Below are 125862 nucleotides of genomic sequence, written 5' to 3' on the forward strand. Positions count from 1 at the left end.
GAGCCCCATCTTCCCTCACTGGTTCATGCCATGATTCAGGAAGCATCTACAGTCAGGTCAGCCCTTAAGCCTGTGCTTAAATCCTATGGAAGTCAACAGGATTTAAACATGTGCTTAAAAGTTAAGCACATGCTTAACTACTTTCCTGAATCAAGATCTGAATCGAGATCTAAATCACCATCTTGGGCTCACTGACAGATCCACAAAAAATAAGTTTTTCCAGTTAAATTGCTTGGGTTTTTGCAGTCATGACATTTTCACCAAAATCTGGGGAAAAAAAAATTCCAAACAAAGAAATGGCACCAAAACAGAAAGAACATCAAGGCAAATCTTTGTCTGGTTGCAATGGGTCATGTCATAGGTGCTGTTTTCCAGGCCGTCCGAGCCTATCCCGTGGGGCAGAATCTGGAATAGAAACCAGGAGTCCTAATCCCCAATCCCACACCCCTGTGTTTAATTTCTCAACAGAGCAAGCAAGGGCACTATATAATGCCTCGAAAGAGGTGAACCCTTGTCCATATAGTGAAATGTTCTGACACACAAAGCCCTGCAGCAGGGAAGCCTGTTTGTTCCTGAACACCGCCACCAAGAAGAAAGAGACAGTTATTCTAAAGCTCCCTGCTGCCCTGCAATTAGGGCTGTAAGAGAATATCCCCGTCGCTCTCTCTTTCGCTCTGTGCTGTTCCTGCTGGTGACAATCAGTAGGTGATGTTTCTGTAGCACAAGGCAACAGTACTTTTGGACAAATGTCTTACCCAGAAGGTGGGCATGTTCTCCACCATGATTGGTGAATTACTGGCATATCCTCTGGTGCTTTGTTAATAAGCCCTCCATGATCTCTTATAGCCTGTGCTGGTCTCCTATAAGAAATACAGACGGGTATGAGGAATATTAGTGGATTCCCCCTGCAGGGCAGGTGGTCTACTATTGAATAGCATTGGGCACCTGTTTAGAAAAAAATACTTTTCCTGCAGGACAGATGGAATCTTAAGGCCCCAAGCTTCTTCCACGGAAGAGATCAGCCTGAGGACACACTGCTGGCCTCTATGTGCATTCACACTTTGTCCTCTGCTAGCGGCTAATCTATTATAGTACCTCACACTGCACCAGTCCTGCTGGTTGTGGCTCACCTAGAGAGACCTAGCCATGTTGCAAAGGCCACACTGTGCCAATGGTTACAGACCAGGCCATAACCGGTTTGTTCCCACGTGTTCATCTTCTCTAATTAACTAGATCTGTTTCCGATACCCTCCCTCAACCTCTGGTTGACTGGAAATCCCCTAACTAGCATGGGTTGTTTTGTTGATGCCATGGAGAAAGCGAGAGTTCCTACGGAAACTGCTTGCTCCTCTCTGCCCATCTCCAGCTGGGAGATACCAGTGCAAGGACCTCCCAATAGTTCCAGATGCCTCCACTGGTGGTTTTTGAGGGTTAATGCCCTTCAGCTTCAGATAAATTCAGCCAGTGGCACACATCCTCCCAGCCCCGGTAAGGATGACTGCCCCATAACTATGCTGGACATAAAGTCATCAGATTAAGGAAAGAAGACAAAGTCAGTTGCTAGTCACTGCCTTGGTGAGTGAGTCAATTGCCCACCAGGGGATGAAGCCCTCACATCTCAAGGGTGCACTTGAACATAGATCTGGACTGGAGACAATTGCTTTCACAGAAGCTTCCTTTCTTCAAGCCCACTTGCCCTGGTAGGATAATTCGTGGGATAGCTCAGTGGTTTGAGCATTAGCCTGCTAAACCCAGTGTTGGGAGTTCAATCCTTGAAGGGGCCATTTAGGGATGGGGCAAAAATTGGGGATTGGTCCTGCTTTGAGCAGGGGGTTGGACTAGATGACCTCCTGAGGTCCCTTCCAACCCTGAGATTCTATGATAAGCCATGAAGCTTTGTGCCAGGATGAATGGAAGGCTCAGCTGCAAAAGGGAAAATAAAATAAACTTCCAGACTTTCATTATTCTTGCCTCTAGTGCAATCCTGGCTCCGGAGCCTGCTAAATGCTACATCTTTGTATTATTATGGGTTGGGTTAAGTCCTGTTGAAAGCACGGTGTGTAACTACTGCCCGCCATTTGGGATAAGTGTCAGAAAGAATTAAGCTTCTTTGTAGAGCCATGTATCTGAAACAATCGCAGCAGCCGTCATCATCTCTATTGTCTGCAACACAAGTGTGATGGCCACCTTCCCAAGTCCCATCTCTCCAGCCTCTAGTAGTAGAAGGCTGCTACACAGCCACCCCTTGCATGTACCAAGCAACACAGCCATGTGGCCTGTGTTCTCAGTCCACTCTGCTGGCTCCCTGCCTGTCTCGGGATGCAGTTCCAAACTGTACCGAGCCTATAGTGTTTCCTGCCTTCCTTTCTCGCCCTTTCCTAGTTCCATCCAGTACGAGCTTGTTCTAGGTGTCATTTCCCAGTCTCATCATGCTGGGACCAAGACCAGCTCCTGCCACCTGGAACAACCTCCCTGTCCATCTCCATGCTCCTCTAAAACAGCCCGCTTTCTCCCAGCCCTCATTGCTTGTGGCTCTCAAACTGAGGTTTTCAAAGGGACCTAGGGAAATTAGCACCAAATCCAATTGATTTAGGCCTCCTTGAAAAAATCTCACCTTTAATTTTTCATTTCCTCGGCTATTTAATTGGACAACTATATTTTATTACAATACTGACCAAGACCAGATGCTGTGCAAACACATCCGTGCAGAGACTGGCTTAGTAAGAGCTTGTGAGCTTTGTTATCCTTGTTTTATAGGAGGGAGAGGCTTGCCCAAGGTCATACACCTCGGCAGAGTTAGGATTAGAACCCAGATCTCTATCCAGTACCTTAGCCATCCTTTCTCTGAGCCTGTACAGTCTTTTGGGATAGATATAGTTGAAAGACACCACAACAAACAAGCTGAGTTACACTGCATCACCACTGCTGTATGGACGATTTTCTTCTTGGTGGGACTGGCTAGGACCTGGGATTCAAGGGACAGAGTAGCTCATGGATGGGACAAAGCTACTGCAGGCAGCCTCTAGTGACTGTCATCCAGGGCAGAGTTTGATTCTACTGGCCAAAAAGAATGGGGAATATCCAGCACTGAATAAACCTGGAGGCTACATTTCTCCTTGCATCCTGTAGGTACATGTTCAGTCTGAACCAGAGTTCAGGTTCAGTGATAGAGTAATGAGGGGAAAAAAATTAAGGCTGAAGAAAGATGGAGAGTCAATTCTTTTCCGCCCTCTCCTTAACAGAAGGCGATTCCTTCGAGGGGTAGGCAGAGGGCCATACTCCTTAATTTCCCAGCACTGATGCTGTAAGTGAGAAAGACTAATGGTCTTCTGATAAAAGCCACAGAGCTAAACTTCAGAACTGGTCCGCCCAGCTTCCTGCAGATTATAAAGAGGGTGAATCGGGAAGCAGTTAGTCATGGGCTGATGTGTGCAGGCAGGAATTCACGGATCCCATCAACATCCCCCCATCTGCGGAACGGAAGGAGCAGGGGGCAGACGATCCAGGCGGAAGGTGCTTGGGATGTGCAGTGAGACGCCCCAGTTCCACCGGTCTCTTAGCAGACCTCAGCCGCTCTGTCTCCTCGGCTAGATTGCTTGTACCACTTTCCATGCTGAATCCTTGTATTGGAACCTGCCCCCCGCCCCCCGGTGTCTTGACCTAAATCCTTCACCTGATGTGAACTCATGCCACTAACTAACTCAACTTGCTTGGCTGTGGTAGATCCTTGTGTCACTGCGACGTCTACACACCACATAAATCCTGCTTATGCCTTTGGAACTCGCCCTTCACAAGACCCGACCATGAGCTCGAAGAACGCTGGCCCCACAGATGAAGAGCACCAATCTGGACTCCAGGGTAGCTGGAGGTGAATGTAGCTAGACCTTGGCTGGACTGCAAGGACCATGGCCTAGACTATGCCATTGACAGGAAGAAATTAAGCCATGAAACAGCAAGCAATGCAGACAAACCACAGAGACACTTGGGCTTCCGGCTGGTTCCCAACATACAACCCCATTCACATCAACTGTTTATTGAAATACGACTGGAGGGAAGCAGGAAGCTGGGAGTGGAAATGCAGGACCCACAACTCTGTTTGGTTGTGGCTTTGTCTGTTTTTCTTTAAACAAAAATAAATCATTTTATGGAGACAAATCATGAAGGCTAATTGGAGCCAGCTGCTGTCTCCAGTGAGGCACCTGAAGTGGGAAGCTCCTGGTTGAGCCATGGGGAGGGAAGTCTCTCCCTGAAGCCATAGGAAGAAGTCAGAAGATTGGTAGCGTTGGTGGATTTCTGTCCAAGTATCGTGGTGTCCAGCCTGCTTTGCACTGTTCACTCACAGCAGCGGTGACCATCACAGTCCCCACCTTGTGCCTCCGTTAAGATGTTTTCACACGAAGGGACAGATTCTCTCCCATGATGCACCCTCCAGGTCTCTCAGGATTCCCAGAATCATGGAAGTAAGATCACAGTTGTTACAACAGCCCTCGTACAAAGCTCCTCGTCTCACTCAGGGAGAATGGAATTAGTGGGGAATAAAAGAACGAGGATGTACCAATGCCAGCCCTGGGGTAAGCAGCTGTAACTCCTATGGAAGTCAATAATTGGTGCCCCTGCTTACACCAGATCGGAGACCTTTCCTGGTGGTAACAGCAGTGACGGCAGGTGCTCAGCTGGTGTCAACTGGCCCAGAGCTGGTGAAGCTCCAGTAAAGTCAATGGACCTGCACCAACTTACCTCAACCCCAGGTCTGGCCCCCCAGGCAGCATTGTCAACAGCACCAAAGTGATTTAGGAGCCTCAGGGTAGGTCTAATCTGCAAAAATAGACCTGCTAAAACTAGCTGGAGCTGGGACTCAAACCCAGGGAGAGGCAGTGGCCCTTAGACACTGGGCTCCAGCCCAAGTGTCTACACGGCTATTTTTAGCCCTGTAGCACAAGCCCAGGGAGCCCAAAGTTACCTGACCAGGCATCGACTCACTGCCCCAGGGCTTTTTTTGAAGACTAGACACAGCCTCAGTCCCTTTGGCTTTCAGTAGAACTCAGGCCTCTCAATTACTTTAGCCCAGCTGTCTAAAGAACCCTACCCAGCCAACGAGCAGAGAGCCCCATACCTTCAGCAGTGTCTAGGAGCCGGCAGAAATTGGCTGTTGAGATGGGAGCGTCTGTAGAAGGACTGAGGTGCTTGCAGTGGGGATCCCTGGGATGGGGTCTTTGCCGCAGAGACCGCATTCCCAAGCGCTCAGCACCCACAGCTGGGGCTGTGTTCAAGGGTCCAGCTCCCATTTAGGCACCCAAATAAGAGTCCGATTTTCAAAAGAGCCTGGCTCCCATTGTGACCGGGCTGCGGAAGTTTTCACAAGAGCTTAACACCCAGCATGCAGAGGGCGTGCGGCGCTCGTCTGAAAATCTGGCCCTGATTGTGGGCGCTGAGTATTTGCAAAGGAGCGGCAGAGCAGGAGTGCTTGCAGAAGGGAGATTCTGGGGGCCTGGAAGGTGTAGAAGGTGCAAAGATCAGACAAGAAAGAGGCTAATTCGCTGCACCGGGATTTCAGGAGAGAAAGTGTGACTAAAACATGCCTCTAAATACTGAGTGTGTTCTTTGCAGCCAGGCTGGGGCGGGGGTAAGGAAGAGTGGCATGATAGTGGTTGCTCCATGAAACACAAACTATCTCTTCAAATTTCAAGTAGGACAAGCCAAAGTTTTCTCTGGCTAATAACCTACGCAGTGTATCCCACCGACTGGGGCCTAAACCAACAGTGCATGTACCCGATAATGCCCGGCTTCTGCCTCCGGGCATCAGCTCCAGGAAATGCACAGGGAGCAAGAAAGAGGACTGGACAACACCCAAGGAACCTGGTTCAAGGGAACGAGGCCCCGGATCAGGGCAAGAGCCCTGGGGATTTAAGGGTGATGGAATGCAGGGCAGAGATTGTGAACAGCCACAGGGATTTCAGGGTCGCCGCGACTGCGTGGCTGGGCGTAGAGAGGCACACAGGGAAGAGGAGGGGTTTGATTCATAGTCGCTGGGCAGATTCCCCCCCAGAGCAGTGCCCTGATGAGCACTGCTGCATTGTAGTCCCTGCTGTGAACGTGGTTATTGCTGGATGCAACCCGATTTATTCCAGAGTCAGAGCGCCGACACGTTGCAGACAACCCACGGCGCTGAACACTGCCTGCACCTAACTTTCGGGGGTGCTGCCAAAGAACTCCCTCTCCCTCCCTCCCCAGCCCTGTACTCAACTGGGGCATGACGGGGCTGGATCTTAACCCCTGAAGCCCCAAATCAGAGCCCCGCAGCAACCTTAGAGCCAGCTCTCAGTTGTCTGTCCTTTAGGAGTGGGGATAGGATGCTGCAGAGTGCAGGGAAGGGGGCACTGGAGGTCACATTGGCAGCACTGAGAAAGCAGGAAGGGATGGATCTCGGCACAGAGAACACTGTGGGTTCCTGGGGAGACCAGAGAGGCCTATTGCAAGGAACATCCACACCCAGAGAGTCCGGTAGTCTCTGCCCACTGCATCCAGTTCACCGGGTCAAAGGCTCTTAGCGGTTACAAATCAAGCCTACCCTCATGTCCGACTATGAAAGGGTTAAGTGCCAGCACGTGTCTCCGTCAGAGCCGTGAAATGATGAGGAGTTGCTAGGGTTCCTCGGGACCCTGTAATTAGATTGCAGGTCTGGGTAACCGCTGCCCCGCGGTCAGCCTGCTGCTTCACCTCGGTGACGTGGGGACGGATACAGGCTTTGCTGACAGAGAGTCTGCGAGACCCTGCAAAACATACCAGTGGTTAGGCCCAGCTGGAAGATTTCCAGACTCTTCCCCAATGCCTGAAGCCACATCTGCGTCTAATCAGATGCCACTTCCCTGGCAGGGTTGGGATGGAGGTGCGGGGGAGTTGTGGAGGGGGAGTCGGATGACCCAGAGCGGCTCTGCACCTGGAGGAGGGTGGTGCACCATTTACCATAACGGCCCCAAATCCTGCACAGAGGCTGGGGAAAGTTGCAGTGTCTAGGGCCATTGATGTAACTGACCATAGTGATGTGTGAATAATGCAGCCATGAGGGACAAGCAACCGCCCCAGTGCCCCCATGGGCATCAGCTGCAGGAGTGGTCCAGTTAGACTCCTAACCCAGCACCTCCTTTCCCCATGAGCCACACATCTGGTTCCTGTAATCCGTCTCCATTCCCTTTGGGCATAGCTCTGACACAAGCCCCACTGAATGGGCCTGATCCTGCAGGGTGCTGATCCCCCTTGCCTTCTGAGGGGCAGGGAGAGTGCTCAGCATCTCATTGTGGGCCCATATCCACGGTCAGTAGTGGTGGAAGATCTCGCTGCTATGCCTCCACCCTGAGCAGACACAGGAGCCTTGCACACACCGTACTGAGCCACCACAGGGCAGCTGATAACCCTAATATGGAGTTACCGTGCCCTAGACAGCCAACTGATCTCCCCTACTCTGCCAGCCTTGGAGCAGAAAGGAGCCCAAGCCTTTAAGAATCATGAGATCAGCTGGAAAGTCATAAGATTTCACAGAGAGTAATAAGCTGGGAAAATTTACTTTCTGATTTGTGAGCCTTTAGGGTGCACTCGGCTCTGGAGCGTTGTGGGAAATGGGTTTTCTGGCCCACAGCTATTAAAGCTGAATTTTTTTCTCCTGAAATCAGAACAAAAATTTAAAAAAAAAATCTTGAAAATACTCAAACCAGAAAAAATTGGTTTTGCTTCAGGCCAATCAAAATGTTTTCAGACTTTCCCCCCTTCCCCTCCCCAGTCTAATTGTCTTAAATTTCAAAACAGAAATTGGAATTTTTCCTTACAAGAGTGTCAATGTTTCATTTCAACCATTTCTAATTTTCCCACTGGCAACATGTTTTTGAGCCGGAGCATTCGCCGAATCCAGCCCTGTGTCATGAACAGCTTTAGATTCAACAGATCAGGAATTCTTCCACAAATGGTTCTGTGTTGAAAAATGCCGACCAGCTCCACTTGAATCATGTTCAAGCATTTCTCTGCAGACACAAGGACTAGAGACTTACCGGTTTTCAAAAATGAAAGCCAACAGTCTCCAATCATCACCTGACTCCAGGAGCTGGGGCTTTAAGACCAGCACTAAACATCTTGCAAGTTGGAAGCATTGGGTATAGCAGATTGCTAGGACTTCAATTCCAGATCACAGTCTGTATCTTGTTCCAGATCCCCAGCTAATGCAAGTAAGCCTAGACCCCCAGAGATCTAACCCCTTCATGTTCCCAAGAATTATTCTGTCCCACTTGGGACTTTTGGAAAAGTGAGCATCCACCCACATTTGTCTGGAGGTCATGGGAGATGGAACGGTACAAGAGGAAGCTGTAAAGGCAATGAAGCAGTGAGGAGGATATGAAAAAGACAAGCAATGTGAGGCTGGTGCAGGGGAGGATGGGGATTCAGGCTAGAGAGAAGTTAATAGGAAAATTAAACTAGGGAAACACCTCTTGAGTAGCAATGGTGAAATTTAATTTTAACTCAAGCTCAGGGCGGGGTGGAGAAAGGCCACGCAATTCTAGGCCAGGGTGGAAGGGCGCTGTATACAACGTAATCATTGCCATGTCAGTAAACAAACTGTTGTTTTACCTGAACTTAACTTCTCCCCTCTAACAGGGTCCCCAGTGTGCAGCCTGGGGCTGGCTGTTCAAAGCCTCCTGACCCACAGATCGAAGGAACAGAACTCTTAACCGCAATAAACAAATGGAGCCAATAGTGCACACGGAGAGTTTATCCAGCCTGCTGTCTCCAGCCAGCAGCTGATGTTCTCCTAGGAAAACTCCACCCTGAGCTCAGCTCCTGGCAACCTGACGGTGAGTTGTTGCTATTTCAAAAAAATAGCCTCTTGCAAGCAGAAAAGCCTAGCTGTCTGGATTCCTCTCGCCTTATAGTCCTCCTCACCATGTATCTGAGCCCCCACAACATGCGCAGGGGAGATCATCATCCCCCATCAAAGGGAAACTGAGGCACAGAAAGAGCCCAGTTCACTGTTGCCCTGCAGCCCCTCTGGGCCAGGTATGCCAGTGCAAAGGGGACACAAAGCAGCACATGGGACCCCCTGCTCCAGAGATCCTCTGTAAGAAGCCCCAGTGCAGGCAGCATTCAGTGCGGGTGGCCAAAGCAGACCTGAACTCTGGGTGTTCCTCCAGCTGCTGTGAGGCCCAGAGAGGCCTTGTGCAGCCAGATACAGATACAGCCAGCAGTCGAATCTGCCCCTCGCTGCCCCAGAAGGAGGGCACAAGCTGCCTCCTCTCTGTGCCTGCACATGGACAAAGATCAGGCCCGGAGAGATTAAGTGACTTGCCCAAGATCACACAGTGAGTCTGTGACAGAGCCAGGGGCACAATGAGGAGGGGTCAGCTCCCTTTCCCCACTTGGCCAAAGACATCAGTCAAGGTTCAGACTGCAACAGGTCCCCATAACCCTGCCCGGGGCTCAAACCCTCTAGAGCCACATCCTCTAAGGGCTTGCAGAGAGCCCTACCCAGCAGCCCCCAATTCCTCCCCTCCCTCTGGGCAGCTCCATGGAACAGGTGTTGTGTGCAGGATCGGGAGCTCCAGACCCCACATGGAGCCGCTGAGCAAGGCCAGGCTGCTGAGCTTCCCCCACTGCTGAGAGGGCAGCCGACTCCACAGCACAGCCCGGCTAGAGCCATGAGACAGCACCGGGACACCTGGCTGGGAGGGGTGGGAGGAGCCCAGGGCTGATGGGGACTCAAGGTGATTATGATCCCTGGAAGGCAAAACTCCCTGCTATACCTCTGTGCAATGGGGCCACCCTGTCATGTACTTGGCCCCAGGGACACCCCCCAAATCAGCATCCCCTGGGCACCCTCCTTAGGAAAATTCTGGTTGTTCCTCTGGACAGAGGCAGAATTTGAACCCAGATCCTCTGAATCACAGTCCAGTTCCTTATCCACAGAGGGCTTGGGGCAACAGCTGACAAGGCCCAGGATATTTGCATGCTGCAATTGGTCTCTGCCGGTCCCTAGCAGGGGTTGGCTATTTCAGGAGCCATCTGGGAGCCGCGTGGGCAGCACCAGGGTCCAAAGCCCCAGGTATCACATTCCTGTATGACTAGGGCCCTGCTTTGGCTGCTGAGTGGTCAACTCTGGGGCAAAAACCCCAAATTTTCTTGAATCAAGCAGGTTAAAAAAAAAAAAAAGTGACATCAGAGTCTCCAGCAATAACAAACCCAGAGTCTCCTGCAATTGCCAAACATGGAATGAATCAGGATTTCGCAGCACGCCCTGGTCCTGACAGGAACCTTCTCAGCAGGGCTGTCAGCATTTAACCCCTGCTCTGCTGCTTTGTCCCTTTAGAGGCTCCCCAGCTATTCTGCTGCTACAAAGCTTCATTTCCCTCCTCTTCGCTCAGAAGTGCTTTCGTTTTAGATTTCCCGCAGGAGCCTGGCTGGGAGAAGGAACCTAAGGGCAGAGTTACTTTTACAGCTCAGTCTGCAAGGGGTGAGAGTCCCCAGCTCCCAGTGACCTCCCAGGAAGCACTGGGCATCTCAGACTGCCGTGCTTGAGGACAGCTGCAAACCTGAGCTGCAGATGGAAGCAGCCCATCCAAACGTGGACTGGCATCCCGGGCTCTGGACCCATCTACCAGGCCTAGCATTCAGCTGAATCCAAACACCCATAAAGGGCTGCTTTCTGCTTCCAGGAACGTCCCCGCTCTGTGCCTCAGTTTCCCTAATCTATAAAAACAGGGGTAATGATATTGACCTTGCTTTTAGGCACTTTGGGCTCTATGGATAATCACTGAGTCTAAGGCCAGAAGGGACCACTGATCATCTAGTCTGACCTCCTGTGTAACAGGCCTCAAATAATTCCTAGTCTAGTAGAAAACACTTGATAAGAGCAACATATTATTTATACTCTATATTTGACTGTCTATCTCTCCCCTCTTTGTATACCATTTGCTGGCTTGGACTATAAGATTTTTGGCACAGGGACCATGTGCAATTGCAATATAAATGTTAAATCACAGCTTACACAAACTAAAGCCAGTTCTTGTTTGGACAGAGGCGAGAGATGCTGATAATAATGAATTACCTACTGATAATTTATAGCTAGTGGGTGAAATCCTGGCTCCACTGGAGTCAATGATTTCAGCAGGACCAGGATTTCTGACCGTTGAGATCATCCACTGATCTCAAAGCCCTTTACAAACATTAAATAACCCCTCTTAGGTAAATATCATTAAACTAGAAAAGAAGTACTTGTGGCACCTTAGAGACTAAGGTGCCACAAGTACTCCTTTTCTTTTTGCGGATACAGACTAACACGGCTGCTATTCTGAAACCTATCATTAAACTAGTGTGACGGGGCAAGGTCAGATGGCCATAGAAAAGTAGTGGGAGATAGATATATTAGCTCCAGGCTAAACAAATCCCTGGTACCAGGTTAAGTGAAATGGAAGCTGCTCCAGCTTAAGACAATTAAGACACCTGGGGCCATTTAAAAACTTTCCAGAAGGCAGGGAGAATGCTAGGTTGATTGGGACACCTGAAGCCAATCAGGGGCTGGCTGAAACTAGTTAAAAGCCTCCCAGCCAGCCAGGTGGGTGTGCATGTCAGGAGCTGTGGGAGGAAGGTGCACTGTTGGAGAGGCTGAGTAGTACACACCATATCTGGCACAAGGAAGGAAGCTCTGAGGTAAGGGTGAAGTGGAGCTTGAGGAAGTGAGGGCTGCTGTGGGGGAAGTAGCCCAGGGAATTGTACATGTCATGTTTCTAAAAGGTCAGCTACCATAGCTGATACTATTAGGGTCCCTGGGCTGGAGCCCGGTGTAGAAGGTGGGCCTGGGCTCCCCCCCGCACCTTTGCCCCCTCATTAATCACTGAGACTGGGAGACAACAGAGGCTGTGCAAGGAAGGATAACTTCTCCTCACCTCCCTTGCTGGCTTATGATGAAAATGGCTCAATAGACTGTGACCCTTGTCTCTAGAGAAAGAAGGGTTACGTGGAGGGTCACTGTGAGCCTCTGAGGCTAGCGAAATCCGCCAGAAAACGTGGGACCCATGGAGGCAAGGACAGACCTGTGTCACACTAGGCTGAATTGGTTTGCCAAAACACTTTGAAAAAGTTCCATGAGCTTTTTTTTTTTTTTTTGTCATTTTGGTTGAAATTTTCCATTATTTCACCAAAAAATGATTTTTTCCCCCAAAAAGAGGTTTGATTTTCACTGAAAATGTTTGATTTTTTTTAAGTTACTTTGGCTTTAAAAGCTGGAAAATTTTTCTTGCAAAAAGGATTTAGGAGTCTCTATCTACCCTAAAATAATTGCTTTTTCTAGCCAGCTCTAATAATTGTCCCCAGTTTACAGATAAGTAACCTGAGGCACAAGGAGGGGAAGTGACTTGCTCTAGGCAATGCAGTCGGTCAATGCAGATTGAGAACAAGAATCCAGAAGTCTTTGCTACCCACCCCCCTAGTCTAATCATTATCCCTACTTCCTCTTAGGCACTGGGTTTTGCATAAAGTGGGGCTTTCTGGAGACTGGAGTGCATTTACAATAAAGCATCTTTTGTTAGTTTGGCCCTTACCTTCAGTCACTGGTGTCCAATGAGGCAGAAATCCAGTTCAGAAGAGACTACACTGATTCAGAACCAGAACCCCAGACGGTCTGAAACCAGGAAGTCTAGTTCTCTGCACTAGGCAATAGACTTGCAGACAGAGCCCACTGCCATATCAACAGGTCTCCCCCCAAGATTGGAGCTGCCCCAGGATAGCCACGGCTGCTGTGTGCTGGGTGGCTCAGTGACATGGAGAACAAGGGACAATGGTCTCAAGTTGCAGTGAGGGAGGTCTAGGGCCTTGTCTACACTGGCAGAGTTTCAGCACCGGCAGTTACAGCCCTGCTCAGAGAGTACTGAAGGGAAACCGCTGTTGTGTGTTCACACTTGCGGTATTCGGAACGGTGCACTCTGGGCAGCTATCTCACAGAGCACCTCTTCCTCTTCTGCCGCTAAGAATGGTGGGAAGACAGAGGGGGGGTGTGGTGCATCACGGGTCCTGTCCCAGTGCCCCGTCATGCATTGCTTCACATCCCAGCAATCCCTGTGCATCTGTCCGCATTTGGAGCCATCTTTCAACGGTTTGTGCACTGCATGCTCCGCCTCTTCGGGCTGCAGGAATGGATCCCGAGCCATTGACCAGAATGCTGCTCGCTCTGACTAACACGTCACAAGTGGCAGGGGAATTATTTCTTAAACTACAAAGGTAAGAGGAGGGTTACATTGATCTCGCCATGCGTACTATGACACAAGATTTCTTGTGGCATTCATGGAGGTGCTGACCACAGTGGAACACCGCTTCTGGGCTCGGGAAACAAGCACTGAGTGGTGGGATCACATCGTGATGCACGTCTGGGTTGACGAGCAGTGACTGCAGAATTTTGGATGAGGAAGTTCATGCGACTGTGTGCTGAGCTCGCCCCAGCCCTGCGGCGCAAGGACACGAGAATGAGAGCTGCCCTGGAGAAGCGTGTGGCAATTGCGCTATGGAAGCTGGCTACTCCAGACTGCTACCGATCGGTCACAAATCGGTTCAGAGTGGGGAAGTCGACTGTTGGACTCATGTTGATAGAATTTTGCAGGGCCATTAATCGCAACCTGCTCTGAAAGACCGTGACACTGGGCAATGTGCGTGACACTGTGGATGGCTTTGCACAAATGGGCTTCCCTAACTGTAGAGGGGCAATCGATGGCACGCATATTGCAGTTCTGGCACCAGAGCACCTAGCCACCAAGTACATTAATCGCAAGGGTCTCTCTCAATGGTTCTCCAGGCGCTTGTGGATCACTGTGGGCGTTTCACAGACATTAACACAGGCTGGTCTGGAAAGGTGCATGATGCATGCATCTTTCGGGACACTGGCCTGTTCAGGAAGCTGCAAGCAGGGACTTTCTTCCAGACCAGATCACATTAGGGGAAGTTGAAATGCTCATTGTGATCCTGGGAGATCCTGCCTACCCCTTAATGCCATGGCTTATGAAGCCATACACGGGGCAACTTGACAGCAGCAAAGAGCGGCTCAACAACATGAATGGCTGTGGAGTGTGCTTTTGACCATTTAAAGGCCCACTGGCACTGCCTATGTGGGAAGCTGGACCTGGCCGATGACAATATTCCAATGCTAATAACCGCGTGCTCTATGCTACATAATATTTGTGAAGGGACGGGTGAAAGCTTCTCTCAGGCCTAGATCGCTGAGGCTCAGCACCTGAAGGGCGAGTTTGAACAGCCAGAGACCAGGCCTATTAGAGGGGCTCAGGGCAGAGTCATAAGGATCAGGGACGCCTTGAGGAAGCAATTTGAAGCTGAAAGCCACTAATGTTTGTTGCTACTCTTGGGAGTACAGGACTTGTAATGCTAGGAGGCGATTGTATTGTCTGCACCAAGCACAATATGAAGGGTTTAACATAATTGTCTCTTGCTTTACAGGGATCTGTTTGCTTTCAATTAACATAATAAAGATGGTTTTCAAACCAATACAATTCTTTTATTGAAAAACAACAACCGGAGGAGAGAGACAAACAAAAGAACATATCAGCACCGAGGGGGATGGAAGTGTCCCAGGAGGAGGTGTGGTCCCAGAACAGCTAAAGATTGGTGTATGTCCATATCCAACCTTCTCCTTTGGAGTACAATGCAGCGGGTTCTGTACTTCAGCAGGGCTAAACTGCAGAGGGACCGGTGTTGAGTGCAGTGGGTACTGGGAGTCCGCAGGCCTGAACTGTCACGGGGCAGGAGTGGAATGCAGGCGGTACAGCCTGGAGCCAGGAGGTTGATAAGAGCGTGTTGGCGGTGTCTGGGGGGTGCATGGGAAACAGTTTTTCGACAACAGCTGCAGGGGAAGGCGGGTGCAGAGCTGCTCGGTTTGAAGAGCTCGTATCACCTGGAGTGGGTCCGCTTGGTGCTCCATAACGTTTAAGAGCCGCTCCGTGGCTTCATTCTGGCACGCCGCGTTCTCCTGTTGTTCCCTGTTCTCGCTGTCCCGCCACTCCTTCCATTCCTGTTTTTCGGCCGTGGAGTGAATCATAACGTCACGCAGAAAGTCCTCCTTAGTTCTGCATGGCCACTTTCTAATTCTGCGCAGCTGGCGACAACAAAGAGGGAGGCTGGGCTCCCACGGTCATCTCTGAAGTTTAAACGCAACATTTGACAGATGCAGTATTGTTTGCAACACACAGACCACTGATTCAGGGATTTAAAAAACAGCCAGTATTCACACACCTGTCATGAACCAGCTGACCCCAGGCAAGCATACATGAGCCCCAAGACCCCCAAAACGGCAAGTAGCCACAGGGGTAGGGTAAGTCAGTGTCCCTGGACCCTACTGTACACTGGGCACGTGGCTCTTGGGGAGCACCAGCACTGTCGTGCAGAGGAGGGGCTGATAATCATTCCTGTCTCCACATTTTCCACAGGATGTGATTGTTACGGAAGATCTGGGAATCAAGGGAGGGTCTTCTCCAAGACCGCAGCTTCCGCCCTGGCCCTTATGCAGCTCACCTGTGTGCAGCAATGGTTCTCTCGGTGGCACCACAGTCGTATGGGAAAGTTACCGTTAATGGGGCAAGAAACAAAGCAGCTCTGCCAAAGAGCCTGCGGCCACAGTTTGCCCAGTATCTCCATGAGAGTTTCCTGGAGATCTCAGAGGCAGATTCCCATGAAGTGGTGGGGGAGGGATAGCTCAGCGGTTTGAGCATTGGCCTGCTAAACCCAGGGTTGTGAGTTCAATCCTTGAGGGGGCCATTTAGGGATCTGGGGCAGAAATTGGGGATTGGTCCTGCTTTGAGCAGGGAGTTGGACTAGATGACCACCTGAGGTCCCTTCCAACCCTGATATTCTATGAGTCTATGAACAGCCTGTTCTGCCGCTCAGACTGGGCATGTGTTGGTACGTGTGTCATACAGACACAAGCCTGCTTTCTGCAACCCTCCTGCCCCCAACAACTCGCAGCAATTCCCAGAATTCAGCAATTCCCAGAAATCAAAGCCACTTGCCAGGGGCCTCCTCTCCTGTTTGCACTTCGCCAGCATCCAACAGCTGTGACAGGCTAGGCTCCTCCGGGGTAGAAAAGAGCTCTTGGCTGCCTGCATCTCTGGCCTCAAAGTCGTCCTCTGCCTCTGGGTCCCCCTGCCCCTCCACATCCATGATTTCCTGCTCCTGGCTTGATCCACTCTCGACTGGCACGCGAGCCACCGAAGTATCCACCGTGGAGGTGGGGTCGCCGCCCAGTGTTGCGTCCTTTGTAGAACTGACAGCTCCTCGCGGGCGCAGCACCGGAGCGGCGGTTTGCCTCCCGTGGCCTGTGACCCTGCACGGCAGCGTGTCTCGGTCATGGCCCCTTTCTGTCATGCATTGTGAAATACTTCCGTAAGGCCTACAGCTGGAGCGCAGCTGGGACTGCACAGCCTCCTCTCCCCAAATCCTGATGAGGTCCATCAGCTCGGTATAGCTCCACAGGGCTCCACATATATGAGGTCCATCAGCTCGGTATAGCTCCACATGCCTGGTGCATGGAGCAGGCCTGGCCACCTGGAAAGATGCGGCTAGACCACTGCATGCCTCACCGAGCAAGCAGGAAGGGGACTTTCCTAATTCCAAAGGACTGTCCAGGGTGGGGCTCATGGCTGGTCACCTGAGGGCAGGGCAGTTGAGTTCAAACCGATGACCAGAGAGGCGAGAACAGGCTTTGTGGGACACCTCCTGGAGGCCGGTGGCAGTCCGTAGTCGCCCTCGGTGTCTACACCGGCACCGCGGCCCTGTAACCCCGGCGCAGACAGCTGCACGCCTCTCGGCGGGGTGGGTTTTGGTTACAATGCCGCAACGGTGCAGTTCCTGCACGCTCAGGGGCTTGGCGGCGTGTGCACCTCGGGAGTTACAGTGCAGAGCTGCTTTACTGCGCAGAAACCTGCCAGCGTAGACAGGGCTTAGGTTGGATATTAGGAAACACTGTTTCACGAGGAGGGTGGTGAAGCACTGGAATGCGTTACCTAGGGAGGTGGTGGAATCTCCTTCCTTAGAGGTTTTTAAGGCCTGGCTTGACAAAGCCCTGGCTGGGATGATTTAGTTGGGGATTGGTCCTGCGTTGAGCAGGGGGTTGGACTAGATACCTCCTGAGGTCCTTTCCAACCCTCATCATCTATGATTCGATTACACTGCAGACTGGAAGGCTGGGAATGAAAAACCCAGACCAGGCTGCAGAGCTTAACTTGCATGTACAGGGCCTGTATGACACCACACAATCCTCCATCCACTCATCACCACCATCCCCTGGTGTCTCAGGCAGGGTGGGGACAGCCTGGCTCTCCTCCCAGACTTCAGCAGTGTCTCTGCTTAGAAAATGCCTAGACCTGGATTACGTCTCAGGAGCATTGGAAGAGCTGCGTGAGGGGAGCCCAGGGCTGGGACGGCAGGGGGCTGCGGCGGGGCGGGACGCGGGGCCCTGGCAGAGCTGCGTGAGGGGAGCCCAGGGCTGGGATGGCAGGGGGCTGTGGCGGGGCGGGACGCAGGGCCCTGGCAGAGCTGCGTGAGGGGAGCCCAGGGCTGGGATGGCAGGGGGCTGCGGCGGGGCGGGACGCAGGGCCCTGGCAGAGCTGCATGAGGGGAGTCCAGGGCTGGGATGGCAGGGGGCTGCGGCGGGGCGGGATGCAGGGCCCTGGCACAGCTGCGTGCGGGGAGTCCAGGGCTGGGATGGCAGGGGGCTGCGGCGGGGCGGGACGCAGGGCCCTGGCAGAGCTGCGTGAGGGGAGCCCAGGGCTGGGATGGCAGGGGGCTGCGGCGGGGCGGGACGCAGGGCCCTGGCAGAGCTGCATGAGGGGAGTCCAGGGCTGGGATGGCAGGGGGCTGCGGCGGGGCGGGATGCAGGGCCCTGGCACAGCTGCGTGCGGGGAGTCCAGGGCTGGGATGGCAGGGGGCTGCGGCGGGGCGGGACGCAGGGCCCTGGCAGAGCTGCATGAGGGGAGTCCAGGGCTGGGATGGCAGGGGGCTGCGGCGGGGCGGGACGCGGGACCCTGGCACAGCTGCGTGCGGGGAGTCCAGGGCTGGGATGGCAGGGGGCTGCGGCGGGGCGGGATGCAGGGTCCTGGCAGAGCTGCGTGAGGGGAGCCCAGGGCTGGGATGGCAGGGGGCTGCGGCGGGGCGGGATGCAGGGTCCTGGCAGAGCTGCGTGAGGGGAGCCCAGGGCTGGGATGGCAGGGGGCTGCGGCGGGGCGGGATGCAGGGTCCTGGCAGAGCTGCGTGAGGGGAGCCCAGGGCTGGGATGGCAGGGGGCTGCGGCGGGGCGGGACGCGGGACCCTGGCACAGCTGCGTGCGGGGAGTCCAGGGCTGGGATGGCAGGGGGCTGCGGCGGGGCGGGACGCGGGACCCTGGCACAGCTGCGTGCGGGGAGTCCAGGGCTGGGATGGCAGGGGGCTGCGGCAGGGCGGGACGCGGGGCCCTGGCACAGCTGCGTGCGGGGAATTCCAGGACTGGAATAGCAGAGTCAGGCCATGCTCATGTGTCTACCTTGAAAGGCCCACTGGCCTCCAGCACACCATGTTGTTTGCCTTTGGTCTAACGGCTCCGGGGCTGAGTCACTTCCAGGCTGCAGCCAAAGGCTTTAATTACAGTGTGAGACACTTCTGTGAGCTCTCACCAAATCATGTCTAAGTGTTTACTAAACATCTCTCAGTGAGCCCTGGGCGGGCGTGGTGCCAGACCTCAGGCACTGGCTGGCCTGCAACAGTGAACCGTGGCAGCTGGACAGAGACTTTGAGCAACCAAACCTCCCATGTCGCTCCGGCACAAGCCCTGCTCTTTGGCTCTTCCCCTGCTGGGCTTCTCAAGAAGAGTGGCAGCTTTCACTGCTGCCCAGGGGAGTTTGCATCTGGGCCATGGAGGCCCTGTAGACTCCCTGAAAGTTCAGGCGGGTGCTGAGCTGGACCAGGATGTGGAGGGAGGGGGGCATGGAGCAGAAAGGTCAGTGTGGATGGTGGGGGAGCCATTTGGCTTATAGCCAGAAGGCAACAAATTTGAACCTTCAACTGCAGGACTCCAGCCATATTCAGCTGCCCCATGTTCCCAGAAAGTGGCGCCTTGAAGAGGAGTTAAGGCTCTTGCTCTCTGTGCCTCAATTCAAAGGGGGAGAGGAAACCCTCCCTTCCTTTGTCCTGACATTAAAGGCAGAGAAACAAGTCTCCCGCTGCTTGCAACAGCTCCCCCTGAAAGATACGACATTACAAAGCTAACCAGGACTTCCTAAGCATGTCTTCCAAGACGGTGTGCCACTCACACACCAAGAAAAGGAATTTCTAAGTCTACGTGGGACAGCGCCGCCTGCCATAACAGGAAGCATGGCCTGGCTCTGCTGCAGCATGACACACAAGGCCAAACGGCCTGTCCACCTTCCTACGGTTTGGGTTGATTTGGGCCAGCTGGGTCACGGCTGGTTAGACTTCTGACTCAAACTTTGCCTGGTTCCATCTCCAGGCCTTTTCTCTTCGGGAGGGAGGGGGGCAGCCAGGCATTCAGGGCAGGGGTGCCCGCTGGGCACAAGGCGGTGAAGGGCCAGGACGGGAGTCAGGTCCTTTGTAGGTTGAAGCTGCAGCTCAAGGTGCGAGTGGCGGCAATTTCCCTAGACTACAGCAACTTGCTTAATAACGCCAGGGGGAACAGCCACAAGGAGAGGAGGAAGCAAACCCACATGAAACGGCTGTGACGGCTCCCCCTTCCCAACTTTCCAGCCACAGGCCAGGATTGCAGAGCTCTGGCTCACTCCCCAAACCAACTTGGCCACAAGAATTCAGGGCTGTTTCCCAGCTCTCACCCCAAACCCTCTCCGACTCCCCCCTGCCTCTTTACAGTCCCTATCCCTTCATCCTCCTGGTGTCCTGCACCCCCTTCTCCAGGCAGATCCCCTTCATGCCACTGGGATGGAGAGGATCCTCTAAATCAGTGCTTCTCAAGCTATCTGATGTGGGGGACCGGCAGCCCGGCAGCCGTTGGCTCGCGAACCGGCACCGGTCCATAGACCACCACTTTGAGTAGCTCTGCTCTAAATCATGCACTGCCCACCCATCTCCCCTCCACTCCCAGCTCACGCTGAGCCTGGGAGTCTATGACCAAGCTGATAGTTGAGTAGAGGACCCCCCCGCCCACCCCCAGCCCTTGGTGCGCCGCAGAGCCCAGTGGGTGAGCCACTGCGGGACTCAGCTACCCTGTGCCTGCCAGGGTCACTCACCCCATGCGGAGCTCTCTCTGCAGCCGCCTACCTGGAAGGGAAGTAGCCTCCAGCAGCTCTTTTGTTGTCAGTGGCTTCCCAGAGGCCTGGCCAAGTCCCGGCTGCCCCTGTCCAGTGCTGAACAGTGTAGCTTCCCCATGCATGGAGGTGGGTGCAGGGACAGCAGACGTTTGAGGGGCAGGGGGAAAAAAATAATCATCAGCCAATCATGTGGGAACCTGCCTTCAGCCTAACCCAAGGGCCAGCCCCATCCCTGGCTTTGGCTGGCGAGAAGGGGCGGCTAGGGCGCCCTTGTGAATGAAGCCCCCTCACCAGCCTGCATTGATGTGCCTCCGCTCTGAGCCCCTGAGACCCGCTGCCGAGGTCCCAGGGCAGTTCAGCCTCCACAGTCCTTGGGTCTCTCTGATGTCAGTGCCAACAGGAGTGCGGGGCCAGTTAGCACCAGTGGGAGCGTGTGTGGGAGGAAGCTACGCTCCAGCCACCCATGCCCTGGGATCCAGGCTGAGCCCCCCGCATCCAGCTGTGCAAAGCCAGGGGGACACCCCATGAAATCACCCCCCCAAACCTCCACCATTTCATTTCAGGCCTCTTGTAATGATGCTTTCCCCACCGAGCAGGAAGAACCCCTTCCCCCCCAACAGCCTAGTCCTTATCGCTGGAGCCCTGGTCTAGTCAAGCCCCTCTGCTGGCTCTTAGACTGAGCCTTTTACTGCAGAGACGTGGGCAGCAGGCAGGGTCATGGGTACGTAGGGCAGGGGGTGCCAGGCTCTGGGACCTCAGCTTGCCTTTGTGGGTCAAAGCAGCAGCACAAGACATGCAAGATATCCAAGTCAAGGGAGGCTGTTAAGCGGGCACTGAATGCGTGCCGCCGATATTGCCCAACCTCTCCGAAAGAGACTGTTACACAAAGTGTTGGTTAAATATCCCTGGACCCAAGGAAAACATTTCCTAAGAGCCCCGGGCACAAGTCCAAAGGAAACAGTTAGCTGCCCAGAAGGATGCCTCAGCATATCCTGGATCCATCCCCACATGAATTCCAGTGCCATTTGCTTCCCCGCCTGCCGAGTGAATTGGCCAGCGCGCTCAGATATTGCAGAGGATCCCCACGCTGGCGAGAGCCGGCATTCTCTTCCCAGTACTGGCCTTCCCTCCACGCACCGTGCTCCCCCCCTCACACCATGCTGATCCCAGGGCCCAGAGAGAATGAAAGGGGGAGACAGATACAGCCGGGCTGAGCAAGCATCACCTCAACCAGCTACCTCAGCCCAGCTCTGCGGATCCCCCAAAAGCATGACCCGCCGCCCACGGCTATCCCAACCTAGGTTCCCTCTGAGCTCTGCCCGTGCTCCTCAATCCCTACCCATGCCACAGCCCCAGAGTCTCCACAGCTCTGACAATGCACCCACATCCTGACTCCATTGCCCCAGGGCCAGTTCTATTTAACCATTCCCCAGCCCCTTGCCATCCCGGTCCCCCCCAGACAACCCCACGCTCTCTGACTGGCTTCCATTGCTCCATGTTTCACCAGAGCCCACCTCACCTCACATTATGAGTCAGTAATGCCCTGAAGCGGCCAGGATGTCGTCGCGATGCTGGATAGGCAATGGAAATGCCTGTGGATCCCTGGTAGGACGAGCCAAGACGTCATCGCTTGCCAAGGAGGGCAGGTCACCCAAACTCTAGCATGCAGCAGGGAAACAGAAAACAAGTGTCCCTAGAGATAGACTCTCTCATGTCAGCCCTGGAGCTTCCAGCCATGTGACTGGCAAGTGCAATGGGGACAGATGGAGGGGGTCACTCCTCACAAGGAGGTTTGCTTTGGTAGAATATCCCATCCAGCCCATGTCCTTCCATGGGTGTTAAGAAGTTGGGACTAGACCCCCAGCGGGTGTAATTTAACAGAGCTTGGCTGCCTTCCATAGAGCCACCCCAGCTGAGGGTCTGGCCCTTGGATGCGGTCCTTCATCCCTCTCCTGGAGAAGGCGATTGCTTCCAAACCCCTGAATGCCACAGAAGCACATGGCTTGAGGAGCCACCAACAGTCTGTGGAGCCTCTTTCTCCCAAAGGGTGAAATGTGGCCCATGTTAGGTGGTACCAGAAGTTGCTACTTTGTGGCGACCCATACCTGAAATGAATTTGGTAGGACTCAGTGCAGTGGCCAGGCATCCCTACCATGGAACCACCTTCCAGAGAGGCCATGGACCAAATGGGCCTTGAAGACTTGAACTCCCCTCTCACCTGAGGAGAAGAGATGAGGCCAGCCCCAGTGTCCCTGCCAGGCCAAGCTGTGGAAGACCAGGGAGCTTTGGTCTCCAGGACTCTCACCCAGTTCCTTTTTACCAGTCCTAGAGCCACTTCATTAAAAGCTGCCCCCCCACACACACACATACCCCAGCCCTCAGATCCCAAGTGTGGAGGAGTCAGTGGCCTGGAGACAGTGCGGGGTCTGGGAGGGAGGATCCGGAGGCTGCAGTGCTGACGCGGTCAGGGAGGGAGAGGAGGGCGCCGAGGCTCTGGCATGTGGTGATGGAAAAAAGAGTTTGCAAGACCAGGCCAGGAAACAGTCTGTCGCTCATGTTGGGTAAGAGAAGGAGGAATCCAGAGACCTGCCTGCCAACAGCGGGGTCATCAGCGGTCCTTTGGGCTCTTAGCCACAGCGGAGCCATGCTGGCCGGAGAGGAGTCAGTTCCGGCACCTCCTTCACTCCAGAGGACAGTCTCCTTGGTGGAGCCATTTCCCTGGGATGTGGAGGCGGCGGGAGGATGCACAGGCCCAAGTGGGGAACATCAATTCTGTCTTCGCGTCATGAAGCCCAGCTGCCTCCCAGGGTGGTCAAGGAGCCGCAGCAGCCCCTACCACTGCCCTGGGCTCTGCCACTTCCATAGGGAGCCTGCCAGTCCCTTCTGCCTGGCCAGCTGGGGTAGATGAGGTGTGTTTGGAACTGGGGCAGTGGGGAGGAAGTTAGGGGACAGTGGATGGGTTCCAGGTATACAGATGGGGAGGGGGCATCTGCCATCTGTCCCAGCCAGGCCATGGCAGAACACGAGTTTCATGGTCAGGGATGCAACCCCATGCTCCAGGTGTCCCTAACCCTCTAGCTGCCGGAAGCTGGGACTGGTTGACTGTGGATGGATCACTCAAAACTGGCCTGTTCTGTTCCCTCTCTCTGACCCACCTGGCATTGGCCACTGTCAGAGACAGGCGACTGGGCTAGGTGGACCATTGGTCTGTCCCAGTGTGGCCATTCTTCTGCCCAGGGATCTGTCCAGATGGATCAGTGACTCCCCAGCAACCTGGGGTTAAAGCCACCCAAGTCCCTGCCTGCGTCTCTGCCCCGCCATACTCCCAGTCAGGTGGAGCTGCCCTGGCGGGGGCACACCAGCTCCATTTGCTAGTGCAGGGAGAGCACCAGCCGCCGCTGCCCTGCCCCCATGGCCCACCAACCTGCCCTCAGGCATTTCTCCCACATCCTCTCCCCCAGCTGCACCCCCAAACCCTTGCACAGCACACACAAACGCATGGCACAGGCCCCCCCTGATCAATGAGCACCATCACACCCAGCCCCTGGCTGGGACATCGTGCAGGGTCAGATGCATTGTCTAGACTAGCCTTTCTGCCCCAGGATCCTTTCCCAGCCACCGGCTGGGTTCAGCAGGACATGGCAGGTGCCGAGTGGGGGGAATCTACGACTGCCCCAGGCTGACAAGAGTAATGGAGTCACTTCTCCTACCCACCCACGGACTGCAAAAGCCTGGCGATATAGAACACTGTCTGGTGCATCCTTCTGTCGGACTCCCACCACTGCAGCCTCTGAGCACTTCCCAGCCAGCTAAAGATAGGGACAGCCATCTTTTCTCCATTCCCCGCCGAGAGAGGAGGGAGCCAGAGTCCTTAACAGAGCTCTTCTTGCTGGTTTGGGGGAGCGGTTGTGTGTCTCCATCCTTGCAAAGGAGTCAGCTGCTTCCTGTGCACCCCCCTCCCCATATCCTGCTTTGAGCAGGGGGTGGGACTAGGTGGCCTCCTGAGGTCCCTTCCAACCCTGATATTCTATGCACAGGGTGCTCTGCTAACCATTTCTCCCGCAAAGGGCGTCTGAAACAAACCTCACCCATGGGGTTCATGCCACTTCTTCGCTGCTCCTTGGGCTTTGCGTGTATGCACATAAATAGAGCTCCAAAAATCAACCTCAAAGACCCCAAACACAGCCCCTTGGTTCTACCCTCATAGTAGGCCACACACAGGTGTTTCCTGCCTGGGGTCTCAGTAGAGAAACCCCCTATCTCAGGTGTTTCTGCCGGAGCCTGTTCGTGCTTAGCAATCTCCAATTCATCCTGCTCCCAGACCTTACCTGGCTGAAGCCTCTGATCTCTTGTTCCCTAAGCTTTTCCCTACACTAGAGCCACCTGCAGCCCTTTATAGGGAATTATCCAGATCTCTCCCACGTGTGGCGCATTCTGTAATAAGGGCTGGCTCATCCCAAGCCTTGTAGCTCTTAAGGGGCCAGCCACCCCATTATAGTCCTGTGTGTTTGCAAGCACTTGTGTTTGTGTGCGTACTTGTGCTATGATTGTGTATGTGTGCTGTCTGCCTGTATTTGTGTGTGTGCTCACAAGCATCTGTCCATCAACACATACCGCCGTGACTGGGAGGATAAGCAAAGAGGAGCTGGGGTATTGTTTTGCTGGAAGGCATGCACGGATCCCATCAACCAGTTCTTTGCTCTCTAGACAATTGCAGCGATACTGGAGGCTGGGGTTGTGCCAAAGAGCTGGTAGAGGCTCCATGACCCCCATTTCCCCCCTTTCTGTTTCCCACCCAGATCAATCAGGTTCTGGCTGTGACTGCCTGGAACATTCCCCAGAACATGGGAATCGATTGGATGTGGTGTTCCAAATGCACTCTGTCCGCCGAACAACCAGAGACCATTCTGGGTGAGGCGAGGGCTCTATTTTACTTTATGGCGGTGCAATGGCTTGCCGTTAAATACCAGCAAGGCCAGGAGTGCAGGGAGATTCAGGAAAGGCTCCTTCTGCTTGATTCAGGGCATGAGCTGCCTTAGAATCATAAAAAGAACAGGAGGACTTGTGGCACCTTGGAGACTAACCAATTTATTTGAGCATGAGCTTTCGTGAGCTACAGCTCACTTCATCGGAATGCATTCCGATGAAGTGAGCTATAGCTCACGAACGCTTATGCTCAGATAAATGTGTTAGTCTCTAAGGTGCCACAAGTCCTCCTGTTCTTTTTGCGAATACAGACTAACACGGCTGCTACTGTGAAACCTTAGAATCCTAGAATATCAGGGTTAGAAGGGACCTCAGGAGGTATCTAGTCCAATCCCCTGCTCAAAGCAGGACCAGTCCCCAACTAAATCATCCCAGCCAGGGCTTTGTCAAGCCTGACCTTAAAAACCTCTAAGGAAGGAGATTCCACTCCTCCCTAGGTAACGCATTGCAGTGCTTCACCACCCTCCAAGTGAAAAAGTTTTTCCTAATATCCAACCTAAACCTCCCCCACTGCAACTTGAGACCATTACTCCTTGTTCTGCCTTCTATCGGACAGGAACAGTGGTGGTAGCTGAGGATTGTTAGAACCACTAGTCAGGGTCTTTCCTTGAGCCCATCACTCACACAGTGCAGTGATTCAGAGACCCAGCACGGGGTGAAGGCGAATGCCAGCCTGGTTTTCTGCTCACATAGACCCTTACCTCCTTGCTCTATGCCTCCTAGTGGCTACCCTGAGCGGTGGAGCTACCATCACAACTAAACTCACAGACACTGCTCCTAGGGACAGGTTATCTCAGCAGAGCATCAAGCCACGGAGCCTCCGCGAGCCAGGCCGGGCTAGAGTGACCAGCATTGCACCGTTCCTAGGCTCAGCCCTGCAGCCCGCCTGGCCTTTGCAATGCTGCCCTGGGTGCAGGACGCTGGCAGGGCAGCACGTCGAGCTCGGCCAGGCCCCCAGAGCAGCCTCAGAGCACCAGGTACCTACGTGAGGGTGCGGACGCACGTGGCCGAGTCCCGGATGTCCCACACCTCTGCAGTACTTGACTGGCACCCCATTGTTGGGGTGGCCCTTCAGCGAGGCGATTTCCTGGCCCGTCACCAGGTTCCACATTTTGCAGCTCTGATCTGCGGGAGGAGGCAGGAGCCCATGACACTGCAGGCCCCTTCCTGTCCTCAGCACAGGAACCCCATGGCTCCCTACCCTCCCACGCTGGCCCCCAGGGGTGCCCCAGGGACGAGAAGTGAGCTCAGTCCCTGTGGCCCATCCAGCCCCTGGCATCTCTGGAGGAACTACCAATGGGGGGAGGGTCTATCAGTGCCAGGTGAACACCTGCCCACTAGGGGCTGGGCAGAGGCCCCAACAACTCCCTTCATGGATGTCACCACACAGCTGTTCAGCCCTAATGACTCGTGCAGCATTGCTGCCCTCTACTGGGGGGATCCAGAACTGCACTGGCCTGTTGTGGCTTAGGGGGCTCTCAGGCAGGCCGGTGCCGTCCGAGCAGGAGGCTCGTGTCCTGTCCTCGCCGTTCGGGGCAGCTCAGCCCCTCCCCTGGGTAACAGGCTCACTCCCTAGCGATCACACCCAGAGCTCAGCAGCCAGCCCACCCCTGAGGTGTGCACCTTTGGATCCAGAGAAGAGCAGCTCGTCGGTGGCGTCCACGCAGAGAACAGGCTTGGAGTGTCCCTCCACCAGGGAGCTGCATTGCAGCGGGCCATCTGGGCGCTCCTGGCACCGCCCACGGGGTTAATGAGGCCCCTTCGGTGGGGGAGAGAGAGCGCAAGGGGGACAGTCAAGACTGAATCTCAACTCTGTCATTCCAAGTGCAAAAAGTGGGGGCCCGCAAGGATTTAAAAAATTCTTACTGGCCACTCCAGGCTTATATTAAACTCCCACGGTTACAGCTTTTCTCCAACCTTGGCTTGGTAAACGCTGCCACCACCCAAGTGCAAAAAAACCCCCTTTGAATGCAGGAAGGAGCACTTGGGAATTCCTCCCTGTGGGGTGCCCTCAAGCCCTTTCACTCCCCCTCCAGGGAAGAGCTGAGAAAGAAAACAAAGGAGATTAGCTGTGGCTACCAGCTAATCAAACAACAAGCACAAGCCTCTTAGGACACCAAAAATCCAATCCTGTTCTTAAAAAAGGTAAATTTTATTAAAAAAAACAAACCACATTTAGAACTTAGGCTTCTGTTAGATTTTAAAAGAGCAATTCCAAAAATCAAGCACCCAAAATAGCTTCTTGGGGGTTCAGCTTAAAGTTTACAAGCAAACAAAAGCATCTGGAGTTAGCACAGAGGAGTCCACAAGCCCATAAGAAATAAAAGAAATAACCCTGATCGTGTCTAGCTAAACATTCTGATCTACTTACACATTTGGAGTTCAGATAAGTGGTTCTAGACATGATCTCATGATTTATGATCATGCCAGGCATAAGTTGCTTATAGCATGGCTGCTCTGTCCCTCCAGCCCAGAGAACAACAGAAAAAGGGAAAGTTTTTTTCCCCATCTTAAAAAGTTCGAGCGTCCCCATTGGCTCTTTTGGTCAGGTGCCCACTTTTCTTTTTCTTTACCTGGGGGACTTTTTAACCTTTTACAGGTAAAGCAAGTAAAGAACAGCTACCAAGAGGGATTTTACAGCTAAGTGGCTGGCTGGGTGTCCATCGAAGAGAGCTATCCCCCCACTTTCTTTATCACATTCCCCCCAAATCACAGACGGTGCTGGCCAGCCTGGTTCAGGTCGGGTCCGCACTGGCTGAGATTTCTTCCTGGAGGCTTAGGAAACAGAGTTAATAAGATACATGCACCACTAATTTTATTAATAATTACATGAAGAATTAAACAGTACTTTTTACATTTCAGGGACTACAATGACTTAGAATACAGGGACATTTTTACCCGGCTGATTCTGGGAAATGTTCCTGGGAGAGTGCATTAGCCACTTTATTAGAGGCTCTTGGAATGTGTTGTATTTCAAATTAAAGTCTTGCAGAGCTAAACTCCACCAAAGAAGTTTTTTGTTAGTTTCTCTGCCTGTGTGAAGCCACTTCAATGTAGCATGGTCAGTTTGCAGGTGGAAAGGCCGTTTCCAAATGTATGGGCACAGCTTCTCCAGAGCATTCAAAATGGCGTAACATTCTCTTTCTGAGACTGACCCGTGGCTTTCCCTCTCAGAAAGTTTTTTGCTGAGAAACACGACAGGATGGAATTATTGATCTGGTCCTTCCTGCATTGAAACTGCTCCTACACCATGCTTGGATGCATCTGTGGTTACGATGAACGGTTGGTTGAAGTCCGGAGCCCTCAGTACAGCGTCAGACGTAAGGGCCGCCTTAAGCTGGTTAAAGGCTTTCTGACACTTCTCAGTCCACTGAACTGCATTTGGCTGTTTTTTCCTGGTCAGGTCTGTCAGTGGGGTGTCAATTCGGCTGTAGTGTGGTACAAATAGTCAGTAATAGCCGGCCAAGCCCAAGAAGGTCTCAAGTTGCAGTGGGGGAGGTTTAGGTTGAATATTAGGAAAAACTTTTTCACTAGGAGGGTGGTGAAACACTGGAATGGGTTCCCTAGGGAGGTGGTGGAATCTCCTTCCTTAGATATTTTTAAGGTCAGGCTTGACAAAGCCCTGGCTGGGATGATTTAGTTGGGGATTGGTCCTGCTTTGAGCAGGGAGTTGGACTAGATGACCTCCTGAGGTCCCTTCCAACCCTGATATTCTATGATTCTATGACCTGCTTCTTTGACTTAGGGACAGGCCAATTTTGGATAGCATTTACTTTAGCCTGCAGGAGCTTGATAGTACCTTGGCCCACCTGGTGTCCAAGGTACGTTACCCTATTAAGGGCAAAAAGTGTCAAATAGGCCTAAACGGTTAATCCTGCCCCCTTATATGCTGGAAGACAGCTTGGAGGCGTTCCAGGTGTTCTGCCCATGAATCTGGGACTATAACCACATCGTCGAGGTAGGCGACTACAAATTCCCCAAATCCAGCCAGCAGGTTATCTACCAGTCTCTGGAAGGTGGTGGGTGCATTTCACAGTCCAAAAGGGAGCACATTAAATTCATACAGCCCTACATGGGTGATGAAGGCTGACCTTTCCTTGGTGGGGTCAAGTATCCCTTGGTTAAGTCTAAGGTGGAGATGAACTGGGCACGTCCCAGTCTCTCCAACAGCTCATCTGTGCGTGGCATTGGATTGTGCTCTGGGCGAGTTACAGCATTTAGCTTATGGTCGCCCACACAAAAACAGATTTCCCTGTCTGGTTTGGGAACCAGAACCACTGGAGAGGCCCATGCATTCTCAGAGGGGTGGATTACACCCATCTGTAACATGTCCTTGATCTCCCTTTCTATTGGGGTTTTGGCTTGAGGAGCCATCTGGTAGGGTAGGGCTTTAATTGGGCGAGCGTCTCCCATGTCAATCCAGTGGTACGCCCATTCTGTCCGTCCTGGGGTGGCTGAAAACATTGGCGCGAAGCTGGTGCACAGCTCCCGGATTTGCTGTCACTACTTACGCCCAAGGGTCATGAAAAGGCTCAACCTCTTCTACATCACCGTCGCTTTTTCCTTCATGGTATACTCTTTCAGGCCACTCAGTGTCATCTCTCTCCTGGGCTGTAAACTGGAGAACTTTGATTTCTCAGGAATAAAAGGGCTTTAGAGAATTAACATGGTATACTTTAGGTTTTAGGGTAGCGTCTGGGAACGCTATGAGGTAATTAACAGCTCCCAGGCATTCTCGGACCATAAATGGCCCCTCCCACGACGCTTCCATCTTATTGGCCTGGAGCGCTTTTAGGACCATGACTTGGTCACCTACTCTGAAGGGATGCTATCTGGCATGTTTATCATACCCAGCCTTTTGCTCTTGCTGAGCATCCTGTCGGTTTTCCCGAGCAAAGGCTAGAGAGTCTTTGTGGGTGTTTTGCAGGTTGGTTACGAAGTCCAAAATGTTAGTTCCTGGAGACGATGTAACCCCTTCCCATTGCTGCTTCACCAACTGTAATGGCCCCTTAACTTTGTGGCCATAAACGTGTTCAAAGGGTGAAAATCTCAAATTGGGATGTGGTACAGCCCTGTAGGCAAAGAGCAACTGCTGCAACACTAGGTCCCAATCTTTGGAGTACTCATTCACAAATTTACATATCATGGCCCCCAAAGGCCCATTAAACTTCTCCACTAGGCCATTCGTTTGATGGTGGTAAGGGGTAGCAACCAAGTGGTTCACCCCATCAGCTTCCCAAAGACATTTCATGGCCCCTGCCAGGAAGTTAGTTCCCAAAGCTGTAAGGATGTTGGAGGACCAACCTACCCTAGCAAGAACGTCTGTCAATGCCTGGCTCATGCTTTTAGCCCTGGTGTTGCTTAGAGCTACTGCTTCCAGCCATTGGGTGGCAAAATCCACGAAAGTCAGTCTGTATTGCTTTCCTCTGGGTGTCTTCTTAGGGAAAGGACCCAGAATATCCACAGCTACTCACTGAAATGGAACCTCAATGATGGGAAGTGGCTGGAGAGGGGCCTTGACCCGGTCTTGGGGCTTTCCCAGCCCCTGGCACACCTCACAAGGCCGGACATAGGTAGAAATGTCCTTGCCCATTCCCTCCCAGTGAAATGACTTCTCCAAATGGGCTTTGGTCCTGTTCACCCCAGCATGGCCACTAGGGCAGTGGTTCCCAAACTTGGTTCACAGTTTGTTCAGGGTAAGCCCCTGGCAGGCCACGAGAAGCTTTATTTACCTGAGTGTCTGCAGGTACGGCAGCTTGCAGCTCTCAGTGGCCGTGGTTCGCCATTTCCCTTGTGTGACCTCGGCCCATCAATTAGGAACCATTTTTTTCCAGCAAACTCCCTTTTAAAGCCTTGTAGGTTTTAACTGTTGACGTCACAGCTCTGTCCCGCAGCACTCACTCCTCTGAAGAGCTCGAGAAGGGCCTTTTGCTGATAAGACCTCCTAACCAGTTTGATTCACACAGTCTAGTGAAGGCAGAGAAAACCCTTGGGACTTAAATACTCAGATCTGGCAGCCTGGTCAAAGACAAGACAATCTGAAGGCAACTCTCGCTAATGACAATTTACTTACCCTCAGAATAGCGGGTCAGTCCGGTTTATTAAACCTGGACTATGAATAGATCAAACATGGAGAGGGCGTGACTGTAATTCTCTTTGCTATACACCATTGCCGTCGTTCCATGTGCCCCAGCCTGGTTTTCACTTGCTTGTGTTTCATTTTGCCTTCCGGAACCGGTTAGCCTGTATTGGACACATTTTTCCCCCGATGCCGGTTGAGATTTTGTGGGGCTGTCTTTGAAAGGTTCAAAAACCAAATACAGAAATTTGAATCTGGCTTTTAGTAACAGACCAACCCTAGAACTCATGTGCAAAATCGGCTCCCTCCCCTAGGCTGGGCTGTAACGTTGTTTTGGAAATGGCTTGTTGGGTCACTGGAGGAGTTTTGTAAAGCAGCTCCTCGTTTCACGGAGGTGGGGAAACTCCAGCATCTGCTGCCAGACATCCAGAAGTGGCTAAACGAGGCAGACAGGGACGTCATCGCCAAGGCCATCACTGACCTGAACCTCATCTTCACTGGCACGGACAGGGAGAGCACCAGCCCCGCAGCTGTGCAAGTGGCTGAGAAACTCCTGCCATTCTTTGATGATGTAAGGCCTGGCGGCCCGTGGGAGACCCTTCAAGCCGTGGACGTGTGAGTGGGGGCTGGCGGGTGGGCTAGCAGGGCCTGTGCTATGGTCCTAGCCAAAAAAAGGATTGTCATAAATGACATGAGCCCATTCCCACCTTCCTCTGCTACCCCACTCTCCACCAGAGCATATGGCAGTAAGGGTGTGTCAGAGTTCCCTCCCCTCTCTGAACTCAAGGGTACAGATGTGGGGATCTACATGAAAGACCCCCTAAGCTTATTTCAACCAGCATAGGTTAAAAACTTCCCCAAGGCGCAAATTCTTCCTTGTCCTTGGATGGTATCGCTGCCACCACCAAGTGAGTTAGACAAAGATTCAGGAAAAGGACCACTTGGAGTTCCTGTTTCCCCAAAATATCCCCCCAAGCCCCTTCACCCCCTTTCCTGGGGAGGCTTGAGAATAATATACCAACCAAATAGGTAAACAAGGTGAGCACAGACCAGATCCGTGGGTTTTTAGGACACTAAAACCCAATCAGATTCTTAAAAACAGAACTTTATAATAAAGAAAAAAGTAAAAGAAGCACCTCAGTACAATCAGGATGGAAGGTAATTTTACAGGGTAATAAGATTTAAAACACAGAGTTTTGTAGGCAAAACTTCAAAGTTACAAAAAACAGGAATAAACCTCCCTCTTAGCATAGGGAAAATTCACAAGCTAAAACCAAAGATAATCTAACGCATCCTCGCTATTACTTACAATTTGTAATCTTAGATGCTTATTTCAGGTAGGGTTTTAGGAGATGTGTTTTTCCTGCCCTGGTCTCTCTGTGTCCTGGAGAGAACAACAAAGAGACACAACCAAAACCTTCCCCCACAGATTTGAAAGTATCTTCTTCCCTTATTGGTCCTTTTGGTCAGGTGCCAACCAGGGTATTTGAGCTTCTTAACCCCTTACAGGGAAAGGAGGGGGTTTGGTTTTATGCTACCCTTAGTTGTATGTTTATGACAGGGTGGGAACCCTGGTGTCCTGCAGGCCTGGTGAGAAGGATCAGGGCAGCCTGGGGATGAGGCTCCCCTTGGGGAAGGACATGCATTCCTGAGCCTGCATGCAGCGAGGGGGCCCCTGCAGCACAGGGTGCTGCAATGCTCTTGCTGGCTTCCAGGTGATGGTACCCTGGTGAAAATCATGCCCCTCCTTCCCCCCCCCCGGCCAGGAATCCAGCAGCTGGCCTGTCAGCTCCATAAGGAAACAGCTCCCTTTGTAGGTTCTGCAGCTACTGCCCTTTCCGCTCCCCTTCGTTCTCAGGGCAGGGCAGCCTCAAAGGAGGGGCTAGTTCTCCCCAGGCCTTTCGTAACCACAAACTAGCCCCCGCCGGTGCGCTCACCAGATTGATGTTCACTCCCCCACTGGACAGCGAGATCCAGCAAAGCAGGCGGGAGGAAGGGACCCATCCATTACTGCCTTCCAGGGGTAACGCCCCAGTGGGGGCTCCTAGAGGGACCACCCAGCTCCCACAACGCTAAATCCTACCCGCAGCCCTCCCCAACTCTGCTGGGATCCGGCCGCTCTTTATTTAGCAATGGCACAGGGCCGGCTAAAGCTGTTCCCAGGGTCTCCTGGATCCCCAGCTGACCGATGGGACAGGGCAGCCCAGACCGAGGATGCAGGATCTCGCCCTGGGGTGAGCCCTTTAAACCAAACCCCTCTCGAGCCCGGGGGGAACAGAACAGGTTCATTATGTGGGTGGGGGGGCGTTAAATCCAAACAGTGTTAATGAACACAACGCCCCCCACCAGGGAAAGGCAAACAGGCCTCAACAACTGGAGGGAAAAGCAGAGAGGTGCCAATTCAACACCGGCCTGTGCTGGCCCCCCGAGCCCTCCCCTGTGTCTGTGCGCAGCCTGCCCGCTGCTCTGAGCTGGCACCAGGGGCGGGGCGGCTGGCTAGTAAGAGTGGCATGGGATGGAGTCTAGCGGACAAGCCAGGCTGCCTTTGTTATGGCACTTTACCCTGTATTATACTGTTCAGCGATGAGGGGAGGCTGGGTAAAATACCTTCTTTAAATGAACCTCAAATGTACCCGGCCGAGCATTAACGGGTCTTGTGATGAACCCATCTGCAGTGCTCAGCGTGTGCCACGGCCAAGCCCCGGCACCTCTGGGCCTGGCAGATCAGAGCCCCGGCACCTCTGGGCTTGCTGCATCAGTTAGGAATGTAAAAAAATTCCTTGAGCCCCTGCACTGCCCATCTGGTGTGTGTAAGCAAGCTCCGTAGCCAGTCCATACCTGGTCCAGAAACATGATATGGTGTCCCACCTGGAGAGTGTCATTGAATATTCCAAGCAAGACTATAGAGTTTAAAATTGACAAGAGCTGATGTCTCAGCCATCTCAGCAGGGACTTAATATCACCGTCAACCCCTCCCAGCCTTCCTGTGACACAGCTCTGACCCTCCCTGAAGGGATCCCGAACTGCGTAGGCCAGTTCATCACCGAACCAATTTACAAAGACAAAAACTTTGCATTCAGTGTGTAGGGGATCCAAGACCAACAACCTTCTCAGCTGCAGGGTGGGAGCCATGATGGGCCTAGTGAGAAAGATGCAAGAACTTGAGGATCTGACGCTACTGGGCTTTTGAAAGGTGATCTAGCCCAAATTAACTTAAGAGGCAATGCTGAACCAGTGAACAACCACCTCTACAAGAGAGAGGCCTGGGAAGGGACTAGCTGCAGATTTTTGTGAATTCAGAGGACAGCAGTGCCAGGACATTGTGGACTATTCTTCCAGCTATATGGACATAATGTACTTGAAAGACATAACATGTTGCAGTGCTATTGAGAAACTGAAGTGCACGTTTGCTCACTTCGGTATCCAGAACTAGTGATGGACAATGGCCCACAATTCACTGCAGCAGAATTTAAGTCAGCCTGAGTGGAATTTGATTTTGCTCAGAGGGGTAGCCATGTTCGTCTGTATTCACAAAAACAATGAGGAGTCCGGTGGCACCTTTAAGTCTAGCAGATTTATTTAAGAAACCCACTTCTTCAGATGCATGGAGTGAAAATTACAGCCTCCTCACTCCTGGAGTAGGTTCACAGCTGGGCATCCCAGCTGGAGCTAGATAAGGGCTGAGCTCCCTGGGCAGGCTGGGCTTAGCGCATGCCCCCTCCTTGGCATTTCTGGGGGGAAGGGGGGGCGCATAGCATGCTAGCCTCCAGGGATCCTTGGGTGGCAGCAGGAGGGCATCTACAGTTAGGTACAGCCGGACAACACCCAAGCCCCCTTTGTGCATTTCCCTCTCTGTGGGCCTAAGTGCCCATCTGTCCACTGGGGGGGGGGGCGGGCAAAGGGAGGGTATGTAACCCACACACCTCCTGGGTGTGGTGTTCTGTCCCATCTAGTGGCACTGAGCCCACTGGCGGGGGGAGGGGGGGAAATGAGTCTGCTCTACAGTCTTGGTTAACAGTTGGCTTTTAGATCATACTAAAAGTTGCACTAAGTTCTAGAGGTCCCCGGTTCAATCCTGGACAAGTCCCCACTTGTAACGTGGACAGACCCCAGTCGTCGGCAGGCAGGATCGAACCTGGGACCTGTGGAGCTCAGTGCATGGCTCTTAGCTAAGGCTGTAGAGCAGACCCATTCTCTCTCTTTAAGTGGTCTCAGTGCCACTAGATGGGACAGAACACCACACCCAGGAGGTGGGGAGGTTACACGTAAATACAGGCAGGGATACTGCAGTCTAGGGGGAGTCCTATAAATAGTGGGTGAACGGGGTTTATTGTGACTTCGTGACTGTCTCTGGAGGCCCCCCCTCCAGCTGGTGAGCCAGCCTCCCTCCTTTGGGGCTTTGTGCACCGGCGCCTGCTTGAGCGGGGTGAAACTCTTGGTGTCTACGGGGGAGGCTCTTCCCACCATCCCAAACCCCGGCTTCTCGCCCATCGGCCACCTGCCCTTCCGTATGCAATCCCTCCTCATACAGAGCAGCCCCACTCCTCTGTTTCATTTTGGTGCGTTTATTTACGAAGACAGCGCAAGGAACAGACACATCCATCGGGAAAAACCATGTACAGCTTGAGGCTTCAACAACCCCATTTACAGTGATACATCGAGGTATAAAATATATACACACCTTGTCCTATACACAGAACACAGACCGCCCCGCTGGATCACACAACCCAGAGAGAGAAAAGCCTTAGCAAGCGTTGACAGCTCCAAAAACATCCCAGGGCAAGAAAAGGCACCGGCTGTTTGCAACACTTGTACAGTATTGACACAGGGTGAGGGCTAAACTAAGTGACCAGTGTTAGGTCTGCTCCGTCTCTACTGGCTGAGGCTCCATACACAGCTGCTCACGCTCACAATGCAGGGCAGGAGTAAGGTTACTATCCCATCACCAAAAGAACCTCAGTGTAAAGCAGTGCTCCTTCCTGCCCCAGGGGGTGGGGGAGAAATCACACAGACGACTACACCAAAGGCCAGGCATCGTCCCAGGGTAAAGCAGGGCTGTAGTGTAAGGTGGAGGAGCCCCCGGACGAATGCAGCTAAGAGTTGCAAGGCTGGGCACCGGAAGAATCTCCTGGTGGAACTGTGGGGAGGGGTGGAAGGATCCCTGCGCGGGGTCAATCCCAGTGCCAATGGCCCACTGCCTTTGCAGAGGCACAAGGCCACTGATGAAGGCCGTTCGTCCTACGCTGCTGGGTCTCGCAACTCAGCTCCCCCAGGAGAGAAGCTTTGCCCAGCGGCTTTGTTGTTAGGGCTGAAAGGGGTGAGAAGGGAAGGGGAGACGCTGACCATGGGATGGCACCAGTCAGCTCAGAAAGAAATCTGACCCTTGTGCTCTTTGGGGGAATCGTACCTGAAACGGGGGTCAGCGGGAGGCAGGATGGGAATACGGCCAGCAGTGTGGGGGGGGGGAGGCGGGGGGGAGGGCTGAGAGTAAAGGACCAGGAAGGAATCAGGGTCCTGGGAGAGGATCAGTGCCAGGACACATCCTGGTGCTCATGAGAATCCACCTTCCAGTAGGGCGGCCCCAGGTTTGTAACCCTTATGCTGGGGAGCTCTTCCAAGTGAAGGCCCCTGCCTCAGGGACCCATCCCTGCCCAACATAAGGGCTGAGAATGGAGCCCCCAGCAGGGGGGTTACTCCTAGGTCCTGAGGAGCACGAGGGATGGGAGGGACCCCTCAGGACGACAGGCTTCCCCCAGGGCTTTTGGGGGCTAAAGGAGTCTCTGTTCCTGGACTGGACATGCCAGGTCACCAGCGATTAGAGGGAATGGGGCTAGCAGCGGCTCTGCGGTGCTAACAGCTAACTGGGGGCCTGAAAGAGGTGAGCCGTGGGGTGCTAGATCTTCATCAGCCAAGCCCCTACGGCACAAACAGCAGCAGATGGGACAGAGCGAGTCCCAGCTCCAGGAGGGTACCACAGCCAGTGCTGTGAATGGAGCTGTATGGCCCGCACGGTCGGGAGAGGACAAGGGTGGAGCAGTTGGGGTGGGAAGCCTGGCAGGAATCTAGAGAGAAAGCAGAGCAAATAGCGCAGAAACAGAGCTGCAGCAACCATGAGTTCAGTTGTCTCCATTGTCAGTTAGGGCATCCTCCCTGGGTCTGGCCCCCCAGAGAAGTTTGCATGAGCAGGGTCTGCACAGACAGGAGGTAAAGGAACAGGGCCCGTGGGTGCCACGCTAGGGGTACATGCAGTGCCTTGCAGCATAAACACAAAAAAAGTCATTCCAGGCAGCTCAGACTTGTAACTTCCATCCTCTCCCCCCAGGTCAATTTCACCACCGGTCTGCAGGAGGCACCATTGCTGCAGCGGCCTTGAGGGCTCCCGGCACTGACCTGTCCCCCACCCCCTGCGGAGCCGCTCCCTGAATTCAATCCCCCTTCATGTGCAGTGGGTAGGGGAAGGTAGCCACTGGCCTGTCGAGTCTTGGATGGTTTCAGGGCCAGAAAGGGGGACGGAGGGAGAAGAGGCGGGAGCAGGGTGGGGAGAGGTTGGGGGTCAAATGCAGATGCCATTCGTAAGGGTGGAGGTTACGCATCTGTAAATGAGTGTGTGCCAACGGGCCTGACTCTCATGGCCCCACAGACACTGCAGTGACAGGGCAAGATCAGAATCAGGGCTCGGGAGACGCAGCTCACTGCCGCTCCCAGGCCCTCATCCACCTTGGGCTCCTTTCAGCCCCGAGTTACTGGGCTACAGCCTGCCCCGGGCGCTGCTGCGAACGCCAAGGAGACTTGTGGGGGTGAATTTATCTCCTGAGCCCTCGCTGTCCTGCCCCGTTACCTGCTTCCCATCACAGACACACCAATTAGACTCTCCCAGATCACACACGGTCTTGGTTACCTTCACTCGTTGCCCCTGCATGGAGGCATTTGTTCCCCATCTCCCCACCTTACATGGTAACATCAGGGATGACTGCACCCAAAGGGACCTCTTGATTTGTGCCATCCTCTTCCCTGTCCTGCTGCCTGAAAGTACAATCACGTGCAATCACTAGCAGGCAGATTTTGAAGACAAGGAACAAATAGGACTCCTTAGTTCTTCCAAGAGGCTAACGCGCCCAGCTACTAATGACAGCAGGGGTACGTTGGGGGTGTGCTTTGAGTTACTGGCCCCCAGAAGGGGTGCAGCATATATATTTTAGGGGAATGGGCTTCCCCTTTGATTGTACATTACAAAGCTGCCCCTTATTCCCAAGATTAAGCGGCATTGTGCTTTCAGCTGGGGCTCTTCCAGGATTTGTTCCCTGGCTAAGAGGAAGGATAGTCTTGTGCCTAAAAGTCCAGGGAACAGATCCTCAGCTGGTGTAAACCATCCTAGCTCCATTGATGAAGCTGTGACCATTTTCACCAGCTGAGGATCTGGCCCGAGATAAGGGAGGGCATTAGGATTCAGAAAGAGATGGACATTAATCCGAACACTGGGAAAGAGTCCCTGTTAGGGGACGTTTCAGCCAAACACAAGCTGTATACAACATGAGCTCAGGGGAAATTCCATAACCCTGCTCTTACATGGGTCCTGAATATGATGCCACAGGAGGCTCTTGTTAAATTAGGGTTAAGTGCAGCCAGATCATGGTAAAATCGGTCACTGCATGGTTCCAGATAAGGAGCCATTCCCAGGTGGCCACGGCCAGCGTCAGGACCAGGAGGGTCGGGGGGCGCGTACTGGTTTCACTAAAATGCAGAGGGCCCCACTTCGGGTGAAGTGGAAGACCTGGGAATCAGCGTCAGGCTGTCAGTGCTTTCAAGAACAGGCAGCTGGGGGGTTGGCATGGACCCTTCTGGGCTCGCAGCAGGACTATTGTGGGCTCGAGAGGCATTCCGATGTCCGCCTGGCACACGCTGGCTCAGGGTGGCATTCGGAGCTCCTCTTGACAACCTGCAGACAGGGCCTCCATGTAAGAGTCAGGGTCATGATTTTCAAGAGCGGCTAGTTGTTTCAGGGGCCCAGTCCATGACCCCTTAAAGAGAAAGCCGTGAGCACCCCGTTTGGAGATCAGACCCCTTTCAAGTGTCAAGTTGGGCCCTCCAACAATCAGAGGTCCTTTTTTAAAGGCTAAGGGGGGCATTTTTCAAGCAGAGCAAGGGTGCGGTAGGTCACCCTGCAACGCTAAGGCAGGACAAGCCCCCAGGACCCGAGCGGCTCAGCAACGCAAGTGGTGATTCCAGGACAAATTCAAGTTTCAAAATCATAAAAAAAAAAGTTTTAAAAATGGCTCAGACCATGAGGTAGCTTAACCGAAAGAATCCCCCTCAAATGACACCCCTCCCAATGAAAAAGAGACCGTCCGCACACGCACAGAGCTACAGTACAACACAGCCTCCGCCTGCTCTCCCTTCCACACAGGGAGAGGAGCCGGCAGGGGCACCTCAAGGGAAGGGCGGCACCCAGCACATGGGAGCGGACAGTGGACACACGCCAGGTGCCCGGTACTGGATCATCTGATGCCGGCTGGCTGGGCGGCCTCAGGACAACTTGTGAGGAAATTTCCATCTTTCAACCTGCTTGTTCCTATTGACCTCCTGTGGGGTTTCGCCGGCCGGGAATGCCACGAGATGCAGTCGCTCGGTGCGAGACAGAACGAGGTCCAGCCGCCACGAGCGCTCGGTCTTGCAACGTGCTGGGGTCACTGGAGCGGAGCTGCCTGGGATTAGCCCCGAGGGAAAGAACCAGGGAATCCCAACAGGTGGCTACTGGGCTACATGCAGGTGAAATCTTCCCCTCTCATGCAGCGACCCGCACTGAGTCCCTGATCCAAAATCCATGGAGGTCAATGGGAGACGTTCTGCTGGCTTCGGATCAGGCTCTTAAAGATCAGATGAAGCCCCACTGAAGCAGACACACTGCTGCCCTGGCTCCCTCCTGCCCCCAGAGCCATTCACACCTGCCAGGGCGGAGCGGGTGTCAGGTGTTACATTCAACAGCCGTTGTGACAAGCAGAGACTCAGGCAACATCCGCCAGGGTATAGGCCACCCACCCACCCACCCAACCGCGTCTCAGAGCCCCTAGCTCAGATCCTTCATTTCAGACCATTCACGTTTGCTTGTCCCTCGTTGCCAACTGGAAAAATCCAACTTTTCTCTCCCAGACAGTTTAATCCTGTCCCATCGGGGGGGGGAGGGGATCTTGGATATAATCCACTCCCTCTTGGTGGCTGGAAGGCATCACTTCAACCTGCGTTCCCTTCCCCCAGGCCATCGGCAGAGCCCTGGGGACACTTCTCCTTTCGTTGGTGGCAGCAGTGGGAGAATGATGGGTGGGTGTGATGCGTAGCTGAGCAAACCAAGTCACTGTGTTTGGGTCCCACCAGAGCCAGCACCCTGGCAGGACTTCAGAGCTCCCCATCCCGGTCAGTATCCAGATACTCAGAGGCTTGATGGAAATGAACAATTTTTCCCATCTCAGAACCACTCCAGAGCAGCAGCGACTGGAGGCCATTTTTACTTTGTACAGCAGGGGGCGATCACTGGTTTTGCAGGGCTCGCTACTGCAAGACAGGGCAGCCGGATTATCAAAAGGCAAAACAAATGAACGAAGAGGCTGGTGCTGTTTACGAAGCAGAAACGTTTCCTGTCCAATGTATCAGTTTCAAAGGAGGTCAAATCTGGGGTAAGAACCCCTTGGTGTTCTCCTTCGATCTGCCGGGTAGAAGGAAACCCGGGGCAATCCCCTGTTAACCAAGGACACCGAAAGTCTTGCATCCTAGAGAACACACAATCCATTGCTGATGGGGTTAGCTGAAGATCAACCAATAAAACCAGAGTCCGGCCGCTGCTTCTTATGTGACGGGCGGAGCGACTCAAGAAACATACCTGAGGGAAAGGGCCAGCCTGCTGCCGTTCCCTCAGGTCCATCTCTGCACCCCAAGGGCGTTACATAGCAGCGAGAAGCTGGCTGACGAAGGTTCTGGCTGCACTGGGTGTTGGCTGCGTGGGACTGGGACTCCTTAGCCAGTCATTAGGGGAGGAGGGAGCGAAAGACCCCAGTGACAGCGAGTCCATGTGCTGTGGGGTGCCCACGTGGCTCTGGACGCTGCAGGCACTTGGCCGTGGATGCCCCAGAGGAAGTGGGGCACCCAAGCGTGGTGGGGGAGATGGTGGCAAGAGACCTTATGCAATTTTGACCTTTGTAAAACTGAAATCTGGGGTGACCGTGGTGATTTAGTGTCTTGTGCCATACTGGCCGTGCAGGTGGGTGGCAAGCAGAGCATGGGCAGGCCATGGGCAACCCCTCATTGTCCCCCAGCTCTGCTAATGCACCTCAAGTCTCATGTGGGCCCCTCCCGCTACCCCCATCTTTCCCTTCATCCAGCTCCATTCTAGCCCTGCCCCACTCCCCGCTGCAGATCCCGTCCAGAGCACCCCACGCCCTCCGCCTTTGCCAAAGCGCCTCTCTCCTGACCATAAAACCACCGCCCGCCCTGCCCTTCCACCTACTACTCTAGTCCCAGACCTCTCCCAGGCCAGGCCCCACAGGCTGGCAGGCAGGAATCTGTCCCAAGCAAACCTAAACCCCTCCTGTGAGATGGTGCAGAGAGCTTACCCCTTTTCCCAGCATTAAAGCCTTTCGCAGCTATTAAAAATCCCCAGGTCCCAATCCATTCTCAAGGGTGCTTAAAAAATTCTTTGAAACCCCACTATAAAAGCTTCAATCCCTTCCCACAGCAGCTGGGAATGAGCTACTCCCATGCTCAGCAGAGATGGCACCAAGCCGGATGTCCAAATGGGCAGTGGGGACCACAGGGAACAGCGAACAGACCAGTGCGCGATGAAGGCTCAGTCGGATGCGTGGGGGGGTGCCCAAAGAGAACAGATCCAGAAATTCCGCTTTTCCTTGGAGACGCCCACAGGGATTTTCCCCGATGTGCCAGCTGCCTTCTCTCCACCCCTGGGGCAAAAGGGGGGATGCCCTGGCTCAGAATGAGGGGGGTCAGGTGCAGAGGTCGACATTTGCCAGACAGCATGCGGATTTGGTCCAGCGACACAGCAATGGAGCTGCTGCCGGAGCTCCTTGCAAGGAGCCCTAGTGCAGCGCCGGGGCTGGGAGGCCGTCTCCGGGAGTGGGTCGTTCCCCAGCAGTGCTCCATGCACCCTGCTGGTGCCAGGCTGGGGTAGGCTCTGAGCGCGGCCCTGGGGCGATCTTCGGGCAGCGCACAAGCCCTCTCCGTATTTCGGTACCGGCCGGCAGAACCCAGCTCTGCTGAACGACGAGGTGTAGAGAGGGACGCCTGCAGCCGCTTCCAGGGGGAACGAGACCCCAGGCACCAGGGCGGTGCGGAGGCCAGCAGCAGGGCGCAGGTTGCAGGATCCTTCATGAACATCCAGGCTCCGGGGTGTGGGGGCACTGAATAGGCTGTGGGGCAGACTGGAACGATCCCGTTGAGTGTCTCAGCTCAGGGTCCTCCCCAGGGCTGGCAAGGCCATGTCCTGAAGCACTGCCTGGCTACGCCCCAGTCAGCAGAAAGCCCTATGCATGCTGGCAACCCAGCGTGGGGCTGGGCGGCAACGACGCCCCCTAGCCGTGGGAGCTGGCAGTGCACAAAGCCCCAGCCGAGACACCATCACCCCAGAGTCCTGGGAACTGGGGCACATGCAGGCCAGGCCGCTCCCACCTCTTCATGGCCGGGGAGAGGGGCTGGGGCCTGGGCCTGCCAGGGAGCCTGCCAGTCGCCCTGGCTCCGGCCTTTCCAGCCCCTAGGTCGGGCCATTCAGGAATCGTCTCCTGCTCCAGAGCTTCACTGTCATGTCACTGGGGAAGGAAGAGAGATAGAGGGGAAGTGAGGCCGGGGGGCTGCCCCCACCTGAGCCCCGCCCCAGCTAAAGAGAGGAAGCACAGCGAATACAATCAGCTGTGGGCCACGCCCTGCCCGCAACTCCCCCGCTCCCAAAGGCATCATGCTGCCGCCCAGGAGAGCCAGGCCGCTGTGCACCAGCGCAAGGAGGGAGCAGATGTGCCCAGCTGCCTGCCAGCGGGGTAATCCCCAGAGCGCCAGTAACGGGGCACTGGGCCAGAGCGCAGGCTCAGCCAGTGGCATCTCACTGGCAGTGGCCAGGGACGTGGATCCCCCCAGCAGTGGCCCAAGAGGAGCAGTAGTCAGAGGGGCAAACCCCATGCAGCACCAAGCCAACTGCTGGAGCCAATCACCCCTTCACGGAGGTTTGGAGGGGCCGGGGGAGCTGCCAGCCCTGGCCCCCCTTCCCTACTGCTACAAGGGGGCAGGCAGCCCGCCCCAGGGCAAAGGCATAGAGCAACCTGGGGGGCAGGGAGGGGCCAAGAGGACAGTCTCCTCTTGCAAAGAACTCTACGTGGGGGGAAAATCCAAAAGAATCTCATACCGTTAGGAAGCAGCTGAGACCAGAGCGGAGAGGGGGGGGAGAGAGAGAGAGAGAGAGAGAGAGAGCAAGCGCGCAGGCCAGAGAGAGCAGGAGGAGGGTCAAGGCAGGCTAGTGGCACGCCCCTTTATGGCAAGGACGCGGCGAGGAAGGCAGGGGGTGAGCCCAGGCACGTAAGTCCATAGCTTTACCCGGCAGTCACTGCGGCACAGAGAGAAACAGAGGGAGGAAGAGAGGAAAAGAAAGGAAAGGAGAAAAGGGAAATGGTCGGAAAAGAGGAGATCAGAGACAGTGCCGGAGACATCGCGAGGGGCGGGTGTGAGCCCGGGGACCCTCTCTGGGGGCCAGGGCTGTGCACAGAGGCCGGGGAGCAGAGGGAGGGGGCCGTGGCGCTCTCATTGGAGATGCACAAGGTGCCCTCGAGGAGGAGCTGGTGCCCGGCAGGCAGGAAGCCCGTTCTCTGCGCCAAGGGTGGCAGGACCAGCGGCACCAGACCTGGCAAGCAGCATCCCAAAGGCATGGCAGGGCAGGGCAGGACCAGCGCTCGGCATAACGGGATGGGGCAGAGGAGCCTCGCTGTGGGGCGGGCTGACAATGGCTGAGAGATGGAGGAGAGAGGCTAGATGGTTGCAGGGCCCCCAGCGCGCTCCCCACGCCCCGACTGCTGCCCCACACTAAACCCGCTTGCAGCCGGCTCCCGTCCCTCGCTCCCCGTACCATTCCGGGCCCCGCTATCTGGGGGGCACAACAGTGGGTTTGGAGAGCTCCTGTGGCTCTGCTGCACTGGGTGAGCTGGGGGTCAGACCTCCCTCCCCCATGCCGCAGGGGCCTAGCCCCGCCCACGCCCCTCACCTGGAAGCAGTGAATATGTGCTTGGAATTGGTGCAGACGGCATTGATGGGGCTGTCGTGGCCCTTGATCTCCCCAACGGGAGTGAAGTTCTCCACGTTCCAGACCTTCACCATGCCCCCACGGCAGGCACTCAGCAGCATGGGGCGGCCGGGGACGAAGGCCAGGGCGCAGACCCAGTCCTTGTGTGCGTTGGGGATTTGCTGGCAGGCACAGAGACAGGGCAGAGCCAGTGAGCGCCCTCGGGCCAACAGCGCCCGACCCATGCTGCCAGCTGGGACCATCAAGACCCAAACCGCCCCCCTGAGCTCTGGGGCAGGGTCAGACCAGCAGCCAGAGCCAGATCCTGGGTTTGCAGCTGGCTGCTGTTTCTAGAATGGGCTGAGGCAAACACCCCACATCTGCACAGTGGCTGAGAGCTAGAGCTGGAATTATGAAGCTCTGCTCAATTTCTCATCAAGCAGCAGCCGAGGATTCGAATTCAAGACAACAGGACTCTGGTGAGCTACAGAAGCAGCTCAGCAGGAGAGAAGAGGGCTACGCCCCATGAGACAATTGCTCATTGGGACTGGCCAGAGGATCTCCAAGCTCCGATTAATTCACAGCAACCATGATATGACCCCAGAATATGAGAGACACAAGGCGAGCGAGGGAATCTCTTTGACTGGACCAATTTCTGTGGTGGGGGAAGGGACAAGTCTGCAAACTCACAGAGCACTTCTTCTGGGGTGGGGCTTGAAAGTTTGTCCCGTCCACCCACAGAAGCTGGCCCAATAAGAGAGATTCCCCCACCCCGTCCGCTTTGGCTGCTGCTCTATCCCCGACCCACGGAGCCGCTGGAGGCCGTCCTGGCAATGCTGAGTGCCCTGACTGAACTGGGGAACCAGGCACTGCGGCATGTGGGGCCCAGAGACCAAAGAGCCACACTCACGGGGATCCGAAATAGGGAAAATGCCGAGCGCTATCTACCCGCAGATCAACCTGTCCCCCTTCTCCATAGGCCACTGAGCCCTTTAGCCTTAACAGGTGGGGCACAGCCCTATAGAACTGGCTACCATGCATTGCCCACGGCAGTAAACTGCCTTCAGGACCCACCATGCCAGCCACTGTGGTTTGCAACCCCCGGGGCTCTTCCATTGCCCGGAGGCCCTGTGTGCAATGTAGGGATGGGGTCCCTGCGTCTGCCCTCTGGTCCTCTACCCCCAGCATGGTGGGAGCACGCTCCAGATTGTACAGTGACACTCCAGCAGTTCTACATCCTTGCTCCAGCCCCTGGCACCGGCCCTCGCCCTCCAGCACACGAAATGGCATGCTGCGGGTCTAGGCCCATCTAAATGCCGCCCCCCGAGCCCAGCAGCAGGGCCTTCCTGCTCACCCCACTCCGTACCTGGAGGAGCTCCTGCTGCTCCAGGTCCCACTTCTTGATCCCGTTGTCCCTGGAGCCGCTGAAGAGCACATCGCCTTGGATGGCCAGACACTCGATGCCGTCGTAGTGCGGGGGCTCGAAGTTATGGGTGGGGCCAACGTTCCCCACCACGCTGTCCGCGATCTCAAACATCTGCAAGGCAACAGCCCGGAGGGCAGCCGCTGTGAACCCCGGTGGCGAAGGAGACCAGCCGCTCTCGGGTCATCTGGCCAGCAACAGCCCTTCCCGCAAGGCAGGGGTACGGCTAATGCATCCGACCACACAGCTCCCACTGGATGCTGAGCCAGGGCCCGGCGCAATGAGACAGGGATGGATTGGCAGCGGCGGGGTTCTGCCTGCTTACGCCAGGCCACGATCCTTGCGGGGAGGCCATGTGGAGACATGATGGCTCAGTGTTGGGACACAGGTCACTGGTTTGAACCTCGCCCGGCTCAGCTGGGACTGGAAATCTCCACCTCCTACAATGGTTTGGCGGCCGACGTGCGGGCGCAGATCAGCGCCTGGCTGGCAGGGGGCCACGTTGCAAAGACAAAATACCCCCTGGGAGACAGGTCCAGCAGAGGCCACAGAGGGCAGGCTGAGGCCGGTTCCACCTTCGCAGGAGGCACGTTGGCAGGGGGCGTGGAGGGAAGGCCTGGGCCGGGCACCTGGAATTCCGGTCTCCAGGGCTGGCGAGCGGCCCGGCACTTTGAGACACGGCAGCTCCTTCAGCATTTCCCGGATCTGGGTTCCAAGATGCTCTTAGGGACAGTGCATAGATCCTGCTCCCTGTGACCCACAGAGGCACCTGGCAGACGGCGGGGACAGGAAGGCTGGCCAGCTGCAAAGCTGCCAGGTCTTTCAGGCCACAAGTCCTGGGGGGCTCATGGCATTTCTCAGACCCTGGTGGGATTTGCAGATGTGCTCAGCGCTGGCCTCCCTCTGCTCCCGCTGAGGTTAACAGAACGGCTCCCTGCCGCCCTGTCGGCAGAGTTAGGCCGACACCAAGCGCTCTGGACAACCCCACCCAGCGTGTCCCCTCCTTGCCAGGCCTTTGGTGGGCAGCGAGCCCCTGTATCTGGCACCTACAGGAGATCGGCTATGCACGGGGCTGGGGAGGGCTGGTGCGAGCAGCGGGTCTTGGGCTCAAAGGCCCCTTGTGCTGCCCGTGAGCGGGAGGGAGGGAGGGTCCCAGGATACCTTGACGTAGTGATCCTTGGAACCGGTGATGACCAGGTCATGGTTGCTCGTGGTCTGGTTCACAGTCAGACACATCACGGGCCCGATGTGGCCGGTCAGCTTCCCGATAGGCTGCAACCTACAAGCAGGAGCCGGGGCCGTCAGGGTGTGGGGCGTGCTCAGCAGAAGACGCTCGCTCCTGCAGGCCCTTCGCTGGCCCTGTCTCCAAGGCTCTCAGCAGGGATCCTTCCAGCCCCGGGCCCCTCTCCACCATCCCGAGCAGAAGTGGGGACCTCGGGCTCCAGGGCGCAGAGCACGGAGCACCCTTGGCGATACCATGTCCCTCAGCACCGTGGGCCGTGATCCTGGCCTCAGGCTAGGGGTGGGGAGCTGGGTTCAGGTGCAGTGCCAGGGGGTGATCAGCTTGTCTGCTGAGCCCCTAAGGCGGGGTGGGGAAACCTACGGCCTGCAGGCTGGATCCAGCCCGTTGGTTAATTTCATCCAGCCCGTGGCACCCTCCCCGACCCCCCACCCCCTGTGGGGCTGGAGCTGCTAGCACCGGCTTGCCCCACTGCAGGGGAAGCCCCAAGCCCCTGCACCCCTAGAGGCAGGTGAGTGGCCTGTGATTGATTTTTTTTGTGGGTCAATAGCCCGTGACAGAAAAAAGATTCCCCAACCCCGCCCTAAGGGCTGCAGCTGGGAGAGGAGCGCGGGGTCCTGCTTTCAGCCACCCCTGGGCCTGATCATCAGCCCCAGCAGCTGCTGCAGTGCAAAGCCCCAGGGCAGACAGGTCAAGCTGCTCCACACTGGGGTTTGTGCCAGTGCAGCTGCCCCCCGGTGCCAAGTCCAAATCTGCCCCGCCTCAGTAACAGCTTCCAGGCAGGAGGGAGCGGGCCCCAGCCCAGCATGGCGGCTCCCTCTGCCTGGGCAGCAGCCGGCTCCCGCCCCACAAGAGCTGCCCTCGCCTGGGGGCCCGAGCCCCGGTGCTGCCCTGACCTGTTGAGCTCCCAGATGCGGACGGAGTTCCCGGCCGCGGCGTAGAGCATGGTGCCGGCGGGGTTGAGCGCGATCTGGTTGATCTGGTGCTCGCCCTGCACGCTGGCGATGGTGCGGGTCGTGGTCCCGGCACAGGCATCCCCGGAGATCACCTGACCCGAAGAGCTAAGCCAAAGAGACAGCAAGAGGTGAGCCTCAGGGCAGAGACCCTCGTGGGGCAGGGGGCAGGTGAAATGCGGGTGGGGGGGATTTACACAGTGTGCAATGGAAGATCTGGTCCATTGTGGACTGATTAGAAGGGTGGAGAACGTCTGTCCCCAGCCATCTAGAGGGCAAAGCAATGCCACTTCCTGGCCCCATGCAGTGCCAGTGGTGCCAGGATGAGACCCCCCCCTCAGCCCCACGTCCCCTCAAACCAGGAGCAACGGCACAGCAAGGGTGACCCAGGCAGCAGCTCTCGGAGGGCTGCCCCAAGGGAGGTGCCTTGCCGAGCAGCCAGCCAGACCCACGCCCAGGGGCGAAGCAACACAAACCCCGCCCCTTGCCTGGAGTTGATGGTGACAGGCAGCCCAGGCCCGTTCCCGCCAGTCTGATTTTAGGTCTGGGGAGGGACTGCAGGCAAGGAGACGTCTCAGTCGGTGGCTGGGCACCAGAGAGAGGGGCTGATTCGCTGGGGTCTGGAAACGGTGCTGGCAGCTGCAGATGGGTCATTACCCATCCCTGATCAAAGCAATCGTAGGCAGTAGGGTGCACGGGGCCCCCTGAAACAGACTAAAGGAGCAACTGCCTTGAGAGCAGAGCACCAAGCCACAGAGCCTCCGCGAGCCAGGCCGGGCTAGAGCGACCAGCATTGCACCGTTCCTAGGCTCAGCCCTGCAGCCCACCTGGCCTTTGCTATGCTGCCCTGGGTGCGGGACGCTGGCAGGGCAGCGTGTCGAGCTCGGCCAGGCCCCCAGAGCAGCCTCAGCGCGCCAGGTACCTACGTGAGGGTGCGGACGCACTTGGCCGAGTCCCGGATGTCCCACACCTTGATGTAGGAGGTAGAGACGGTGAACACCAGCCCCGAGTGGCTGCAGTACTTGATGGACACCACATTGTTGGGGTGGCCCTTCAGCGAGGCGATTTCCTGGCCCGTCACCAAGTTCCACATTTTACAGCTTCGATCTGCAGGAGGAGGCGGGAGCCCATGACACTGTGGCCCCTTCCTGTCCTCAGCACAGGAACCCCATGGCTCCCTACCCTCCCACGCTGGCCCCCAGGGGTGCCCCAGAGGCGAGGAGCGAGCTCTGTCCCTGTGGCCCATTCAGCCCCCTGGCACCTCCACCAGAACTGCAGACAGGGGGAGGGTCTATAAGTGCCGGGTGGGAGGTGACACCCAGCCACTAGGGGCTGGGCAGAGGCCCCAGCAACTCTCTTCATGGATGTCATGGGGAGGGATAGCTCAGTGATTTGAGCATTGGCCTGCTAAACCCAGGCTTGTGAGTTCAATCCTTGAGGGGGCCATTTAGGGACCTGGGGCAAAAAACTGGGGATTGGTCCTGCTTTGAGCAGGGGGTTGGACAAGATGACCTCCCGAGGTCCCTTCCAACCCTGATATTCCATGAGTCCATGTCACCACACAGCTGTTCAGCCATAATGACTTGTGCAGCATTACTGCCCTCTACTGGGGGGACCCAGAACTGCACTGGCCTGCTGTGGCTTAGTTTTCAGAGTAGCAGCCATGTTAGTCTGTATCCGCAAAAAGAACAGGAGGACTTGTGGCACCTCAGAGATTAACCAATTTATTAGAGCATCAGCTTTCGTGAGCTACAGCTCACTTCATCGGATGCATTCAGTGGAAAATACAGTGGGGAGATTGTATATACACAGAGAACATGAAACAATGGGTGTTACCATACAGGCTGTAACAAGAGCATCTATTCAGGAGACACCATCATAGGGCCTAATCACATCAGCCACACTATCAGAGGCTTGTTCACCTGCACATCTACCAATGTGATATGCCATCTTGTGCCAGCAATGCCCCTCTGCCCTGTACATTGGCCAAACTGGACTGTCTCTACGTAAAAGAATAAATGGACACAAATCAGACGTCAAGAATTATAGCATTCAAAAACCAGTCGGAGAACACTTCAATCTCTTTGGTCACTCGATTACAGACCTAAAAGTGGCAATTCTGCAACAAAAAAACTTCAAAAACAGACTCCAACGAGAGACTGCTGAATTGGAATTAATTTGCAAACTGGATACAATTAACTAAGGCTTGAATAAAGACTGGGAGTGGATGGGTCATTACACAAAGTAAAACTATTTCCCCATGTTTATCCCCCCCTACTGTTCCTCACACATTCTTATCAACTGTTGGATATGGCCCACCTTGATTATCACTACAAAAGGTTCCATCCCTCCATCCCCGCCCGTGCTGCTCTCCTGCTGGTAATAGCTCACCTTACCTGATCGCTCTTGTTACAGTCTGTATGGTAACACCCATTGTTTCATGTTCTCTGTGTATACAAAATCTCCCCACTGTATTTTCCACTGAATGCAACTGATGAAGTAAGCTGTAGCTTATGCCTACAGAAATTTGTTAGTCTCTAAGGTGCCACAAGTACTCCTTTTCTTGTTGTGGCTTAGGGGGCTCTCAGGCAGGCCAGTGCCGTCCGAGCAGGAGGCTCGTGTCTTGTCCTCGCAGTTCGGGGCGGCTCAGCCACTCCCCTGGGTCACAGGCTCACTCCCCAGCGATCACACCCAGCGCTCAGCAGCCAGCCCACCCCTGCACCCCTGAGGTGTGCACCTTTGGATCCAGAGAAGAGCAGCTCGTCGGTGGCGTCCACGCAGAGAACAGGTTTGGAGTGTCCCTCCGCCATGGATATGCACTGCAGCGGGGCTGTCCGAGCGCTCCTGGCACTGCCCACGGGGTTAATGAGGCCCCTTCCATGAGAGAGAAAGAGAGCACGGGCGTCAGCAAGGGGGCACTGGCTGGGTGACCTAGGACGGAGCAGGGGCAGGCTGGCTCCGGACCCAACCCCCAGAACCTCCAAGCTTGAACAAACTGGAGCCTGGCTCCAGCTGTGCTGTGGGGCATAAAAGAGCACCATGGCCAGCATGGGGAAGCGCCCTCTCTCCATCTGACCCACTCCGGTTTCCCAATGAGCTTCACCCCAGTTTGGCAGATGGGGAAGGGATTTTTAAAAAGGTCACATGGCAAATCAATGGCAGAGCTGGGAACGGAGCCCAGGGAGTTTTTGATCCCCCCAGAACAGGGAGAGAACTCAGGAGTTCTGGCTCCTGATCCAGGAGACAATCCTGTCTCAAACCAGTTCTAGGCTTTGCCCCAACAACAGCCAATGGGGCTGTGAGGAGAGTTCAGAGGGAGGTTCCAGAGCGCTGAGCACATGAGACTCGACATCCCTGAGGAAAGAGCCCAGGTGGAAGAGCCCGTCATGGAGGGAATCAATATCTCCAGAGCAGCTTCCCAGCCAGGATCTCAAAGCACCTCCCCTCCTCCCAGCGGGGTTGGATTAAGTGGGTGGGGACAGGGAGGGGAAAGGGCTAGCCCAGGGTCACACGATATATTTGTGGCATGGCTGGAATCGATTTTTCGAGGGGCGCGGAGTACCCTCTACTCCAGCTGATGGTGCTGAGGGTGTCAGAGACAGGCCCACGGTGTCTCAGATAGGCACCCAAACGCCAGTGGGGAGATGCTCCTCTGCCAGCCTGGCCCTTTTGATGTGCAGGGCATGGGGGAGGGAGAGTCGTCCTGTCACAGACACTTCCTTGGGCTAGTGTAATTGGTTCTGTGTTGCTCATGTTGCCAACCCAAGCATGCTGGGGGCAGACCCAGGGCCTTAGCACACCCCATTAGGGGAACTCTGGGCTGTGGCACAGTCAGCAAGCAGCCCCTTGGGAGGTTGCAGTGAGTTAGAGCAACCCCAAGGCTGCTCTAATATATGTGGGAGGCTGCATAGGCCTCAGCAGCAGCCATAGGATCCTCAGTGCCAAGAGGCTGCACCCCATGTGTTTAATCATTGTGCCTCGGTTTCCCCATCTGCGAGACAGGGAAAACAATCTTGACCAGCCTCGCCATGGGTGTTGGGAGGCTGAAGCCCCGTTTGTCAAGTGTTTGAGATGTTTGAATTGAAGGTGCGAGAGAAGAGGACAAAACATCATAGTCTGGACCCCCCCAAACATCCACCAGCTCCAACAGCTGGACTGCCCTGCCTCTTGGAGCTAGGCTAGACACAGCGCAAGTTATCATCCCTACCCGCCCTGCCCTCGAGGCAGAATAGAGCATGCAGCTGGCCCCATCCAGTCAAAGCACCGTACGCTATTTGCTTAAACACCCAGCACCGCATTTCAAGACAATGGCTCAGACCTTAAGGCTCTGGAGACCAGAGGCAGAAAGGGACTTCCACAGCCGGACACGGCATGCCAGGGCCATGCGGGGCAGCAGAGAGAAGGAAAGAGGCACACACATCAAGCAAGAGCCACACCACTAAATAGATTTAGCAAAGAAGCAAGGCCCAGAGATTGGCCAGCACAGATTCAGCATGCAGGGCAGCGGGAGGGAAATGCAAGAAGCAGGAGAGTTCTCATCAACAGAAAGTTGTATGTACCTCAGCACCTCCGAGACAGAGGAATCGCTGTCGTCAGACCTAGGGACAGAAAATTAGCAGGATTACGGGAGAAAAAAATCCCGGATGAGAGAGGCAGTAGCAGAGTCAGAGAGTGGAGCGTTGTTATTGCATCCAAGCTAGCGGGGTAGAGAGGGAGGAGCGGACACAGAAAACCAGAGAGAGGAAAGGGGCAGAGGAGCAGGAAGGGACACGTGGCTCGGACGCAAGATCTTTCCGGCTGGGCTGGAGTCGTTCAGCCAGAAGGGACTGTTACAACCACCCAGTCTGACTTGTACAAGGCCTCGCCCGGGGATTCCTGCATCGAGTCCTCATTTCATCTCCCATGGTCCCCCCTGTCCCATCACTGCCACCAGCGATCCAACCTAGCCCCCCAGGTTTCGGGGTCCAGCCGGGGCGTTCTGACACAGACCTGCTCTGCGCTATCGTGCAGTTTGCTAGCAGACGGGATGGGGACGGGGGGCTATTCCTGAGCTGCAGGCAGCACCATGGGCTCCCCACCCCAGGTTACAACGTCACCTTCAAACTGGGATTCTGCAAGGAGGCAGATGGGAGGTGGCTGCTGCCTGCTCCCCTAGGGCCAGGCCCCCAGGGGCTGTAAATCAAAGCAGCTCCGCTACCCCCACGGCAGCTAGGCCAATTTGCACCCACTGAGGGGCTGGCCTGTGACTGTCAAAGGCGGTCCTAAGGTGGACTCGATCCTCCGTGGAAACCCAGACTCCCATGGGAGAGCGCACGCCCCCAACCACCAAAGGGTCACATCCCCTGCACCAGAAGCAATCACGGAGCACTGACGTGGTGGAAAGTTCGCCTCACACAGAGCAGCCATATCACCTCCTGAGGGGGCCCGGGGCCTGCGAGCAGCCGGTGTCTCCCCACTGAACACAGCGGGAGGGGGAGCACGGCCCCGAAGGGGCAGGTGCGATGGCACAGCCGGTGCCCCCAGAACCAGGGGTGGGGCCAGCTGGGAAATAGCTTCCCCACCGCCTGGGGACCCCTGCCAAGCCCAGCGCCAACGAGCCCCACGCTTCGGTGGGGACAGGATGGCGGCTCAGCGTCCTCAGCTAACAGGCCCCTGGGCCCACCTCACCCGCTTTAGAACTGCGGCCAAACCCACCCAGCGGCGTCACTGCGGGTGAAATTCCCCCTCTGATGGCCGCCAGCGTGACGGCCGCCATCTTGGCCAAGACACCGGGGCCCTCCAGAGCTACCAGCAGGACCTGAGGAGCCCAGGGCCGCTAGTGGGGCCTGCGACTGCCCCAGCCCCCCAGGGGATCCCCACGGGCCCAGCGGGGGCCCTGGTACTGCCATGTGTGTGCGCACAGCGCCAAAGGCCGGGGCACCGCGTCGGGCCTGGCCTGAGGGCTCTGGCAGTGCAACGTAACGACGAGCCTCTGGCGGGAGCGTCTGCAGGGAGGGCACCTGCCGCCCCAGGCTCGCAACAGCAGCTGCTTCTGCCTGAGCGAAAGGCCCAGGCTTGGCCGCTCAGGGGCAGCCCCGAGACAAGGACCAGCCAGTAGAGGGGGGCCAAAGACCCCCGCCCCCCATATCAGTGGGGTTATACACAGGCCTGGCATAGGGCTCCTGCCCAGGGAGACGCTGCCCCGTGTGAGGTTCTCGTGCACCAGGATTGCAGCTCTCTGCCTTCGCCCGGGTCAATTCACGAGCCCGGGGCTGACTCCGGCTGGCACTGCCGGGCCCCGGGGCAGAGCGGGGATGGTATCAGGGGGCAGCCATGGGAGTCACCATCTGCCATTCACTGCTCTTGGGCTGGGCTTCCCCGGAGATTCACGCCCCCACCCACTCCTTGCCCCATGAGACTCTTACTTGTCCAGCGCGGAGCCCTGGCTCTGGTTGCTGGTGAGGCGGGAGAAGACATTGCGGTCGTTGCGCGGCCTGGTGGGAGGGGACGAGGGAGGCGTAAAGCCAACGTCTGAAGTCCTGAGCCGGGGTGTTCAGAAAGAGACCCACGATTACAAACCTACCCCCTTGCCCTATTCCCCCCACCCCTCCACTCAGCACAGGGAGGCCTGCAGTGCCAGCCCATGGTGAAGTGATTATTCCCCTCTATTCGGCACTGGTGAGGTCACATCTGGAGTATTGCATCCAGTTTTGGGCCTCCCACTACAGAAAGGATGTAGACAAATTGCAGAGAGTCCAGCGGAGGGCAACGGAAACGATTAGAGGACTGTTCTCTAATCGGCTGTTCAGTGGTGGCAGATGACAGAACAAGGGGCCATGGTCTCAAGTTGCAGTGGGGGAGGTCTAGGTTGGATATTAGGAAACACTATTTCATGAGAAGGGCAGTGAAGCACTAGAATGGGTTCCCTAGGGAGGTGGTGGAATCTCCATCCTTAGAGGTTTTTAAGGCCTGGCTTGACAAAGCCCTGGCTGGGATGATTTAGTTGGTGTTGGTCCTGCTTTGAGCAGGGGGTTGGACTAGATGACCTCCTGAGGTCTCTTCCAACCCTGATCTTCTAGGATTCTATGGTACAGCTGGATCCAGCACTGAGCTCTGTGCCAGGGCGCTGCCGATTGCACAGGCCGGTCCCCGACGGGGAGCTAGGCCCATGTGCTCTCCAGCTGCTCCCCAGCTCACCTGGTCGGCTGCCCCCGGTCGTAGGACTTCCTCCTGGTCAGAGGCGAGGTGTCTGAGCCACGGGACTGCCTAGGGCTAGAACAGAGCAAGACCTGGTCAGCAATCGCCCCTCCTTGGGCCCTGGGCCCTTCAGCACCGAACAAGCCTACCGCAGAGCAAGCGAGCCAAGAGCCCTGGGGCAGCACGCAGATCCACCTCCTGAACCATGGGCCCAGCAGGCTGGATCAGGCCCCGGCAGGGCCCAAGGTCAGGCCAGTGGCCCCAGCTAAGGGTTTGTGTTTTGGCTGCAGGTCCTGTTGGCTTCATCACCGAGACTCTGCTGCCGGACAAGGCAGCTCCATGCCTTTGATAAGAGGGCCATGGAGACTGGACGCCCAACTCTGTCCCACAGCGGAACCCAATTTGTCCCACCTTCCCCAGTTCCCGTCCCCCCGACTGCCAGTGCCACAAACTGTCCATCCAAGATGGCAGAGCAAGCCAGGAGAGCTGGCCCCACCCCTGCATGCTGGGGACAGGCTGGGTTGACCAAGAGGAGTCCACACTCAAGGCTCCAAGGGCAGAATATGATGGCCCAGCCCACCTCGCCCCCCAAGAGCCTGTAAGTATGTGGAGCCCACGCTTGCCACGGCTTACAAGGTGCTGCCGCGGGTGGGCAGGCTGATGGTGCGGGAGACCTTATCCTTGTAATAGGAATCTCGGATGGAAAAACCGATTCCGTCTTCTTTGATCTCCATGAGGGATACCAAGGACTTGGTGATGTTCTTGGTGGAGATGTCCAGCGTGGGTCCCAGGCACTCAGCCGACACAGCCTTCATCTGGCCTGACAGCTTGGGTTCCCCCTATGGCAGGGCAGAGGGAGAGGAAGTCTGAGAGGGGAGGAGTTCACTGCCCCAAGGGTAGCACATGGAGTGAGTCTGAGATACTGGCACCCCTTGGCCACTCAGTTCAAAGACGACCCTGGGCCGAGCACTCAGCAGTGGCAGATGTAGGAAGACCTTTCAGTTGGGCCCTGGTTGCCAGCATTAACACTTCATACACACATTAGTGAGGGCAACAGGAAGTACCCACCCCGTGCTAGGCTAGAACATGCCCTGTATGGCCAGGGCACTGGAGCAGCTCTCCCAGGAAGATTTGGCACATGGAGGGACTGGTCCAGTCAATTAACTGCTGGAAAGGGTGCACAGCACCAGGGTATCGTGTGGGTTTTATTTGCTCCCAGAGGAGGGGTAGGCAGCACGAGGACACCTTCCCTGGATTTAGGGAAGCCCAGTACAGCCCAATGATGTGACATTTGGGGGTTTCAAGTGGGGTCTACCACTCAAGGAGCCATTTATAGGGCCAAAGTAACACGCCAGGCATGGACGCCACCAGGAGACCAGACCCCAGGCTATTTCAGTTCCAGACCCAGCTCCTCAAGGCATTCCAGCCATGGAGAAGACACCAGCCAGGGGCCACCACCCAGCTGTGAGCACAAAGGGAGAGGGGGTACAACAGACCGAGGACCCCACACCCACATCCAGCCGCGGCCACCTGGACTATGTTAAACGGCCCTGTCTGTGGCCGTGAACTGACCTTGAACTTGAAGTCATCCTGGCTGGCCGAGCCCTTCATGGTGAAAGACTGGGAGAAGCTGTAGGGAACAAATGGTTCAATGGCCGACTCCCTTAAAGGTTTTACCTAAAGCTAAACGAAGAAACCATTGCCCATCACCCCCACCCCATAACACCCTATCATCAGCCTGGCTACGGTTCCTCCTCCCATTCCCTGAGGTACAGCCCATCCCCTGGTCCCTTTCAGGGCCCTCTCCACTCTCAGCTCCATCTTGCCCCTGGTCCTCAAGAGGAATGATTGCTGGGATGGTTCTGTACAGCCCCTGCACGCCTGGGTTTGAGTAAGGCCAGTCATCGTGTGTGGGTAGCGTGTGCACTGTCCGGTCACATGTAGGAACTCTGAGGGGCTGGAGCATGCTCGGTACAGACAGAAGCTGGAAAATTTAGCTGCCAAGCTCTAACGGGTCTCTCTTGCCAACAAGTGCCACAGAGATGTGACTCCCTCCCCCAGCCTCGCTCACTCCATAGATCCGGCTGCTCAGGGGCACACGAGGCTGGGACGCTGCATGCTCCCTGGTGTGCTCACCTCCCCTCCGAGGCCAGGCTGAACTCCGAGATCTCCTCGTCCGTGCTGGCGTAGCCATTCTCTGCACAAGGAACAGCCAACAAGGGGGCGTCAACGCGACAGAGGGTGGGAGGGCACTGCGCTGGGCCAGTCCAATCAGAGCCAGGCAGCAGGTGGTTGCCGATCAGCGTGTGGCCCTTTAGGTCCTTGGGACACCCCCCAGACCACTGCTATCGTATCATTAACTCTATGCCACCAAAGCACCATCAGTGCATCCTCACGGCTGGACAGGCTGTGACCACAGGGGCGGATACGTCTGGAAGAAGCGGGCCCATCACTCCTGCCCACGGAGTCAGAGCAATGCCCAGAGCCCTGGGGTGGGCTCCATCTGTCCCAATGGGCAGACGTGCCGTCTGTAGGGGGCAGGGAAACACCCCGAGCCTTCCCAGCTGCTGCCAGCCCCCGGTCCCACCTCAGTGCTGCCGGCTCCCTTGCCAGCCAGTGCCCCATACCCCCGGGGGTGCCCAGGAGGGAAGAGCCCAGCACCCACCTTGCTGCACGTTGTGGATAAGGGCCTGCAGCTCAGGGTGGGACTCCGCTTTCTCCCGCAGGGCATCCAGGATGACGTGGTTCTGGGAGGAGCCGGTCACGTCCGTTTGTCTCAGGCGCCCTTCCAACAGGCGGATCTGGGCTTCTTTCTGAGCCACCTGCAGCCCCTGTTTGGCGGGAGCCGGAGGTTAGCCTCCGTCCCGCACACAGGATGGGCCAGCGGGTGGGTCGGGGAAATCGGCTCCTGGCTTCAATCCCCATCCCTGGGCACAGACGCAGGTTCCACACCAGCCTCACTCAGATGCTGCTTGCAACCCATTCCCCTCCCTGGGACCAGCAGCACACAGCCTGGGCCAGCCTCTCAGTCTCCCTCACCCGCGCAAAGAGGATGCCCCAGACCCAGCCCAAATAGCCCCGGCTCCAAACCTGCCCTGCAGCGACTGCGATCCCACCCCAACAGGGGGCTTCCTGGGATCCCACGCTCTGCGACCCGCCCCCCGGAGCTGCACCTCCCCGCCCCAGACGGCCCCTTGCCTGACCTTATCGATGGAAGCCTTGAGGAAGTTGTCCAGCAGGAGGCGTGCCTCGGCCAAGGAGCAGGAGCTGATCACCACGGAGGTGTCGGTGGAGTCCAGCTCCTCCTACGGTGCAGGAGAGACCCCGAGGGAGGGGAATTAGAACAGCGCTGGGGGCGGGGTGAAGGGCAGAAAGAAGAGGGCCAGCAGAGACACCGGCGCCAGGTAACTGGGGGGTTCCCTTGACTGGCTGACGATGGTGGGGACGACGACTTGCACGCCAATACTGTGCGTGAGCACTTGCAGTCAGGGGCCCATTGCACTCTGTGCACTGGATGCACGCCTGGATCCAGGCCCCCAATTGGGCCGTCTGTGGGCACTGAACCACACACCTGCGGGATCTCAAGAAGATGAGCTTCTACTGCCTGGACAGCAGGAGCTGCTCATTAGTCAGGTGACCAGAGCAGACCCAGGGCAGGTTTACACTGGGAGCTTAAACCAGCATAGCTATGTCTCTCCAGGCTGTGACAATCCTGCCCCGCCCCAGAGAGAAGTAGCTATGCGGACCGAACTAAACAGCCACCTCCTTGGGAGGTGGATTAGCTACTCCGACGGGGAGCGTCTACACCAAGCACTAAAGCCTTGCAGCGGTAGCCATTGAAGCATAGATGTATACTAATAAACCGATTTACGTATGCCAGCCGCTGGGAGGGGAGCAGAGAGGGACACTGTGCTAACCTGGGTCAGAACCCGCATGTCATTAACAGTACGTTCACACAGCAAAGAAAAACCCACGGCAGCGAGCCTCAGAGCCCAGGCCAATGGTTCTGGGCTTGCGCTACGGGGCTAAAAGTAGCAGCGTAGACGTTCCTGCCCAGGCTGGAGCCTGGGCTCTGAGACCCCTCCCCTGGCCAGGTTACAGAGCCCAGACTCCAGCCCCAGTGTGAGTGTCTACCCTCTTATTTTTAGCCCTGCAGCCCAAGCCCTGCGAGCCAAAGGCAATGGATCCAGGCTCCGAGACGGGCTGTGGGGTTTTCCTTGCAGCACCGACACATGCTACAGGTGCCAGGGAGAAAGGCCTCATTATTAGGGCTACTGTTCCGCATTTCTCGGTGGAAATATTGGATTAAAAATGGCTTTTTGATTAAACAAAAATTTCCTTTTTGCTCAAAATCCCTCCACCCCGTTTACAAAAAATTGACATCAGAAGACTCTTAATGTTTGAAAACAGCTTTCAGCAGAAGTTTGCAGTTTCTCAGAAGGGAAACTCTTTCCCAAGTCCCCCAATTATTTGTCTTAAACCATCAAAACTGATTTTCAAAAACCACAAAAAATTCCAGTTTCTCATGGGGGTGGGGTGGGGGGAAGAGAGAGATTTTCCCCTGTACGGACGGGGCTTCCACTGATTCCAGCGGGTGCAGAGCTCCCATCAGGGCTGTTGGGCCTAGTGGCTGGTGATGGACGTCATGGTCTCAGCAGCCGTCCATCCAGCACTGATGGAGACCCTGATGGACCAACATATAAGGGCCTTCCTAAATCCTGCCCCCAGCCGTGCAGACCGTGCAGCCGAAGAGGGCAGATTCGTGGCCTCTGCTGGTCCAAGCCAAGCCGCAGCCACGTCCGTTAGCCTGGCGCCCGCGGGCCTACGGCAGCCCATTGCACCAGCCCCGCCAGGGCTCAGGCACCTGCTGAACTGGGCCTTGTACAGCCGTCCTCAGCGACCACGAGCAGAGAAAGCAGCCAGACTGCAAACCTGCCTCCTGCAACCCTTACGCTTAAACTGCCTAGAGGAAGAGTCCAGCCAGCCAGCCTCCTGCCCACGCCCAGCCCCATCTATCGGCCAGCCCCCAGCGCACCCCCTTTCCCTTACAGCACACAATGCCCGGCTGTGATCTCCCTCCCATCCCCGCCCCCGTGAGACCATCTCCCCATACACAGACCCCTGCGCCTCGCCCCCGCCCGCAGGCCCCCTCCCCCGGCACCTTGGTCTCCTCCAGCTGCATGATGGTGGCCTGGCAGTCGGCGATGCTGTCGTTGATGTAGTCGATGTTGGCGGTCAGCACCTCGATCTCCTCGTTCAGCTCCTGCAGGCCCTTCTGCTCCTCCGGGCTCCCCGCCTGCAGCTTTCCCCTCTTCCCCTGCAGCGCCTCCTGCAGCAATGCCAGCTCCTCGCGTTTCTGGGGGGGCGGGTGGGAGGGGAACACCTCAGCTGGCGCTGTCCAGGTGCCAGCAGCCTCCCAGCCCTCCGTCATGCTCAGACCACCCAACCCCCCCCCCACCACCACCACCCACCGGGGCACTGCCCACCTCCCCCACCTCACCTTGATCAGCCGCTCCATGTCCGCCTCCAGGTTGACGATGGTCATCCTCTGCATGACGACGTCGAAGATGCGCCGCTCCAGCGACTGCCACTTGAGCCGGGCCGCCTTGCTGAAGGACTGGCTCACCCCCTTCTTCGGGAACTTCTTCCTGCAGTGGGACGGGACACGGTCAGGGGGCTCCCGCCGGGCGGGCGCTCGGCTAGTGCTCGGGACGGGGGGGCATTTACACATCGGGGCTGCCTCCAGCCAATGGGGGGAGTCCCACGTGTCAAACCACGGGGCAGAGTCACCCACGACGATAGAGCGATCGTCTCCCGCGTGCCTCTTGGCCACAGAACTCCGCTCCCGGCTAACACCCAGGAGCCTGGGGGCTGAGGACCAAGCAGGGAACGGGGCGGCGGGGGACATGGATTTGGAAGCGCTGGTCTGACCTGACGGGCCGAGCCCCATTCACGGAGGGCAAAGGGTCTCCGAGGAAGTGGTCGATTTTCCGGTTCCACTGACGCACGATGCTGGAGACCGAGCGAGAGCCGGACTCCGGTTCCGAGGAGGTGGTGCTGGCGGACACCTCCGCGCCCGAGTCCAGCATGGCCGGCTTCTGACTCAGCCTCCCAGAGACCCGGTCCGACATGGGCTTGGCCAGGCGGCGCAGAGCGGAGACCTGGGCGAGAGCAGTGCCGGAGGGTTGGGCCTCCTGGGGAACACCCGCAGGGGGCATCGCTCCCCAGCCATCCCAGTGGCAGAGCGACTCCAACCCGTCTCAGGTGGCACAGAGAGCCCGGGAGCGGCTGAGCACCTTTCAAGAGAGCTGAGCCTATCTGGGCTGGGTGGAGGTCCGGTACCCTTGGAGAGCCATTTCCCAGAATGCATCAGGAGGGGCTGGGGACCCGTCCAGATTACCGACCCCGAGACGGGATCGAAGCACCATCCCGCAAGCTGTACGGGCGCTGGGGCAGGAGGCAGCCTGGACGAATCACCCGACCGACTCGGCTGCCAGGACCCAGAGGGGGCTGGTGTTGACTGGATCAGAGAAGGGCCAGGATCCAGCCCCAGGAAGGGAGGAGGGGGGCACAGCCTGTTGTGCACACTCCCACATGGCATGCAGAGAATTCCTCCTTCCTGACTCCAGATCAGCTGCCCCTGGAGGCAGGTGTTTCCTCCCCCCCCGCCCCGATCGCGGTCATCTCCAGCCTGGTTACTCCTGGCCATAAAACCGCCAGGCTCTGTGGGAAATCCACCCCACCCAGGGCCAGCGCCTTGGGAACAACCCAGCATTGGCTGAGTAAGACCCACCGGGATGGCCGAGGGGACTGGAGAGGCCCCAGGCTCTGCCCTGCCCAGGGCCCCATCCAGCAGCCAGGCCTCAGCACCCATCTGGTCACAGCCGCGAGCAGCTCTCCAGACTCCTGCAGGTGCAGGGGCTGGTACTCACCTCCTGGGTTTTCCTTCGCAGCACGATTTCCTGCTGCCGCTTCTGAGACTCCAGCGCCCGGATCTGAAACTGTGCGGGAGAGAAGCCGAGCCTCAGGTGAGTCCTGAGTGGGCGTGAGCTGCTAAAGAGGAACCCGGGCTCTGGGGTAGAACCCATGGCAGGAATGGGGGAAGGGGAGAGGACCCCAGGCTCCCACACCCCCTTGCGTGAGGCCAGCATGTGGGATGTTCTCAATGCAGGCCATGGGCCAGATTCTGATCTCACCAGCAGCGGTGTAAAACCTGGAACAACTATGGCATTTGCACCTGCCCTGAGCAACAACCAGAGATGCAGGAGGAAGCAATCACCTCCTCTGACCTTGGGGAGGAACCTGCCACCCCACCAGGTGCTGATCTCAGGGGATGGATGGACAGACTGACACATGGTCAGGGAAGGGGACGTGTTGTGCTTTCAATAGGGGGAGGAGGGTGCCAGATGCTGTTTGAGTCCCCAGATAGACGGTGGGGCGGCTGGCTTCACAGACCCTCCCCCGATGCAGATTCAGCCTGCAGGCCTTGGCAGGCCAGTGGCCCATCACAGGCTCTGAGAGAAGCGGGCCTGGGGGCCAAGCCGGGCACTGATTCCAGGGGTTGGGCACGCGGGAGAGCTCTAGCACCCTGTCAAGCAGAGGCAGGGCAGAGCTGACCACGGAACGTCCTTGATGCAGGTGACGGCTGGATTCACATCTCCGCGGCAGCGGTGTAAATCTGGAGCGACTCCGTCAATGCAGTTACTCCAGATTTACAACCAGCGTCACGGAGAGCGGAATCTAGTCCTCTACTGGTACAGCGCTTGCTCCAGATTTCCCAGCGCCTTGCTCAGTCATCCCCGCGGCTCAGCCCAGCTTTGCAGGGCTTCCCTGCTGCCCCCACATCCCAAATGGCTCCACCCCCTGGCTCAGCCCTGCCCAATCACAGGGGCACCCCTGTCCCCGCCGCACCCTGCGTCAGGGGCTCTGGGTCTCACACAGGTAACTGCTCCCCTGCGCACAGGGGAGGGGATCTGACATCATGCATCAGCAAGGGCTCTTCAGCACCCTCCCCATCCGGCCCCAAGGAGCCTGGCTTGGGGCATCTCAGACCCCTTGGAGAACCCGCATTCCCCCTGCGCCCCAGCCAGCTGGTGCGGGAGCTCAAAGCCGAGCGAGGGGTGCAGGCCCCAGCCGGAGCTGCCGGGCCTGCAGGGCCCTGGCAAGGTCCTGGGCTCTCACCTCCTGCCTGCGTTGCTCCTTCTTCAGCTGGGCGATCTCCCGGTTCCGCTTGGTCTCCGCCAGCCGTCTACGTTGCTGCTCCTCCCGCATCTGCTTCATCAGTGCCACCTGTGGGCCCGATGTGACGAAGCGGGACTGTTCTTAATGCTTCCTCCGAATAGTGTGGGGCTGCCTCAGTTTCCCCTAGGCAGTTCTTAAGTCTCTAGGGGGTGGGATAAGGGTGTGATATCCTTGCAGAGCCCTAGAGGGCAGGTATGTGCAGGGATCTGCACACAGAGAATGGCTGACACCCTGTTTCCTGGCAACTGATGGCCAGGGCCCTTCCCCCCTGCGAGGTGAGAGCTAAAGGGTTGGAGAACAAAGGAATCTGGTGACCTCCTGGCCTGGGAAAGGGACAAAGCCCAGAGGAGGAGGGGCTGAGGGAGTTTCAGTTGGGGGCTGGCTGGGGACATGGCGTGAAGGACGTGGTTGTCTGGCTCACTGCCCCCCAAAATGGACCCGGCTGAGGGGTCCTGTTCTCTGCACCTGCAAGCTCTGTGTTAGACCACGTTCCTGTCGTCTAATAAACCTCTGTTTTACTGGCTGGCTGAGAGTCATGTCTGTCTGCAGAGTTGGGGGGCAGGACCCTCTGGCTTCCGCAGGACCCCGCCTGGGTGGACTCGCAGGGGGAAGCGCACGGAGGGGCAGAGGATGCTGAATGCTCAGAGGTCAGACCCAGGAAGGTGGAAGCCGGGTGAGCTGACTGTCCTGCAGACAGGCTGCTCGCAGAAAGTCCTGCCTGGCTTCATGGGGAGCAGTTCCAGAGCATCGCCCGGGGACTCCGTGACACCCCCAACAGCCCACAGCCAGCATAAGGAGCGTGCCCAGTGGACTGTGCCCATCCACTGCCCCTGCCCGAGCGTGGAGAGCTGGCATAAGAGGGCCATGCCCCTCCAGCCCCCTCCTCCTCTGCCAGCCAGGTACCTTCGCTTTCTTCATCTCTGCCACCTCGGCCTGCAGCTTCTTGAGCTCCCGCTCATAGCGCGACTGGTTCTTGAGCAGGCGAGCGTGTTCCTTCTGGGCTGCCTGCAGCTTCTGCAGGTCCCGGTTCATCTCCTTCAGCCGCTTCTCGTAGTCCGCCTTGATCTTGTTGGCCTTCTCCTCCGTGTAGCATTCCATGGTGCCTGGAGAGGGTGGCGCAGGGACGCTCAGAGAGCCAGGCCAGGCCGAGCCCCTCATGTTCCATCCCACCCAGCCCTGAGGGAAAGCACCCTCATTGTGGGGCGCTTTAGATTAACTCTTGGCCTCCAGAGACAAGCCTGCCTGGTCCAGCAGCTCAGGAGACGTTCAATGGCTGAGTAGCCCAGACCAGTCATGGCCTGCAAGCCAGAACCATGGGCCTATTTAAGACCAATAACCCTTGCAGCAGAGCAGTGCCAGGCGTGTGCCAGGGACTGTACCACTCCAGGGACTGGGCGTACACTGTTCTCCTCCAGGCAGCCATTGCCGTTCCACCCCAGAGGGGGACGCTGCTGAGATGAGTTTGGTGGGACTCAGCTGAGAGCAGGTGTCTCAATCACTAAAGTCTCAGTTATAGCATCAGCTGCCCCCCTCAGGGAAGATGCCCAGGACTGAAAAGCCCTGGAGACCGAGCTCTCTGCATGGGCAGGCTACGCTACTGCTCCTGCACTGGGGAGCCAGTTTCCTCGCTGGGAGGAAGTCGGGAGCAGCTGGGAGATCTGGGTTCTACAGCCAGCTTGGCCACAGATGCCAGCTGGCTTTGGGCACAGCTCTTTACCTGGGCCTGTCTCGCAAGGGGGGAGAGCTCATGTTAGAGCTTGGAGCTCCTCTGAGGGAAGGTGTCGGGGAAGAGACTTTCCACAGGCCCTACTCCCACTGTCTCTCCACGGCCAGTGGGCTGCCGAGCCCTGATCAAGAGGTGGGACAAGGGGCACGCTGCCGGGGGACCGTGGAGAGGGGTCAATCCCATGAGGTGGGAAGCCAGACACTGAGCAGCTAGCGGTAATCGCTGGGGACTGCAAGAGGGGCATGGAATGGAGTGGGGAGCGGCCCCAGTTTGGGTCTCATTGGACGCCGGGAGAACCCCGGGGGTCTCCTGCCAGTGCTGGCTCAGAGGGCCCGTGTGGTGGGATGAGCCGGCGGGGTGGAAGGGGCACTGCCCGTACTGAGGTTCTGCAGCACCCGGTCCCTCTCCAGCTGGGTGTCGCGGATCTTGTTCTGCAGCAGGATCAGCTTTTCCTCATACTGGTGCTTGAGGGTCTGCAGGCGCCGCTGGCTGTTCTCCAGCTCGTCAATCAGCTTCTGCTTGATCTCGATCTCGCAGGTCAGGTCAGCCAGGTCAGCCTGGAAATTCACCACTAGCGGTGGGAAGAGAGCCAGTCAGCCAGGCAACCCCAGGGAGGTCAGGGGGAGAGTGCCAGGGAGCCCTGGGCTGGCCTGGAGATGGGAGGGGCAGTTCCTGGCTCATGGGTCCCGTGGACTCTGGCTTTGCAGGGGAAAAGGAGGCAGGACGCCGAGGGGATGGCATCTCGCTCCTGCAGTCTTAGCCCAGCCAAGCCGGTGGCGAATGCGGGGGGCTGAGGTGGGAAGGGGCACCAGCTTGGCAGCCAGGCCTGTGCCACTGAGCACCAGCTGAGCAGGCCCACCTCAGCACCCCGACTGGCACCTCATGCACCTCCAGCCAAGACCTGCCCAGCTCACCCCACAGGCCCGCTGCAGCCCCCTACCACCTCCCCAAAGGGGGCATTGGCCCTGAGTCACTGCAGACGCCCCCAGCCCAAGCCTAGAACCTGGCGCCGTGCTCTCCGAGTTACCCTTCTCCTCAGCGTCTGAGTCTGAGTCCACCAGGCTCTCCTCACTGCCCGAATCCTCGTCCTCATCCTCACAGCCACTCTCCTCCCGCTCCTCTTCCTCCTGGGAAACAAGCGCAGGGTTAGGGCAGAGATCAGGAGCCTTCGGCCCCTCTCCTGTTGTCCCAGGGGCTCAGGCCTCTCTCCATCCATCAGCCCCGAACGTGGGTGAATTAAAGCGATTGCCTCAGAAACCAGTGCCAGGCAGAGGCAGGAGAGAGAGCGAGGGGCAGGGCTGATCCCGCACCATTCAGGATGTGGGGTGTGCAAAGGGAGGGGGCCATGTCTGAGAAACGCCCCCCACCCTCCCTGCTGAGATGGCAGCTGAATACGAAGGGCCTGATGGGGCAGACGGGACACGGTTCATGGGACAAAGCCCAGCTGCGCGGAAAGCCCTGTGGTTAGTTGCCCTGCCCCAATGTCGCCAGTGTGTCAGATGGCACAGGGCACTGCCAGGGGGCAGAGGGGATGTTCTTGCCCGCCATCCTCGGCCCGTGCCCAGCCCCCACTCCCCACACCTAGGTGGGGCCAAACAGCAGCCAACTGGCTGCCCTATGGGGGGGTGGTCATGGACTCTGCCCCTGCCTCCCAGACGCAGCTGCCCCAATGCCAGCGAGGCACAGAGAAGGCTGTTGCCATTCTGGCTAGCAATGGGGCTCCCACCCCCCACTCCACGGGGGAAGCCTCCCTCACCTCCTCATTCTCGTCCGTCTCCTCCCCATTCTCCTGCTGTAGCTTTGGCCTCTTCTTAAAGGCCTCCTTCTCCGGGCTGCCAGGAAGAGAAGGGATGAGCCCTGGTGACGGGGGAGAACTAGCACATGGTCCCCTTAGAACACCCCCAACATCCTCCATCTCAGAGCCCTTCATGAACCCAGCCCTCCGCAGAAACAGGCCAGGCAGTGTTAACAGATGGGGAGATTGAGGCACAAGGAGGGGAAGGGACTCACCCAAGGTCATGTGGCACATTGGAGGCAGAGCTGAGAAAAGAACCCAGGAGTCCTGATTCTCTGCTGTATGGTTTTGGCTTCCCCTAGGGATGGGGGAGCAGGATGTCTGGACCAGCAGGGCTGATGGGAGCTAGAGGGTGCCAGGGCTGGAAGCCCAGGGAGAAGTAGGCGCCCCAATAACTATGGTCCTGCCATAACAACAAAGAGGCAGGCGTGGGCGCACCCAGAACAGCCCCCCGTCTGCCCGCCCAGCCAGGGAGTTGGCCATCACCTCTTCCTCCGCTGCCTGGTCTCCTTCTTCAGCCGCTCCAGATCCTGCTTGGCCCGCCGAAGAACTTCGGTGGCCTCCGCCTCCATGGAGACCACGGGGCTGCTGAGTGCCCCCAGGCCTGGCCCTGGAGACGAGCCCAGGGAGTACGGGGGCCTGGAGGAGACCCGTGACAGACTGCGGCGGAGCGATTCGTTCATGGCTTCGCTCTCCAAGAGCTTCGTCCTGGGGACCGGAGGGGCTTTTGGTCATGGAGATCTGCCACCCTGGGCAGATGTCCAAGAACCCCAGGGGAAAAGACACGCCCCCCCCCCAACCTCTAAGGAGGGGTGACCAGGAGAGCGTGTGTCTGGAACCTAAACTGCCCTTGCTCAGCTCGGTCCAAGGGGCTCAGGGCTCCGCTCCTAGGGAGGGGTGCTGCAGAATGGCCACCACTAACCATCCTCATGCCTCTCATGAGAGCAAAGAGTCCCGTCAGATGCCACTTCCCGGATTTAGTGCCTTCACTTGGATGGCAATACAGCCCGGACCACGTCACAAAGGCATCTCAGCCCAGGGCTTCCCATCAGGCCTGAACACTAACGGGAGAGAAGCAACCCTGGCCGACAGCCAGGTCTCAACAGCAATGGCGATTCACTATCAGCAGCCTAACGGTTAATCTTTAGCCGCTGGGCTAGACCCGGAGGGGGCACCTCTGTTTTCTAGCATTACGGACAGGGGTCTGGATCCTCAGTGGGAGGGGGGTAGATCCACATTGCTCCATGGACCCCAGTGGGGCAATGCTGATTTTACAACAGCTGAGAATCTGGCACAGAATGAGCAAGGGGATTCCTGTCTCTGGGGTTGTCAGTTTCTCTGGAACAAAATCCAGATTTATGAACAGCACTAGCTATCAGACTGCATCTCAATGTACCTCTCGGAGGCATTTAAGTCTGGATCAGCCAAGGCTCCAGAGAAGGCTTGGGAGCAAGGCGGCCAGACAGAACACCCTACAGGATGGGGACATTTCCCTCTCGAATGTGGGGCTTTTATTTATATTTCAGCAGCTCCAAGACACGAGATCAGGGCCCTGTTGTGCCGGGTGCTGCAAGCACCCGTGAGACAGTTGCTGTCCCAAAGCGCCGACAATCTAAATGGTCACGTCAGACCAATGGCAAGAGAGAGGGGAAGGGACTTGCCCACGGTCACCCAAGGTCATTGGCAGAGCTGCAATATCAGCCTACTACTTGAACTCAGTGCCCACAACATCAGTCACCCAGCCAGGAGTGGCAGAGCCAAGGAGGGAATCTGGGCCTCCCAGGTCAGCGTCGCCCTGCTAGCCCGTGCTGCCCCTTTGCAGGTCCTCTCGAGCTGCACGCGATACGTGGCCCCCCGGATGGGCGGAAGGAGAGAACGTGGCTCGCGCCCACCTGAGCTCCTCGATCTCCCGGATGTAGTTCTGGATCAGGGCGCCGATGGCCTCATTGCCGTCACCTGGAGTGAGAGAATTAGAATCACGGACAAGATCAAAAACACCTAGGAACCGGGGTGCCACTCAACCACCCTGAGCTCTGGGGTGGCTGTAATTTTCATGGTACCTGTCCGTATTCCCCCCCACACATACACGTCCTCCAGGGGTGTCCATCCTCACCTGCCTTGGCCAGTATCAAATTGGCCTCCTGGCTCATCAGGTGGGTGACCCGGCTGTTGATGGCATCTATGGCCTCCTGCATGGCCTTCACCCTCATGCGCAAGGTGGCGTTCTCCTTCTGGAGCATGGCGTTCTCGTGGAACAAGTCGCTGTAGCCCTCGGAGCCGTCCTCCCCGATCACACGCTTGCCCTGGGGGGAGAGGATAAGGGGAGATGCAGATAGGGCAAAGCCACAGCATCTGTCAGCACTGGCCAAACCCAGCCGGTCATGCACTCAATGTCTCCGCACAGAGGAAGATGGGTAGGGTGATCCTACATCCCCGTTTTGGCTGGGACAAGTCCCTTTTTTAAGGCATGTCCCGGGTGACCCGACTTTTTTGGCAAAAGTGGGCATTTGTCTCCAAGAGCAAACGGGACACTCACTTTTGTCAAGAAAGCGGGGTGCAGAGGAACGTGGGGAAGGAAGGGAGGGCTCGGGCCAGGCCTGCAGGGTGTTCCGTTTTCTCTTTGGGAAATGTGGTCCCCTTAAAGATGGGTCACAGCAAGAGGAGAAACGTGGAAAATCAAAAAATGGCAGGCGTGCCCATGGGGAGGCTGTGCTTGGGGGATGGCAGAAACGGGGAGCAGCTGACATGCTGTAAATGCCTTTTACAGCTAAGGTACTAATCTGAGCCCCATGATGGCAGGAGCTGAGCACCTCCCAGTTTCATGCATTTACCCTCATGCACCCCCAAGGGGAAGGGCAGTGCTCTTACCCCCGCTGGGCAGATGGGGATTGCGGCCCTGAGGCTAAGGGAGTTGCCCAAGGTCACACAGGGAGTCTGTGGCAGAGCAAGGACTTGAACACAGGGCTCCCAAGTCCCAGGCCAGTGCCGTGGCCACTGGGCCATCCTTCCTCTCAGACTAGTGAGATACATGACTCAGCTCAATAGCAACCCTTGGCTGCCTAAGGGCTGGTGCTCATGGGAAACCAGCCCAGACAAGCTCAGCACGAAGCAGGATGTCCGATATGCCACATGGGACAGGGATATAAAGCAGGAGATGCCTTCCCAGCTCCGAAAGATACTCTGAAGCCTTCTCCCTGTTCATAGCATGACGTACAGCCCTTTAACAGCCTACCTCACCATAGCCCCTTGCAGTCTACCCACAAACTACAGCGTCTCTGAAACTCAGCCATCTCTGGGGTGGAGCCCAATGCCACAGCATATACCACACCCAGGAGGAGTGGTGCTGGCCAAGGCCAGCAGACGTGTAGCTGTACACACACCCCATGGGGCCAGGTCTGCGCAGGGGAGGCAGGAGTACTTTCCCCCCGCCATTCGAGGCTGTGTTGGTGCAGCTGGGATTTGAACCGGTGACAGCAAAGAGTCCAGGTGTTTCTATCATACCCAGGCTTTGTACATGGAAGTAGATCTCCCTCTAGCAGCCAGCCCCAGCAACTGCAAAAGCCTGCCACAAACCCAGTTAGGGGAGTTAGTCCGTTAGCCCAAGTGGCAGGCACAGAAAGTCCTGGGTTCGATCCGCGCCGGTGACCCGAGTGGGCCGTACATGCGCGAGGCTTCGCCCACTCAGCCGCCCCTTACCGCCTTGTACTCCATGAGCTCCATCTGGAGGCGGGCGATCTCGGCCCGCAGGGCACTGATCTGTTGGCTGGTTTTGTCCTGGTTCACCACCACCTTGTTCTTGATGTTGCGAGCCCGGTTGGCGTACTTGAGCGTGTTCAAGGTCTCCATGAAGTCCCGGTCAGAGGGGCTGATGCAGGCGATCATGATGGTTTGACTGGGGAGGACGGAGAGCCAGCGGGGTCAACCAGAGCAGCCATCGAACAACGCAACGGCTGGGCCACATCAGATCAGCCAATTCCAACCCTGGCACGTGGGGGCCCATTGGCAGCTCCAGCCACAACCCCCATTGGCCTTTATTTACTTTATAACCGGGGTGCGATTGACGTCCGGGCCATGCCTTGGGTCCCTTCCACCCTGGGCCAGCACAGGCTTGGAGCGTGGCTAACGCAGCAGCCTGCTTCGTGCTGGCAAAGTGCCGACCTCCCCTGCTCATTACAAAGTGATGTTCAGGGAGTCGCCACCCAGGGCGGCCCACGGCAGGGCATCCGGGGCATCGCTGAGGCAGGAAGGATTAGAGCAATCTTGTGCTGGGAAACTCAGCTGCCAAGTCCCGGATCACGAAGGGCTCAGACACATTTTGCAAGAGCTAATTCCGAGAAAGCTGCCTAATTGCGTCTGGGGCTCGGGACTGAGAGAGCCGAGATAATTACATTGGAAAAGCCGCCACGGAGACACCACCGTATCCTTGGCAATGCGCCACCCCAGGAAACGCACACGGCACTTCAGATCCGTCCCTGAGCCAGAGCGGCCCTCCAGTTACTCGGAAATCTCCCACTCCCCACAGGTGACACACCCAGGGTGCAGACCCCAGACCCAGCAAGGGTACAGCTCTTCCATTCTGGGTCATGCACACCCAGCCGCAGCGGACACCCGCTGGGTGACCCCATGCCCTGGCTCAGGGTGCCTGGTACCTGTTCCCCCCAAGGGAGTCCTGGAGGAGCCGGGTCAGTTTGGAGTCTCGATAGGGTACGTGCACGGCTTTCTTGCTCTGGTCTCCAAGGGCGCTTATGACGTTTCCCAGGGCCAGCTGCCAACAAAACAGAAGGGCCTGAGTTCTCGCCCCATGCTGGGGAGGTCCCTTCCCTGCGGAAAACAAAGCTCAGGGTGATCGGAGCCACCTCTTTCCGGGGAGCAGGGGGCTCTGGACCAGATGCACTTGCAGCTATATCAGCCAGACAGTGTGCTGCCCCTCTCCTGCCTCCACTTTATTCCTGAGCCCCCAGATCCAGGAATCTACCCCTACTAGGGACGGTGCTGGATAGCGCAGCTAATGACCGAACCAGGACTCGGCGTGACCCCCGGCAGCCTCTTTATATCCACTGCAGCCCGTCCCGACCTCCTCCGCCCACTAAGCGTCTACCAGGCCGCAGTTGATGGAGATGCCCTCCTTGGCTCTCTCGCCCGTGGCTCCCGTCCGCTTCAGCCTCTCCGAACCGGCCAGGTCCACGAAGTGGAACTTGGCGGTGAGGGTCTCGTACTCGCCGGTGGCCTGGGATCCCTCAGGAAGGCCGGTCACCTGGCAAGCAGACACGCCGCAGAGTCAGCACGTCCCACGGGGGAACGGGGCATTATCCCTCTGCGCTGATAGTTCCCAACCCGACCCCGCTCCGAGCATCCTGCTGCAGCCTCACCAGGTCCGGCCGGGCACAGACTCTCATCTGGCACAGGTGGATGGTGAAGATGGCATGGGAGCGGGAGCTCTGGACATTCATCTGGGTGCTGGCGGTTGTGCGGGACAGAGCTCCCTGTTTCAGGCACTGGATCAGCTGCAATGGCAAGGAAAGGGTTAAAAGGAAACTTCCACCCCATCCTGCTGGGAGGGGGCACGATGCCAGAGTGGGGAGGGCGCCCTAGGTCAATGGGCCATAGTCACCCTGGGATGCGGGCAGCCGAGCCCCTGCATGGCATGCAGGCCCAGGTGCCTGGGCCCCGCACTGGGAGATCCCTGCCCGGTGACACTGGGGAGCGTCTCCCATGGCCACAGGGAACGAGGGAGCAGGTGCTGCAGGGAGACCGCAGAACAGCCCCGCTCACGAGTTACCAAGAAAGCCAAACCTGAGGCCAGGGCGGAGGCTCACTTAGGGTCTGTGTGCTCAGAGAAGGGAGTGGGAATCTGCCCATGCACAGCCATGGTGAGTAATGTAACACTCTACAGATCGAGGCCCTGGTGTGCTAGGTGCTGTACAAACAGTGAGAGCCAGCCCCAGCCCCACAGAGCTGACAGAGAAGGGACTTGCAAAGGTTACACAGCAGCAAGTGGCACGGTGGGTAACAACCTAGCTCTTCCAGGGCCCAGCCCAGAGTCCTAAGCACTGGTCCACGCTGCCCCCCATGATCTCTGCTGCACACAAAGTGTCTGGGGGCAACAGAGGAGGGATCTGACCTCCAGGTCCTGAGGGTCGTTTCTGCTATCCCCAGATGGCTGAGAGACGTTCCCGCTCACAGACAACGCACAGGGCAGGGGCTTCTCCAGGACCAACCCCATCCATGCACTTGTGCCAGGAGATACCTGCTTGAGGCAGCAGGAGAGACGCGTCCCAGCATCACGCGCTCACAGTCCTGCCTTTGGCACCTGACTTTTCTCCCCTGGGACCAGAGCCTCCTGCAGCGATGCCTGGTTAACTAATGGCTCTCACTGCCTGCTGGACGAACGATTCCCTCGCCCCGGCGCTACAGGATGGGGGCTGCATTCCCACCCCCCCTTCGCCCTTGGATGCTGCTCCCATGGGAGACAGGTACCACATGCCAACAACACGGGGGGGCAAGGGAGGGCTGGGCATGGAACCCAGACTCCTGCCCTCGGATAACAAAGGAGGAGCACATGAGCACTGAGGATGCCAGGGGACCACTCTCCCTAGGCCCTGCACCACATGGCACAGAGGGGAGGAGCAGGGGGCCTGGCGAGAAGGAAGGATCCAAGCACACAGAGTGAAGAGGTGGGGAGTGGATTTAAAAAGCCTCCTTTCTGGGGGCTGGCAAGGAGAGGGTTAACCCTGTCCAAGCTGGGTCCCCTCTTGCTGCAAGGGGGGCTGTTGAGTGTGGGGAAGAAGAGAGGGCTGGGATCGGCAGGGGGACAATTCCCCTTCGAGGGGGGGCTAGTAGAGCAGGTGGGGGGAGGAGGGAAAAATCCATTCACAGCCCATCCCCCTCTGCCGCCCCCCAGGTTTGGGACCAGGGAGCACGGTCGTAGGAAAATGCAAAGGGCTCGTATCCTGGTGCGGTGCCCTCATGCCACCCAGGGGCACATCAGCCGGCCATGTGTCAACGCCACACCCTGACCGTGGCTGTCCCAGGCCAGCAGCAGCCAGAGCCTCCCAGGGCTGGCTAGGACAGCCTGCAGGAGAGCTTCTGCCCTGGGACTCTGGCGGGCGGGCTAGTGCCCGACGCCCCTCGTCATCACGGGGGCTCTGCCCCGCACAGCACCCGGCCCCTCCATTCCGCCCATGCCCGCTCTCCGGCGACCCAGAGCGGCCAACCCACGGCAGCAGCCAGGCCCCGGGCGTCGCCCACCTCGTCCTGGGAGCTGATGAGGCGGGAGGTGACGCCCGTGGTGTAGATGCTGCCGCTGGCGTCCTCGTGGATTTTGATGTTGGACTTGCGGTGGCGGGAGTCGGGGTCCCGGGCGCTGTCGAACAGGTCCAGGATCTCCTCGTTGTAGAGCTGCGGGGGAGGGAGACGCGGGAGCAGGTTACTGGGCGGCACGGGGCCCGCGGCAGAGCCCAGCGCTTGGCTTCACGGCTAATCTCCCGCCACTGCGGGGTGAACAGGGGCTGTGCTGCGCTGGAGGAGGGAGTATCCTAGAGAGAGTCCACGCAGACCACCGCGAAACTCCCGTTGTCGTTTGCCAGTGGGTCCCAGCTGGCTACTGGATCTGCTGGCCCCACACAGGCCGCCACATGGACTAAGATACTCTAATGGCACCTGCTGGAACAGCTGGTAGAGCCCCCTGCTCTCTGGGGCTCCCCTGGCTGGTCACACGCCAACCTTCCAGCCGGGAGCTTGCTTCAAGGAAGAACTGAAATCGATTTGGGAAGATTTGGCTGGCATTAGGCTCGGCACACAGTTCATTGCAACAATCCCAGCTCAGGGACTAGCGGGAAAGCACCGCTGAGCGGCTCTGAAGCTAAAGGCTAATCTGTTCCACTCTGCCCCTGGAGGAAGTTAGCTCCAGCCCAGTAAAGCCTCCCCTCTAATGAACCTGCCTGGAGAGGGCAGAGGTCCCAGGACACGGCTAGGAACACAGCGGGAACAGCAGCCGCCTGTCACCTTGCATGCTGGAGCTTTAATGGACCCACAAGGTCACCCTCCAACGAGGGCAGCTTTTATTCCAGCTGTGCACACCACGGCGCTGAGATGCAGCCACCTCTGGGGTGGAGGGTAGCCATCAGCACACCCCACCAGGGGAAGAGGGGACACTGGGGCAAACCATTTCCCACAGGGCCGCGCTGCCCTGCTGGGTTGCAGGGAGAGTGGGTGTTCAGCGCTGAGAGGGCAGGCGCTATAGGCCAGCTGAGCCGGGCTCTGCATGCGTCAAGCCCTGCATGCGTCGGGCCAAGCAGGCAGCTAACGAAGCCATCCCCTGCTGACAGGCTGCAGCTGCACAGGAGCAGGCAGTGTGGTCTAGGGGCTAGAGAACTGAGCTAGGCCTCCAGAGACCTGGGTTTTGTCTGTTCCCAGCTCTGCCACTGACTTGCCGGGTGAGTGACTTCCCCTCTCGGTGCCTCAGTTTGCCCATCTGTAAAATGGGGATCAAGATACTGATCTTCCTTTGTAAAGCACCTTGAGCTCTCCTGAGGCAAAGTGCTAGGTACCAGCTGGCTCTAGATGATGCGACAGTAAAGCCTGAGCTCTGCCTACACTAGCGCCTTCGCCATCACTGTGATTCTGCGGATCGCCTGGTCAGAGCCAGGCTGGGCACAGGGCACTACGAACGGGCGACTCTGAAATAGACCAGAGGGGTTTGTCTGGAGGAAACTCCTGCCTCACGCTGGGACTGGATGCTTCAGTAGCCCAGACATCTGAGTCTCTGAAACTATTTAACAGGCAAAAATATCCTGACCGGAAAACAGACAGGACACAAACTCAGAACTCGGCAGGCAGCCCCTGGCAGTCATTAACCCTGCCAGTGCTGGAGTCTCAGCAGCCTCCGGGCTTGGTCAAACTTCTCTATAGCCAAGAAGCTAGCATCTGCCAGCCCTGCCGTCGGACAGGACAGCTTCTGGTGCTGAACCTACAGATCCAGAGCAAGGCCAAGGTGAAGGGTTTTCAGATGTAGCTCCTCTTAGCCTAGGGGGGATGGTTCAGGCCATGTAAAGGGTCCACGGCGTTGGCCAAGTTCGCACATACTCTCCACATGCCAGCGCAGTGGGGCCAGATCCTCAGCCGGCGTCAGACACAGCTTCATTGAAGTCAGTGGAGTTACCCCAGCCCGTAAAGTCTAACAGGGTGTTCCCAAAGGGGATGTCGCTGGGAGGAAAGGGATTGAGCAAAGGGAAACATAGGCTGAATAGCAGGAGGTTTCCCTGACAGTGAGATATACTGTGGCAACGTACCCGGTGGGAGTCCCAGCACACTGTGGCATTCACAAGCTGGCCTGGCTCTGGGGAAGATGTTATAGGAGGCAACCCTGCCGCAGCAGGGAGCAAAGGCTAGACGGGATCTCGTAGGATTCACTGCAGCACTTGTGTCGGATCCTATAGCTCATGCCCGGGGCTGGGCAGTCACACAACACTGCGGGCAGAGGGGCACTCCCAGCCGTGCTGTCCTGCTGGCGTACTGAACAAGAAGCAGGGTTAACCACCACTCGGAATAGCCTCGCCCCGACAAAGGGATTTCAAAGGAGGGGACAATGAGCAGGAAGGCCTCCCGCGTCCTGCTTCCATGCCAGGTCATGGGCACTCACGGAAGAGCCAAAACCCTGCCAAGGCTAGAGATCTTTGGGAACACGGTCACGCTTCCCACTTCTTCAGATCTGGGGCAGAAGAGATGAGGAGCATGTCATGGAAGGGAAGGTTTCCTAAGCTGCAATATGGGGGTAACTTACCCAGCCAGGTACGGGGGTCTGAAGCCATATGGGTCTCAAATCTTTGCCCAGATGGAGAAAATGGAGCTCAGACTTTCCAGGGGAACTCTGTGCTCTAGTGGTTTGGGCCTGATCATCTGGAGATGTGCAATCCACTTCTGGTTCTGACCCAGGCTCGCTTGATTTTTGGCAAGTCACTATCTGCACCTCCATTGTAAAATGGACCATTGGTATTTATCTAATTCATAGATATTTAGGTCAGAAGGGACCATTATGATCATCTAGTCTGACCTCCTGCACAACGCAGGCCACAGAATTTCACCCACCACTCCTGCGAAAAACCTCTCACCTATGTCTGAGCTATTGAAGTCCTCAAATCGTGGTTTAAAGATTTCAAGGAGCAGAGAATCCTCCAGCAAGTGACCCGTGACCCGTGCCCCATGCTACAGAGGAAGGTGAAAAACCTCCAGGGCCTCTGCCAATCTGCCCTGGAGGAAAATTCCTTCCCGACTCCAAATATGGCGATCAGCTAGACCCTGAGCATATGGGGGCAAGATTCACCAGCCAGATACTACAGAAAATTCTTTCCTGGGTAACTTAGATCCCACCCCATCTAATATCCCATCACAGGCCATTGGGCCTATTTACCATGAATAGTTAAAGATCAATTAATTGCCAAAATCATGTCATCCCATCATACCATCTCCTCCATAAACTTATCGAGTTTAATCTTAAAGCCAAATAGATCTTTTGCCCCCACTGCTTCCCTTGGAAGGCTATTCCAAAACTTCACTCCTCTGATTGTTAGAAACCTTCGTCTAATTTCAAGTCTAAACTTCCTGGTGGCTAGTTTATATCCATTCATCAAGGTGTTGTGAAGCCCAAGAAAATACGCCTCTGAAGGGATAGATATACAAGGATCATTGAGGCATGGAGTGTTAGCAGTGGGATTAGAGCTCAGGACCTCCCCGCTCCCAGTCTTTCAGTCCTTTCTAGGCTAGATACACAGCAGATGCTTTCTCCTCTCCACTTTTCCAACAGAGGGGGCATTTCTATGTTGGAGTGTGACTAGTTTTCAGATCACTTGAGATTTTGCACGTTCTAAAAAAAAAGCTGAAGTTTCAGGATTCCATGAAATTATGCAAAACTGATTTGGTAAAATAATGTCACAGTGGTTTTCAGTAATTTCACAAAACTCTCTCCCACCCAGCTATACACAGTATAATAATCTAGTCACTATACACAAGAATGGCACAGTCTGGATCAATTATATCACAGCATACATTTCTCTGTCAACATAATCTAAAAGTAAAATGCAAAGCAAACCCTTTAAGATCTCCTGGCTTTTTCATATGCCTTTGGGACATTACCAAAATAGAAATTTTGTCAGAACAGCGGGGCTAGCTATATACAGCCTTCCTGCATTCGCCCAGGGAAGGCATTCTAAACCCATTCCAGTCCTGAACTGCTGACTGATGCTGCATTTGGCTTTTTCACATTCCACCCCAGAACTAGCTGCATGTGCAGAAGAGCTGAAGTGATCACAAAGTACACGCAGTCTGCAAGGCACGATGGGATCATTCTAGATGAAAGGCGTAATAGGAAAGATTTGGATTCAGGCTCTGGGGACTAAGAAACAGGGCAAAGGGGTGGCAAGGGCCAGTATGTTACTTTCAAGGTGATCATTTCAGTTGGTGAGAAAGCTGGAAGCAATAGATGGGGTGGAAGGAGCCATAGACTTCCTGCTTAGCCCCTGAATTGGGGAAGGCTGGGAAAACCTGCTTCCTTTGTACAGCTACTGGACTTTGGGCCAAATCCGAATGTCGGCAAGTGGGTGCAGAGTACACTGTCTGCAGTCGAGCCACCCTCCAGCTCCCAGACACAGAGGGACCACAGATAACCAGCACCATGGCCTCCCCGAGAAGCCAGAACATAAGTTGTCAGCTCTGTTTTATGTAGGGCCCATCGCACGTGCCCCCCTGCTGCAGCGTGTGAGCAGCTGTGGTTTGTGGCCGCTGGGGCGGACACCCCTGCCCATGCCCTGTTCTGGGGTGTGGGAATGGCAGCTCCGAGCACTCCCCAGCCCCAGCTTGTCCCCTGCTCGCTCACACGCACCTCCAGGAACTGGGCGCTGACTTTGAACTCCGGCACGGCTGCGCCATGCTCCTGCGCCGCCCGCTTGCGCTGCTCGATGCCGCTGAAGAGGTGGGAGATGGCCCGCGGGATAATCCCATGCTCCTCCTCCGAGATGTTTGTGTCAAAGCCGGTGCCCATGGTGTACGTCTTCCCAGCTCCGGTCTGAAAGGGCACAGGACGGGTGTTTAGACAGCCCCACGGCGCATCAGTCTAAGAGCAGCCCCCTGCAGCTCCAGCCCTGGGCTGCCAAACCCAACCTGCAGCCACCCCTCCCTGACTGTTCCCCAACAGCGCTGCTGATGCCCCAAAATCCCAACCCGCAGCCCCCCCCCCCCCCAACATTCCAGCCCTGGGCCTCTGCCCCTGCACCCCACCAATGAGCCTCAACTCCGACCTGCAGGTCCAGCCCACCACCCTCCGGCATGGCTTCGCTGGTGCAGCACTCAGTGCCCAGCCAGATAGCCCACAACGGCTAACACCCGAGCCTGGCATCAGTGCAATGGCCCAGGTTTACCGCCGAGGCCCAGGACGGGGACAGCCGGTACCTGGCCATACGCCAGCACGGTGGCATTGTAGCCTTCGAAGCAGCCCTCTATGAGTTTGCTGACGCAGGTGGTGTAGATCCGCTCCTGCCACGTGTCCAAGTCGAAGACAAAGTCGTAGGTGAACGCCTTGTCCTTTCCCAGTAGCACCTGGGGCTCCCCGGGGGTCACCGAAGTGCAGATATGGCATCCCTCAATCTTCTCCTTTGACAGCTGGGGACGGATCCTGCCAGTGGAAGACAGACAACTGAGGACACAGCACTCTTACCTCTCCCAGAGCACCCTGCATCCCTGCAGCAAGGGGGATCACCCTACCCAACAGTGAAATGCAGCCACCTCTGGGCTGCAACATGGCAGCAGCTGCTTAAGCACACAAAGTAACAGTCTGGAACAGGAATACCACACCCAGGTGAAACTGCAGGATGCATGCTTTAGAAAGGCAGCTGGAATTTAGCCAGGGTGACCCCTCCCGACTCCTCTGACTAATGCAATGAGATATTAGAGACCACACAAAGGGTAGGGACCGTGGTGTTGACTGTCACCTCAATATTGCTGGTTCAAATCCCCCCGTCAGTACTTACTGACAGCAATTCCCATGTGATGGCTGCTTGGCCCATAGCAAGAGAGATTGGTGAGACCCAGTGATCACTGCCACCAACCTGACAGTCTATCCCTTAATCATTCTTGTGGCTCTTCTCTGAGCCCTCTTCAATTTATCAACATCCTTCTGCAATTGTGGGCACCCAAACTGGATGCAGTATTCCAGTAGTGGTCACATCCATGCCAAATACAGAGGTAAAATAATTTCTCTATTCCTATTCAAGGTTCCCCGTTTATGCATTAGCTCTTCTGGCCACAGCATTACACTGGGAGCTTGTGTTCAGCTGATTATCCACCACAACACCCAAATCTTTTTCAGAGTCACTGCTTCCCAGGATAGAGTCCTCCTTTCTATAAGTATGGCCTAAATTTTTTGTCCCTAGATTTATACATTTAGCTGTATTAAAACACATATTGTTTGTTTGGCCCCAGTTTATCAAGAGATTCGGATCACTTGGTATCAGTGACCTGTCCTCTTCATTATTTACCAATCCCCCAATGTTGGGGTCATCTGAAAACTTTATCAGTGATGATTTTACATTTTCTTCTTGGTCATTGATAAAAATGTTAGCTAGTGAAGGGCCAAGAACCAATCCCTGCAGGATCCCACTGGAAACAGACCTGCTGAAGGACTATTCCATGTTTACAGTTACATTTTGAGACCTATCAGTTAGCCAGTTTTTAATCCATTTAATGTGTGGCACACTAAAAAACAAAATATAAAATTAATCAAAGTATACTGTGATATCAAGTCAAACACCTTACGAGAAGTTTAAGTATATTACATCAACGCTATTACCTTTATCAACCAAACCTGTAATTGGATAAAATATATCTATCTATAGCTATATCTATCAGGTTAGTTGGACAGGATCTATTTTCCATAAACCCATGTTGATTTGCATTACTTATATTTTCCTCCTTTAATTAATTAAATCCCATATCAGCCGCTCCATTATCTTGCTCAGGATCGATGTCAGACTGACAGACCTATAATTACCAGGTCATCCCATTTTCCCTTATTAAAAATTGGCACATTAGCTGTCTTCCAGTCTTCTGGAACTTCCCCAGTGCTTCAAGACTTATTGAAAATCAACATTAACCGTCCAGTGAGTGCCTCAGTCAGCTCTTTTAAAACTCTTGGATGTAAGTTATCTGGTCTGGCTAATTTAAAAATGTTTAACTTTAGTAGCTTCTCTAACATCTTCCAGAGATACAAGGGTAATGGAAAGAGTGTTATCACCATATGATGAGACTGAATCATTCATTTTTTGCCCCCAAATACCACTTCTACATCTGACCATTTCTGCATTATTATTAATAATTCTACCATTTCCAGCTACTAACTAAAGGGCCAATACTATTGTCCAGATTCTTTTGGTTCCAAATATATTTTTTAAAACTCCGTATTGTCCTTACTCTGCTGGCCATCAATTTCTCCCTGTGTTTCTTAGCTTCCCTGATCAATTTTCTACAATTCTTAACTTCTGATTTATATACATTACTACCTAGTTACCCTTTCTTCCATTCTTAAAATTTTGTATAGCTTCCTTCACTTCCCCTCTAAACCTGGGTGGTTTTTTAAACAGTGCGGCCTTCTTCCTGAATTGTGGCTTTTTGGGCATCTAGTAAGGAGTTCTTAAATAATTCCCAATTATCATTCACATTTTTCTGTTTAAATTCTTTCTCCCAGAAGCTTTGGCTCATACTTGTTTTCAGCTTTGTGAAATTGGACCTATTAAAGCACCAAGTATCTATATCACTGGTCTGCACTTTATTCTGATTGCACATTATAAATGTGATCTAGTCATGATACTTGTTCCTAGGCTACCATTACATTTTAGTTCTGTGAGCAGTTGCTCTTTACCTGTAAGAACAAAGTCCAGTACAGAATCCCCCTGGGTTGGCTGCACCACCTTTTGAGTTAGGAAATTGTCATCTATAATAATATTTAGAAATTCAGAGGATGTTTGAGTACCGGCAGCAGGAGACCTCCAGCAGTCACTCCAATTGAAGTCTCCCATCATCACACAGGGTTCTTTCCCCCTACACGTCATAGATCAGTGCATAAGGAGCTGGTCATCCAATTCCCTAGTGTGATTTGGGGCTCTGTAGCAGACACCAAATAAGTCCCCACCTTGTGCTTTCTCTGTTAGCACATTGATCTGTGAGCATTCAAGATCATTTTCTTCCAAGTTATCAGTGACTCGGAAACAGGTGATGCCATTTTGGACCTAGAGTGCCCCTCCCCCACCCTTTTGCCCATTCAGTCCTTCCAAAATAGATTAGAACCATTGCTTTTAACGTTCCAGTTGTGCAAATCATTCCACTGGGTTTCAGGAATACCAAGTAGACCGAATTAATGCTCATAGATAAGCAATTTACTCAGCTGTAAGTGACTGCACAAGCCAGAAGGCACTGGGGGAATTGGGCCCTTTCTGAAGGGACTATATTTAGTGCTGGAGATTAACTTACTCTATGAGAACTTCGGCTCTTTTTGAAAGACACTTTGCTTATAGAATTAGAGAGAGAGGTGACTCACCGGGATGCCTGACGCTAGCAAACTGGAGTTACACTTACGAAAACCATTTAAGAGCAGATTATTCTCAAGCCTCTGGAGAATCCCAGAGGATCATTCCCACAAAAGCATCACACAAGCTGATTGAGAAAGCAGATTCCCAGCCCCAGTCCCCCAAGTAAATCAATCAGTCCAAAAAGGAAATTGTTCATTTTTGTCAACTATTTTCTACAAAATTATAAGAAGGACTTGTGGCACCTTAGAGACTAACCAATTTATTTGAGCATAACCTTTCGTGAGCCACAGCTCACTTCATCGGATGCATAAAGTGGAAAATACATTGAGGAGATTTATATACACACAGACCATGAAAAAATACACATTGTAAGATCACTTAAGAGAAATTATGTTGCTTTTTTGACCAAAACCCAGACATTTGAAAAAATGTCACTTTTAGTAAAAAAAAAAAACAAAACAAAAAAAGGGATTTTCTGTCAGAAAAAAACGTGATGGAAATATCCCCCAAGCAGCTCTCCCTGCTAGAGCAGGAAGCTGCAAAGGGGGACACATTAGTGAGGACTTGGGCCTTGTGTTTTCAACCTCTGGAGCAGTTCACACCAGTAGCCTTAGTGTGTAATTTGTCGCATCAGAGGTGCCGGGGCTCAGCTCAGGCAAGTCCTGGCACAAATTAAACCCTGAGTAGCCCTTCCCTCCCATGGCACTGCCTGGCCTGGCCTAGGTTTGGTACATTTTCTGGTGTTTTGAAGAGGATGCATGTGCGCGTGCGTACGTGTGTGCATTATATATGAGGGACAGTAAATTGTAGGGGAAGGTTTATGGGAAATATCCTTCCGCTATTACAAAAATAGTTCCTTATTATTATTGGTCTTGCAGTAGCTCATCGGAGCCCAAGTTATGGATCATGACCCCGTGGTGCCAGACGCTGTACAAACACAACAAGAAAACGGTCCCTGCCCCAAAGAGCTGATGATCAACTGTGAGAGACCACAGGTGGCTGCTGACAGACGACGAGCACAAGAAAACATGGCCCTGCCAAAGGCTAACTAAAGTCTTAGAAGCACCTTTCCTATTTATGAATGGCTCCCTGGCCTAGTCAGATGCCAGTCTCTCTCCTCCTCACCCCATTCTGCTAGAAAAAGAGTAAGGCCCATGTTTTCAGCAGTGGCCTCTGATTCTGGAGGCTTCTCTTTCTGGGAAGCCCATTTTGAGACAATTGGGGCCCAATTCCCAGAGGTACTGACTGTCCCACGACTCCCACTGACTTCAGCTGGATTTCCTTGTGTTCAAACCTTCTGGGGGGGAAAAAACCAAGGCCCATTCCGTCTCATGCTGGCCCCCCCAGAAGCAGAGGCACCCCAAATCCGTGGCTGATATTGAAAGTTTGTATTGACCAGCTCCCATTTTCGTTTGCACAATAAGTGGGTCAGGTCAGAAGATGCTGGATGGTCCTAAAAGACTGCTCCCAGGGGCAAGTTGGGCCCTCGGGTGGATTATTTCTCCTTCCAGACTTCTCTCCCACTCCTTTACTGCTTGCAACCCCTCACCCCACTAAATACGTAGGGGTCCCAGCTGCTAATTTATGGCAGTCGGTGCATCAGAGTCCTAACTGGAATACAGGTTTGGATGGCCTGGGCATATACAAAATACTAGGACACGTAACACCTGGTTTAGACAAGCAGATCCTCAATCTGCAAGGCATATGTAGGTAGGCCCCCACATCTGCGCACAGCCCCAAACTGCACGCCCAATTCAGAGATATAGAAGAATGCATGCTCGCTCATTTAAAATGCTGTTTATCAATACATAGATTTTAAGGCCAGGAAGGGCCATTCTGATCATGCCATCTCGTCTCCGGCATAACACCGTCTTTCCCCAGTAACTTCGGAATCAATCCCATGACACGTGGTTGAGCTAAAGCAGATGTATTAGAGATGCACATTCTTGATTTCAAAGCTTCAAGGGATGGAGCATCCACCGCAGCCCTGTGTAAATGGTTCTGGGGTCTACTTGCCCACACTGTTCAAATAAAACACAAACCTGTACTTTATTTCCGGTCTGAATTCACCCGTCAGCTCCCAGCCGCTAGACTCATTGTTCCTTTGTCAGATAGACTACTGCAGTGCACATGCTCAATCCACACCATTAAAAGCTCCCTTGACAGTTTCCCATCCTACCAATTCGAGGCTTAAACATTTTTGCCCCAAATCAGTCATTAAAAATAAACCCCAAATATTGCTAATCAAAACTGACAAGGCAAAGGGACAGTACAAACCCTACATGAGCGAGACTGGGGAAGCCAGAGATGAAAACCAACGCAATCTGAGCCAGGAAGGTAAGAGCTCTGCTAGGGGTCTTTTCAGTACTCACTCTCAAGTTCTTGCTTACCGCCTAAATCCCAGCGCGGAAGGCCAGAAGAGACCATGAGCCAATCTGACCTCTGTAGCTCACAGGCCATGAGCACCACCCTGGCATCTGCACAACCCAAAAACCCAAATCAGATCAATTAGTCGGAATTTCACACGCACCCCCATCTAAAATCCTGCTGTTACACAGGAATCAACTAATAGACTTGTACTGCTAACAAAATGACCTGCAGCTTTGCTTGGTAAGACAGCTGCATTTGTTGAGATTTTAAAGTCTCCTGTTTTCAGGGGATTGGCCTGGCAGCTCTGAAGCTGGCTTACCTGGGAAGAATCAGGGAGAAGAGACAACATGACACCAAAGACCCTGATAAAAACACTTTTTGGAGACTTCATGACAAAACAACTCCCCTCACTGGCTGTTTTATAAATATTTATATTAATTCCTTTAAAGCCATGGAAGCCAGGAGAATGGACCACATGCTTAATACCACCACCAGCCCCCTCTCACTAAAGTGGGGCTTATCAAATAGTGTCCAATATTATCCCCAGCTACTGTTTAATGTACTTTAGCCATGGGCGAAGCAAATCCTGTATGGCCACTGTGCCTCAGTTTCCCTATCTGTAAAGCAGGGATAATGATATCAAATACCTGTGTAAAGCTCTTTGAAATCTCTGGATGAAAGACACTGTGTAAGAGCTAGGTGTTAAAGATTCAGACTTTAAGGCCAGAAGGGGCCCTCGTGATCATCTCATCTGGCCTCACACACATCACAGGCTGCAAAACCTCACCCCCCCCCCACTCCTGTAACAGACCCCGTAACCTCTGGCTGAGTTACTGAAGTCCTCAAATCATGGTTTAAATACTTCAAGGTAGAGAATCCACTATTCACACTAGTTTAAACCTGCACGTGCCCCATGCCCCATGTTTCAGAGGAAGGCGAAAGCCCCCCCAGGGTCTCTGCCAATCTGACCTGGGGAAAATTCCCTCTAGACCCCAAATCTGGTGAGCAGGTAGACCCTGAGCATGTGGGCAAGACATCTGGGAAAGAATCCTCTGTAGTTTGTGTATCACTGAAGGACGGAAAGGGAGGTCAGCTTATGCCAGCACAAAAGTCTCACTAAGTGGGGGCTTTTCCCCAGGGTTCCCAAGCTGGCACTTGGTTTAAAGCATACAAACAGAATCAAACAGCCCAAGGCTCAACTGGGCCCTTTGGGCCCAAATTTCCAGAGAGAGCTCAGTGACAACAGCAAGGTTCAGAGTTTTAGAAGGGCTCAGCACTGGGGCCGCTCAGGTTTCTTCTCCCCAAAGAGATTTCCTTCCCTGTCCCCTTGGGCAAAAAAATGGCTTTTTGACAAAAACGGGGTGTGTGTGTGTGTAAGTAAAACGCAGCGCTTTGTTGTGGACCAGAAAAACCTTTTTGTTGTGGACCAGAAAAACCTTTTTTGGTCAAAATTTTCATTGTTTTTTGGGGGGAAGAGGGGAGTAAAATGTTTTCAAATATTTCCGCAAAAAGAATGGATATTTTTCAACATAAGAACGGCCAGGCTGGGTCAGACCAAAGGTCCATCCAGCCCAGTATCCTGTCTGCCGACAGTGGCCAATGCCAGGTGCCCCAGAGGGAGTCAACCTAACAGATAATGATCAAGTGATCTCTCTCCTGCCATCCATCTCCACCCTCTGACAAACAGACTAGGGACACTATTCTTTACCATCCTGGCTAATAGCCATTAATGAATCATAGACTTTAAAGGTCAGAAGGGACCCTTATGATCATCTAGTCTGACCTCCTGCACAACGCAGGCCACAGAATCTCATCCACCCACTCCTGTAACAAACCCGACCTATGTCTGAGCTACTGAAGTCCTCAAATTGTGGTTTAAAGATTTCAAGGTGCAGAGAATCCTCCAGCAAGTGACCCGTGCCCCATGCTGCAGAGGAAGGTGAAAAAACCCCAGGGCCTCTGCCAATCTGCCCTGGAGCAAAATTCCTTCCCGACCCCAAATATGGCAATCGGCTGAACCCTGAGCATGTGGGCAAGACTCACCAGCCCGACACCCAGGAAAGAATTCTCTGTAGTAACTCAGATCCTGGATTTAACCTCCATGAATTTCTCCAGTTCTCTTTTAAACCCTGTTATCGTTCCAGCCTTCACAACCTCCTCAGGCAAGAAGCCAACACCCGACATGCACAGCTCGCATGAAAGCCTGGCTGCAAGTGTCACACTGGGAGCAGCAGGAATAGGTAGCCCCAGCTGGGGCTGCTGAGCCCTTCTGAATGCTCTGGCCCACTGCAACTGTGCGTGGACAGCTGCACCCTCCCTGAGATCTCTCCCCTCTGAGTCACAAGAAGCTACTGTTAAATGCTTTGGCTTTCACCCTAATGCCCAATAGCACCCTGCTGTCCCCCCTCCCCTGCCCTGCTTCCCTATGCCACCCTGTACAGCTGGGAGAGACGGCACCCTGCCTGCCGTTCGCTGCTCTGCTTCTGTGCTAAGGGAGGCAAACAGAACCCACAGCATCGCAGGGCCCATGCTTAGACCAATAAGCAGAGCCAGAGGGTCTGAGCTAGGCAAGGTATTCCTGGCTGAGCTTTCAGACCTGATCCCACCAGACACCCAACCACTCAGAGTCCTGCTTCAGGCCAATGCCTGGTGTCCTCTAACACTGAAGTTCTGGGAGTGCCTGGAGGTACAAGTCAGGATAGAGGCCCTATAGCAACAGAAGAGTTGCCACCTTTTTCATGGCTGGTAACTGGACGCTTGAGGCTTCGCCTCTTCCCCGAGGCCCCACCCCCTGCTCCGCCTCTTCCCCAGATTTTAAGAAAAAAAAAAAAAAAGACATCAGGGCTTGTCAAATGGCACCCAGACACAGGAGCCAAGTGGCAGGTTCTGTACACCTTCACCAGGCAAATGCCCAGAGCACAGCACCCCATGCCCGAGATCTTTTAAACCATGGGGACCTGAAGGGTGGTGCAAAATGAAGAGGCAGGGGATGTGTTCAGTGCGACATGGAAGGATGGGGCAGGAGAGCTAGGAGCACTGGGATAGAACTGAGCAAAGGAAATCAAGACTGAACATCAGGAAATGCAGAACAAAAGTCATGAAGAATATAATGAAGAGAATAATCCTTTATTACCCAGCACAGAGTTAGCAATGAGTTCCACAGGCTATCACATAGCCAGTTGCCAAGAGCTTAGTTGGACTCAAGAGGGCTGGATATTTTACAAAGATAATGAGAACCTGAGAAGGTTATTTTTAAAAAGTTGTACATCCTCATGCTTCAGGGCATGAGCCGACTTCTAAGCAATGAGGGTCAGGAAGAAACTTTCTGTGGGCAGATTATTCCTTAATTTTCCATGGGGGCGGGGGGGGGGGGGCGGTTCTTGTACCTTTCCCTGAAGCAGCTGCCCCCTATTGGAAAGTGGGCTATGCCAGTTCCTAAACCTGGTTGCTGGCCGGGGAGCAGGCAGATGGATGGGACCGGACCTACCGGCATTAGAGACGGAAGAAACCTCCAGGAGGGTTAGTAGAGCACAGATTTGTCCACCTTGCAGAGCCCCCATGATGCTCGCTCCATGCCTTGTCTCGGCTGCATTCCCGAAAGCTCCCAATAACAAATTAGAGACGGAAATAGCCACACGATTACCCTGTATAACTAACGAACTTGCCTGATCATGTGTCTAATGGTTACAGTATTACAGCACTAATGAGGCCAGACAGATGGTGCTGTTCTAGTCAGTTACTGTCATGCCTGAGGTGGGTAGGATAAGGCACGGCAGGTCTATGTTCACAGAAGATTAAAATAAAGCCCAGGACAAGACTAGACCCTTACAAATCGAAACTCAGGGTTGTAATCCCAGATCTGCCACTGACCCATCATGTGACCTTGCCTCAACCTCACTATGCCTCAGTTTCCCCACCTACTCAGTGGGGCTAATCACACTGATGAGCCAGGAAATTGGATCCAGCCGTGATCGCAAAGCACAGCGAGAGCCCAGGCCGGGAAAGTGTTCGTAACGAAAGCAGTGAAGTTGCACCAGGGTGCATTTGGCCCCTGGAGGTCAGCGTGGCGGGAGGCCTCCCTGCGGCTCCCTCTCGGTTATTAAGCTGTGCTGAGGAGTGGCGGGACACTGCAGACATTGGAGGCGTCCCGTCAGAATCCATGTAGCCCAAACAGCAAAGCGGGGCGTGGACTTTGCTCCCAACCTGATCCCAAATCCACGGGAGCCAGTGCCAAGACTCCCGGTAACTCCAGGGGCTGCTCCAAAGTGCATCAAGCATCGCACTTGTCCGCCCAGATGCCTAAGCCCATTTGGCAGTTAGGGAGTTACCCACTGGTCATGGAGTGGCAGCTCAAACAGACCAGGGCTTCAGAGGCCAGGAAATCATTCATCATGCCGGATACGAGGCAGCCTCCCGCAGGCACTGCCTGGAAAGGATCGAACACGAGCCCCATCTGCATGAGGAAGCACAGGACAGGGCTTGTTCCAGCCACACAAGCCGCTTCCAGTCTCCATTTCAGGGGGAAAACGTCTGCCAGCCACTTTTCTAGGGTAGAGGGGGCTTGAAAGTTCCCACTGAGCCCTGTTAGGAGTAGGGTGTGCGCCCCAGCCCTGGCTCAGCACCCGCTCCCTCCTACAGACAGCCCCACAGAAGACACGACACCAACAGCATCCCGGGGGCACTGGCAAGGCATTCTGGGAGTACAGCCACCCTCGGGGCTGGGTGCAGTCAGACTGGCCGACAAGCCCAGAGACAGGATCATCGCGAGATCATCGGCGCCGGGGGTTCCCCAGATGGGGGTGCAGGGAGGGGGAGAGGGAAAGGACACAAAGGATCGCACAGCGTTCACTGTTAGCAAACAGCCCTGCAAGATGCTCTGGCTGGAGCCTTCCTGACCCTCCGGAGGGGGAAGGTGGGGGTGTGACAGATGCCACAGCTGGGTGCAAGAGGAGTTGGGGGGGGAGGGACAAGAGTCCCCCGCCCCAATAAGGCGCATCCAGCTGGCTGAGCTGTTTGGAGACGTGGGTGGTGGGAAAGCAGCAAATAGATCTGGTCCGAGCAAGGACCATTGGAGCCCCCGGGCTGATTGACACGGGCGGCCGGAGCTGCAGATCCTTCCTGCAGGGCCGGTCTATTCGCAGACCTGGGCCTGGCCAGCTGACAGAGCCAGCAACACACAAGGCACAAACGCCGCAGGCCGACAGACACACTGGTAGAGACAGAGACATGGGCAGGGGGAGAGATCTTGCCCTTTCCAACTGGGAGCTCTCGCTGGGCCGATGACGGACAGTGCTGGGCCCCCGGAGCCAGGAGGCCCCTGGGTGCCAGGGAGCCCCTATCCTGCATCCGGGCTGCGCGGGAGCCAGACTCGACTAGGAAAGAGAGACACAGAGCAGTTTGTAAAGCAATAGAGGCGGCACAGGGGGCTCCCCAACTGGGAGCCTCTCGGTCTTTTCTTTCTTTGCTGGCAGGATGTGAAAGCAGCAGTCACCATGGCAAGATTGTCATGGCAACCAAGCATCTGCAGGGAGGGGAAGAGGGAGCGGGACACTGAACCCGAATGGTGAAAAGCTTTGACACACACACACACGCTTATAAAAATCCCCAGCCAATTTCTCCAGTGGCCCTGAGCCGCACAATGGCTGGCTTGTTCAGCTCCGTCACCGTAAGCCAACATTTACAGAGGGGGAACCAATTGGGCTGGCATCCAAAGTATTGAATGGGCACCGGCCTAAGAGCGAGTCCGCAGTCCCCACGCCAGCAGCGAGTGATTCAAGGAGCCTTCCCCCGCCTTGCTTCCTTCTAGTAAGAGGCCTCAGTGACCCACTGCACAGAAAGAGCTGGTCCAGAAAGATGCTACAATTCCACAGAACCCTGCCAGACGGGTCCCAGGCTCCCTGTGACAGTATGGAAGATCAGGGGTTCATTCCCCCAATGTTCTGTATGGCACCCACCACTCCAGGTATCAATCAATAACCCAATTGCACCATGGACCAGACAGGAAGGGAAACCAGCTTTTTAAAAAAGGGGATGTCCCCTTGTCCCGGCCTACACAGCTCATCAAGGGCCCCTAAGAAGCATTTGATTACATAAGAGTCTTTTGAAGCCATGTTCACACACGGCCTCATTGCAGATGAAGTCCGCGCAACTCAGACCCGAGGACTTGGTTCCCCTGAAGCTCAGGGCACAAACCCAGATGATCTGCTGAAGTTCTAGAGAGGGTGCTGTCCGGTCACCTCTGCTGTGTTTCCCCTTCCATTGCTAAATTATCTCGGTGGGAATATTTTACATCAATCAAACTCCATTCTGTCCACAGCACTTTGCCAAGTAATACTTGAACAGCCCAGCACAGACCCTAACCTGGCCTTGGCTTTCAAGAGATCTCAGCTCCCCACAGCCCCCACCACCCACTGAGCTGCTGGGAGCTGAGCAGTTTTGAAAATCCAGCACTAAATTAAATCTCCAGTGCTTCCCCCTCCCTCCCCCCCCACCCCCAGCACGGTAAGTGTACAGCAACACTGAAATGCAGCCACTTCTGGGGCAGAGGAATGCAGTAGAAACGGGTGAAGAGAAAAACAACCTTGGACACTTGGGAAAACCCTCTGCTCTTATGAGAAGTGGGGGCCCGCAGGGATTCTAAAAATTAATACTGACCACTCCAGGCTTGTATTAAACTCCCAAGGTTACAGCTTCTCTCTGACCTCGGATGGGTAGATGCTGCCATCACCCAAGTGCAAAAACCACCTTTTGGAACCCAGAAAGGTGCACTTGGAAATTCCTTCAAGCCCTGTCACCCCCTCTCCAGGGAAGAGCTGAGGAAGAAAAAGGAAATCAGCTGTTGCCACTAGCTAATTAAACAACGTGTGCACGACCCTCTTAGGACACAAAAATCCAATCCTGTTCGGGGGAAAAAAATAAATACATTTGGAACCTACACTTTTTGCTAGATTAAAAAAAAAAGGCAATTACAAGGATTAAGCATCAAGAATAGCTCTCTGAGGTCCAGCTTAAAGGTTACAAGCAAAACAAAGGCACCTGGGGTTAGCCCAGAGAAGTCCACAAGCCATAAAGAAATAAAAAGAGATAAACCTATTCACGTCTTTCTGGACATTCCCTGATCTACTGACATAGCTGGGGTTTCAAATGAGTAGTTTCTAGGTTTGACCTGGTGATTTTCCTACCTGGTCCACAGCTTTTTACAGCATAGCTCCAGCCCTGTGTCTGCTCTGTCCCCTCTCCCCAGAGAACAGACAGAAAAAGGGGAAAAAAATTTCCCCAATTTTAAAAAGTTCTAGCCCTCCCATTGGCTCTTTTGGTCAGGTGCCCACTCCCTTCCTTTTACCTCTGGAATTTTTTAACCCTTTACAGGTAAAGCAAGTAGAGAACAGCTACTAACAGGGATTTTATAGCTGGCTGGCTGGGTGTTCATAAAAGGGAGCTACTCCCCCTCCCCCATTCATTTATCACAGGGGGAAAGAATTCTTTATCACCCACGCTAAGCAGACAGTTTTTAACATCTCATCCCCAAACCCTCAGAGACACCCACCGAGTTGTGCCCACGAGTAGCAGGAGAGTTTGCTATGCTGTCTGATCAATTAGGGGCTTGGTAACCTGTAGCTCATGCTAGGGCCTGCTGCTGCTGTCTGCACAGTTGCCCAGAGCAGCTGCTGAATGGATGTGGCTGTAGAGGCCAAAGGGTCACCCCACACTGGACAGCAGGGTCTTGCAGGCTGCAGGGACAGACAGCTGCAGGCAGGCAGGGGGATATAATCATTAAATAAAAACAATGCAAACTCTCGGGGCTGCGATGCACCGGACCAGGGAACTCTCCCCTCAGTGGCTCAAGACACACACACACACACACACTCTAGGGAGTTTTCACACAAAACACTTGACTGATGAACAATCAATGGTCTGGAGGCAAGAAAATCTCTCTGCTCAATGCAAGTCAGTATCCAGGCCAAAGATTACCTTGACAGACAGAAGATTCTGACATAAAATGGGGGGGAAGAGATCCCTTACATGGTGGGGCAGGAAGCCCTACAATCAGGAAGGACAGAAATGTCTCTTTGGTACACTCATCTCTGGGATCCTAGAAGGCAGCCAGCAGCTGGCTTAGACAGAGGGTTTTCTTGTTTAGCCCAGCTAGCTCCCCTTTTCAAAGGGATTAGACTAGCTGAGTGGACAGGCTGCTCAGAGTCCTTGGGGGCTTCTACCCTTGTGCCACTCAAACGTGGCTTTTCGTTGGCCCCACTGGAATACGGATGGGGTGTTACTGCTATGTTAGCACCATCTGCCCCTGGCAGAGACCTCAGAGGTCAGGTCTGCAAACACAGCTGTAGCTCGCTATGGGCGGGGTGAGGGTTGCAAGCGTGAGAGGTACCACCTTGGCCAATGCACCAGGGACGCTCACAGCTAGAAGCAAGAGCGAGAGAGAGCGAACAGTCTCAGACTCGTGTCCTCTATGGATCAGCCCAGAGGGGACCTGCAACACACACTGGCCATGGGGTTGCACAGGGAAGCTGAAGGAGGTCAAAGCAACTTGGAGGAATCCAGTCCTGCTTCTAGCCACATGTCCCAGCCTCCGTTTATCTACCTTGGAAGGGTGGAGCAGATCCTGCCTCATGTGTAACCTACATCTGCTCCCCTGCAGCTCCGGCTCCTGTCACCTCGTGGACAGCAGAGGCCGTGCTGGTCTATTTCTGCAGCAGCCGCGCCTGGATGACTCACTCAATCCATCACCCGCTCCAATCCCCCTGAGCTTTCGATGTGGTGCGACTGCCTGCCTAGCCAGTCCCCTCCATTCTCATCGGGCTTCTGATCGGCTCTCCCCACACAAACCATGCTAGTGGGGGGCTCTGTCCCAGCCTGCATCTCCAGTGCTGCTGCTCAGCCCCATGCATCCTCCCCAGCTTAGGGGTCGCTCCTGATTCTCGAGTGCACCCGGATACTATTTGCGGGCAGCATAAGTGCCTAGGTCAAGCTCGTTGGCCACCAGCGTGATGAATATTCTCCACATCGCTAATTAAAAATATTGACGAGGACTGGACCCAGTATCGCCCCCCAAACGCTTTGGCCCATAGGCTGTTACTCTTGTAAGTGCACCATACCTGTAGGAACACAATAGCCATGACCCATTTTGACCACTGCTTTGCCATTCTCCCAGGACCCAGAGAGACTGGGATGGAGGACCCTGTTTCACAGGTTGGTCCCTCGTCCACTGCAGAAAGGATGCAAGAGATTCCAAGGAGATGGGGCGCTCGCCTCTCAAACAGCAAGAGAGCGAGGCCTCTTGTTCTGGCTCTGGTAAGATCGATCCAGAGCGACTCTCCCACAGCACAAGGTCCAGATCCACGGTGTTGAGCAGGTGCAAGTGCCCACACAGACCGGCTCCCTTGGGACATACCCAGGAGAGCTGTTGCTGCGACCCAGAGACCACAGTGAAAGGCCCTGATCCCCGCCTCCCTCATGTCACCACGTGCCCTGGATCACTGGTAGCATTTCACCTTGCCGTACACGGTGGCACAGGGCGTGAGGTGGGGAGAATCAGGCTGATATGCATGCCGTGGCTCTGATCACGGTAACATCCGGCCAGCAGAAGACTAAGCCTCTGGCTACAGCGAGAGAGGGCTGCCAGCCTCCCGGGGGGGGGTGGGGGAAGAGGCACAGTGGACATGTTCAGATGAGTTCTCTCCAAGGTACTTACACAGCCCCCATTCCTGGGGTATGCTCAGCGACCAATGCACTGACCCTCAACCCCCACAGCGCTTTGCTATTACCCCATTGTACTGAGGGGAACTGAGGCCCAGAGGAGCTATGTGAGGCTGAGGGACTTGCCCAAGGCCATACGGAGTGTCTGTGGCAGAGGGGGAACTTGAACCCAGGTCCCCAGAGTCCCAGGCTAGCGCCCTATCCACAGGCCATTCTTCCTCTGCTGTGGCAACCAGCTCAGCCAAGCCTCCACTCCAGATCTGGGGCGTTCCCTGTGGGGCAGGGGAGAGATGCTGGGTCTGCTTTGTCCTCTGGAGGGAAGGGGCCAAGTTCCCACATTGCGGGAGGAGGAGGAGGAGAAGTTGTCACTGGCTTGGCTCTGGGTTTGGCAGGGCCCTGCACAGGCGGAGAGAGTTTGCTGTCTGCACATGGGGCTCTCTGGTTGGTCAAGCCAAAGTGAAGCATTTAATTACAGAATCCGGAAGGCAGCTCAGGTGACTGGAGAAAATCAAATGAGCCTCCCGCAGGACTGTCGGGCCTGATCAGCCAGCGCTCTCCCCTATGGCGCAGATTAAAAGACACCATTAGTCACCTTCCAGCAGGGCATTCGCTTGGTCCTCAGCGCGCCTGCCTGCAGTGGGTACTGGACGAGCCAGGCACTTGCAGCCTCTGGCCATTGAGCTTTGTGCGGAGCTTCTAGGGAGACCCTCCCAGCAGCAAGCAAAGCCCACGACCGGACAGAATGGCCTAGCTTCTGGGGCACTAAATTGGGACTCGGCAGAGCTGGGCTCAATTCCTGGCTTTGCCACAGAGTTCTCGTGTGACCTTGGGCAAGTCCCGTAATCCATATTGTGCCTCAGTTTCCCAATCTGTGCTCTGGGGTAACAGCACTGCCCTGCCACAGGGGAGCATACATGATTGGCTGCGAGGGGTGCAGATACCCCAGAGGTGGGGGCCAGATAAGGGAGAGGCTCAATGTGTTTAATTTAACCAAAGGGTTAAGGGGTGACTTGATCCCAGCCTACAAAGACCTCCCCAGGGAACCCGCGGCTGATAATAACAGGCTCTTCCGCCTTGCAGAGGAAGGTCTAATGAGATCCAGCTGCTGGAACTTGACACTAGACAAACTCAAACAAGGAGGGTCTTTAACCCTTGGAACAATCTCCCAGTGGCTAGGGTGGATTCTCCAGCATTGGCAAGTATTAAATCAGGACGGGCGGGTTTGCTCCAAGTGCTGCTCTAGTTCCACCAGGAATTAAAGCAGGGGAGCCCTGTGGCCTGGGTTACACAGGACAGACTGGAGGGATCCCTCAGCCCAGAGCAGGTCCTCTCTTGTTACTGTGCATGGGGTTGCACAAGTGGCCCCCCCCGTTACCAGGATTGTCTCCAGCATGGCACTCCATACAGGATCCCGTGGCCAGACTGAACATGTAAGAATGGAGCCTTTGCCCATCAGGAGCAATCCTTCCAGTGGACACTCCCTGCCCTGCCCTCCACAAGGGCCACGTTCAATTCGTTCCCTCGTCCCTGGGGAGCAGCCCAGGAAACACCCGAGCTCCCCGCAGAGGCTGGGGATTGCTCACCTCCCTCCCCCCAACCCCTCCAGCCATTCAGGAGCCACACTGATGGGCTCTGCTGGGGGCCCAGGGCCCGCCCCCCTCTTCCACTCGAGCCCTGTTGTCCAGAATGCATAGCTCATAAAGAGCTGGCTCCCTGGCCCCTATAATCCCAGTCTCTGGGCTTTCCCGGGTTTAGGGAAGCCTTTTAAATCAGGCATCAGGCAGCCAACATGTGCAGCTCGTTAGCTCTGGCGTAGCACACCTGTGCCGAGCCACGCCATCTGCCCTGCGTGTTTCATAGCAGCAGTCTCTGGGTGGGTTTTCAGAGAGGAACGAACACACAGGGTTTAAACCAGAGAAGGCATCGGAGAAGGGAAGCCCCAACCTCAGGGGCCCAACCAAAACCCCAGCAGAGAAACACAAGGGGCAAACATTAGCATCCAGTGCTCCACCTTATTTTAAGTTAGCCTCACGCTGGGCTGGGGGGCTGGCAGGCCAGCTATAGGATTCTGCCGTCGGGTTTCTCAGCAGAGTCTCGAATAGCATCACACAAAGCCGTCCCTATTGGTGCTGGATTCTAGAGCCACACACTAACGAAGCTTAGAAAAACAATAATAATAAAAAAAAACCCACCAACCCGTCCCTGCAAAGAAGAATCACGCTGACGTGCCCTTTGCAGCTCCCCTCTGATCACTCGGCTTGTCTGTTCTAGCCAGGGCCGGCTCCAGCTTTTTTGCCGCCCCAAGTGGACGGGGATGGGGACGGGGGGGGACAAAAACCACACACCACACCGACTGAGCTGCCGCCGAATTGCTGCCAAAGAGGAAGAGAGGGAATGAAGGACTCACCGCCGAATTCCTGGACGTGCCGCCCCAATAACGTGGCGAGTGCTGCCCCTTTCTATTGGCCACTCCAGGCACCTGCTTCCTTCGCTGGTGCCTGGGGCCGGCCCTGGTTCTAGCAGCTGAGTGGCCGCTTGTCTCTTATTGTGTGCTCGTACAGCCCCTAGCACAATGCGGCCCTGAGCTAGGCTGGTGCCTAAGCACTGCCCTCTCCTGGGTATTTCCACCCTCCCAGAGACGGGCAGGGTTCGGATCAGGAGCCGCCCTCCACGCTCTTTGGGGAGATTCTGGGCCCCCACCCCTACCAGCCACTGAACTATTAGTGCGAAAGCAGCGGCTGGCCAACGCTCGGTCATAGCAGCGACACCGCAGAGGAATTCCGCTTTCATTCCAGCCCCATACCTGTGCCGCGGGCCCTAGGCTTCCTCCTCCCTGACCCCTGCCTTCAAATGGGCCGTGTGCCGATGCTGGCTGACTTCTCCCGTGCACGGGCCTAGGGGGGCTTGGAGTATTTCACGTCCTTGCCGAAATTGGAGCGGCTTATTACACGGAGTGTAAGTTCCTTGGGGGGCCTTTTGCTCAGTGTTTATCCAGGGCCTACACAATGGGGACCCGGTCCATGACTGGGGTGGTGGGTAGGCACTACTACTGGTGATGACTGAGGGGGGACGGGGGCCAGGCGGATCCAGAGGGAAAAGCACCTCCTACTGGGTCGCCAGCAGCCTCTCCTGCAGCCTCTCGGCATTCCTCTCCGTGTCCCATCCACGACTGAACCTGCCTCCGCCTGCTTAGCTTGAGAGCCACGAGAACTGGAGGGCACAGCGCTGCAGCGGCAGGGCTCCCTCTCGCCTCGCTCTCTTCTGCTCGCGGCCCTGAACGCTGCTGCCACTTTGATGGATGCGGAGAAACGAACGGTGTCCTGGAAAACCAGATGCCACAGCATAGTAACACCAGAGCCCCGGCTCGAACTTCTCTCACGGCAAGTCCACCAAACAGAGCAGTGCGATGCGAGCTAGGGGCACAGGACAACCCGGGGGCAGGGCAGAAGGTATGCAGGGTCCAGGGGATGAGACAATGCAGCAGCCGGAGGGGGAGGAAGGTGGGAGAAGGGGCTGGTGGATTTTTTGCTTTTCCACAGCGAGAAGCTTTAAAGGCTTGTCTTCCCTGAGCCCAGGTTCTCAGAGTTCCTGGCTCTCCGAGAGCTCGTTCCCCTCTCCAGGCTGCCCCCTGGATCAGCCATGCAGGGCAGGGACGCTGGAGCAGTGCAGGAGGGCAGGGCTGGGCGGAGACGAATACAGGTGGGATGCTTTATTGAGGCTCCTGGACACAGACTGACCCCGCGGTTCTCTCGGGCTCCCTGGCCGACGGATGCCATGGGCACTGCCTAGAGTCAACACAAGGTCTCCCAGAATCCTGGCCTGGAACCCGAACCCATGGACGGGGTCAACCCCACTGCACCCCTGGGTGAAAACAAGACCCTGCCCCAGCACTGTGAATGGGGAGGGGAACGAGTCCTTTGTTCAGTGGGTCAGAATCCCTAGGCACGGTGTAACCCACACACCTTCTGGGTGTGGTGCTCTGTCCCATGCAGTGGCACTGAGATCACTTAGAGATTAATGAGGCTGCTACAGCGTTAGCGAAGAGCCGTGTGGCTTTTAGCTCAGGCAGTAGAGACTTATGCATTAAGCTCCAGAGGTCCCAGGTTTGAGCCCACTCGCTGACAACAGGGGGCTGTCCCAGAATAAATCAATGCAGGACAGAGCAAGGAAGCCATCGGGGGATATTACCATGAGATATAGATGAGCAGAGATTCCGGCAATGATGGCCCAGAGGGGCCCATTTGTCATAACAAACCAGATCGGAGCTGGGGCCATTGGAGCCCAAGCGTAGAAGGTGGGGGTTCCCTATTTTCTGGGCTGACCTCCCCCATCCATTCCCCCACAAGAGAATGGGAAGAGCTCTCACTCTGTTGTGCATGGGATAAGAAACTCCGCTCACGCCCCCGCCCCCTACATCAGCATTTCCAGCTACGCAAAACAAGCGCAAATGGCATTCTCCTCTCATGTTGGTGCAAGCCAAATCACACTATTATAATGTGTTACTATTTAGATCACGAGAGCCCCTCTGTGCCCCAGTCACAGACCAGGACCCCACGGTGCTAGGCGCTGGACAAACAACACAGTCACGGTCCCTGCCCCAAAGAGCTTCCCATCTAAGCAGCATTTCACTCTGCATGTGGTGGGGATACAGGAGACACTGCAAGAAGCAACCCTAAGGAGCTTGTAAGTTACACAATCCCATTCCAGCCAAGCAAGGCAGGAAACGGGCGATCGCCCTGCAGGGAACATCTGCCCTGCTGCCGGGAGCGACTTTCCCAGGCCAGGTGGGCGGACAAGACTCGCTCTAACACGCTAAATACAGCGGCGTGGACATTTCGGCACAAACTCTCCAGCCTAGGGGGTCGGGGAGGCTTCGGAGCCTGAGTCGCAATGGCCACATTGTTAGTCAGCTGGCGCACGTCCGTCTGTCCAGGCCGGAGCCGGACCTTCCATCCAAGTGCCTACCGCTCCCAGCGGAGAGGGAGGAGTGGAGAGAGAGTGCTATTTGCTTTGAGAGCATTAACAACATCCCCCCCCGCCAGTGCAGACATCAACCCACACACACTTTGAGCAAGCCGCCCCCCACACACACCACCCTAGGAGCTGCAGGTCAGTAGTTCTGGGAACTGAGAACCAGACAGCCCCTGGCACATACACACGGCTCACCGCCAGGGTATTTCATCCTCAAGAAGCAGAGTTCACTGCTAGAGGCCAGTATTTGGCTGGTCGCAGCCTGGTCCAGTTTGCACTCCTGAGCCCCTGATGTCACCCCAAACTAGGCCCTCCTGGATTCTGACCCTGTTCCGCTTATCTTACTACAGCTGATAGCAGGAACCCCCAGCCGTAGGGCAAGTATCCGCCTGGTTTTTAAACACGCCCTATCTGATTCATGCAGAAATCTGCCAGGACAATAAAGTGCATTATCCCCATTGCCTTTGCTACACGACCTGCCGTTCTCAGCTGCCTCACCGGGCCATCCTAACCTGCCCATCCCATTCGGAGCGCGGTGGTGAGGGCCGGCAGCTGGCCGTCATCCCAACCCCTCTCCACTTCTTTGAGCCCATGCTAAGAACTCCAGCTGCTGCGGTCCAAGCCCCAGTGCCCTGGCTGAATTGGTCCTTTCTGGACCGTGCTTCCTCTCTGGTCGGAGAAGGCGCTGGGCCTGACAGAGGAGAAACAAGGTCGGACCAAGAGTCCTGTAGCCAGCTGCCTTCTCAGCCACACACAAGGCCAAGGCTACGTTCTCTAGGGTCTCATTCCCTCAGTGACTACAGCACCCTGCACACATGCTTTGCTTGATGGGGCAGCAGGTTTGCAAGAGGCTGCCCTCAGAGGGAGGAAGGAAGCATGTCCTATTAAACCACAGCCACAGGGGGTGCTGCAGGGCACGAGGCTCTGAGGCCTGCCGGCCCAGCTGCCAGGGAAGGAAGCGTCAATGGGGTAGGGAAACAGCGGCTCACTGGACTGTAAATCCTTTTCTGCCATATATTTAAACACTCCATAGGAGCAGGGGCAGGAATACAGCCAGTTAAGAGCTTCAGTGGGACACCTCGGTCCCTCTTCCCTCCCGGTGTCACCTGGCAGGTTTCTGTGCACTGTCAAACAGCTGCTACCTCCCACCCCAGAGGTGGCTGCACTTCCCCGTTTGGGCGAGGCGATTGCCACGCGTACGACTTGCTGTCTGAGCTTTCACAAGTGCCGGCTTCACTTCTGGACGAATCTCGGCAAGCACCGCCGCAGTCCTGTTTCACCAAAAGCACCCCCCCCCACCTCGGTCGCAGGCTTTGGGATGGAAAGGCTTATATCAGTCAGATGACTGACAGCAAGCTCGTTGGGGCAGGGCCTCCCTTTTTGTTACGCAAGCATGCAGTGCCCAGCACTAAGGGGCCACGGCTGTCTGTCTCTGGCCTCCATCAGCAGAGTCTCGGAGCACCTCCCAGTCTTCACTGTATTTATCCTCACCCCCCATGAGACAGGGCAGGGCTGTCCCCTCCATTGGGCAAATGGGGATGGAGCCCTAGAGAGATTTACTCGCTCACTGTCAGGCAGGACATCAGGGTACTGAACCCAGGTCTCTGGCGAGCGCCCTGACCACTGAGCCATCCTTCCAGCCCTGAGCTGCAGTGGCTTCTCCAGCCCTGACAATTTTTAAATCCAGGTGGGAAGGTTTTTCTGAGAGATCTGCTCTCGGGTTCATTGTGGGGCAGGTCTCCACCCTGCACTATGTAGTGGGTCAGACTGAACGGTCAGGGCTCCCTTCTGGCCACGGACTCTGAAAAACCGCAATACACACAAGCGCCACCTGGCAAAAGGTTCAGCTAGATTCAGACTCAGGAACAGCTATGGAGATGGATTGGCACCTTCCCATTTGAACTGCGGGTCTATGGAGGTAGCCTCTAGTTGCCTGGGCCTCTTAGTGGTAGGTGCTGTACAGACACAGAATATTTCACTGTCCCTGCGCTGAAGAGCTCCCACCCTACGTACAGACTTACACGGTGGGGATCACCACCAGGGTGATGCCTACACAAGCCAAGAAGGAATGGGGGAGTTAGAGCTTTGGCAGGGGCCCTTTAAAAATGGTCACCCACAGTTCCGTTGGGCAGGACACACGTACCTAAGAGATACGAACCTTCATGTTTCAGGGCATGCACCAGCCATTGACTGACAGGGGTCAGGAAGAAGCTTCCCCCGTTGGCAGGTTATTCCATCATTGTCCACTAGGGGGCACTTCTTGTTCCTCGCTCTGAAGCCCCTAAATACCTTTGAGGTCCAGAGCCCTAGGGTGGCTAATACAGACACAAGCCCCGACCACAGGGGTGTTTGATCACAGCCCCCGGGTGCGAGAGTTAAGAGCTCTCTCTCATCACCCAGGCTCCCCTCCATCCAGCTCTTCCCGCTGCCACCACCCGCACCGCACAGCTGGCTCGGGGAGGGGGTTGGCCCGGGCGCTCTGAGCTCGGACACACACAGGGGCGGATTCATTCTGTGCCCGCCAGACCCAGACGCGGGCCTCAGGCCTGAGGCTGCTCCAGGCGAGAAAGGAGAAGAGGCCCAGTGGGGGCCATAACGGGAGGCTTTGTCCCTCGGTGGTAAAGGTCAGGACATTGAGGGATAACGCTCCCTCGGGAACCTCTCTCCAAGGGAGGGGAGAGAGGGGCCCATGACAAGTTAACAGCTGCCCCGCTCCCTTCCTGCAGCAAAGCCCGGCTGTAAGAGAGGCCGGGGTCCTTCACTCATCGATCTGCTGGGGGCTCGGGGCTGGAGTTTGCAGTTGCTGTCCCATGTCTACACATTACCCATGCTGTTTGAAAGCGACACCACCCCAGGCTTGCGGCTGGGGCCTTTCCAGAGAGGAAAATTCATGGGGAGAGCAGTCAGGGTGGGGCAGGGGCTGCCGCCAGCAAGCCCTGGCCAGGGGATGCGGAGACTCGTGCTGCCCTACCGTAGCCCTGGGAGAGAAGAAGCACTGCACGCCCGTGAAAAAACCCCTGTGGCCCACAAGGACCTACCCGATGGCCCCTGAGTTTCCTTCAGGGAGACTCTCCTGGACTAGGTCAGCCCCATGGCAGGGGCCCGCTGGATGGCCAGGCAGGCAGTAGTGCCACACTGAAGAGAGCCAGGCCACCAGCAAGCGAGCGGTAGATGCCAGTGCAGGGTTAGCCAGAGAGCGCGGGTCAGAGCGAGCCGAGCAGGGTGAGAACCACAGGGCCTGCTCCCAGCCAAGGTGCCTGTGACATCCATGGGCGCTTTGCCCCTTGGGGACTACAGCAGAGCTGGGGGAAGAATTGAACATTTGGTTTGGCAGCAGCTTCCCCCGCCCCAAAAAAATAAAATAAATATTCTGTTCGTGTTGAACAGACTCTGAAGCTTTTGGGACATTTCAGTGAATTGAAAATGTCCATTTGGGGTCTGTTCCAGAGCAGGGATTTGAACCTGGGTCTTCCACACCCCAGCTGAGTGCCCAATCACCTGGCTGAAGGTTAGTAGGGGCAGAAAAGGAAGGCTGGGACGGCACCTTCTCCTCTGGCCATTTTGTGAAGGGCCAAAATTATTCACGTCAACTATGCGCATCGTCTTGGGTTGGCCGAAACCGCATTGGCCATCAACCCCCACCCCGCATGACACATTTCACTGCGCTCTAGCCCACAAGGCAAGGCTTGGAAATGGACAACGGTGGCAGAAAAGTCTCACCCAGAAGAGGCTCCTGCCAACACGTTCTTGTGTCATAGGGCGAGGGGCAGACGGGAAGCGCGGCGTGACAGACTCAGGGCTGTATCAGAGGTAGGCAAAGCCTGGGGTGGGGTCAGAAGCTGGGTACTGCCGTTGCACAAAGACCAGCCGGCCCAAATGACCTTCCGCTTGGGTCGAGGGGGAGCAAAATGAGAAAAAGGAGGAAGGATGGCCCAGGGTCAGGGATTGGGGGAGGCATAGCTCAGTGGTTTGAGCATTGGCCTGCTAAACCCAGGGTTGTGAGTTCAATCCTTGAGGGGGCCATTTAGGGATCTGGGGCAAAAATTGGGGATTGGTCCTGCTTTGAGCAGGGGGTGGGACTAGACGACCTCCCGAGGTCCCTTCCAACCCTGAGATTCTCTGATTCTAAACAGGGTCAGGGCGCTAGCCTGGAACTCCCGAGACGCAGGTTCAGAGTCCTGCTCCACCTCCGACTCCCCGTGTGACTTGAGCAAGTCACTCAGGGCTTGTCTACACAGGGAAATGAATCCAGATTAAGGCAGGGTGTAAATTTAAGCCAGAAAAAGACACTCTTATTCCAGAACCAGAGTGTCCACATGCGGAGCTGTTCCAGCCAATTTCCCTATGTGGACAAAACCCTTTAGTCTCTGTGCCTCAGTTTCCCCTGCTATAAAATGGGAACAATGAAACTTGACCTCCTTTGTCAAGTGCTTTGAGATCTATGGATGACAAGTGCTCGAGAAGAGCTAGATGTTATCTACACAATAGAGATAACAGTACCACCCTATCTTGCAGGGCTGCCTGAGGATAAAGACAGTAAAAGCCCTGCTGGGCTCAGATACTACACAACGGAGGGCCAGAGAAGTGCAAGAGACAGATCACAGGCTGCACTCCCCATTACTGTCCCTAGAGATAAGCAGCCGAGTCCTTGCAGGTTTAAAGGGACAGCCCGCAGAAAACAAAAACATCATGGTTACAAAGGGAACTGCACCCCCAGGGTCGGCGCCCCAATTCACAGACAGCCTGGCAGACAAGCAGCTGGGTCTGAGCCCCACCTTCTCGGGCAGCAGAAAGAAACAGCAGGGTTTGATTTTTGCTCCCAACACATTAACTCCAGTGAAAGCGGGATGCTGGGAATAAACCTACCATGCCTGCTGTGTGCAGAAGGGAAGCCTGACAGACAGCAGCCGATCTGCTCAATGGGCCGAGTGCCCACGTATCCAACCCATTCAAGTCATGGAAAAGGAGCCGTCCCGGGAAAGCAACCCCCAGCACCTGCCTAGTGCGAGCCACGCGCCTGCTAAGAGAATCACCAGGGTATGGCAAGGTCACATGCTTAACCTCCAATGAGAAACTGTGGAGAGGGCAGAAACCTGCTAGCACTTAACACAGGCGGAAACCACCCAGTTGCCCACAGGCCTCCCCCCACTGCGCACCTCCCAACAGGGAGGCCTCTGTGGCAGAGCCCTGCATGACCTCCTGGTGCAATCAGGCAGGTCCCAAGCCTCTCGGCTGTTTAATCTAACAACACGTTCGTATTTTGACAGCCTCTGGTAGGGGATATCCCCTCCGGGACCAAAAAGGCCTGCCTGACAAATGGGGAAAACAAGAAGCTTGCCTGCTTTTCAATTAGCACCAGGGACCACTGGGAGAAGTGCCCTCCCTCCGGCTGATGTGTTGGATTCTTATTTTGAGCAGGTTGGGGTTTTGGGTTTTTTTTTTTTTTTTTTTTTTAAAGAGCTTCGCCTTCCGTCATTTTCTCCCGCAACCTCCACCCTAATTATGCTGCTTGACCATAATTAAACATTGCTAAACCACCAGGTCAGAGCTGCCACAGCCCAACTGTCCCGTAGCCTTAAAATCTCCCCTGATCCCCATTTTCCACCTTGCAGGGTGCATCCCCTGGAACAACACTGATCTCCATGGGGGGCTCCTTTTCCAGGTGAGATCCAAGCCCAGGAAAAGGAGGAGGAAAACACACACACACACACCTCATATGCAGAACCCTTTCATTCTTCGTATAAAATTAAGGTTATTCAGATGGGAATTACCTCGTTCTTCTTATGTAAGGCTGGAAGGCACAGAATAGGAATAGCTAAGTGTGTTTTGTCCCCTGTACTAGTTGGTCCACATAGAGGATAAGAATCTACTACTGCTGTCAGTTACTGAAGTTACTTCGGAAGTGTCGGGGTAATGGTCTATGCTCTGGATCTGGAGGTGCTGGGTACACAGATGGGACGGGGGATATTCATTGTGCGGAGACGGAGCATTGCAAACAGAACCTGCCCCACTTAATGCTGTAAATGCACCGTGAAAGAGTGAGTCTAGAGAACGTGGAGGCATTTCCACGTGGGCTACATGCGGTGGGCAAAAGCACCAAAGGGACTTAGATGCCTAAATCCCACTGACTTTCAGTGAGCCCCTAAATCACTTTTGAACATACGAATCGCACAGCCAGCGAAGGACGCCGGTCAGGCCTGGGAAGAGGCTCCTAGAGCTTGGAATATTCTTCTTGTTTAAATCAAAGGGGCACGGTCGGGTATTTTAGCCACAAAAACGTAGACTGAGCAAAACCCAATACCAACGAGATATTTGATCTACGTTCTTCACGTCAGTTCGAAAAATGCGGCGGATAGAAGCCAGCTTTGTAAAACTCCAGCTCAGCCACACATCTAAGGCAAGAGACTGTTTACAAAGCAAGCCAGTTGCGCTTTATTTCTCCAGGATCTTTGCACAGCCCCGGAATGAGTCACCCAACGCTCTCCGAGCCGACAGCGGAAAGGGTGAGTGACTCGATGTCGCGCCTGCCCTGAGGGAGTTCCTGTGACCATTTTAAGCGGCTGATTTAAACCACTTCTCAGCGGCAATGGATGCCAAACACACAACAGCGCTCTGCTAGGGCATGGGAACCCGGAAGTGAAACTTACTAGCTATGAAAAAGAAACTGACTGGTCTAGTGACTGACTGGTCTGCCTAGTTGCCTGGTGCCCTCTGACCCAGACAATTCCCATCAGACTCCCCTACAGTTTAGCTACTGGGGTAGGTCTCCCCTTGCTGTATGCATGCACCTGAAAGGGGAAGCTGCAGCTGCCTTTCCATGCCTCACGTGGCTAGATCCCCCAAAACACACTGTACAGGACCCCACGGGATCTGGGGTTTCACGAGGTTTCTGCTCCACGAGGTCACACCTCTCCAGACTTCAGCCCTCAGCCACGCAAAGATTTGCTACCTCCTACGGTGAAGATTACCGCGGTTCCAGCCCTAGCCACGGCCCCCCGGGAACTGGAGCTCCGTTCTCTTTACGGTGGTTTGGAGTTAGGGGAATAGATACTGGGTGAACCTGAGTGCTCATGAAAATGCAAAGCCGAACAGCAGCGGCTGGAGCGGAGCAAAGCCTTGGCTAAAGCTCCCTCTCCACTCGGTGCTGACCCACAGCCACATGCTTGTTCTAGCTCTGGGCCGCCCCACACAGCTCCACCGATGCGTCATTTCTGAACTGCTGCCTCCTGTCCGGCAACTCTCCTGAACAGAAGCCGACTGGCAGGGAGCCCAGTGGCCAGAGACCCCCTGGGGACGAGGCAAAGATCACCCAGCTCCTTTCCCCTGTGCCTGTCACAGGCCCAAATCCTCTCTAGAGAGAAGCTGGGCCAGCTGATCCTTCACACTACTGAGCTCCCTGAAAACCTGCAGCCGCCACACCCAACCCCCTGGGCCAGCGGTCCCGAGCATGAGACCGGACACTGCTTTCTCCCGCAGAGCCCCCACCCACTCCCCTGAAGATTGGATCTCCTGCAGCCATTCACCCCAATCACACCTGTTTATCTCCCTCTATGTCCATCTCATGTGCGCACCTGGGTCCCATCCTCATAACCCACAGCCCCCCGCCAAGACACTGGCTGCTTTCGCCTTCCTGGGGACTAGGGCCACCCAGGGCAGGTGGTGGCTGGGGGGATGCACCGGCCAACCCAGATTCAAAAAGAGGTCTGAGCCAGCAGTGGGGGAGCGGGGGCAGAGCCGAGGGGGATTGCAGCTGCTTGCAAGAGGAAATAGCCAGAAGCCCATTGAGAGCATCAGGGTTCACTTCCCCCACTGGAGCCAACACTAGGCCAGGTGGGGCAGCGACCTCCCGCCCATCCCCCCATCTCTGCAGGCGGGAGCCCAGGCCCTGGGGCCCCTGCCATTGGCTGGAACAGTTACATTTTCCAAGGAGCTTTTACTGAGTCTCCCGCATTTTCCTTCCAGCCTGTCCAGCCCATGTCACCTCATCCCCCACCGCCTGCATCCCCATCCCCAGGGGTTTTGTAGCGTGAAGAGCATCACGGCACGTCCCCTCCTCTCTGCCCCAGCAGGAAGATGGGGGTGGGGGGTGCTCCTGGTCTGCCATGCCCAGTGCTCACACCACGCCAGGTTGAGAACCGAGGACCACAGCTCGAGCCAGTCTCTGAGGGGCTTCATTTCAGCCCTGCCAAGGGGGAATCTCCCCGATTGGTTGCCTCCCCCACTTCTCGCCCCCTGGAGAAGAGCAGCCAGTCAGGGTGCCGCAGACGCAGCTCGGAGTGGCTCTATTCTCTTCTCCCCCCTCCCATCCTTGGTGTAATGGGGTGTGCCCCCCAACACAGGGAGCCTGGCTGCAGCTCCCCCAGGCCTGGGAGGACAGAACCCAAAAGGGCCCACAGTGGGTCTGGAGGGGGCAGACCAGATGTGGGCTGGGGACGACAGGCAGATGGGACGTCACTTTCATTTCCATAGCCAACAACAGACACACACACACACTTTTTCAGCCTACTTTAGCTCTCGCCCTGCCAGGTGCCCTGTTCTCAGCCTCACTCGCACCGTCCCGAGAGGGCCGTGCCCTGAGCCGCAGCAGGGCAGCCTGCTCTCCCCCGTGGCCACTGCCTGACTTCCTAAGGCCGCGGTGACAACGGACGTCAGCCCATTAGGGCTTTGTATCTTACCAGCCAGGGCAGGAGGCCACATAAACCCCACCGACAGGGAACCAGACCAGAGAGGCCCATCAGATCAAGGACGACCCCTTCCCACCTATTCGGAGAGCCGACTGGCTCGGATCCCAAACCACAAGAGACTGATTCTTCCAGAGCTGCTCAGATGCAGCAAATGGGCTGCTCACATGAGATCTGGGCACAAGACCGGAGTCGCCTTGGGTCCAGCTTGGATCAGGATGCTGGAGACTATTTTAGGTAACTAGAAAATCTGTTGGATTATCTAAGGTATTTATATGCCCCCTCCCCCCATCACTGTATGCTCACAAAACATGTTTATCCTCTCCCCCCCGTACACACACACACACTGCTCTTATCCCCATGGTACAGACGGGGAACAAAGCCACAGAGAAGCCATGTGACTTGCCGAAGGCCACACACAGAGTCTGTGGCAGAGCAGAGAATTGAACCCGGGTCTAAGTGCCAGGCACGCACCTTAACCTCTGGGCCACCCATCCCTATTTAGGTGCAGGCCCCATTGAACAGGGGCTTTTACTCCCGCCTTTGGAAGACTCTCCGTTCCAGCTATGTGGCCTTCAAGACACACTCCCACCCCAGGAAGGCCCATGAGATCCCCACCCCAAGGAGCATTCTGTCAAGGGTTAATACTAAGAACGCGCTGAACCCAGGGGTTGTAATATGAACCCCTGGCTCCAGGCACCGAAAGACTTGAAACCCGAGGTTAGGGAAACTGTGGGGGTTAGTTTGAAGTCAGTTAAACCCACGAGTGCACAAAAAGCCATTCATTGCTCTCTTCCGGGAGCTTCCCCATTTATTTCCATCCATGCAGACGGACAGGAGACGGCACCAAGTTCCTATCCATTTCTCCTCCCCCAGCCCTGCAGAGCATTCCCCAGGGTTTGAAATACGGACCGGCAACGGAGGGTGTGCAACCAGGGCCAGCCTGACAATTCTCGAGCACCACCTGAGTTGCCTGCTCCAATCCCTGCATCTGGGGGATAAACCGAGCTGCAGTGAACTTCTCCAAGAGCAGACAGGACGTCCCACCTGCCCCAGCTCCCAGAGACCTGACTATCCCCCCCTCCCCCCGGATTCAGATTCCCATCTGAAGCAGCTGCCACCTCCCCAGCAGCTCCCTGAGCAGCTAATTCTACCTGTAATTTGAGTAAACGATTAGCTAATTACTGCGGGAAAGCTTCCTCCCCGCAGGATTCTGCACCTTCCCCACGCTGCAGAGGCAAATGGGGATCTAAGCAGCATGACACTAAGCCCACTATGGACCCCAAATGGAGGAGGCAGGGGGGCAACAGATTAGCTGCAGCTGCACTGAATTCCCTTCCGTGTAGAGAGCAGGGTGAAGAGCCCTGCCGAGAGAACCCTCAGCCAGTCTAGCAGTGAGGGTCACAGTGCAGCTCTGGGGTCTAGAGCCCTGTGCCCAGTTCTGGTCAGCCCATCTCCAAGGGGGCAGAGTAGAGGGAGATGCGGGTCAGAGACAGCCCACAAGAGCCACTCATCTGAGGGCCTGGGGCTGGTGAGCATAGAGAGGGGACGTGAGGCCAATGTCCACAACAATGAATGGGGCACAGAAGGCTGGTCAGACCCTGCTATTCAGCCCATCTCCTAGTGGAAGGACGAGGGGACAGTCAATGGACTGAAAAAGCAGCATGTTTCAAAGAGATGGAAATACATATTTTTCACACCCACACCCGTGGAACTCACTGCCACAAGATTTCACTGAGTCCCAAAGCTTAGTGGGATTCACAATAGTCAGGCATTCCTACAGATGGCGAAACCCACCAGCATTCTAGTGACAATTAAAGAGGCGGCAGATGTTGCCCCATGTCATGGCAAAGGGGCCAGCTAGGGGCTTCGGGATGCTCCCCAACTGGAGGATTTGCAACATGGGCAGCCTGCCTGCATGTTTCAGCTGTCACCTGTGGCCACTTCAGAGCTGCCCTCCATGGTCACGAAGGCCTCCCACCATGATCATCTTCCTGGGCTTCCGTCAGTGCCCACACTGCACTCCCACCACCCTCCCCAGATACAGGCTCAGAGCAGGTGCTTTCCGTTGGTAATGCACCAGGGCCGGCTCTGAAACAGGGATCTCAGCCTGCCGCCTCTCGGCCAGGGTTACGAGAATCGGCCCAGAAAGAGGCTTTGCCCACACGTCAGTGCTAGGATCCTCCAAGGGCTATCACCCACTCAGGAGCCAGTTTCCACCACTGCTCCCAGTTTAAAATTCCTGGGATCATCACTGGTGTCCATGTTCATACTGGTCTGGTATCTTTGTTTAAAAAAATTATTATTCATTCAGCTGTTTCAATCTTTTTTTCTTATAACAAACCAAACAAATTCTAGATGCCAATATCTACAATGAGTACGAAGACCAAGATCCTGGCCTGGCATCTCCCACACAATCCCAAGTCATCTTCCCTGCCCTGGGGGCACCCAGTGGCAGGGTCCTTCTAACACAGCAGTTAGCCAATTCTCGTTCCACCACCTACACCAGAATTGGCAGTAAGTGGAGCTGGAACTGCATTCAACTCCCCTGCTGCCTTGAAAAGCCAAGAACCTCTTTGGTTTGCCAGCCAGCCTCCTAGGAGATCTCAGACAGCAGAGACAGCCAAGCCCAGGACCTAATTCTGCCCCCCCCACTCCGGCCCCCGTGCACAAACACACGCAGCCGATCTCTGCTGGTAACATTAGCACCACCTGTTTGACAGCAGAGAAGCCAACACCCCATCCTGGGCAGGCCCGGCTGCTCCCTTCCCCCAGCAACCCTGCTCCAAGGGGACCTATGTTCTCAGTACAGCCCTGGCTCTTGCTCAGCATCACCCAGGGCCAGCAGGAGGGGCTGCAATCAGCATGCACGCTGTTGAAGGAAAAGGCCCAGGTAGGGACCATCGAATTGTGGAGGTAAACCTGTGGTTACGCAGGTGGTGTCGGAGAGAGGGCTTTGGATTCTTCGACCAAGGGATGTTGTTCCAGGAAGGAGAATTGCTAGGAAGAGATGGGATCCACCTAACGAAGAGAGGGAAGAGCATCTTTGGAAGCGGCCTTGCTAACCTAGTGAGGAGGGCTTTAAACTAGGTTCGCTGAAGAATGGAGACTGAAGCCTTGAGGTAAGTGGGGAAGTGGGATACCAGGAGGAGGGTGCAACAGGGGAGGCCTCCTGATTCATACTGAGAAAGCAGGGCAATCGGCTAGTTATCTTAGGTGCCTGTACACGAACAAAAGAAGCCAGGGAAAGAAGCAGGAAGAATTGGAAGTCCTGGCACAGTCAAGGAACCATGAAGTGATTGGAACAACAGAGACTTGGTGGGGTAACTCAGATGACTGGAGCATTCTCATGGATGGGTGTCAACTGTTCATGAAGGACAGGCCGGGGAGAGAAGGTGGGGGAGTTGCACTGTATGTAAGGGAGAGTAGGATTGCTCAGAGCTCCACGAAGAAACTGGAGAAAAGCCTGTTGAGAGTCTTTGGGTTAAGTTTAGGGGCGAGAGCAACAAGGGTGATGTTGTGGTGGGCGTCTGCTACAGACCACCAGACCAGGGGGATGAGGTAGACGAGGCTTTCTTTGGACAACTAACAGAAGTTTCCAGAGCACAGTCCCTGGTTCTCGTGGGGGACTTCAATCACCCTGACATCTGCTAGGAGAGCAATACAACAGTGTACTGACAATCCAGGAAGTTTTTGGAGAGAGTTGGGGACAACTTCCTGGAGCAAGTGCTGGAGGAACCAACTAGGGGCCGTCGTCCTCTTGACCTGCTGCTCACAAACAGGGAAGAATTGGTAGCGGAAGTAGAAGTGGGTGGCAACCTGGGCAGCAGTGACCATGAAATGGTCGAGTTCAGGACCTGACAAAAGGCAGAAAGGAGAGCAGCAGGAAACGGACCCTGGACTTCAGAAAAGCAGACTGACTCCCTCAGGGAACTGATGGGCAGGATCCCCTGGGAGGCTAATATGAAGGGGAAAGGAGTCCAGGAGAGTTGGCTGTATTTAAAAGAAGCCTTCTTGAGGGCACAGGAACAAACCATCCCGACGTGCAGAAAGAAAAGCAAATATAGCAGGCGACCAGCTTGGCTTAACAGAGAAATCTTCGGTGAACTTGAACACAGAAAGGAAACTTACAAGTAGAAGAAGCTTGGACAGATGACTAGGGAGGACTATAAAAATATTCTTGAGCATGGAGGGGTGTAATCAGGAAGGCCAAAGCACACCTGGAGTTGCAGCTAGCAGGGGATGTGAAGGGGAACAAGAAGGTTTCTACAGGTATGTTAGCAACAAGGTGGTGGTCAGGGAAAGCGTGGGCCCGTTACTGAATGGGGGAGGCAACCTAGTGACAGAGGATGTGGAAAAAGCTGAAGTACTCAATGCTTTTTTTGCCTCAGCCTTCACAGACAAGGTCAGCTCCCAGACTGCTGCACTGGGCAGCACAACATGGGGAGGAGGTGACCAGCCCTCTGTGGAGAAAGAAGTGGTTCGGGACTATTTAGAAAAGCTGAACGTGCAAAGTCCATGGGTCCAGATCTAATGCATCTGAGGGTGTTGGGGGAGTTGGCTGATGTGATTGCAGAGCAACTGGCCATTATCTTTGAAACTCGTGGCAATCAGGGGAGGTCCTGGACGATTGGAAAAGGGCAAATATAGTGCCCATCTTTAAAAAAGGGAAGAAGGAGAACTACAGATCGGTCAGCCTCACCTCAGTCCCTGGAAAAATCATGGAGCAAGTCCTCAAGGAATCCATTTTGAAGCACTTGGAGGAGAGGAAGGTGATCAGGAACAGTGAACATGGATTCACCAAGGGCAAGTCAAGCCTGACCAACCTGTTTGCCTTCTATGAGGAGATAACTGGCTCTGTGGATATGGGAAAAGCAGTGGATGTGATATACCTTGACTTTAGCAAAGCTTTTGATACAGTCTCCCACAGTATTCTTGCCAGCAAGTTAAAAAAGTGTGGATTGGATGAATGGACTATAAGGTGGGTAGAAAGCTGGCTAGATTGTCGGACTCAACGGGTAGTGAACAATGGCTCCATGTCTAGTTGGCAGCCAGTATCTAGCGGAGTGCCCCAACAGTTGGTCCTGGGGCTGGTTTTGTTCAATATCTTCATTAATGATCTGGAGGATGGTGTGGATTGCACCCTCAGCAAGTTCGCGGATGACACTAAGCTGGGAGGAGAGGTAGATACACGGGAGGGTAGGGATAGGATACAGAGGGCCCTAGACAAATTGGAAGATTGGGCCAAAAGAAATCTGATGAGGTTCAACAAAGACAAGTGCAGAGTCCTGCACTTAGGACGGAAGAATCCCATGCACCGCTACAGACTAGGGACCGACTGGCTAGGCAGCAGTTCTGCAGAAAAGGACCTAGGGGTTACAGTGGATGAGAAGCTGGATATGAGTCAACAGTGTGCCCTTGTTGCCAAGAAGGCTAACCGCATATTGGGCTGCATTAGTAGGAGCATTGCCAGCAGATCAAGGGAAGTGATTATTCCCTTCTATTCAGCACTGGTGAGGTCACATCTGGAGTATTGCGTCCAGTTTTTAGCCCCCACTACAGAAGGGATGTGGACAATTTGGAGAGAGCCCAGCGGAGGACAACAAAAACGATCAGGGGGCTGAGGCACATGACTTATGAGGAGAGGTTGAGGGAACTGGGATTGTTTAGTCTGCAGAAGAGAAGAGTGAGGGGGGATTTGATAGCTGCTTTCAGCTACCTGAAAGGGGGTTCCAAAGAGGATGGATCTAGACTGTTCTCAGTGGTGGCAGATGACAGAACAAGGAGCCATGGTCCCAAGTTGGAGTGCGGGAGGTTTAGGTTGGATATTAGGAAACACTGTTTCACTAGGAGGGTGGTGAAGCACTGGAATGGGTTAGCTACGGAGGTGGTGGAATCTCCATCCTTAGAAGTTTTTAAGGTCAGGCTTGACAAAGCCCTGGCTGGGATGATTTAGTTGGGGTCGGTCCTGCTTTGAGCAGGGGGTTGGACTAAATGACCTCCTGAGGTCTCTTCTAATCCTAATCTTCTATGATTCTATGCACCCCCATAAGACCCAAGCTGTTCCCTCTGGCTACACAGGTCTCTCCACCCCACTTGCAAAACTAGTGCCAAATTCGAACCTGAGCCAGCCCCCATGGCTGGAGGGGGTGTGCACCCTCCCCACTTGACAGGGCAGAGGGGAGCAGCCCCAGCAGCTTTGGGGATAACAGGCGCTCGGCCTGGCCACGAGCGAATCAGCAGCCTGGTTAGGGGAAGGCTGCGTGTTTCAGCAGTGTGTTTAGAAGAGAGCCTGAGGTCTGGAGGTTGCAGGGTTTAAATAAACTTGAAATCTGACTCGACTTCCTTCCCCAATTTCACAAGCTCCATTTCCTGGCCCTTCTCGGGCATGCTCAGCTGCTGCAGGAAACGTGGGCTAGAGACTTTGAGGGTAGTTTTGTATTTATTTTATATTTGAAAAGTTCTTTGAAACCCAGCACAGACGCTTTTGTGAAGAACTCCCCCAACCCCTACCCCAAAGCAGCTCTAGGAGGGCCCAATCCCATCCCCCCAGCCTCCCCAACCCTCCAATCAAACCCTGGGCACACACAGAAACAATAGCGCTCAGTGGGCTCTCTATTGACACAAACAAGCCTGGAGGGCCAGCCTGGCCATGGGAGAGGGAGCCAGGGTCTGCTCCCATGAGCCCAATGGGGCCTGGAGTCTGTTCACCATCAGCCGCATCGCCAGCCCTGTTCCGACAACATCAGAACCAGCTGAAGTTCAGACCTGTGGCGGAGTCTGTGAAGCTGGCAGTTGGGACGGGACGAATGGGAGGCTAAATTAAGAAAGTCTTCTGGAATTGAGAACAGGAAACGCAGAGTGCTCGCTGTCTAGTTACATGCAAAGACACTTAACTTGTGACGGCCACAGCCTGGAGGTCACCTATGAGAAGGAAAAACAACAAGGGGCATGTTCTCTTCCCCCATCTTCAGTAAAGAAAGACTACTAGATTTTTTAAACTTTAGGACTATCAGGAATAAAGTCTTCAGCCCTGTCTATGATTAGCGTTGCACTGTTTAACTAACAGTGTGATTTTAAACTAGTTCAGTTAAACCAGTGTAAACGCAGGGAACAATCCATTTAGTTCCAGCACAGTTTAATCTCCATTTTTCTTAACTCATTTCCCCATCAATCCAAACAAGACTGAAAGCAAATTAAGAGCATCCACACAGGGATTTGCACCAGTTTAACAAAAGCTGTTTTGAAACTGACTAAACAAGAGCAGTTTATATTTAAACAAGGCCTTACCTTTCCTCTTTCTGCCAGAGGTCTCCCTGGAGGACCAGAGAACTGGAGTGGAAGCTTTCACTGCCCTTAATTGAAAGGGCAAACATGTTACATATTGAACAAAGAGCTTTTCTCCCATTTGATTGTCAGGTGTTTGAGTTGAAGTGGCGTTAAAGACAAGAAGTTCAAAACAGTCTAATTTTGGTGTAAATCCACAGATGCAATTTTGCTGGTGCAGCTTACCCTGCTTTGAAAACCTGGTGTAAACTGTATATTAGGACTTTGGACTGGCACATGTACATCCGTGGCTAAAAATCCAGCGTAAGGTTTTTATTTAGACCTTGCTATTCTCTTGCCAGTGTTATGTTTCATGGCCCACACACGGAGGAGTTAGATCAAAACAGATGCACTTGCCAGAAGGTTGCAATGTAACTATTCCTTGGAATCCAGAACCCGAACACACAAGGATCCAAACACACACACACACACACACACACACACACAGAGAGAGAGAGAAAACAGGCTGCTCCCTAAACTAGAGAGGCACAATTCACCCCACCTTATTCTAAGCATCTGCTGACTGCTGCTGGGCCCAGATTGCACATTTCCCTCCAGAGCCCCCTAATCTGCAGGCCGGATCAAAAACAAACCAAACCAAAAAACACACCCTTGAAATTTAAAGCGACAGCCTACAATTTTAACAGCATTTTCAATACATCATAATGAGTTGCTCAGTTTGAAGTTCTATGGGACTTGTGATGTCATAAACCTAGTCGTTCTGCAGCCATACACAGAGTCATCCAGGGAAGAGAGACAGCCTCACTCTCGGCAGTAAAAGAAGTAGGAAAACAGTCAAGAAAACAAAAATAGCATTTTCTAGGCTTTCCTCCTACTGCACATCATGAGATGAACCAAAAAAGGGGCCTACACCCCATGGGTTGTTCGCCCTTCTGCCCTCAAGTTTCCAGGACAGGCCTGGCTCCATCTCTGTAGCAGAGCAGATGGGCAGTCCAGCCCTTGGGCAGTGTAAACGGAAAGGGGTTTGTTTGTTTGCTTGCTTGCATTATCATGAGAGAAGATTAAAAAGGCATCTGAATAAGCAGCAAGCTGGGGAGCCAACAGGGCCAGCTCAGCCACATGAGCAGAAGCTGGCCACATCACTGCCTGTCATAGGTAGGTAATAAAAGCACACCCCAGCACACCTTGCTGGCAGGTCTGTGCCTTGAACCAGCAGCCATTCAAGGAAGAGCCACTGTCTTCGCTGATTTTGCTTTGATGTGTAAAGTGCATCTATTTAACAGACTCGCCTCTCTCCCTGTTGCTTTTGCAGGCTCGGCTCTTTGATCCAGAAGCAGGTATTTGGTATTGTGTTGGGGTTTTTTTTGTTTTTTGTTTTTTGTTTTTTTTAAGGGTTTTACTGCATTTCTGCAGATGGTGCTGGGATTCCCCTCCCCAATGCATTGAAAACTCAATTCCACAGGTCTCGACTTTCCAAGCAGGTGCTGGAGCAGGTTCCGTGCTGTCCCATCCAGGCATTGCACAGCCTGACAGATCCTCCCTACAGGGCCAGTCTGCAAAGTCCCTTCCTCCCCTCAGGGAGCCCTGGCTCCAGCACGGACCCTCACAAGGAACTGCTCACCAGGGGCATAAGAGGTTAATAGCCTGGTCCTAACCAGAACCATGGGCTCCTTCTCCCATGGTGCTGCAGCTCCCACCCCCATGTGACAGCCACACTCAGGCAGCTCCTGGGAGCAGCGTTCTTGGGAGGCCACCATGAGGTGGGACATATAAGCACCTCCATAGCTGTGTGGCCCCAGGATCCTCGGGAACTGGCGGGGCACGCAGCACAGCAGAAGCCAGGGGTACCCCAAAGATTCCTGTGAATTCTGGATCAGGGTGGATCCATGGAACGAGGTGCAGGGTCTGAGCGCTCGACTGCAAGTCCTGAAGGTCATGGGTTCAAGTCTCGCTCAATCTCACCCTGAAAGGCCACCTCCAGTTCACCCAGCTGCATACCGGGTACCTGATCCATTGGGGCAGGACAGCCAAAGGCAGTTGGACGGGATGCTGGCCACATGGTTCTCCTGCCATAGCTATGAAACTGACCTGCCTCGATTGCACCAGTCCCATGAGTCATTGGCTGGGCAAATTTTGACATTGTGCATCTAAGGGGGAGGGTAAAACCTCTGGCCATCGCCTCACCTTCCTTCCCATGCCAAAGGTGGCTTTTCAAACCCCTCTGCTTCTCTGCCTTCCCTGGAGCCAGAACCTCCCAGATCGGGTCACGCTGCAGAGCTGCGACTCCCCACTTCTGCGTACGCAGGCACCTGGTCGTGCACAGAGGGGCGCGCACCCCAGGCGTGCCAGAGTCCAGCTGCTCCTGCTGGCTGGGCAAGGGCGGTTGGGTGTCATTCCAAAGGCGGCGATCCCACAGTCTGATTGAAAATGGGGTTAAAGCTCTCGACCCCCCCAGGGCAGAGTCATTCGTGTCTGTCTGGGTCTTAGCAGATAACGCGCTACAGATTTCCAAGTGCCCAGCACGCTCGGGCCTGGGTTTGCAGGGGAGTTGGACAGGCAACCCCCTCCCCCTTCCAACACACTGGAAGTCCTCGCGCTGTATTGGAAACAGCCAAAAAGCACGAGGACCTTCCACGGCCCGGGCTGGTGTTTGGGACCCTTTCTGTACTGTTCCAGCCCAGTGCTGCAATCCTGCCTTGCTGTCCCATTGGCCACCACTGGCCTCATTATTACCATTTATTTCTAAACCCCCTCCTTTGTCCTGCCAATTCACCTTCCGCTTCCAATGCGTGCGCCCTGTTCTTCCTCCCCCCGCCCCAAACCAGCTTTCATTGGCCAGATCAGCTGCAAACAGCCTCGCCCCGAACCAATATCTGGAGCTAGGAGAGGCTCTAAAGACAATGGAGCACAGGGCAGATTGGGTAAGGATCAGCCTGAGAACCCACAGAGCGCACATGCTCCCATATACACACCCTTCCCTCTGCTGATCTCATCCTCCACCATCCGAGCTAAGCCGCAGCCAAACACCAACGTCGCTGACGCTCTCCAGAACGCACGATTCGGAGACTGATACCCTCTCGCCCTCCCCCAGCCCTTCTGCTCACCCTTGGGCCACCGAGGGCTTTCAAAAGCTGCTCGCCAGCAATGCACCACGTGAGCCTGAGAATCCCTCTAGTAGACACAGGCTAATGGGGATTAGCTGGGAGCAAGGCACCGCCGATTATAAAGGCCCACAATAGTCCTTCACCAGGACTACAGCCATCCTTTCACCTCAGAAAGGGGGAGCCCCCAGCAGCCCAGACTGGGCGGCTTTTGTTAGCGGATCTGTCCTGAAAGAAATGCAAGATGAATGACGGGTGGGTCTCCAACCAGTGGGAAACCCCTGTGCTTGGGCACACACAGAGTGTTGGGGCACCAGTGCAAACCCCCATGGGAGACAATTTAAACCCGTGCAACACAGTAACTGTGCAGGTTACCTGAGCTAATATCCCGGAGCAGACAAGGTCTCCTAGCAGTACCCGCTCCTCCCCCTGACGTCAGGGGCTTGGCTGCTCCACTTAAGGGGTTCTTAGTGGGTCAGTGCAGACTCCATTGACTTCACTCCAGATTTACACCAGCTCAAGCCAAATCAGAATCTGGGCCACCGGGGCCATCCTCTCCTGAGCCGGTGGTGCGGGGGGAAGGACGAGTTGCCTCCCGGGTAAAGACATAGGAGATCTGAGTGAGCTGGGGCGCAGGGCAGCTCCCGTTGATGGCCATTTCCCAGACACACACAGGCCTGCTTCAAATGCTGCATTTAAAATAGTCTCTTGCATCATCAGTCTAGCACTAGCTGCCCGCCGCCTCCCGGAGGGGTCTGCAGCACTCCCCACAGGCAGAGATCCCACCGCTCACCCCCATCACAGAAGACAATGGAAAACAAGAGAGGTTACCACTATAACCAAGGCAGGGAGAAGAATTTGGAGAGACTATTAGGCCCTGTCTACACAGCCTGGCCCAATCAGATTCAAAACCGATTCAGCTGGACCATATTTCAGAGAATTTCCATGGAGACCAACTCCCCAGAAACACCAGGTTTAAACAACAGGGCCTCTAATCCTGCCTCCATTAGACCCCCCAGTCCCTCGGTGCTTTTAGGCAAGCACTGTGGCTTTAACAGGGCCCAGGCCAGGGTCACTTGAACTGGGTGATCCAGCAGATAGGCTCCCGGGTTTGGTGACCACTCAACACGGGGCAGACGGCCACCTCTGTGCAGGCGGAGCCAAAGGGGAAGTGCTGCCCAGGGCCAGAAGTCAGAGCCCGTCCTCCACGCTGGGACAGTGGCTCAGTCTGCAACAGACTTGCTTACCTCCCCTCCCACCTGCCCCAGCGCCGACGGTAGCTCAATAAGGTGCGCTTATGCAGCAGGGTCTCCCCTCCCTCACCCCACCGCTCCTTTCTTGGCAACGAGCCGCAACGAAAATGACAGTCGGCTCCAGGATCCTAGTGGCTGCACTCAGAATACACCCAGCCCTGCGGCTTCAACAAAGAACCCCCGAATCTGACAAGGGCTCTGCAATCCTCCTTAAGACCCAGTGCCGATACCTTACTAGAAATCTTGCCTCAGTTTCTCCCCTAATGCCCCATGCACCCTACCACCACCTAGAGCCACCCAGCACAGCTCACAGTAGTCCCATTAACTGCAAACAGATTAGATGCCATTTACAGATCCCTTATTAAAAAAAAAATGCAAATGCAAAATCTTTCCCCTATTGTTCCCAGGCCAGGAGGAAACACAAAGGATGCCGAGATGAGGCAGTGTCTCCGACCTTCCCACTGAAGCAGGAGACTCACACCTTCGGGGAGGATAAAGGGACTGCTGCAGCCACATTTGTCACCGATTGCATTTAAAACACACACAAAATGGCCATGAAACAAGCACATTTGATGAGGGAAAGCTGCAAAGCGGAAACCCACAAGGGAGAACGGAGGTAAAGCAGCATTGACGTTCAACAAGGACATTTGGGATGTTCTCCCCCACACCTGGAAGGCCACTCAGACCAAGGGGAGAGGCGAGTCCTGGTTACAACAGATTAACACCAAATTACAACAGAAAGGAGCAGCTCTTGCCAAACCAAACCAACCCCCCCCAAACTGTCAGGCCAGGAAACGGATTTTTGGTGGCTGGAGATAAAGGGGGGTCATCCAGGCCTCAGGGACACAGACAGCTCTTTCATTGTACGACCCGGGGCTTTGTTGGGCTACAAAAATATAACGAAAATAAATCGAGCGCACGCCAGGCGGGGAGGAAACCCAGCAAACTGCTAGGCTAGTGTGCGAAATACAGGATTTCCTCACTGGTTATCTTTCAGAGCGGTCAGCGCCGGCCGGATTCAGAGAGAGAGGCAGAGAGCAGCCCAGTGTTGTCTCAGAAGACAGAACAATATTGATCTGTGCCTCAGAAACACACATCCTAGACAACACACACACCCCCCTAGGCAAAAACCAGAACAACATCGAGCTGCGGAGGCGCACAGCCCCCATCCTGATCTGTGCCTATCCAGGCTCCAGATAAAGCTCACACAACCCACCCCCCCTGCAAGGCACGCAACCCACCAGTATTGATCTGCACACCCAGCCCCCCGCCCCCATGCAGCCCCTCACCCCCCCCCCCCGAATTCTGCACCTCTGTTTAACCCCATGGACCCCCAGCAGCAGGAGGAAGGGGGCGAGCCGCAGAAGGGGCTGGACCAACGCACGGTACCTTTGTCTGCCCCCAAAGCCCATCACCCCACTTCCCGGCGCCAGCCCCTCGCCGCGGCCGCTTACCTGACCGCCACCTGGACGCAGCAGTCCCCGGGGGCCGCCATGCCCGCGGCCTCTCGCCACCCCGGCCGCGGCGTGTCTTGCGGGGGGGGCTACAGCTCATGGGAGGCGAGGCGGGGCCGGGGGTCCCGGGGCCGGAGCCGCCCCGGTTCAGCTGGGGACGGAGGCAGCCAGGGGCGGGGGGCGGCGGCAGGGGGCGCGGGCATGCCGGGCGCGGGGCTGAGCGGGGCGCTGCTCCGTCCGCCCCCCGCGGAGCGATGCGGAGCCGGGGCCCGGGCCGCGCAAGCTGCGCGGTGAAACTGACAAGCCCGAAGCGGAGCCGGGCGCCCGAGCCAGCCCCGCCGCGGAGCGTGGGGCCGAGCCAATCCGGGCCGGGGAGGGCGGGGCCGGGCCGGCTTTAAAGGGCTGGGCACGAGGGTGGGGGTGAGCCCGTGTGCGTGACACCCCCGCCGGGAGGCGCCCTGCCCTTGCAGCGCGGGGCGACCCGACAGCAAGCGGGGGGTAATAGGTGCCACCCTATTAAAAAACCCCCAATGTCAGGACTGGCCCTATACAATCAAGACGTCTGGTCACCCTAGTTCAGTACCAGAGCAGAAGCTGGTCCAGTAAAAGCGATTCCCTCACCCCCCTGGGCTCCCTGGTGAGTGTGAGAGGGACCCCCCCCCCATTCCCCTCCCGTGCTGGGGGGGAGGGAGCCAGGCGGGCCGTACACAAAGGGGCTTGCGGGAGACACACACGCGCAGCTGGGGTCTAAATCTGTGGTTCTCAAGGACCAGGCTCTGGACCCTGAGATCTCCCTGACACTGCTGAGGAAGGCAGCAAGCCGGGCCCTGCGATCAAAAGAGTAGAAACGTGAGACCCCCCCCCCCCCCCCGAGACACCCCAGAAGTGTAAATCAGCGCCGGGGACTGTGAACTAGCTCCCAGGACTGTGCATCAGCCAGCGGGCGGTGGCCTCAGACAGGCCGGGAGCTGTGGACAGGGGGTGTCAGCTCCCAACACAAACACAACCCAGCGCCCGCCTTTGTGACAGACCTGCCCCCGGGGGGGCGGTGTATTGAGGATGCTGGTGTGTCAGAGCCGCACCACTGCCCCCTGCTGGCTGCAGGGTTTTCGCCCTGCTCATGGGAGCGGCATCTCCTGTGGGGTGAGGCCGGGGCCCTTGAGCTCTCCAGCTGCGCCGGGAAACTGGGTTCTCACCCAGCCCGTTTCCCTTTAACTCCAGAGGCTCGTAGGTCCTGGGCTATGGGTGCCGGGGACCAGCTTGTTACACCCGCATCGGCCCTGACGTTAGTGCCAGGCTACGCGGAGATCCGCCTTCCTGCACAGTGGCCCCAGACTCCCACCCCACCACACACATTTGCTGCATACGTGTCACGCCCGCTGCATGGTACGTCATGGCCGCAGAGCGACTGATGCTTCCAGAGCAAAGGTCCTGAGTCCCACCGCTGTAAGGCGGTGGGTGGGGGGACTGCCAGGATCGGCGGTGGGAAGAGAATAGGCTAGTTTGGTGCCACGGCTGCACACGGCACATGTGCTAGCAGCTGCATTGGGAGGGGCACATGGGGCAGAGAGGAGCAGGGCCTAAAGAGGGACCAGGCTCACAGACAAACCCACCCCCGCGAGGCCAGGATACTCCCCGGCCTGTTTGCCAATGAGCAGACCGCCAGTGGCACCCGGGCCTGTGGACCCTGCTCTCCACCGGCACCTTTGTTAACTGCATTGAGCACACCCATGGGACATACAGTGCTGGCCACACCTGCCCAGCTGTGCTGAGTGGGGACACTGCTGCCCGTGAGCTGAGGCCCCAGCCCTGCTGAGCTTCTTGGTCTTGTATCAGGTGGGCACCCTCTAGAATATGGCACGATCCTCCTCTCCCCATCACTGATTTTAGCCCGTTGGTTCACACCAGGATGAGAGGGGTCAGGCCCTGCGACTCCCAGTGAAAGAGACCACCACCAGGTTTCATTGTCGTTGCTTACAGGGCCGGTCTCCATTCCCTCAGGGAAGCCATAGGACCAGCCTGGTCTCTGGTGTAAATACCTTGTCTTGTGGCAGTAGCTTGTGGCCTGACTTCATCCCTGCTGTATGTTCTATTTTGTTTTGGTTTTGTTTTTTTAAGGAGAGAGTGGTATGATCGAATAGTTAAGGGAGGGGACTAGGCATCTGGACGCCTGCGTTCTGCTCTGTTGCTGTCTTGTGGCATTTCCCTTCCCAGTGCCTCAGCTTCCCACATCAGTAAAATGGGGGCAAACTGTGTTGCTCCTTCTTGGTGGGCCTGGGCTGAAAAGGGCTCGGTACAAGGGTGAATGCTATTTTTTGAGGATTAATTATTAGCAATACTTATTTCACTCTCATTTCTATGGCAACCAGAGGTATAGCAGAAAGCCGATAAATCATTTGGAAAGGCAGGTATGTGCCTGGTTTCTAACCCTGCAAATAGTGCCCCCCTGATGAGTGTGTGTTACAGTGAGGCCCCCTCTGTGCCAATCCAAGCCCAGACCTGGAGAAGAGCTCGGGGCAGCTCGAAAGCTTGTCTCTTTCACGAGCAGAAGTTGGTCCATCACCACACCCACTGGCTCATATCCTGGGACCAAAACAGCTACAACAACGCAGCAAACAAACCTGGGCTTGGTCTATTGCAGCTACAGCCGCAGAAGCCTGGCTCTTTAGCTCAAGGTCTAGCCACTTGTTGCTTTTTGCTCTGGAGGGCCCCACATTCAATCCCTGGAGTGTCAGCCCCTAGAAGACAGTCTCCCGTTCAATCTCTGGTGTGTCAGCCCCTAGAAGACAGTCCCCCCGTTCAATCCCTGGTGTGTCAGCCCCTAGAAGACAGTCATAGAAGTATCATAGAATATCAGGGTTGGAAGGGCCCTCAGGAGGTCATCTAGTCCAACCCCCTGCTCAAAGCAGGACCAATCCTCAATTTTTGCCCCAGATCCCTAAATGGCCCCCTCAAGGATTGAACTCACAACCCTGGGTTTAGCAGGCCAATGCTCAAACCACTGAGCTATCCCTCCCCCGCCCCTGCCCTGGAGGACCCCGTAGGGCAGAGAGGAGAGTTTATTCTCCCTCTGTCCAGTCCTTGACCTCTCAGTGTAGGTTTGTGTTTGATGCTCCTCCAGGGGCATCAGGGGCATTATTACAGGTTACTGAATTAAAGAACAATGGGGAGACAAACTAGTGCCCGCCAAGAATGGAGACCCCAGCAAACCCATTTCACAAAGAGCCATCGCCCCTGATAATGCCGTCCAGCCCCCAGCCCCAGGGGAGCATTGGAACCAGGGACCTGGAAGGGAGCCGCTCCACAGCCCGCCAGGTTCCTTACTCTGGCCCCACCACCTGGCCCCAAAGGCAGGACAGAGCAACAGGAGAGACACGGTGCGGGTGGTGGGGGGCAGAACCTCAGCAGATGTGGACCGGTGCAGCTGCCTTGAAGTCCATGATGCGATGGATCTGGCCCAGTAGCTGCGAGGGTTGTGTATAGAAGCCCCAGCCACTGACTCAAGTCAAGGAGAGGGCCAGGGCAGGGAAGAGCGTGCTGAGCTCCCTCCTGCTTTAGTCAAACACCACTCTTGGGGCTTAATCCAGGGGCGAGGGGGTGAAACCCTCTGGGTGGTCTGCACACGAGGTCAGACTCGATGACAGAATGGTGCCATCTGGCCTTAAAATCTGTGACTTTCTGAATCCCCCCCCAGCCCCCCATTGCAGTGCAGCCACTGCTAGGCTGGAATGCGGCAGCTGTTTAAGGAGAACATGGGACCCCTGTTCCACGGGTCCTGCAGGAGGGGATGTTGAGAATCACGACTCCAACAGGCCAAAGGTTGCCAGGGAATTTTAGTTAGACTTCCTCTTGGTTCAACCAGTGCACTGGCCCTAGATCTTGACTCTTCTTTCAGAGGGACCCTGGTTCTGTGTTCCCCAGAAAGGGCTCTGTGGCTCCCAGCAGTGGTTGATGGGACCACTCACCAATGCAAAAACCAGCAGCTGGTGGCCCCCCGTTCAATCCCTGGAGTGTCAGCCCCAGAAGACAGTCCCCCCCGTTCAATCCCTGGAGTGTCAGCCCCCAGAAGACAGTCCCCCCCATTCAATCCCTGGCGTGTCAGCCCCAGAAGACAGTCCCCCCCGTTCAATCCCTGGAGTGTCAGCCCCCAGAAGACAGTCCCCCCCGTTCAATCCCTGGAGTGTCAGCCCCCAGAAGACAGTCCCCCCCGTTCAATCCCTGGAGTGTCAGCCCCCAGAAGACAGTCCCCCCCGTTCAATCCCTGGAGTGTCAGCCCCAGAAGACAGTCCCCCCGTTCAAT

At 55.4% G+C, this 125862-nt stretch overlaps 1 protein-coding gene across 1 annotated transcript; it reads right to left on the bottom strand.

Moving 5' to 3' along the window:
- Positions 1-42938: 42938 nt before the first annotated feature.
- Positions 42939-121603, bottom strand: KIF21B (kinesin family member 21B). The gene is made up of 35 exons (XM_077839582.1): positions 121563-121603; positions 79604-79826; positions 79038-79220; positions 74411-74560; positions 72502-72666; positions 72261-72416; positions 71812-71927; positions 70859-71054; positions 69276-69465; positions 69055-69118; positions 67649-67870; positions 67124-67199; positions 66395-66494; positions 65747-65938; positions 64545-64744; positions 63582-63689; positions 62333-62401; positions 61332-61561; positions 60901-61048; positions 60562-60756; positions 58604-58705; positions 58066-58231; positions 57537-57597; positions 56973-57030; positions 56034-56239; positions 55401-55475; positions 54629-54742; positions 52784-52822; positions 50962-51098; positions 49151-49331; positions 48168-48332; positions 47193-47310; positions 45975-46145; positions 44591-44790; positions 42939-43154 (listed from the first exon to the last, which is right to left on the bottom strand). The coding sequence occupies exons 1-35, from the start codon at positions 121601-121603 to the stop codon at positions 43100-43102; spliced, it is 4872 nt and encodes a 1623-aa protein (XP_077695708.1). The 3' UTR covers positions 42939-43099.
- Between the last annotated feature and the right edge of the window lie 4259 nt (positions 121604-125862).

The sequence above is a fragment of the Eretmochelys imbricata genome, chromosome 21 (genome assembly GCF_965152235.1).
Source record: "Eretmochelys imbricata isolate rEreImb1 chromosome 21, rEreImb1.hap1, whole genome shotgun sequence".
Taxonomy (NCBI): Eukaryota; Metazoa; Chordata; order Testudines; family Cheloniidae; genus Eretmochelys; species Eretmochelys imbricata.

Bases quoted from the DNA above. Each gene is read 5' to 3' on its own strand.
- KIF21B (XM_077839582.1), bottom strand. From the start codon at position 121,603: ATGGCGGCCCCCGGGGACTGCTGCGTCCAGGTGGCGGTCAG. The intron at 72,667-74,410 runs GTGGGCGACGCC...TTGCCATTGCAG, and splicing joins TCATCAGCTCCCAGGACGAG to CTGATCCAGTGCCTGAAACA. The intron at 69,466-70,858 runs GTAAGGGGCGGC...CTCTCCCCCCAG, and splicing joins AGCTCATGGAGTACAAGGCG to GGCAAGCGTGTGATCGGGGA.